We start from the raw sequence: 144,179 nt of genomic DNA on the forward strand, positions 1-144,179 counted from the left end.
AAACAGCTGAGTTTTGACCAAGGGACCTATTCGAAGCTGATCAACATGCCGCTTCCACAACCTTCCGTCATCAAGCTCGACCATATAGTGTAACTTACCAACGCGCTCGGTCACAACACCAAAACGCCATTTTTCCGCAGATAGAAAGTCTCTTGCCGCCACCCTATCGTTTACCTCGAATGAACGTACTGCTATCTCTTCCCCACGGGTAGAAGAGCCATCTCCTTTTGTCGGAATCATCAAATAAATGCGTGACCTGATCTGCCTACCGAACACTAACATAGACGGACTGCGACCGGTTGAAGGGTGAACAGTTCGCCTGTATGCCATCAAGATATTCTGTAATTCCGTTGAGATTTCTGAGCGAGAGCAACGCAAGGTTTTGATCTTGTCTTTAAACGTTTGGACATATCTCTCAGCTTGTCCGTTTGTTGCTGGGTGGTATGGAGCACCCATTTTATGGACGATTCCGTTTCTTTTCAAGAACATCTGGAACATATCGGATGTAAACTGGGATCCTCTATCCGGTGACAAGAACGGACGGTAAACCGAATGTGGCAAAAATTCTCGCAAACGGTTGATAGTAGTATCTGTTGAAATATCTGGGATTATTTTCACCTCTGGCCATTTACTGTATGCATCAACAATAATCAGAAAAAACAACCCATAAACGGCCCGGCAAAATCAGCGTGAATCCGCTGAAATGGCCCTGATGGTCGCTCCCAACAATGTACAGGAACTCGCTGGGTCAGTTCTTGTTCTTGCGCAATCCGGGCAATCGCGGGCAATATCCATGATGTCCTGATCAACGGTTTCCACCAGCAATAAGACCTAGCGAGAGACTTCATGCGAGAAACTCCGAAGTGTCCGAAGTGCAGCTCTTGCAAAACCCGCGTCCGAAGTGTTTCTGGAATATACACTCGAATTCCTTTCATCAAACAGCCGCTTTGTAGGGTAAATTCGGTTTGATCGATGCCGAATCTGTCACGGCCCTCCACGCATCTTCCGGATTTCAACCCTTGAAGTAGGTTCTTTACGCTTTTATCGTTGCTAGTGTGTTCTTCCAACTCCTCTATATTTATGGGTAAAGTTTCTATCTGTTCGAGTTCCAACACATCAACTTCTTCTACCATTTTATTATTGACGGCTTCCGAAATCGGTAAACGAGACATTCCATCGGCATTAGCATGATGTTTGGACGGGCGGTATCGAATTTCAAAATCAAACGACTGTAGAAAAACTGCGTAGTGTTGCATGCGTAATGCAGACAGCGTTGGCAGACCTTTATCTGGTGAGAAAATCTGGGTAACCGGTTTGTTATCCGTAACAAGTACAAATTTCCGACCAAACAAATATTGGTGGAATTTTTTTACGCCGTATATAATCGCGTAAGCCTCTTTGTCGACCTGAGTGTAGTTCTGTTGTGTAGTGTTCAACGTTTGGGAAGCGTACTGAATTGGATGCTCATTTCCGTCAGGGTAGATGTGACTTAGGACGGCCCCAACCCCATACGGTGATGCATCGGTTGCTAGCACGAGAGGAAGCGTTGTATCATAGTGTACCAGAACACGATCTGATTGCATCTCCGCTTTGACCCAGTTGAAAGCCAATTCGCATTTGTTATCCCAAATAAACGGTGTCTTATCTTTTAACAGATTATTGATAGGATATATCCGAGTGCTAAGATTCGGTAAGAACCTCCCATAGTAGTTTACAAGTCCGAGAAAGGCACGAACTTGTTCACGATTTTCAGGATGAGGCATTTCCTGAATGGCAGCTACTTTTTGCTTCGTTTTGTGAATACCGCGACGGTCAACGGCATATCCACAATATTCAATAGTGTCCGCAAAGAATTCACATTTAGAAACGTTCACCCGCATGTTATGCTCGTTGAATCTACGTAAAACCTCCCGCAGACGTTCCAGGTGGGTAGCAGCATCAGGACCAGTAACTTTGACGTCATCCAGAAAAACCGAGACTCCAGGAATACCTTGTAGTATTTGGGATATTTCGCGTTGAAATATAGCAGGCGCAGACGCCACACCATACATCAGCCTAGTAGGTTGAAACAAACCCAGATGCGTGTTGAGGGTAAGCACTTGTTGGTCCTCTTCGCGAACGCCCATTTGCAAATACGCTTGCGCTAAATCTAATTTTGAAAATTTCTCTCCTCCAGCCATATTTGAAAAAAGTTCGTCGATTGTGGGTAGAGGATGCTCGTCGACTAACAGGTTTTATTTACCGTTAGCTTATAATCGCCGCACAGCCGCACTTTATTTCCAGACTTCATAACAGGAACCACAGGTGTGCCCCAGTTGCTGTGATTGACTTTAACTAGCACTCCTGATTGCACCATATCGTTTATCTCCCGCTCAACGACGTCGCGAATAGCAAAGGGTAATGGACGAGCTTTAAGAAACACAGGCTTACAGTTTTCTTTCATAGTAATGGAAGCTTCAACCCCTGTTATCTTACCAATCGATTCACCGAAAACCGAAGAAAACTCATCCAACAACAAATTTAAAGCACTGGGGAATGGAGAACGTTCAACATTATTGACATTGGAGACAGATGTACCCATGATATCATTCCAACTCAATTGCAACGATCGCATCCACGCGCGCCCAAGAAGAGGGTGTCGATCTGTACTAACGACGAACAACCGCAAAGACTTATTTGTTCCTTTGTACGAAACATCGACTGAAACCGTTCCATACACTTCGATTATATTCCCACAGTAACTGCGAAGGTCCATAGATGTCTCCTGAAGTGGGAGATCATGAAAACATTTGATTTTATCACCAAGACTCATCAACGACACCGGCGAGCCACTGTCAACCTCAAATTTAATTGGCACATCATTGAGTTTAAGTTCAAGGAAAATCTTTGACAGCGAATTGTCATGTCCCCCCTCTAACTTACATACATCGACCATGCAGATTTCATTTACTTCAATGTTATCAGAGTACTCATCCTGTTCATGTTCTTCGACCACATTGGTATTGAACTTCGGATACTTGTTTGCAATCACATTTCGTTTCACTGCAGGGGTATTATTAGATGTAAAACTGAGACACACGCGCTTCAAGTGTCCTTTCTTTGCAGTAACTGCAAACTGTATTTCTATGAACACAAACATTAGCCAAATGTGTCTCACTTCCACACCTAAAACAAGATCTGTTAGTAGTATTAGTTACCTTTACGTCAGCAGTACCAGCGGTTATCTGGTTTGAAGAAGCATGTCGTTTCGATTTCCTTTCGTCCATCAGATTTACGTCCTGCATCCGTCGGTTAATCACATCGGCTCCTTCACCTGATGCCTCCATCGACAAAGAAATTTCCTTGGCTTTCTCAAATGTCAAATCTCGCTCTTCGATCAGCCGGGTTCGTATCCGCTGATTCCGCACTCCGAATACTAATTGATTCCGTAAAGCTTTCGTAAGATAGGTCCCGAACTTGCAATGTTTCGCTTCTCGTTGTAGGGCAGTGATAAATTCCGGAATAGTTTCTCCTTCACGTTGATTTCTGGACCGGAATCTCCATAGTTCAACCATCTCCAGTGGTTCGGGATCAAAATAGTTGTCCAGCGTAGCCACAATTTCGTCGTACGATTTTGTTTCCGGCTCGGTAGGAGAAAGATGATCGCAAAGCAGGTTATATGTATCCGATCCCATGTAGTACAGCAACATATTCTTCTTGTTGGCGTCCGGCACACCGAAAATTTGCATCGCACTCTCGAGGCGCTTTACCCAGCGGCACCATTTCGATTTATGTTTTTCGTATGGTTCGAACGCGAAGGTGGGTGGCACAGCAGAGGCAGTATCGTCATCCGAATCCGGCATTTTCTGTAGTCTTCTCTCTCTCAGCAGCAGTACACCAGCAAAACCTTCACAAAACTTCAGCAGTCAACAGCACTTCCTCCTTCTTCCGCAAGTGAACCAGCAAATAGCACGACACTCTTCCAGTGTATGGTAGCAAACAGCAGAGATGTTTTCACGTGGTATTGGTAGAAGCAGCAATGATTTCACATCAGTCCACACCTTCGTTGTATTAGTAGCAGCAAATCATAACCTCTTTCGTCTTCCGCATTTGTCGAACAGAATTGCGAACCGATCGGCTCGTAGCGCTAGCGTTCCTCCCTTCAATGGGTTGTATCCCATCCGACTCGTCGCCAACTGTCGTGTTTTGGAGAGTACAGTAAAAACAGCGTGCTTTCTCTTCGACCGACTATAACAGAATGACGTTTTATTTCATCGTATCAAGGTACATTGATCATAACAGGTGGAACAAAATTATAGAGACTAATATAATAATAGATTGGCGATCTAACTACTAGTAAATCATAACATTGTTCAACGAAAATTCGCTCTTTTGAGAGAGAAACTCTCAGCTGGGTTGCCGAAGATGGCCGAAGGCGACCGAATGTGACGTCACGTCTGGCATACTCAGTACAATTTTTATAACAGACGTGACGTTTCACTCCGCCCGCCCACTGTGGGTGGCGATGTTTACATTATTTTTTCGACTAATACAGACATAGAGGACTTTGGCCCACACCTTTACTGAAGCACATCGGGATGAACGGCAAGAGAGTAGATCTAGATTTGAACTTTTGATAATAGGAGTAGAAAACCGTGTGGTGAATTTAAAATTCACCACATGGCTTGATTGTATAACCACCTTAACGCAGCCAAACAAAATAATTTCGATCTAAGCGTTCCCAGCAAACAAGGTTACTCTAACTTGACCCTAATGTGAGTGTAACCTGTTAGAAAGTTACTCTAATTTTCTCACTAACTTTAGAGTAAAATGAGACTAAAATTAGACAGATCTGCAACACTTTTGTTAGGTATGTTTATGATTTATGCATATTTTAATCTAACACGTTACCCTCACATTAGATGAACGTTAGCTATGTTTCGCTTTAGGCGGTTAGGCAGTGGTTAGGGTATTTTCGGGTGGGATTTCATGCTGGTTTAGTGGCGGGTGGTGGGTGGCGGTATTTATAGTAATGGAAGTAACTGACGAGTGGTTTGATGGGAAAGCCTTGACGCGAAGTCCATCGGTGCTGGCGGTGGAGAATCCATGACCACCGGAGGAAGAACTGGCGGATGAATTGTAGTTGGGGCTACCATTGATCCCTAATCCTATGTTGATTCTGTCATCTAAATATATCCTTTTAGGAATCGGTTGCCTTTGACTCGCTCTTCCGAGAACTGCCGAGGCCTCTTGCTATCGACAACGCATCCTCCATGAACACTTTCGCTTTGTAGCTACGACCACGAATCCTGGAAATCAAGTTTATTGTTGAAATCTGACTTTATTTTTTTAAATATGATTAAGTACTTACTTGAAAAAAAGCATTCCAACATCGCCATTTTGTCGAAGATAAGCACCGAGAGCACTCGCAAAGCGCACCGAGAAGGCAGCATGAAATGAATGAAAAGAATGCTGTTTCTATTTTCAGCTGTCATAAAAAATGCAAGGCGCGAAAAATAAGAAAAAGAGCATAACAAACGAGTCAATGTTTTATGCTTTCTGAAGGGAAGCATAACTAACGGACCCTAACCATAATCTAACAGCTCACAGATTGTTACTCTGGGTTGATTCTGACTATATTAGTTTGTAGCAGGTTTGTAGGACTGTGATAGAATTGTTATTCAAAATTTTAGTATGATTAAATTTCGAAAAAACTGTTTCATTATTAAAACTCTGGAAACGGAAACGGAACATTCAAACGATGTATGTCATATCTCACGCTTCTGTTGAACCTGCTCACGCTTGTTAACAATGTTTACCCTCTGTTCTGTTCATTTTCCTCAAAAATTACCTCAAAGGCAGATCAAGCAAAATGTCACCTATACTTCAACCGAAAGAACAAATATTATCGGTATACAATTCTAATCTCTGAAATTATTAGACCATATTTTTTATATGGGGCATCTGAAATTTAATATCAACCGTATCTCTTCACGAAATCCCTTTAACATTTTTAGGACGCATTGTCTGATTTGGCGGCCAACCAACGCAAACCAACATCATCAACAGGTAGACGAATGAATATGCATAAAACCTATGCTAAATATCAACAATTGCCTTTAGGGCACGTAATCGCCGATAACCCATTCAAATCAAAAGATTCAAGCGTTGCATTAGACTTTATAACATAATCCTGCAAATGGATGTTCAGTTTAGATTGATCAGAGAATAAAATCAGTGAATTAAAACCAAAAACTGTCGACCTGAAGTTTCAAAGTTATCCAGTAAATTTATTTTAGTTTAATTATTATATTTTTCGTTTTTCACAACCCAGTTCAATATAATAAATTTAAACCAATTTTCATATTTAGGCCATTTGAGATTCATGAGATTCCTGAATTTTCGGTGGAGCTTTTCACTGGATTTTGGAGAACTGCAGCTAGCTCGTATACTGCATTTTAGAGAATATGAACAGAGCTGGAGCTCGGACGTTTTGAAGAATAAGATCTTACGATGACGAACGGCTTACAGATTCATTCCTAGGAAACTGAACTCTTAGAAAGTGAGGAATGACCTAGCGTTCAAGCTGCAAATATGGTGAGTCTGTTCCATTATTGCAATATATAAAACTGATTTTACTAAATACGGGCTAGGATCAAAGATATATAACGTGGATTCATATCCTTGGTGTAAATCGAAAATCCTAGAAGTGTAAATACATTGCATATATCCATTTGATATCTGAATGTATTTATGTGGAGCTTACTGTGCTGAAAAATGGTCTGAGCTTCTTGTTATAGGGTCTTTGGATGCACAGTAGAGCTATTACCTTCTTTCTCCAGGACTAAATTTTTTTTCAATGCTCGAATAACTTTATAGAAACCGGCAACTTTTTAAAGCAAACAGATCCCGAAATATCGAACCAAACTGGTAGGCTCATATAGACTAGCGCCGCTAAGTGGAAGATTTCCAAGTCATTTTTGACGTAAACTACGTCTAAGGGGAAGACTCGGATACAGGGCGACAAATGAAAATTTCCAAATCCGAGACCGTCACGAAATCATGTAAGATTTTGAACGTTAATAGCGCATTCATCTTTCGATGGATTTTTGAGATTTATATATCAATCGACTCGGAAACTCTCCGCCAATTTTCCAGTTATATTGAAACATTTGATTATCAACGTTAAAGTAGGGTATTGGACCATTTTGGCAGAACCTTTTTTCCCGTTCGCAACGTGAGTCTCATTCGGCCGTTGTTCAGTGTAGTTGGTTCTTGGGCTCTTCTTTTTGTGCGGTGCTTCGCACAAAAAGTAGGGCCAGAACAGTGACCGCAGTCGGCGATATACATACAAACGCATATTTGTGCAAAGATAGGATGATCGATTGTTAGCAACGGCAATGCAATGTCATAATGCGATAATCGCAATGCAAATGAACAAACATGTTCGATTCAAAGATAACTTAGGAAAATGGTAAGCCATTTTATGATAAACTGCAAATTGTTAATTATATTTTTATTATTAAATATGCGCCAAAATCAAACGAAACTCAATTTTAATTCAGGAAGTTTGAATGCACTTCAGATACTCTGTGGGTACAATCATGCGGGGCTTATTGTAAACGGCTATAGCTTCGGAACGCATACTTTATTGAAACGGGCTATAGGTTGCAATAGAACTATTACTTTCTAGCTCCCGGATCTAAGATTCTTGCAATTATATTAATAATATGGTTGCACGAATATGTTATCCATAATGCCACTGCCAGATAGTGGGAGTTAGATAGTAATAAAATAGCACAAATACCCTATTCCCGTCCGCAGCGTTTACTACTCTGGCGCATCTCAACCGAATGGCTTGGTTTTTGGTACCGTTCTGACTCAAATCCCGAATATGGCTCATATTCCGAACACTGGCGTTTTAGCGCCCTAAAACTAAAACTGTCATTGGTTTTCCGCACTGAGGATCAAGATAACAAACGAATTCAAACTCCTGTGGAAAATTACACGAATAAAGTTAAAATGGGCATTTAAAAGCATAAGTTCGGAATATGAGTCATGTTCGGAATTTGAGTCAAAACGGTACATAGCTAGTATTTGTTGATTTCTAGTTGGCGCAACCGGGTTTTATCGACTCGCGCTTCTTTGTCGGACTCAACAATACGACTATCCCTTCTTTGCCAACTATTCCTCGTCACTCCAAATAACAGAAGGCGGAGATTCTGCCAAAGGTCCAAGGCTCGTATTCTTCCACCAGTGATGACTCGATGCTCTGACTACCATTGGACAGAGGCACCTGTTTGTCCGTAGCCAGAGCAGAGATTCTTTGCAAGGTCCAGGGCCGATGCGTATCGTCTCGCATCTGTCGTAAAATCGCTGAATCGTGGTACACGCACTCACCAGTATTCACCCCCAACAACAAACATATTGCACATCGATCACAGTAACTTATAGGGACACGGCAGGTATTTCCGTCCATCGTCGTAGAGGCTAAAACCAACGAAAGCAATTTACATTTGCTAGAACTCCACTATAGCAGAACGTTTCTCCTGAGCCTATGATTTGGTACGTATGAGTTTTACAAAAAGCGTCTTTTAATTGGTTTTCGAGACTATGACGAACAGACGAAAATACCTGCCGTGTCCCTATGTGCCCGAATTCTCTCACATTAAGGTTACTGCAACAAGATTGGCTCAACGTGTGCTGCTTGGGATATCATAACCATGTAACACTAGCGAGCAGAGCCGTAGCGTGGGTTTCCGGCGCCCTTGGCGAAATCTGTTTTGGGCGCCCCTATCACACTAAGAAAAAAATGTGCAATATTTTACATTCCAATATAATTTTGAATCTCCTTCAAAAGTAAGATTTAGATGCTTTAAAAAGCAAGAAGAATTCGGGAATACGCCCCTGGAAAGATTTGAAATTTAGTGGAATTTTTACTATTTGCAAAATATGTAAGGAACCTTGCAGAGTCTTGGCCATTACTGGATCATCGTATGAAATCTGTGAAGTCTGAAAGATCATTAAAATTGCTGAAAGCTTTTTACTCATGATTCCTTTAAGCCAATCGATCGACTTTCGAAATCGGTATCGGATGCTTTAGAATGAGTCTGTCAGTGCAGTGGTTTGGAGGCACTGCGATACTTCGTTGGGTCAATAAAATCCAACTTTGAAGTGGAGGGAATCGCCATCAAAAGCAAGAGGGCTACGTGGTGAATTGGGGCAGTGAGTGCTTTGATCTTGGCTTTGATAGTGCATATTGTAGAAATTTTTTGCCAATCTACGAAAGCCTTGATGACTAAAGTAGTTATTTTATCAGGGTAGTCAGCGCTGGCCGATGCTCTTAAAAATCGTGCGACTCCAGCGTCTAACTTGCCCGGTTGAGACTACCTCAGGGGGAATCCATTTGAAAAACTCTGAGAAGGAGAGCTACTCAAAATTTCCGAACTATTTCTCCAAAGTACGATATAAGATTACACATACACTTTAACGTTGTAACCAGCAAGGCTACGTTGCACGTTCTCTTTGCATCAGTGGTAACTTCAATCAAAGTCCACCCTTCGAAGTGCGGTCAACTAACTGGTGACATTAAGTATCCAAAAATGAAAATAATTCGATCCACAATTTTTGAATATTAGATGTTTTGACTTTTTCTAAATGGGCTTTAAATAGAGTGAAGTAGGCTCTGATTGAAAGCGGTCGGTATGATGTTTTCTGACAATGTTTTAAAAAAAAATCTCATCTTCCATTCATATTCAACTTAAAAAAATAAATAGAAATCTATTTTTAATTTGGATTTATCATCAAGTTGTGGTTTTAGAAATTGTGTGTTGTGATGAAGATCTCAAGTTATTATATGACAAAAAAAACTATCCATTCTGAACAAGTTGGTGACCTTCACCGAATCAGAAGGATCCAGATGATTTCGAAATATAATGTACAACGTTTATGAAGTTAGCTAAATGCGAGTTTCCTAAGTTTCCGAGAAAATGATTCTGATGTCCCGAGAGCAAAGAAGAAGAAGGCATTCCAACAGAATCCTCGAAACGAAACATTTTCTCTAATTATATCCAGGAAATTCACCGAAGGTTAATTTAGTGAGCGAATTCCAATATATCTCCTCAATATTTCATTAATATTGCGTATGAAACAATTACATATTTTTATATAAAAATACCATCAGGATACCCGATTGAAGCGATTTGGATAGGAGTGGGATTGCCAACTTTCTATCGATATTTTTAAGGTTTTGGCTTATCAGCCTGTGGGTTTTTTTTGAGCAACCGTTTAAGATCTGTCCCAACGTTTCGGCAAATTGTTGTTGCCTTCATTAATTTGCCGAAACGTTGGGACAGATCTTAAACGGTTGTTCTAAAAAACCCACAGACTGAAAAGCCAAAACCTCAAAAATACTCACACATTAGCAGTCGATCTCTCAATCAACTTTCTATCGTTAGTATTTTGTGGATAGAGGTCGGACTCTTCTCCCCATCTATTGGGTCAATCTGGAAAATGAGGGCTTCTCTATTCATCCCGTGGATTTCGCATAAGTGTCTTTGCTTATGCAGCCACACAATCCATTTTTGGCCCTTCAAATAGTCGTATCATCATCATCATCATCATCATCATGAGATTTCTAGACTTATTCATGACCCTTTGTAACCGGTTCTGGAAGCCTACAAAAAATAGAAATCGCGGATCAAACTAAGATCAAACTATTCGACAACTCAAATAGTTGAAAGGAATATTTTTTGTTTGCTCTACACTTCTCAAAATATCATCATAGTAGTTAGTTTATTATTAATGTGCCCTGTAGTTAATAATTTAGTAACAAAACAAACAACACATTTAGTAACTAACAAAAATTGTTCTATTTATCATATCGTAATTCTTGATTTTGGCGCCCCCTGAGGGCTGGCGCCCTTGGCGGGGGCCAACCCGGCCAACCACACGCTACAGCGCTGCTAGTGAGTTATTTTTATTTCAGAATAGTATTATTTAATAATCATACTCCCATATTTCCACATATATATTACTACAAATAAACTAGAATAGTGGTCGAAAATTTGGAATGAAACCGAATCCCTACTAATTTTACTCTAAGTCGAATGCAACAGTTGGAATTGCGAAAAGCATTATTACCACTTGGGGTTTTAAAGTTAAAATTTTAAGTTATCGTACCGTCGTCGGGGTGACAACGGGTCAAATGGGGGTGAGAATGGGTCACTGTTTCAACTACATAGAAGGCTTGTAGAATAGATTTAATGTATCTGAGAACAATAAAACTGAATTATAAGTGACCTTTTTGAACGATTTTGTTATCCGACCTCCAGACTGTCGGTGAGGGCTCGGACGTCACCCCTGACTACGGTATCCAACATTTTTTATATTTTAAGTTATGGTAATTTTGTTCTAAACCAGTGACATAAGTAATCAAATGAATTATCTTAAAATATGACTACATTCCTCAATGCACCAAACTGTTTTACGTAGTTTACGTTGGGCGGTCATGTCTTGTACATAACCCTTCAGATTTTTTTTCCTTGACTCATAAGGCCGCATGGGATCATAGATGGATTTCGAATTTGCTTCACTATGTCAGGATTTTTAGAAATGTTATAAGAAGCTGTTTTTTCCGAAAATCGACTATTTTCATCAGTGTTACGTTGGTTCCGGATCTTCCCGAGGATCCGCAGAAGATTCATTGGACAATCTCAAACAATGCTCAAACAATGTGTTATGAAAGTTGAAGCGAGTTGCGGAAGGTTAGGAACGAACGCAGCACCAAGGCATACAAAACCATGTAGGGGAACGGTTCGCCACTTCCATCCCATCAAAAACAAAGCAATGGAAAGGAATTTGGTTTGTTTATTATTTTTGTAATTTTTTTCAGCAGTGAGCACGCATGTTGACAAAAAAAGCGACGAATTTGGTGCCATATTTCCAAGCGTATTTCTTTGTTTTGCGATGAGATGGATATATGTATAGTGGGATGGAGATCGGAACAGTTCCCCTACCATGACGCAGAGCAATAACTTGCCAAAAGTTATCGACTCCGTACTATTGTTTTAGTTTGCTATTCAACGATTATACATTTTTTAATTTTTCTATTCTGGTCTTACTGAACTGCCTCGTAATAATAAAATAGCTGCGAAGCATACCGTAGTGAGAGACATAGAGCAGGAGAATTCCATTCACGCATTTTCAGTTAGGTCTTCCTCTACCCACTTTACTACCAAGCGATATCAACAGGCTGTAGCTGCTATGACGACGACGCTACTCTGTGGGTGGTGGCGGGGGAAAATCGTACGCGTGGAAAACCAAAACAGAGAGTCGCTGGGTTGCGTCTGCTCTCGGTATGTGCGACCCAAAGTGGGAGAGCTTGAGATGGTGCTATCTAGAGAGCGTATCGCATGTGCTCATATAAATTGACCGGTAGTGCACCAAGCAAAGGTTATTTGCGATTCAAACGGCAAACGAATTGGTTTAAAATTCAAGGTGACTAATCGGTTTCAGAAATATAATTGAATATGCACATTAAAGGAATCAATTGTGTGTGTATAAACAAGGATTCGTTGTCTGCCCATAAAAAATAACTCTTACTTAGATCAACCGGATAGGGGAGGATGTGTAATCATCGCATCTGGCAGGAGTAGTTTTAATCAATTACGTACTTCTTCATGCTGCTATTTACGGTAGCCGCTTTCTGAAACACATCGGTTGTGAAGGGTCAAGTGCGGTTATAATAGTGTGTACATATCTTCGTTAGATCTACTATTTGTTTTGCACGAGCCAACGGCCACATCCTGCTTATTTTTCTCCTGTTTACCGGATATTCGGCGGCACAAACAAAGGTTTCCTCGAACTAGTCAGATGAATACAAATTACACACCTCCGTCCAGGATGCATGGAAAAACGAGAAGCCGGACAATCTTTTGTGAAAAAGTGAATACAGCCCGACTAGGAAATAGCTATTAGTGTTTGCACCGCCGGAAGTGATCTTTAATTGTCCATCGTCACCGCTCCTGACTAAATTGGTCTGAATGCTAAGTGCAAAATTATCATTCGACAAGTAACGTAGCCATTCCTCTGAACAGTGAGTAAGGTTGGCCACTCGGGTATAATTGATATTTATTGTTCAGCTGTTGGACGTTTTCCCAGCGAACTTTAATGGAGTACAGTGTTTGATTGTCTATTATGTAGAAGATGTATTAGCAGAAAATTGCCCTAAGTGAACTTCACCGTACCGACACATTCCATGCTAAAAAGAAGTTCAAAGAACTGTTGAAACGACACATGCCGGGAAAATCTGTTCGATGTTCAAAGCATACCAAAGCATAAGAAAATTACGAACGTTGGAAAAGGTTATTCCAGTGACTGTCGTCAACCGTCGCGTCGTGATATGTAACTTGTGCCTCCCAGTGATACCGCTGCTGCCCAAACTTCGTATACTGAGACACACACTCATCTAGATGATTAGCAAGTTCGGAGTAGAAGGGAGACAAGCCAAATCTTATTTCGTTGCAAAATTGAACCTTGGTGAACAATGAACACCACATCGCCTAAATCATCGCTGGTGAGGCTGGGACTGCATTCCAAGACAAAGCCCTTCCGTGTGATGGTACTGGGCCAGAGCGGTGTCGGAAAGACGGGTGAGTCAAACCACGAATTAAATATTGAAAGCCCTAGCGGGGTACAGGAATGCTGGATATTAAATATTTAGATAATTCCGAGGTATTGTGATAAATTTTCATTATATTGATAACAGGTTAAATTGAGTTATGTTAAAAAAATCTAAAGAATTCAAAGATAAATATAAATAAAATGTGTCCCATCGTGCTAATGTACAGACTGCAGATGTATCCGTACTCACTGCAAATGATAAGATGGTATCAAATGTAAAATGTCATACTTAAAAAATACGGCTCCGGAAAGTGTCACACTCGACTTAGGCTTTCAAATAAACGAACTGGTAAATAAATAGGTAAACCAATCAATGTTGCATTATTTATACTGGGAGTCTCTGGATGAGTAGATTACGCCAACCGGAGTAACGATCTACATATCAGTTTAGGCGAAATTATGGGCGGTGGCATTTTAGAGGCTAGCATGACACTGTCGTCATAAGCATGATAATGATGCCGATTTTCAGTTTCCTTACAACACACACCCTGATGCGAGATAAAGAAAGTAGCGTTGATCATCCGACACCAGGCGGTTCATGTCTGTCATCGGTGGAGAAAATGCAGCAAATGGGGCAGTAGCGACTTTTTCGGTTTAAGGAATACGGACCATCGTCGGGTGGAATTTGCAGACGAGTCGGATTTCAAATTATGAGCTCAAGCGTAATTTATTGCCATGAGAACCCATGAGACACGTGGGTGGATAAAACGGACACTGGAACCCGAGACCATTTCCCGTAAGCAAAGTGCCAATTTGGTTTTCGGCTGTTTTGGGTATGTGAAGAACACAATCAAAGTACTGCCGTAATCTGAAAAAGTGGAAAAGTATGCCAGAAAAATGGAAAACCTGTAGGTTGTAATTTGGCGCATACGTCACTTTTTCAGACTACGACAGAGTAGCGGTTGATATAATGAAAACACTCAAATGTTTTAATCATATCGATATTGGATATTTAGTAACAGTGAAAGTTTTACTGGATTACATTATTTTATAGGATTAACTGATATATATGATTAATAAAAATCCTGATTAATCCACCTAGCGGTGTTGGTGCCTTTCTCGTGCTTTCTAATACTGAAAATATGAGTGATTGTTTTTTAGCATATTTTGCGCGTAGAAAATAGTATTTTGACCATAACTTCTGATCCCATAGTTCAATCTGGCCAATTTTCAACAGCAAACAATGTGACAGGATACTCGGTTGAATGGAACTTGGGAGTCATTCGGCCAATGCTAAGTTCCAAAAAGTGTGTCTACAATTTTTTTTTGGTTTCGGAGTGATTATATAGCCTTTACGTTTACTTAGTATACGAGAAAGGCAAAAACATTGCATTCCGACTTTACAAAATAGTTACTCCAACTTGCAACTATGGCGTTTTATACCACTGGATCAACTGCAATGCTGCCGAAATAATTCAAAACATCTGCGACTCTGGAAGGATTTATTTTTATTTGTCCAATTAAAAGTGTTCTCTCGTAGCCTCAGCAGTAACTGTTATGTATGCACGTCACAGTTTGCACTACATGATTTCATTTTTATTCTCGCTAGCTTTGGGGGAAAGTTATACAGAGTGTGACTTTTCGATAAAACATTATCATAAAAATGTTTGTTATACAGAATATTTACTGCATTTTTCTATGTAACTCTAAGTAGGGGAACTGCTCCTGGACTTCATCTCATGACTACGATGTTCATCTCATGGCTCCGATGTTCATCCCATCAAAAACAAAGCAATGGGCAGGAGCGACGTATTTCGGTGCCGTATTTCTTTGTTTAGCGATGAGATGAATATATGTTCAGTGAGATGGAGATCGGAACAGTTCCCCAAGTATATTCATTATTTAGTGCAAAGATTGCCATTTCGCTATTCATTGGTATCTGTGGTATTAAACACAATAATGAAAAACTGATAAACTACAGGTTTGATATGTTTTCGGAGAAATGGGTTTGAGGTAGTGTCCCATTCGGGGTAGTGGCTTCCGAATTAATGGGATACGGGGTAGCGGGTTAGAGCCGATTTTTGTTACTCGAGCGGCGGCCATCTTTAATATCGGTCCGCCATTTTGAATTTCAAAATGGCTTTAAACATCCAGTCTGTCACACATTAAAATAGGTACACCCTTTTTCATGATAACTATTTTTTTCTCTTGCACCGATAATCACCAAATTGATTGTGCGGATTCAGGGGTTGGATTAACAATGGTTAGCAAAGTTCGACCAGTTTACTAACTTGCGCTTTTATTAAAAAAATAAATATATTGAAAAAATCGGTGTCCAACATTAATAGGTACACTTGAACAAAAATATTGTTTTTATTCTAAACGCAGCGTTCTGTTTGGGACGTTTAAAAGTGACCATTTCCAAGGAGTCACTTAAAGGGTTGACCAAAATAATAATATGAACATTGTTCAGAATTAGTTTTTAGTACCTCGGACCAAAATGCGTAATGGCGGATGTACTAAAATTCCACATCCACAAATCCCAAGTTTTTATAATTGTGTAATTTTTTATTCCAAAATTTTGCATTGTACATGATATAACGGCGATTAGTAAATCCAAACCTATTATATCCTGCCACAACAACCATTATTTAAGAGGCTTATTTTCAGTGCTGATAGTTGGCTTTTAATTTGAGAGGCATGACGACTTTTTCCAAAAGGCTAAATAGCTTCGTTGCAGAGTGTAAAACCATCCACAAATCTCAATTATCGAGCCCTTTTGCGCGAGCAAATTAGAATTAAATAGAAGGAGTGTATCACGTCTGAGTTTGTTTAAGCATTTCATTTCATTTCATTTCGCTCCAAAAAGATTTTAAAATTAATTTGTGGGCATTTTATTGTTTATTAAACATGCAAGAGTATTCATTAGTCAATGCCCCAAACGACAATTCACTATTTTCAACGAGAAAGAACAAAAGAAAACCTACGATGATTCAAATAGATGATTCAACTCAGCCATGAGTGTTCAGGTGTTGAGTTTGGTGCGTTTCATATTACGATTAATTTGGCTCGTTCATGAATTTTGAGATTTTGAGTTTCACCAACACTGGTTATAAGAGGTTTGGAAAACTTCTTTCGAGACTCAGAAACCTACTTTCAAGAGACGCGGAAGTCTCCTTTCTAGAGGCTCGGAAGCCTCTTTCAAACGGCTTGAAAGCCTCCTTTCAAGAGACTCAGAAACCTCCTTTCAATAGGCTCGGAAGCTTACAAGAAACGCTAAAGCTTCCTTTCAAGAGGTTCAGAAGCCTCTTTCAAGCGACTTGTATGCCTCTTTTCAAGAGACTCAGATACCTCCTTTCAATAGGCTCGGAAGTATCTTTTCAAGAGGCTAGAAAGCCTCCTTTCAAGAGGCTCGGAAAATTTTGTTTGAAGAAACGCGGAAGCTTCCTCTCAAGAGGCTTAGGAGACTCTTTCAAGCGGCTTGGAGGCTTTCTTTCAAGAAACGCAGAAGCTTCCTTCAAGAGGCTCGGAAGCCTCTTTCAAATTGCTTGGGAGCCTCCTATCAAGATACTTAGAAATCTCCTTTCAAAAGCGGCTTGGAAGCCTCCTTTCAAGCGACTCGGAAACCTCAGCGGGCTCTGAAGCCTCCATGGTTCAAATGGCGCGGAAGCCTTTTTTCAAGATGCACGGAAGCCCCCTTTCAAGAGACTCGAAGGCCTCCTTTCAAGTCGCCCGGAAGCCGTTTTTCATGAGGTTCGGAAGTCTTCTTTAAAGAGACTCGGAAGGCTCCTTTCAAGTGGCTCCGAACCTCATTTTGAGAGGCTCGCAATCCTTCTTTCAAGAGCCTTGTTAATTATTATGTAATGGGATTCAGCTTTACAGTCTAAATTATTCAAACAATAATGTTGTAACTGCCCAACGCGTTGCAACGTTTCGACTGTGTTTGGCAGCTTTCTTCTGGCGTAATTAGTCTCACTGTTTACGTTTTGTTACACTGTAGTGTCGTATTGTCGTTCATGTTTTCTATTGTAATTTTCGTGGAGTTTTTCATGAAAACTTGTTTATTATTTCTCACTACCAATCACGGACCCTGTTCAGTTGATTCCTCCTGGAGTTCTTCCAAAAATGTCTGATGAAAATCATCCTAGAGTTTATCTAGTGATTCCTTCAGGATTTTTCCTGTAGTTGCTTCAGTTGCTGCACGAATTCATCCATATATGTTATAAATTTGATGGAATATTTACTCGAAACGAATGGCAGTTACAAAATAATATTTATTTATTTATTTTTGAATACATTCAACTGACTAATATTAATTATCAACAGTTGTTATTTATATTTGAAGTTGTCCTAAGTTTGATATAATTTTGTTCTGTCGTCCTGGTCGGGTTTCACTCAAGACCTCCCCTCGGATTTTTTGGGAAATTCGGACTTTGTTCCATGAATATACACGCGAGATTCTCTAAAATTTTAAAAAGATTTAACTGATGTGATAAGCGGCGTGAGTTATTCCAAGAATTTCTGGAAGATCTCAATGAGTAACTCCAAGATAAATTTAAAGATAAATAAATGAAGTTTTTCGAAGAAACTCCAGAATGAACTCTAGGAGATATTCCTGAAGGAATTCCAAGAACAAATCCTGAAGAACTACCGAAGGAGTTCCTGGAAGAGCACTAGAGAAGAAGATCCAAAGAAGAAATATTTGGAAGAGCTACAGGAGAATTCCTGGATGAACTCCTGAAAGAATTACAAAGATTCATCGATCACATCAGATGTTTTCCCCCAGGAATTCATTCCAAATCCCTCCAGGAATTCCTCCATGAGTTACTTCAGGAATGCCTTGTTGCAGTTCTTCCAGGAGTTTACCCAGGAATTTCTAAAAGGAATTTCTCCTAGAGCTCCTTCAAGAATTTCTCCAGGAGTTCCTCCTGGCGTCTCTTCGCTAATTCTTCTAAATGTTCTTTCGGGAATTCTTCCTAAAAAATCTTCTTGGAGTTTCTCCAGAAATTACATCTGGAGTTTCGCAGGGTTTCCTTCTGCGGCTCTTCCTCCTTACTCCTTAGGCTCCTCACGCAATTCCTGCTGGAGTTTCTGCAGAGAGGTATCTACAGTTTCTTCAAAAATTGCTCCTGGAATTTCTTCAGGAATTTGTCCAGGGTTTCCTCCAAGCGTCTTTTCGGAAATTCTTCCCTAGCGATATTCCATATGCGATTAGATTCAGTCACAATCAAGTTGCTACAGCCATTTTTATCTGATTTGTGCTGTTCGGGTTGTTTCTATCGGAAACTTATCCTGAAATTCCCCAAGGAATTATTTCTTGAGCTCATCCAGGAATCCTTCCTGGAGTTTCCACAATTTTTTTTCTTGGAGCTCCTCCAGAAAATACTTCTGGTGTTTGTCTAGAAATTACTGCTGGAGTTCTTCCAGGAATTTCTTGCTCTGGGGAAGTTCAGAATGAATTCCTGGGAGAATTCAGAATGAACTATTGAAGGAATTCAAAATTTTATTTTGGAAAAAATGTTCAATATTGATACACATAGTCAAGTTTTCCAAACAGCTTGTTTTTTATGAGATATTGCGAAAAAAGATTCGGCTGTCGGTGGGACTTGAACCCACACTATTCCATTAAGTACACGTGCGTATTACCAATTATACATCAGCTGCCCTTGCGAGAAGTTGTTCCATAATAAATTCAGAAAAAATTCCGGGGGGTGGGGGTGTTTGTATGCTCATAATGGATTCATGAGGGAGTTTTGAATAAATTCCTTTGGGAATTCAGAGAGAATTCTTGGGGGAATTTATGATGCATTCCTGGGGTAATTCGAAATGAATTCCTGGAGGAATTCAAAACTAATTCTTGGAGCAATTCAGGATGCAATTCATCCTGAACTTCCTAGAAATCCTTCAAGTGTTTTTCTTCAAATTTCTCTGAGAATTCCTCCTGGAATCTCTCTGGGAGTTGTTCTTGGACTTTCTCCAAATATTTCTACTGAAATTCCTGAAGAAACTTCTCATGAAAATCCTCCTGGGAATACGTTTGGAATTTCTGCCGGAATTCACATCTTTTCCCTGGAATTCCTTCAGGTATTTATCAATGAGCTCCTGCTGGAGTTACTTCAGCAATATTTCCCACGAATTGCTTCCAGAATTCATTATTGATTCTGTGAACAATGCAAAATTGAATAGCATAATGAACATATTTTGTACCATTTTCAACAATTTCAATCATAATATTTTTTTTATTCACTTTTGTTGTCGGTTGTTTGCTATCATATTATACTCATTTGAATAAAAATTGTTTTGTTCTGCTAAAGAAGGACCCACAACGTAGGGGAGCTGTTCCGTTTTCCATCTCACTGAACGTATATTCATCTCATCTTGCGAAAAAAGAGACGGTAATTTTATTTTACTCAGTCTCTGAGTAGTTTGAATCGAGCGTGTAGGCACTTCAATGAAGCGGATTATTTTTATCCATGTTCTTGGCTCATGAAGACGTCAAAGTTTTTCTATTGTTTGAAAAGTGAAAAGTTAGATGCGAGTAATGAAAAACGAGAAGTAAAAATTATTAATGCGGCCTCATTTCTCACTAATCATTTCTTACTTCTCATTCAACACTTTTCACTCCTCAGCTCTCCCTTGTTTGGTTAAACGAGTTTCTGTCAAACGATCATTTCGGCCGAATGCCATTTTTGGCCAAATGATTTGCCGCTTTGGTCAAATCGGTTTTTCGACTAAAAACCGTTTGTGCTAAATTCCCAATAAGACCAAATGGAATTTGGCTAGTAACTTTTGGACAAACATGTCATTTGGCCATGTGGCATTCGGTCAAATGCACGGATACAAATTTCCTTCATTTGATTCCAAAGTAAACTTGTAATGCACATTTTATTCAAAAATAGTTTTCGTTCGCTTCAAATGTAACAATATGCTAAAACAAACTGAACTTTTGTTTGGATTTACCTCAAATATGTTTGTTTTTGTACCGAACTTTTTTAGGCGTGTGGCTTTCGGCCGAATGAGTTTTGGTCATCAAGGGGTGGATGGCTTGTATACCGTTTATATTACGTTTTTGCCTTTCTCGTACATCTAAGTTGTACCGAAAGGCTATCATTTCACTCCGAAAACGAACTTTTTATAGAAGCCTCTGAGACCCATAGTATTATATACCAATCGACTCAGCTCGACGAGCTGAGCACATGTCGGTCTGTCCGTGTGTATGTGTGTGTATGTGTGTGTGTATGTGTGTGCACAAAAGCTATGAAAAACATTAGACAACTTTTCGTATAGAAATCCTTAACCGATTTTCTCGCAACAAGTTTCATTCGACAGGGGACAAAGCCTTGTTGATCACTATTGAATTTTATAACAATCGGTCATTGCGTTTAAAAGTTATGAAGAAAATGGTACATCGGACCAAATGAACCTCATATAAGGTTGGTGTCTTAACTAAATGCGAGAAAGGCACCAACAACGCTAGGTGGATTAATTTGGATTTTTTATAACTCAAACAATACAACCTATAATATAAAACAATTTAAAATTTTATACATAAAAGGGGAGCGGAGGATGCCTTAACTGAGTAACGCTACATTTGAGGTTTTCAACCCCCCTCCTTCCTATTTCATACTTTTTGTATGAAGCATCTAAAAATTGTTTATGGGTCGTCACATTTTATGGATGTTTCCTGATACGTGTATTGTATGAAAGCCTCATATCGCTTGCTAGTTCGTTCGGTATAAGAGTATACATCAGCTATTTGGAACTCATTATATCAAAATGGATCTGACAGGACAGCGAGTGTAAAACAGAGATTTTAGCGTTGAATTGATGAAACATGTCTGGACTAAGCATATGCGGTATTTCGAAAAATTTCGTTTCAGGTGGTTCGAAACGAAATTCCGCGGAATTTCGCGGAATATGAGCATGGTGAAATCTGATTTCTTGATTTCGTTTCGCTTCGTAAAATAACAAAAATTTCGCTACAAAAAAAGCTTCTAACGAAATTTAACGGAATTCCGCGGAATTTCGAAACAAATTTAAACTTAAACCATACTTCATATTATCAAAATTTTTGGCTGCGCCGCTAAACAACATCGTAAAATTGTTTTCAAAACTTTATGTTATACAATATTCCTATAAACGCTTACTACATAACATTCTTAGTCGATAAATTCGTATATATAGTTTTCTTCTATATGAATGCGGAAACGATCGTGTGTATGCTGGTCATGGGACGGCAGCTAGTCCGGGAGAACGCGAAGTGAAAAAAATCTACCTCGCGTAGCAGAAATTTGTTTAACCAGTGTGCAATCGATCGTGTTGATGCTGATCACGCCAACTAGTGTGGGAGAACGTGAAGTGATAAAACTAATGTCTGCATCGAAGAGCACAAAATTATTTAGTGCGGAATCGATCGTGTTGTAGAAGATTATTAAACGAAACACATTGATCTTGCCTTGGTTTGATTTGAAACACAGTTTTCATCTTCTTGTTTTCAAAATAACTTCGTTTACAATAAATATTTTGTCGCTTACCAAGGGGTTTCACATGAAGTACCTTCTCAACTAACCAACGATTTCTTTCCCGTAGCGCTCACGGAGATGCAGAGCATTCATCGGTCTCTTATAACAATGAGTGTTAAACTAATTCTCCTCTCCTAATCCTAAAGTGATTATAAGCACGTGACCAGCATTATTATTGGCAGCCCTGCCGTCCTGTTTAGTCACGCTTAGTCGACAACTAAGAAGCTTTCCCCTAAACCAAAAATTTGTGTTGGTCTATTTTAGCTCATTAAAACTCAGATTCGCCTATATGGGTCTCAGTATGATAGTTACTATCAACTGTGTGTACAAAAAATAGTAAACCAAACGGGCGCCGGCGCCCCCATGAGTCGCAGTTGCGCGCTGATAGTTACTATCAACTCCCCCAAAGCTAACATGTTGTGCATCCGCTAGTACGGGTTCGCATTGCCGGCGCCCATTAAAATTGCTGAAACTTCTTTACTTAAGATTGTTTTCAGCTCATATGCCAACAGACAATAGCTCAGTTTGTCGAGCTGATTGTATATACAAGACTATGGGTCTGTGAAATTCAATCGGAAATACATATCTTCGTGCATTTTAGAAAGGTGCACAGTATTCTTCTAGTGAGCAAATGTATGCTATATATGTAGACGAAGAATAAGAAGGAATATATTTTGGCTGATACGCTCTTTTCAAATGTTGGTCTAGTAATATCAATTCTCTATCTGCGTATACGTCTGGCAGATGTGGATACAAAATTGAGTATTCCACTAAACAAAAAATAAATCTAAGAATTCATTTTCTAATTTTGACTAAGTTAGTTCTTAGTCCACGCTCACAAGACAATATGAAGTATGCTTCAGCATAATTACATAATTCTTAAGTGAACTAAGGTTTTAAACGAAATTTGAATCTATATATGAAAAATCCCACAATTTCTTACTGATATAAAACTGATATAAAATTGGTCAGATTCGGGAGCACACGCTCCACGATGAATTCCTTTGAAAGTGGAATGAATGCTGGGGTATTGTCTTATCGCCATTGGTATATGCGGCGAGAATGTGGCGATTTATCACAGATTGCCTTTTCTTTTGGTCGCAAAACAGTTATTCGACTTCGAAAAAGTGAAATCAGAATTGCGTAGGGGAAAAGACGGCTTCGGCAGGTTTTGTTCTATTATTGTCAGGGGGGTTTTTGTCGACCAAATTTTATGACATGTGATATGACATTTTTGATATGCAAAGAAGGTTTAGGCCAAATTTGAGCACAATCAGTCATAAAAATCCCCTGACAATAATAGAACAAAATCTGCCAAAGCCGTCATTCCCCCATACATAATATAAAACCAATTTAATAAAAATTACGCGGAAAAAAATTAAAATTTCGTTTCGTTTCATAAAATTTCGAATTAAATTAACCTTGATTTCGTATCGTTTCGAAGTCTCGAAAGAAATCTTTATTTCGTTTCGTTCCGATCCGAATCAACATAGACATTTTAAATTTCGTTTCGTTTCGTTTCGTTAGGAATAAGTGTGTTATCGCATACCCTTAGTCTGGACCATAACTGTAATATGAAGTTTGATCCATCAATTGTTTTTGGCTCAGTTCAGAGGCAAAATTTGAGCAGGGAGAATAAGGGACTTGTAGCTTTTGAGTCATTTTTATATCTTTGTTTTAGGGGGTAGAACAGTTTGCAAGTTATGAAAAATAGCCCCAACGCACAGAAGGACCAATCTTCAAAAAGACGGTCAAAAACCATTTTTTCAAAATGATCCAAATTGATAACTTGAGTCATGGGGTGTTAGTAGAATACTTGACGATGATGTTAACATAGTTTTGAGTCATTTTATTCGAGTGGATCTTACCTTTACAGTCAATGCAAGTTGAGCATGTTGTCGATTTTTAATTCTGTTGAATCTTGTAACATTTATCTTACTGCTTCATTATGTTGGCCACGATGCATACATCGCTCAAACCTATTATATGTATTTGGCACCATTACAAAGTGTAGTCCCAAAACTAGTAAAGCCACGCACATACGTTCGTAAATTATTTTTGATCGCGCAGATCTTTGTTATGTATGAAATTATTATTGTATTATCTCCTTGCTATATTCATTGTGAAATTCAAAAAGGTACCCATCGGTACCCATCAATGAAATTCACACTGTAGTTTCATTTTTTTTGTCAGGAATCCAATCCTGCAGAAATTAGGTTCCGCCACCCTCCGCCCGCTCAGTTATTTCGGTTTTACTGACAGTGGTCATTTCGGTCTTGCCAATCAATTTTGATAAAAAAGCAACGCACAATATGTTTTCTCTTCTCCTTCTATTTCCCATTTGTCGCAATACAATGCACAGTGTGCAAATTCGAGCCAAGAAACGGACGCAATTTAACCACGGTATGTACATATCTGGAGATTACCTTAAAAAAATCACAAAAATCCAAAGAATCTGATGGTGCCGACCCCTTTGCCGTTAGAATTGTGGAAGTGTCCTATTTTGCCCAATTTTCCCTACAAATAGACGATTTTGCTAATGCATATGTTCACATGAATCGAAATGACAGGGAAAATCTTAACTTGTGTTATGCCTATTATGATATATCATAGGCCTCCCATATATTTTTGAACACGGATAAGTGTCTCATTTTGTCTAATACCCCCTATAAAATGCTTCAGATGATACACATTTAAGATTCGAAGAGATCATCAAATGAGTAACTGTCAGTTATGGAATTCAGGACGATGAAATAGTGTTATCCTCGGACAATTCACTGGGAATATGTTTATTGTCTCTTTTTGTCTGATGCCCCCTATAATTTAAAAATATTTTCAAAAGTATAATATCAAATCAATTTTCATTTCAGGAAAATGTACTAAGATCCTTGAAGACTATTGTAGGCATATCAAAAGGCTATTCCTTTTTTGCAGGATCCCTACAGTGTCTCATTTTGTCCAATATCCCTTATACGTTGAACCGTTTTTATTCAATTTATCAGAACACACAAATTGAAAGCTCGAGAAAATTTTATGAAAATCGGCGAATTAACTGGACAATGAAATGTGACTTTTCCTAGGGGGTTGAATAGTGTCTGATTTTGACAAATATCCCCTATAGTTAAATGAAATTTTAAAATCAGATAGAGCAAATCAATTAATAACTCTGAAAATTATATTAGCATTCTTGCTTACTTAGTGGAAATACTAAAGTGAGTTTTTTTTCTTTTTTAGAGTGCATCGTCCAGTGTCTCATTCTGTCTAATACCCCCTATACATTGAAATTCTTTTAATGCTCAAAAACATCAATTAAAGTTCGAGAGAATTTTGTGAATTGTGCTAATTTTAGCAAATCAAATCACTTGAATAATAAAATATGGCCTTAGCTAATTAACAGGGAGCTGGGTAATGTCTGATTTAGGTCAATATCCCCAATATTTAAATGAAGTTCCAATATATAGTATTGCAAATCGATAAATAACTTTAAAAAATTATATCAAGATCCTTGCATATTATAGTGGACAATTTGGTTTTTTTGTGCATTAAAAGAATTTCAATGTATAGGGGATATTAGACAGAATGAGACTCTGGACGATGCACTCCAAAATATAAAAAAAATCTCTCTTTAATATGTCCACTAAGTAAGCAAGGATGCTAATATAATTTTCAGAGTTATTAATTGATTTGCTCTATCTGATTTCAAAATTTCATTCAACTACAGGGGATATTTGTCAAAATCAGACATTATTCAATCCCCTAGGAAAAGTCACATTTCATTGTCCAGTTAATTCGCCGATTTTCACAAAATTTTCTCGAGCTTTCAATTTGTGTGTTCTGATAAATTGAATAAAAACGGTTCAACGTATAAGGGATATTGGACAAAATGAGACACTGAAGGGATCCTGCAAAAAAGGAATAGCCTTTTGATATGCCTACAATAGTCTTCAAGGATCTTAGTACATTTTTCTGAAATGAAAATTGATTTGATATTATACTTCATTTCGAATGATGTGAACATATGCATTAGCAAAATTGTCAATTTGTAGGGGAAATTGGACAAAATAGGACACTTCCACTATTCTAACGGCAAAGGGGTCGGCACCATTAGATTCTTTGGATTTTTGTGATTTTTTTAAGGTAATCTCCAAATATGTACATACCGTGGTTGAATTGCGTCCGTTTTTTGGCTCGAATTTGCACACTGTGCAATGGTGCGACATCAGCTGAAAATTGTCTAGGAGTCCTACACTTATTACGTAGACGTTATTTCTGGTTTTTTCAACCCTTCATGTAAGATTTCTTACATACAAATGATTTTTTTTTATTTATATGTAGGTAAAACGACAGATCCCCCTCCCCCATCAGGGCATACGTAATATGTGTACGGCCCCCTAGTACCATTTGTTCTTGTCTCACGCATACTTTAATTAAGAAAATTCCACGTGATCATGAGTTTTTACAGGCACTTGCGCTCTGAGATTTTGAAAATATTGTTAAAGGAAGTAGGACAACTATCAAGTCATGTCATGTTTAGTCGCAATGCAGGGAGAGTATTTTATTTGACCCCATGAGTTTTTTTCATGAGTTTTTCACATGAACCGTAATATCAAGAAATGATTTGCGCCTCTACAGCTTTACTTTGTGTAGGAACGAAATAAAATCCATTCTATATGTTTACAATTTCTAATGATGGAATACATTTTTCTGTTAGCACTGCAGTGAGGCGACGACAGAAATTGGTAATTAAAGGAATACCTGTGAAAGTGCTCATAGAAATAGAACTCTACACTGGCGGCGCTAGCCATTGATATTTGATGAGGCACCACTTGGTGCAAGCACGTTGTCTTTGAGAACGTTAGCGTGCTTGCGACGACTGGTGCCCCACCTCTCGTTCCGGTAGTGGATCTCTAGCTTACGGGTCGGTGATGTCGAGAGGATGAACCATCCATTCAATGAAATATCATAATATGTGGCCTGCTAGACCATTTTATTCACTTCTAACATTTTTGACCGTCTTTTTTGGAATTGGTCCCACTGTGCAACGGCGCTTTATGATGTCCGCCGATCAGCAGGTGGCCGTCGGAGGTACTCCGCTGCACTAGGTGCAGCAGCCGAAGGAGTTACCCAGTGTAGGTCAATTCATGATTGAATATCATTTGAGATTTTAGTGAATATTCAATTTTTCAACAATAATTTTTTAACGATAATTGCTTCTGAACTGAGCTATGAACAAGTGGTTTAATTGATCTTCAATGAATACATATTACTGCATTGATCTGGAAGATTGCGAAATAGTTCACTTTTCGTTTACAATTTCGTCGTGTAAATTAAAGTTCCAATTGTGGAATCAATGGTAAACTAAAAGTTTTTAATCACATAGTTTTTGATTTTAAACATGTCTGTAAACGATTTTAAAGATAAGAATAGTTATTGTTTACGTTACACCAAGAGAACTCAAGATTATCTTGGTATGCTTTATATTGTAGGAAAATTTGAATGGAACAATCACATCTAAGGAATTTTATATTGTACTCCCCCATACTTGTTCCATGATGTACAGTTTTCCTAAAGTAACACCTGTTCGTATTTCATGCTTGAAACCGGCACGAATGAACGGAAGCCAAATTTATTGTAAATAGGACATCAATTGCCTGCACAGCGGATACGGCTGCTGTGCTGACACCGTGTAAGGAAACACGTGCGTAATTCAAAACATCAGCCACCAGGCCGATGATGTCAGTGTCGGTCCAGACTGCGATGGGATTGCTATATCTATACTCATGCTTGAAAGGTTTTGTATCTGGCATGCGATGGAAGAGTTATCAATTTATAAAAGTACATTGGTGTATAAGATTGCTTTCTTTTAAAATCGGCTATAAGTGTATAAGAACTTCCATCATAATGTTGGTGATGATGATAATATCAACATAAATGTAACCGAAGATATTTCCGTACTATTGTCATATTTATTTGAAAGGTATAATCTTGCCCAGTGGTAGGGCCAACTTGCGAGTCAGCAATGGTCCATGTAGTAATGTCTGCAAAATAATAGAAGTGGGCAGAATATTTAGGAAATTTGTTCTATTAAATTTTTTACAATTCTTCCATTCACCTTTACTATATAACGTAAGAAATCATTAAAAGTTAGCTAAATAGCAATTAATTATGGAAAACTTGAACACAAATTAATTCAATTTCAGACCTCATAAGTTATGAACTAAATATTTGAGAACAAATTGTACACCGCATACACACAATCAGATACAAGTATACATACATATACAGGCGTTCCCTCATTTCATCCTGGTAAGTTCTTTGAATAGAAAGCATATCCAGGCCTCCTATAAAAAGTTATTAATTTGATCATACCGCTTTAATGTAAACTTTTTTATACGCGTAAAACCGTAATAAAAATTAAACGGAATAAGAATTATCAAAAGAAACTTGATGTTCCCATCTTATGAGATTGGGGAACTACTGTATCATACGGTTGATTAGATTTCAAATATTACTTACATTGCGTTGATTCTCTTAAAAACTAGCAAATGTTCTGACTGCAGCATGCGACAGCTACACGTGACGTACAGGGTAGATCGAGACCTTGACATCAGAATCCGCTTCATTTCGCTGCGTCTCAACACAGTCAGTGAGTAGGGAAATGTTTCGGCATAAAAATAAACTCAAATAAACAAAACTCCGGTTAGCAATAGAAAAACGTGCCGGATAAATTAGATGCATGCCATATACAGCTAGACAAAATTTACACATGATCTGAAAACCACAGAACTGCTACCGTTGGTAATCCAGAAATGTTTCCAGCTATTTCCATGTATTTGAGTAGTATCACATACTGTGGTAGTATCATGTTGCGCACATTTTCGCTATAGTACTATTTAAAGCAAGTTAAGATGATTATAACGGTTAGCTGTGTGTGATTCACTGGAAACGGGATGTATGAGGTTTTGTGCAAATACATAAACCCACATACTCTTCTTCCTTCTTCCGGATGACATTGATGGATGGTTGAGGATTTCCTGTTTGATCTGCCGTAATTAACGAAAGCTGTAGGAACCACTTCTTGAAACGTTAATAACAGCTGGACTATGTGTACGCGATTTTTGGCGCTTGCCACCCATGTAATTATAATGCAAAAGCCTGGAATACATGATAAACTTTGGCGAATTCCCAGAACGAGGAGAGATTATTGAACCGATCACGCATCGTGACATCGTGGGAAACTCGTGCCACTGGTGTGGGCAATAAATAGCTGTAAGTAAAATATTAATTAAGAGCAACCGTTCGTGCCAGACGATGATGTCGTCGAAACCGTCATTATCTGTGGCTCGTGTGCCGTCACCAGTTCCAATATTAGTGCTGATAGCGTGAACTTTATCCTCACGCTTGCTTGTTGCTTCTGCCTTATTCGGAATCTTCGACTCACCAACATAAATACGGCAGACTATTATTACTGGCAGGCGGGGCGACGTCTGGAAAGGCGGTGATAATCAACAGATTTTTTTGTGGGTGCCCAGCATGTGTGTGATGTGATGAGCGGTGCAATCAATACTTGTTATGCTGCGTAAGAAATTGTATTATATCTTTATCATAATGCAGAAGGCATAGGAGAAAAAAACCCAGATCGGGCAAATATGCTAAGAGATAGAGAGTAATCAAGTACGAAATACTTGAGATGGTTTACTGTTAGGTTCTAATTACGTATCAGTAAAGGTATAAAGTACAGTTTTATCAACAATTTCAACTATGAAAAATATGCCAATACGCTATGAATGTCATCTATCTAATGTCATCTAATATCGATATCGTCCGCAAATCCCTGGAGCATATGCGATCTTGTGATAATGGTACCGCTTCTTTGCACACCAGCTCTCCTAATCGCTCCTTCGAGCGCTATGTTGAACAGTAGATTCGAGAATAATCACCCTGTTTAAATCCATCTAAGGTAACAAATGACGTCGATATTTCATCCGCAACCCTTACACTTGATTTCGATCCGTCCAAAGTTTAACGAATCAGCCGTATCAGTTTCGCCGGAAAACCATGTTCAAGCATAATTTGCCATAATTCATTCTGTTTCACAGAATCGTACGCCGCCTTGAAATTAATAAACAGATGATGTGTCTGCAAGTTGTACTCCCGGATTTTATCAAGGACTTGTCTCAGGGTAAACATTTGATCCGTCGTTGATCGGCCCTTACGAAAACCTGCTTGGAATTCGCCGACGAAGGACTCTTCAAGCGGTCTCAATTTGTTAAACAGAATACGGGACATAATTTTGTACGCCGAATTACGGAGAGTTATTCCTCGGTAATTGGTGCACTCCAGTCGGTGCCCTTTCTTAAAGAGAGGGCAAATGAAGCCTTCCAACCAGCTAGCAGGCATTTCCTCGTCTTTCCATATTTTTGACATAATATGGTGCAGAACTGCCATGTTTGAGAAGTTCAGCCGGGAGCTGGTCCATTCCCGCAGCCTTCAATAGCCTTTTCAGCCTCATCTAGTGTAATCGACTCCACAGCTTGTCCATCGTCGCTCATATTTATTCTATTTACCGATACACCGTCACTTCCGTCACTTTTCAACAAAGTCTCGAAGTGTTGCTTCCACCTGGCAGCCACTTCGGTTTTATCTGTTAACAAATTCTCTTCTTGGTCGTTGCACATGACGGGAGATGGCGCTGTCTTTCTCCGCACGCTATTGACAGTCTCATAAAACCTCCGCATATCATTCTGCTCCATTTTTTCCTGCGCCTCGCAAATCACTTGTTCTTCATACTCTTTCTTCTTCCTGCGGTGGGTTCGTTTTTCGGCTGCTCTTGCTTCCTTGTACCGATCTCTATTCGATCGGGTACCCGACACCAACATCCGGCTTCTGGCAACATTTTGCTCGTCTATCGCATCGCATCGTTCGCTGTGATCTTTCCTTCGATACAGTTGACATCCTTGATCGAATTTTACTGACAACGAAGTAGTGATCAGAGTCAATGTTCAGACCACTGAATGTCCGCACATCGATAACATCCGAGAAATGACGCCCATCCACCAGAACATGGTCTATCTGGTTGCATGTTTTACCATTTGGGTGTCTCCAGGTGTGTTTTCGGATGTTCTTTCGTGCAAGGTAGATGCTACTGATGGCCATCTCTCTAGCAGCAGCGAAATTTACTAGCCGTAGGCCGTTGTCATTGGTAGCGGCGTGAAGGCTCTCTTTACCAATTACGGGACAGAAAAAGCAATCTCTATCGACCTGAGCGCGTCTCCGATAACAATTTTCACGTCATGCTTTGGGCACTCTCCATAGGCTTTATCAAGACATTCCTAAAACGGATTTATCGTTTGTCGGTGCGTAAACGTTGATTACGCTGTAATTGAAGAATTTGCCCCGTATCCTCAACACACAGATTCGTACGCTAATGGGTTTCCACCGCATCACTCGCTTCATCTGCTTGCCCATCACCACGAAACCAAACTCCATGCTCTGCTTTTCCGCCGCCGCTGTGATAGATGTTATACTTGAATGCAGTGTTGGTCGTGGGGTCCAAGGCTCGGAATTCACGTTCTACAGATCTAGGCCATCGGACTTCTTGAATAGCGGCCACGTTCATTCCAACCTTCTGCAGTTCACGAGCTAGAAGAATCACTCATCCAGGTCCATTTAGGGTCCTGACATTCCAGGTACCGAGCTCCCAATCATAGTCCTTATTTCGTTGCCGGGTCGTTGCTAAAAATAACGTTCTCTTTTTCTTCTATCTTAATTTTTCGTGTTATTTGAGAGGCTTCAGTAAGCTACCTTACCGGGATCGCGTTACCTACATCGCGCTGGTGGGGTTGCCATTTTAGGTATAGCTGACGCGATAGAGCATTTCGTTAATCAGCCGCTGGGTACCAGGCAGACGCTGTTTGAGCCGCACCTCTTGGTGAACAGACGCTCGAGGCATACCTTCTCACTCTAGCTGATGTCAGAAGGACAACAGTTCCCAGGCTGCACTACCAGCTAAGTACACAACCCTTAGCTGGCGGTCTTTTGTCATCGGACGAACCGTGGAAGCGTGAGATAGGAGCTTGTGGGGACCAGAGCTATGTTGGGCGCCAACCCACCATTTTGTAGACCACCGATAAAAATAAAAATGATGGCTGGACTACGATTACAGTCTTACATCCGCAAATTTCAAAAATTGTTGGACAAGGGACATGTTTTAGAGATCAAAACCCGCTAACACTTCCCTAATGGGCTTTGGATGCTTTCTTCGGATCCGGAGATATTTAATTAGCGCAGATCTAGGATCACGATGCTCCTTGCACGCCCACACGGCATTGTCAATGTCCTGATAATCTGCGCCGCAAACACAGAGATCGCCTTCTAAGAGTCACACTCGAAAGAGATGTGCATATAAAGAGTTGTGACATTAGACGACACATATGGTTCGAATGAAATCTCGCCCCAAATTCATTTTTAACCATGGCCGTCCCATTAGTTACACCACAAAATAAATTCCATAAACGTTATTTCCATTTCACGATAAAATTGTTATTATTTATTTTTAGACTTTGCAAATCAATCTGATCACTTGCAACACAAAAACCTATCAATCAAACTGTCGCTAGGATGCCATCCTGAAGAAATGATGAAAACCCGAATTTAGCGCCGATGCCCACGTAGCGTTCTTCAAAGTGCGTGCACGCCGCGTCCACGCAAGGCACCCATTTGATGCTGGGTGGACGCGACGCGCACGCAGCTTTAAAAACCGCTACGTTGGACATTGGCCCTTAATCGTCCGAGAGCATTACAGCAAACGCAAAATATCGAAAGTAAGGGAAGGTAGTCTAATATGGAACGACTACACTTTTCGCCTGCTGCTGTATACAAAGAATACATGGAGTGATGAAAAAAATGAAAGTTTCATGATAATGAATTAAAAAGAAAAATCTATATTTTTGATATTATTCCAAATTTCATGGAGTTTTGTATTGATACAAATGGATTGTGTTATGTACTAAAAAAAATGATAAAAATCAGTCAAATCTTTGATTTATATAAAGTGTTGAAATATGGACAAATTTTGAAATATGCAGAACTTGCAAAATATTACAAATTTCAAACTAAACCATTGTCAGGTAAAACTTTACACTATTTTTCGTGCTTTGCCATCAAAAAGTTATTAACGGGTATCTTTCGTTTGGCATAAATACGTTAAGCATAAAAACATTAGGCATAGGTACGTTTGGCATAATGAACGATAGGCATAACGGACATTTGGCATAAAGGACGTTACGTTTAAAATACACCAAAGAACAGCTCATATAAAGAAGGAAGAATTATGCCTAATGTACATTATGCCAATCGTACCTATGCCTAACGTCGCGGACCCGTCAGAAACGACAATTTTGAGTTGTGTCTGATTTGCACCAAACCATCGATATGTGCCTAAGTAATCAATCATATCGTATTAATTCTTCTCAACTTGATCGACCCGTTTTCGACATTTCGTTCGCATGCTCAGCCCACCGTAGTCTTCCAATTTTCGCTATATGGACAATCGATCCCACCCCTAAAAACTGAAGAGATTTCTGATTCATTTGCCTCCTTCATGTACGCAGCTCCAAAGCGCACGATGGCCCTTCATCCGCATTGTCCTGGTCTCGAGTCCGAGGACGACTAACGGTTTAATGAGTGTTTTGTGAATACGATTTTCTGCTATGATGTGTCTTAAAATGTATTTGCTGGTATCGTTTATGGCGGTCACCAGTGAGTCAAATACACGAACTCATGGACCATATTGAGTGGCTCATGGTGCTCCGATACCAATTCCGTGGTCAATATTTCTCTCTCTTTAGCATCTCCTTATCATGTATCAACGATTTTTTGATGATTAGTTTAATTGGCTTAGCTCCTTATTTCGAAATGATGTTGGCTTAGTACACAAGAGCTGTGCTATTTATAAGACGCTGCAATAATAAGGGTTAAATTATTAAAAGCAGTGATTTCTATAAATTCAAATGTTTATACGTTAAAAGTAGGAATCAGTTATTATTTGATTTTCGGCCTATCACTTGACAAATTTGTAGCTTCCGCTGATATTTTTTGTAATCCAAACATTGTCTGCATTCCTCTACTTTACAGACACCTCGTTTTTGTTACCCGTCTTTTTCAATGACGTGGCTACAACTTTTTATAATCATTGTCCCCTGTCGCGGTAGAATAATGACAAAGAGTGCAAGCTGAGAGATTGCTTATCACTTATCAGACATCGTAACGTGGTGGTACTACGATGGTATAACACCTACGCGCGACGCGCTACACCTTCGCGTCCTCGACGGTTCCTGTTTTTGCACCCTCTGAAGCGTAGAAAGATAAATAAAAGAAACTTTTAATGATCACACGTCGTAATGTTGTTCCAAGTTGTATGAAGGGCACAAGTATTTATTTTCCCATGTAAATATTTACGGATATCATCATCTTGAAAAATATCATCAGAAAAACTTTTTCTCATGCCAGGCAAATGTGATTCTACATAAAACAAGCTTTAATTTGTGCTGAATATAACGAAAATATTGAAAATAGTTTTCTATTCCATACATTTGATTTCCGTTGCTATTTAAATTTTTTTTTCTCGCATTATCAAAACGATGTAATCAAAAACAGATATCAATAAAAAATCGAGAGCGTCAATGGAGGTGGATTAGCCACACGTTGCGAAAGAGCGGAGACGAAATCTGCAAGCACTGGACTTGAATCCGCAGACATCGCTGTAGAGGCAGACCCTGGGGTTCGTGGTAACGTATCCTTAAGAAAGAAATAAAGGAAGAAGTCAACAGGAATTTGACCGGTCCTTTCGTCTTGTGGATAAAAAAAAAGTTCGGAGAATATCTGTTTGCTTATGAAGAGTTAATTTTGATTCAGCTTTAAAATATTCGATTTTTTAATCACAATGTACGTACTGCGCACTTTTATATTGAACAAACATGGCAAATAGCCGACATTTACAACTTCAATTATTTGCTTTAATCATCACAAAAGCTGTCCGAGGCGACGACAACGTGTCGCTGAGGAAGATGGAAAACATAAAAACGTTTATCGGCTTTCCATCAAAAATAACACCAAACGACAACTTTTACATTTTCCTTCCGTACTGCTAGCGTATGGGGAAATAGGACGAAAATGCGTTAGGTGGGGTAAAACAAATTGTATTTATGTAGCAACATCACATACCGTATGATAGTCCAAAAGGTAGATCCCACTAAAGCTTTCATCTGAAGTGGTCAAAAACATTGCAAAACGATCAGTCAAGTGAAGTACGAGAGAGGGCCTCCTTAGCCGTGCGGTAAGACGCGCGGCTACAGAGCAAGACCATGCTGAGGGTGGCTGGGTTCAATTCCCGGTGCCGGTCTAGGCAATTTTCGGATTGGAAATTGCCTCTACTTCCCTGGGCATAAAAGTATCATCGTGCTAGCCTCATGATATACGCAAAAAATGGTAACTTGGCTTAGAAACCTCGCAGTTAATAGCTGTGGAAGTGCTTAATGAAGACTAAGCTGCGAGGCGGCTCTGTCCCAGTGTGGGGATGTAATGCCAATAAGAAGAAGAAGAAGAAAAAGAAGAAGACGAGAGACTGAAGATGGCCTTACTGTTGGGGTCGATATACGTATCAGTAAAATTATAATCAGGTGGTGCGGTGGAATGAAATTAATTAGTACTAACTCGTCTTATGACAAATGAAAACAATTAACTAAAAGCTCTACATAATTTTCTTATTAACGATCAGTGGTCCGATATCGACTTCTCTCATTTGAAAAAATAAGATTTTTTAAAGGCGCATATTGCCCCCTTTTCCCAATGCTACATTTACCTTTTCTGACAAATCGTTCTCGTGGGCCTTAGAGAGATCGTGATTAAAGATGTTTACCGTTCAAATAACAGAGTTTTTCTTTCCTTTTGCAGCAATGGTTGTACGGTTCATAACGAAGCGTTTCATCGGCGAGTACGACCCAAACCTTGAGAAAGTGTACACGTTTCACACTCTGGTGGATAACGAGGTGGTGCAGTTTGAAATCCTGGATGCCGCAGGTCAACCGAATGTGAGTATGAATTAGACGGTCGGGAAAGGATAATGATTCATGTGTGATTTTTAGGAAGCCGATTGCATGACCCTAGAAGCAAACATCCGATGGGCGGAGGCGTTCATACTTATGTATTCGGTCGCGGACAAGTGCAGCTTCGATGAGTGCAATCGGTTGAAGTTTCTAATCAATTACAATAAGCGAAGACGTCGATTAGGATCGTACAGTAAGGTATGTATTGATCGTACCCATCCAACCACCTTCGTACCCAGAACTTGAGACAGAATTGAAAAAGTGTGACGCAATAGATTTTTTTTACCACCTAGCTATACTGGAAACTGCAACGATTCTCTTATTGATTTACCACAATCTTCATACGTTATTTCTGAAGAACCCTCAAAAGTTACTAATTTCATATTTCCAAAATAATTTCAGAATAATTTCTTGCAATAGTTCCAGATCTTATCCAAATAAGTCTGCAAAACTTTTTTTTTATGAAATGAAGTTTTCTTTCCCATCAACAGTCTTCCCAGTAGTAGAAAACCAAATTCCTGCTAAAGCTAACATTTTTAAAGAATACCACAGTATGCATCTGACAGAATAAACTTTTCTCTACCAGGTAATGGAATTAGTTATGGAAAAATAAGTTTTTTTTAATAAGAGATTGATAAAACAATTACCTACTCAATAATGTTCACCCAAATCACGAAGTTTCTTTTCTTCACAAATTGCTTCAGAGCGATTCCAAGCAACTGCATTAAAATTTAACAAAATTTTTAATTCATGATTTTCTATTGACTTGAAACTTTGCACAGTTTTTCAATTTCATCTAAATCGACATTTTTCGATATAAAATCTTTCTATTGAGTCATGACTAACTTTTCAAAAGGGTGTATGTGAAAATGGTTCAAAAATATTCAAAGAGCTGCACAGCAAAAACGGAATGTTCGATTGTTATGATTTTTTCAGCAAAGTTAGACAACTAAATGGTGATTCTTAAAAAAATGTACACCGTAAAAAAAAATTTGTTTTGCTTTAGAAAATATCATTTTTGTCACAAAAACTCAAATATCTCAAAACCCTATCTTTTTACCAACGTAAACAAAAAAAATTTCCGTGTATTTTTTTTTTCAAGAGTCGCAGTTTGATGCTGATTTTATTGTTAAGGGCCTTGCGTGAGTTAAACAAGTTGTTTTTATGATATTCCATATTTATGTATTCATTGATATTGTGTATATTATATGTATAAATATTATATGTATAAATAAATAAAAATGAATTAACAGATCACAAAAATAATCTTAGATTTGACATTTAATATCAGCACCAGAATATTTGTTTGCAGGGAATGATCGATGAGTCTCTCTATTCGATCTATCATATTATCCTAATTATTAAATTAAATGTGGCAGTTACACAATGTTGTTATAGAAACTCTAAGAGTTTTGGGTTTGAATTTCGGTATGGTTTATGATATCATGAAAACAGTTTATTAATACTTATTTTTTATTTATTTTTATTCAAATTTTTTACAATATCGAACACTTGAATTATTTTCAGCACAGTTTGAGTATAGTTTTGCTTTAATTTTATTTTCCGTCAATGGAATGAAACAGTGAAATTTTTGAATTCCTTGGATCGTTTTTGCATTATTATATTGCTCGCTGAGCTCTGAAGCCTTTATTTCGTACTCTTCAGTAGTAGTAAAACAAAATGATAATTTGGTTAAATCTTTTACTTTTCTACAATTCGCCCAATCAAAAAGTTCTTTCGCAGTTTTAATTGGATGCTCACGTTCTAATTTGAAGAGGTTTCTTCGTACAGCTTAGTTTATTTCACGGTATTTTTTTCTCCGGGTAACAAACGTAGTCCATCTTACTCCATTTAATCGGAGTCACTTTTATCCCAGCTATGCCCTCGTTAAAGCGTCCGATGTTGACCTTTTGGATACACTCATCTTCCGATTGATTTATTGAAACAGATTTCGCTGATGGTACGGTGGCAAGGCTCTCAGCACTTGATACATCTGGCAATTCCTCAGTTGCTGTCGTTTTCGAACTTCCTGCGCTCTGCTCAACCGATGATATACAGATTGCTCTTTTGTCAACGTTTAGACGGCAGGACGTGCAAATGCGTAAATTTGTATTCAATGTGGACATTGGAGCATAACCAGTCGCTTTCAGTTTATCTATGGTGCTTTCGGTGAGATTTCGTAACTCTTTTGAACACTTTTTTCCATCAAACGGCCTACAACAGTTGAGAAAGCGGCTACTCATGTTGTTCGTTATATTCAAATAAACAAAATCACTTTTAATTTTTACTGACTAGTTTGGTGTCATTTGCTTGACTGAACAAAAAAATTACCATAAGATCTTTAACAACCTGAGTGGTAGTAATTTTTTTGCTTTTTCGTGAGCATTGTCATGGTATGTACCTATCATGCATTTGTTGTTGTTGAAGATACCCGTTCCCTCCCGATCATAAAGTCTATTCTCTAAGAGGTATATTTTTTGCAGGTAAACTATAGACGTATACGTGTATATAAATCTTTGATTTTGCAGCTTTTGTCTTAAAAATAACATTTCTGATATGTTTCTTATTATCAACAGGTTTCAAAACTATTAAAAGAAATTTTTCGCCAGTCACGTACAATGAAAATTATGACATTATCAATACTTTTGATCACAACACTGGATCGTGTCTAAGTTTCTTATAGATGCTATGAATAATTAAATCAAAATATCATGAAAACAACTTGTTTAAATCACGCAAAGCCCTTAACAATAAAATCTGCATCAAACTGCAATTCATAACTTTTTCATAACTTTTTTGTTTATTAGTTTACCATCACCAAATTTTTATGGTAGATAGCTAATATAATGGACCGTTTTCCCTAAAAAAATTATGTTGGTAAAAAGATAGGGTTTTGAGATATTTGAGTTTTTGTGACAAAAATGATATTTTTAAAGATAAAATTTTTTTTTTACTGTGCACATTTTCTTAAGAACTATCATTTAGTTGTCTAACTTTGCTGAAAAAATCATAACAATCGAACATTCCGTTTTTGCTGTGTAGCTTTTTAAATATTTTTGAACCATTTTCACATACACCCTTTTGAAAAGTTAGCCGTGACTCAATATGAAGATTTGATATCGAAAAATGACGATTTAGATGAAATGGAAAAACTGTGCAAAGTTTCAGATATTTTCGAAATGGTCGTTCAGGATCGACTGGCATGCCTCCGTGGAATGCCTCTTCAGGGAAGATCCTTAAAGATTTGTTTAAAAAATAGGTTTCCTCGCTGGACTTACGAGAGTTCTCTCAATAGTTTTATTTTCGAAGTTCCACGCCAAGTTCATCTGAGACATCTAACTTCTCACTCCCCATTTCTCACTCTCGCTGTGAAAAAATGAGTAGTGCGAAGGGGGTAGTCTCACTACTCATTTCGCGTTTCTCACTTAATACAGTGACAAGAGAAAAATTAAGAGTGAGAAGTCTCTCTTCTCATTCCTAATTTCTCACTTTTCAAATGAACTATTCGGCTAAATTACCTATTTGGCCAAAGGTCCTATTCGGCCAAATGTCCTATTCGGCCAAATGACCCTTTCGGCCAAACGACCCTTTCGGTCAAATGACCCTTCCTGCCAAATGACCCTTCTGGCTAAATTACCCTTTCGGCCTAATGACCCGTTCGGCCAAATTACCCATTCGGCCAAATAACCCTTTCGGCTAAATGATCCTTTCGGACAAATGACCCTTTCGGACAAATGACCTCTTCGGCCAAATGATCCTTTCGGCCAAATGACCCATTCGGCCAAACGATCCTTTCGGCCAAACGATCCTTTCGGCCAAATGACCCTTTCTTCGGCCAAATGACCCTTTCGGCCAAATGACCCTTTTTGACAAACGACCCATTCGGCCAAATGACCCTTTCGACCAAACGACCTTTTCAGCCAAAATACCCTTTTGACCTTTTGGCCAAATGACTTTCGGCCTAATGATCTGTTCGTGGCATTCGGCCAAATGAACTATTCGGCTAAATGGTTTGTTCGGCCTATTGGCATTCGACCGAATGGGTTTGGGCCAAATTACCTTTCCTCCAAAATTAAATAAATTGCAATGCTAGATCAATGCTATTGATCTACGATGCGAACACGCTTCTTTTAAATACAATTTTGTCATCTCCCACTTCCGATGCCTATGAGAAAACTGTTTTCTTCGTTTTTCAAGGAGTTAACTTAAAAGATTGATCTTTACATTATCCCCTTACTTCAATTTCAGGACACTCTTCTGGATGTGCCGGTAATTTTGGTCGGAAACAAGATCGACCAGATCGGCGACCGCATGGTGTCCACCGAGGAGGGCCAACGCCGAGCAAAGGAGATTTCCTGCGCCTGCTTCCACGAAATTTCCGTCCGCGAAAGCATAGACCAGGTGACGGGAGTCTTTCGGGATGCGTGCCGCTTCTGGCGGGTCCTGAATCGCTATCCCAAGCTTAAACGCTCGACCAGCGACGTACACGATCTGCATTCGGAGGTCGAGCTGATTCTTAGCCCGGACAGTGTTCACCCGTTTTGTAACTGTGATCTTAGCCACCACGAGAAGCGACGATCGATTATCATTTTGGGTGAGTGGGCGTGAGGAGGAATTATGTAGACCATAGTTTGCTAACAAGATTAACGTGTTTTAGGGCGTCCATGGACTGAAGAGGAACCAGACGAAACGGACGAGTCCGAGTCAAGTTGCTGCTCTTCGCAGAAGTCTGATGTTGAAGAACCATTCCGAGGTCGAGCGTCGACCGATGGGACATTGCTGTCCAGACCAAGACGTTGGCGATTTGCTCCGCCGGGATCTCTCATGCCCCATGTCAGTCGCGTCGAACGACGCATGAGCATTTCCATGAGGGGTAGTAATGCCAGCTATTGATTAAGTATTTCATAACTTCCATGACAATATTGAGCTTTACAGACAGAAACTTCCATGCGGTGGTTACTAACTGGAAGGTGAATGCTTCATACAGCTATTTATTTTTGTGGTGAAAATGTTCAATGAAAGGCCTACATCACCGGAGAAAAAAACGGAACCTCAAATATACATTCATTTAAGCAAAACGAGGTAGTCCATAGGTTACGACGCAATTTATGGATGTTCGTCAAGAAGTTTCTTTTTGTGAAAGAAAGCCAGATGTTACTACATTTTTCGTGTTAATTATGATGTTTTATTTTTAAAGTAATTATCTAACACATTTATGGTATCTGAGTCTCCTATTTGTTTGGCAAAATCGAGTGCCGATTTTCCGTCAGCGGTAACGGAATCAGTAACCGATTCTCCCTTTTTGTCAGCCGCATCCAGTAAGATTTGTAGCGATTCTACCGACTGTTGCTGGATGGCAACAGCAACTGCGGTCATTCCTCCCTGATTTCGATGGCCCAGCATGGATCCACGATCGAGTAGCAACTGGGTCAATCCTGAATTATTCATTTCAACTGCTTTCTCCAGCAATGAATTATTATTTTCGCTATTTACAGGCTTATTGATAAGTGGCGGACAGTGGTTCAGCAGCAGTTGGATCATTTGAACACTTCGATCCAGAATGGCGTCGTGGCAAATTCCTGCCTCTCCTTCATGATTGGCAACCCTCGGGTCAGCTCCATTTTGAAGCATATAGTCGACAATTTGTGAATTGTGAGACCGCACTGCGTAGCACAGTGGAGTGTATCCATCGATGTCGGCAAAGTTGAATATGTGGGTTCCGTTAGGACAGTGCGTTCTGTTAGTTTTGATGCAATATTCGTAGACGAGTTGTAGATGTTCAAGAGAGTGACGGTCCAAAAGCATCACATGAAATGCTGTTCTTTTTGTTTTTCCTATTCTCCAAGGATCAGCTCCAAGATCAAGGATTTTTTGAAGGAAAAATGTTGGCGCAGAAGGGGGGACAATATGTACCGCTGAGAAGTTTTCGATATTGAACAGGGCCTCTAAGTCGAAGCCTTGGTTAGTTTCCTCCATTGCGATGTAGGAAGAATTTGTTAACAGAACTCGAAAGACTTTCTGCAATTGTGCTCCTTGTAGAATGGATATGGTTCCAGCTGATATTAAATGACTGTCGCTGTACTCTCCTAAAATGCTGCGTAGATGTGAAACTATAGCTTCTACAAGTTGATTAAAATCAAGGATAGGAAATCCTTCACAGTAAATTTGGACATCTGATACAGGTTTATTGAAGAATATGGCAAGTTCAACAGCAACTTCAAGATCACATGGTTGATGAAAAAAGGTCGTCTTGGATGTATTTTCTAAAACCTGCATTCCATTCGATAAACATAGAATTTCATCCAGAATACTTGCGATGGTTTCCATTCTTTTTGATGAGCTCACGGGTTCATTGTAACTATGTTCACGTACCGAAATTGCTCCCAAACTATTAATGTTCGAAAATTCCGATAGTTTTCGTATGATCCAATCCGCAGCTTCCAGATTGCATTCTACGGCAGTGAGAATAATAGATGACTCCGATTTAAGGAATTCTAAAACTCTAACCTCATGCAGCATCATCAACCAGTTATCAAGTAACGAATGTTTGATAGACACTTCTACTGGTTTAAAGATTTCATCCAAAAGGTACCGAACAACCTCGGGATTGGAGTTTTTCAGTGCGCAATCCAAAAGTCCAACACACTGCCACATATGCTGGACTCTGTTGAGAACAAATTTGAACAACTTCACAGAACCATCTTTAGCGATGCAACGAATAATATCATGATGGAGCTCCGTAGGAAACGATGATCGAATTATTCGACGCACAAGTTTGAAATTTCTTTCAATTACTAATATGCACATCAATAACCCTTCGTCTTGCCATGGATCGTTTCCAGTTTTGAGTAGATGATCGAAAATATTCCACTGGTGATGATGCATGGCTGTGATGAGTTTAATACGCTCTGATTGCATACCGCTCGAAAGCAGAATTTTGACCAATTCCAGTCTACCAGCCGCACAAATTATTCGCACAATGTCGTCTAACTCGGGGCCATTCAGTGATCTTGGATAATACCGTAGAGCTATACGTAGAGCTTCCGCGTTATTATTTCTGACAATAAAGAACAGATCCTGAAGTGTGGTTCCTTTTGTTTGATAGAAGGAATCAAGCTGGCTATTTGTCATTTCAATCGAGGGGTTGCTCAATATCGCTCCGTCCATCGCATATCCGACCCCAACATTGATAATCTTCTCGGCATAGTCTCCGTAATGCTGTAGCAAAGTTTGAATGATGGTAAAGTTGCTGTTCTCTGCCAAGTATTTCAACGCTGCGCCTAAGCAAGGGGTCAGAAGCTCAGGCTGGAGACGTTTGAACTGTTCAATTGCTTCTTCAATGTCTATGAAGTCAAATTGTTGCAAATTCATAAAAAGGTTTGTGTTGATTTCCGCACGAAAAATGATTCCACTGTAGCCAGGATCATTAAAACTTAGTTCAATTGCTGTAGGATTGATATTCGCTATATCTGATGTATCGTGTGCCAACACTTCCGCCATAGAACATAATGAATGCTTCATAAACTTTCCTGGAGCGCAATAGAATCTACCCCAAGGGTCGGCATTTATTTGTAATAATTGACTGATGCTGTTTTCATCTTGATTCCGGTAAGCCTCCAGTAGATTTTGCTGAGTATGCATCAACTCAAATCCCTGCTCGTCAATTCGCATAAATCCTTGTAGATGGAAATCATTGGCTTTAGAAAAAATGTTCAACTCATCCGACTCGAAAGCTAAGACGTATCCATTGATGAACGTTCTGCTGGCATCGGAAATAGTTAAAAGGTCATAGGATAAAGTGTCATGCGCCAGATAGTTTCTGTACGTTTTACCCCACATCATCGGCAGCGATCGTTTCAGGGTGCTAAAATTGTCTCCAAAATATTTGGTCTTCATCAATATTTCCATGGTTTGCATCTGCCAGTACTCCAAGGCAAGTCGATGTTTCAACGGAATTTTTTGAAAGTTCAAACAAAAATTTCCAAAATTTTTGCAGTTATTCTCGACGAAGAGTTGTTGCATGTGCTGAACAATTCTTCTGAACTCATTTCCAATTAGAATTACATCGTTTTGACGGATTGCATCCATAATTGATTTAAATTTACGATTCCGAGCTTTGAATTCTTTGCTACTCTTTGTCCCTGTAAAGGGCGTCTTCAATGTCTTTGTGATCGCTTGGGCTTTATGATCGAGACCGAAGATGTTATGGTAATATCCATTGACCAGACATCCGTGTAACTTCGAATACATATCGCTTGGATTTATGTCTGAATCTGTGATTGGGAATAGAGCAAAAATCTTGTCCGTCTCCTTTCTATATTGCCACTGGTCCGAATAGGTATGATTCAGTTCTATGCTTTGATGAATGTATCGCTGCATACTGATTGCAGTTCTTGAGAAGTAATCGGATCCCATTGTTTCACCAGTTCGCCACTCGGATATAATTCGTCTGAAAGAATCTCTGCTTCTAAATGAGTGTAGAACAGTATCCACCAGAACATGGATAGGTTGGACGTTCGATTTAGCAAATGTGGCTATTTCTATCAATTGAAGATGTTCTTCCACTTCTCGATGAACTACGTTGAGTTCTTCAATCAGGCCTTTCTTTTGAACATAGCTTTCTTTTGATTCTGCGACAAATAGATCGTTCTGCTCGTCGGCCACCTCCAACCGGTACATACAATATTCAAGATAGCGAAAAATATTTCGAAAGAGAGGTTTCTGATTAATGTACAATTTATTATTACCAGCATACCGCACCAGAGAGCGCATGTCTTCGATCGACGTTGTACGTCTCATCAATCCGAGCAAATTTTGAATGCAATCGTGAAAAATGTACACACTAAAAATCAAACTGGAGATGGCAATCAACATCACGTATTGCTTCAAGTGTCGATAGTAGAAGGTTTGTTCAAATTCTCGTGTGTACAAGCAAGCCAAAGGGTACCCATGGCTTGATAAATCGCGATACTTGGAGTTCAGCCACAGTGAATCCTGAAATAATACTGGAAGAAGCTTTTTCAACTTTGTCGGGAAATTTGGAGAATCGGGGGTATTTTTAATCGCTTCTCCAAATACTTGTATGAACCTCTTCATAGCAGCTATTGTAATGTGTGCTCTAGAACGACAATAATCCTGTTCACCAAATTCATCTAATTTCGCTGGAACATTTTGTACGAGTTTCATAACGGATCTGATCTGCTTCAACTTACGATAAGCTTTCAACAGTTTCTTCACCACGTGTCTTCTTAAAACACAATCTCCATTCTTCTTTATATTCTTCAGACTTCCAGTGACCGCTGTAAGGAACTGCACTAAATTGCGTTGATTGATTATTGTTCTGTACAAGAAATCTCCCGGGCAATTGTTCAAACTTTTCACAAAAACTGCCATACAGAATATCATCTCTCGCATTGGAAGCTCTTTCAACGCTCTGTGCTCTTTAATGAAAAACATTTCATTGTGAATCATTCTCACTCGAAATTCTGCCTCATTATCAACGTCCAAAAAATCATACCACCTTTTGCGGTTGCGTAGCTCTTCGGTCCATTTTTCTATCAACCCGATAGATTCCATCCAACTCCGCTCGGGACTATCCATTTGCTTCGTATCCAAATTGCCGCAAAAGTTACGCAAACCATACGAAGCTAACAGCCGCAACAGATACAAGTGCATGTCGTATGCGATGCAGACCTGCTTGATTTGCAGCTCGTGCAACGCATTTGAGCAGAGCACCACCATATCCCGCTCAGAGCAGAGCTTCTGCTTTCGAAGTAAGTCGAGCACGGCGATGTGACCATGCCGAATGATTCCATAGATGGTACGCACTGATCCCAATCGATTCCATTCACTTTGAATCAAATCCGAAGCTAATTCCAACTCGTTGGCATCCAGTGCATTCGCGATATCGTTCAGTATCATGGTAGATATGAACAAAGTGAACTAAACTTCCGATATCAACAACAGTGAGAATCCAACTGAGCGAGATATATGACCAGCATTGCTCGCAAATGCAGTGCTAAAGGGTTTTGAGTCATCCGGGGGTTCCCAAAATAATTGCTGCTAGGGTGAATGTACCGATCGTAGTCATAATAAAAAATAGCTTTTAAAAGAAGTATTTTGGTGTTGTAAAAATGACTAGCGAAAGGATTCTCGTATTGCTCTTCTGAACAAATGGGATAATCTTATTCAAATTTAGAATTTTGTATCTCCTTATCCACTTAATGCAGCGATATTTTTAATTTTGGTTTGGTTTTGGCGTATCTTATTGTTGTCGTATGGGATTGTCGAGTCAAGTACAAGACACTGAAGACGGCCTTACTGTTGAGGTCGAAATACGTATCTGTCAAGATACAATTAAGTGGTGGAATTCAATGGGATTGTATGAACTCGTCTTATGACAAGTGATGATTTTATGTTTACATTCAAACCTCCGTTAGTAGATACTGAGGGACCATCGACTCTTGGAAGTATCGAGAGAATAGAAAACCTATAGCGTTATCTGGTCCTGCATTGCATTGGTAGGCAACATTCATTGGCGTAACTTAAATAGGTATTTTTCCCAGGTTTTGACCTTTATGGGAATCATTGGCACTAATTTTGAATTTTATTTGCCTTCTGTTAATCTTTCTTAATCCTTCTTTTTCTTTCTTCTCTCCTTGACCCTCCTTCCTCCATCTTTCTTTGCTTTTCATTCTTCCTTCTTCTTTCTTTCTTCTTTATTCTTCCTTGTTTCAGCTGCCTTCTTCCTTATTCCGTCTTCCTTTTTTTGTCTTTTTTTCCTTCTTCCATCTTGCTTTCCTTTTTCCTTGTTTTGTTATCTTTTTTTCTTCTTTCTTCCTTCACACTCATTTCTCACATCTTACTTCTCACTTCTCTTTTCTCACTTTTTACTTACCACTTCCCACTTCTCAGCACGCAGTTTTCATTTTTCACTTTTCCTTTTCCATTTTTCACTTTTCACTTCTCACTCTTCACTTCACACTTGACCTTCGGATTGATGACCCATCATCGTTTAACCGATTCAATACGGATTTTTTTTTCTTCGTATTGCAACATAAATTTTGGACATTCTGCTTCAAAACTGTATGTATACCAAGAAAAAGTAGAAATATGGGGTAAAATATATTTTTTAGATCTTCTGGGGCTTCCAAACCTTCCTTGAGTTCAGATCTTGATGATCTACATGAACAACAAAGCGTTTTACGGGTCCTGAATCCTAATTTGAAGTTGGCAATGCTACTTGAGACATAATAAAACTATTTTTATCAAATCGCAGTGTTACCAGAACATGAACGGTACTCCAAACTATTCTTGAGTGCAGATCTTGGAGGTCTACAAGATCAACAGAGTAATGCATAGGTTCCCGAGCTTGTGTGTTAGTTGGAGCAGCCCCATGGAACATCATTACAGCAGTATATACAAAATACAACATTCCCAGAATATCTACGGTACTCCAAATAATTCTTGAGTTCAGATCTTGAAGGCCTACAAGACCAACAGAGTGATTGATAGGTTCCTGAGCTTGTGTGTTAGTTGTAGAAACCCTATGGGACATGATTACGTCAATATATAAAAAAAATCTAGATTCCCAGGATAGCTACGGTTCTCCAAACCATTCTTGAGTTCACATGTTGAAGTTCTACAACACCAACAGAGTGATTCATAGAGTCCTGAGCTTGTATGTTAGTTGGAGCAACCCCATGGGACATCATTACACCAGTATATGCAAATCACAACATTCCCAGAGCTCTTACGGTAATGCAAATCATTCTTGAGTTCAGATATTGGAGGTCTGCAAGACCAACAGAGTGATTCATTGATTTCCGAGCTTGTTTGTTAGTTGGAGAAACCTCATGGAACATCATTACACCAGAATATACAAAATACAATATTCCCAGAATATCTACGGTACTCCAAATCATTCTTGAATTCAGATCTTGGGGATCTACAAGACCCACAAAGTGATTCAAAGGCAACTCCGCTTATGTGTTAATTGTAAAAACCCCATTCTCGTGTCCGGCGGGGATGACTGATCAAATCAGCCATCTCCAGCTGCTGCTCGATACGCATCAGCTCGGAAGCACAACTACTTCCCGCGAAATACAACACTAAACTGAAGGTTAACTTCGTTTACCTGTCACTCTCGCATCTGGTACTCATAGCTAATGTATATGCTCTTATTCAATCTACATACCTTGTGATACCCGTCTCAATCCCTACACCCATGAGACATCATTACACCAGTATATACAAATAATACATTCACAGAATATCTACGGTGACATAAATGAGTTCAGATATTGGAGGTCTAAAAGACCAACAGAGTGATTCATAGATTCTGAAGCTTGTTTGTTAGTTGGAGAACCATCATGGAACATCATTACACCGTTATATAAATATTCCCACAGTATTCCCAGAACAATTACGGAGCTCCAGAATTCTATAACAGAGTGATGCATAGGTTCCCAAACTTGCTTGTTAGTTGGAATTGCTCCAATGGACATCATTACGTACACAATACGTACGAAAAAAAACCTGTTATTATGATCGCAATCATCGCATCCACATTTTTGTTGTTTCTTTTATCGTCAATAGAGTTATAGAATAAAGCTTGGTCTACGGGTACCACGGCGTCTCTTGATACCCGGCTGTAATGAGGAACCCTAGAGCTATTCTAACTCATAAAACTAGTCGAAGATCTTCATGTTGTTCGATTGGAATGTTAAGACCTGTACTCAAGGATAGTTTGGAGTGCCGTAGATGTCAAACGAATTCTATGGTGTTATTAATTTGTTACGAAGTGTTTTTTAATTTTTTTTTTAATTTATCGTGTTACGAAGTATCATGGAGCTATTCCACCTCATAAAACTAGTGGGGACATCGAAGATCTTTGTGTTGTTCGATTTTAGTATTAAGATCTGATCTCAAGGAAAGTTTGGAGTGTCGTTGATGTCGAACGAATTCTAAAGTGTGTCTGTAATGACGTAATAAGGAACCCTGGAGCTATTCCAACTCATAAAACTAGTGGGGACATCGAAGGTCTTCATGTTGAACGATTTGAATATTAGGATCCGTACTTAAGGATAGTTAGGTGTGTCGTAGATGTCGAATGAATTCTGTGGTATAACTGTAATTGTGTAATGAGGAACCCTGGAGCTATTCCAACTCATAAAACTAGTGGGGACATCGAAGATCTTCATGTTGTTCGATTTAAGTATTAAGATCTGGTCTCAAGGAGAGTTTGGAGTGTCGTAGATTTCGAACGAATTCGGTGATGTGTCTGTAATGGTGTTAAGAGGTATCATGGAGCTATTCCAACTCATAAAACTCGTGGGGACATTGAAGATCATCAAGTTGATCGATTTGAATATTAGGACCTGTACTTAAGGATAGTTTTGAGTGCTGGAGATGTCCAACAAATTCTATGGTGTATTTGTAACGGTGTAATGAGGAACCGTGGAGCTGTTCCATCTCATGAAAATAGTGAGGACATCGTAGATCTTTTTGTTGACCGATTTGAATATTAATATCTGTGTTCAAGAACTGTTTGGAGTATCTTAGATATTGGAAAAGATCTTTTATACTGCTGGACAGGCGTGGGATATTATCATAAAGCATTTCAATTTCAAATATTTAACCAGAATGTGGTAAAAAATTATGTTGATTCCTTAGAACATCAAAATTAGAACTCAAGGATAGTTTGGATGATCTAGATCATCCTAGTGTCCGTAACCTGACCTGGATGGAACAGTTCATTTTGAACATTTTTGCTGAAGAAAGCAAGGCTCTATCTCTTAAAACTGATTTTTGACAGCTGATTTTCGTCTTGGGTTATATATGACCCATCCGTATTGAATCGGTTAATCAAGCAACCTGAAAACTGATATTAGCCGCTCCAAAATTACGAGGCGATAAGTTAGAATGAAACAAAAGATAGGAAAAATAATACGATGTCAGCTAGTCATTTTAATAAGATATGTTTTCTTAATTAGTTTCAATATATCTGCCGGAGGGCTATCATTTCAACCTGAAAACAAACTTTTTGTAGAAGGCTTAGAGACCCATAGTGTTATACAGGTTTGGTTTCAATCCTCAATACCAGTTTCAATTCCAGTCCAGCAGCGCGTAGGGACGTGATTTTTGCTCGTGCATTTTATTGAAGTATTTTCTCTCGTTCGATCACTTTTCGTTCGTCGCGTTGGCGTTATACAAAAGTACACAAGTATACAAAGAAGAAAATATTGTGAATCGTATAAAATACGTAAGAATAGCGAAAACAATATTCAACAGTGGCCGGCGACTTCGTGGAAGGCCACGAACACGCTGCTGCACTCAGTGGAATTGGGGTCCTGGGGACGTGCAATGTAATGCAATTGAAGATGGACACCTGTTGCAAGGATTAATAAACGTGTTAAAAAAACGTTTTGGAAATCTTTCTGATTACTAAATTAATTGGTGTAGATTTGGAATCGGTCAGATAAACTACCAAATCTAGTGGTAATGATTTATTGTGTGATGGAGTGGAAGATATTCGAATAATTGATCTTAGTTCAATGAACACATATAGAAAAATCCACTGAAATTTACGCTATAAATCATGCACATAAATGGAACGCCATTATTAGCGTAATTCTATGCGGGATATAGCCTTAATGTATACAATATTTGACGTGAATAATCAATTTTGCATGCAAGTTGTAAGCAAACTTGTTAGAAAGGGCATAATTTCAGCGTAGAAAAGCATAAATTTCCGCATCTCAAGTTCTACGCACTGTTTACTTTTCATTATTTTTTTCTGTGAAGTTTTCAAGCAAATTCACTGTCAGGACTCCACAATTTGAATTTTGGCTATATTGCTCAATTCATGCAAGGCCAAAACAAATTGATTACAAGTTCATATACTGCAACGAATGCCGAAAGGTTGAAAAATGTACACGGCGTTTCCTCTACACAGAAAAAAAAAATATGAAAGATAAACAACGCGTAAGACTTGACATGCGGAAATTTACGTTATTCTTCGCTGAAAAGGTCCTCTTCCTACCAAGATTGCTTACTACTTGTATGCAATATTGACGATTTGTGCAATTACGCTTATAATGGCGTTCCATTTATGTGCATGATTTTTAGCGTAAATTTCAGTGGATTGTTCTATCTGTGTACTATTGGCCAAGGATACTCTAGGCTTCCTTTTTATCGTAATTTTGTAATTTTCAAATTCATTTCCTATATTTGTCTATCACTTATCCATCCTGATCCACCTACAATATTGAATATAAGTCCGCTGAATGGTATACTAAAAATTAGTATTGATTGAAAGATTATTGCTAGAAATGATTGACTGGGAGGTTGTACACGGTAGACAGATTATTTGATTGTTTCCAAACGAAGAATTTTTTCTCCACCATCTCATACCATGAACATGTTCAACCACTACCCCATTACCAGTATTTGTGAGCCAAAGCCAACGGCTTAGTAAAATTTGATTCTGGGTTGAATAGAATATTCGAAAATATCTGAAAACTAAAAAAATCGATTTATTTTATCATATAACATGTATCCTAGAAACGGTAGCACTTACAAAAAAAAAATACTGTATACTTTTTCCTTTGAAAATTTTACGTACTTTCATAGTATCGAGTTGATGAAAACGTAAAAAAAAATATTTCGACCTTTTTTGAAAACCAACTTTAAAAAAAAATAACTTTTTTGTCCATCATTTCTCCATTATGATCCATAGTGCAAAATAATACATATTATTATCTGCTATAACATATTAAAACCCAGATTAATCCACCTAGCGGTGATGGTGCCTTTCTCGTTTTTTTTCGAGTGAGTAATTTCTACGCACTTTTGGTATGAAAAAAAATTATTTTTGCAATAACTTCCGAGCTCATGGTCCGATTTCAATAGGAAACAATGAGACAGGATTCTGCAACTTGTTGCGAGCAAACAGGGAGACAGGAGACAGGAATGCAACTTGTTGCGAGCAAATCGGTTGAGGGTAAGTGCCTAAAAATGAGTTAGATGTTTTTTGAATAGCAAAGTATTTTGGCCTTAACTCCGAATCGCATAGTCCGATTCCGCTAATTTTCAATACGAAACAATGAGAAAGGATTCCGCGTCGAACGAGCAAATTGGTTAAGGATAAGTGCCTGAAAAGTGAGTGAGATTATTTTGTGCACACACATACACACACAGGCATCACCTCAAATGAAAATTTCCAATTTCGAGCCCGTCACGAAACCGTGCTCCGCACCAGTTTGGCACAGAAAAGTAGAGCCGGAGCAGTGACCGCGGTCGGCATTAGTGTATAACGTATACGTATATGTATATAGTGAATAGTGCATAAAAAGTGATATAGGGTAAGACGGTATAATGCACCTGGGTAAAACGCCCCACTTTGATTTCTAGAAAACTATAATTACCTAAGAGCCAAATTAAGTTGGTACCTATAAATATTTGTAAAATTATCATACTATGTGAATGTGGAAGTATTTTCGTATTACATAATGACACTAATAGCAAGCAATAATACAAAAAGTTACTGTTTTGATGTAACTTTCAATGTTTGTTTGCTCAACATTATTCGGAGCGACGCTAGCATACTGTCCGTAGAACCTGTACTGGAACACTCAGTTGGGCAACAAAATTACTTTTCTCAGTGGTTAATAGGTATGATATAAAATTGCTCCCATCTTCAAACGTTTTTCCAAAATATGTTTTACTGGACAAAACACCCCAGTGTAGGCAGGGCGATATGCCCTTACCAACTGGACACAAGCGCGGCGAGCTTGCGGCAGTTGCTTAGAAATTATATGGAAACTATTGAAATGGAATTCAAACCTGCTTAAATGGACGTATGTTGTTTTTTTAATGTAAAGCAGATAAGGATTTATAACCTTTTTTATTTTTTTTGGTTGTTCCTCGGGGGCAACCAGTAGGTCCTGGAAGCGGTCAAAGCTGTCAATGGTCCTTTTATATTTATACTTCGCTTCCTGATCGAAAACCTATAAAAAAAGCCATCGAAAAACTGAATTTAGTGCTTAAACTTATATGTTTCCTTCCACAGGTGCCTCGGGGGCAATCCTTGGGTCCTGGACGCAGTCAGAGCCGTCAATGATCCATTTCATTTTCGTATTTCGCTTCCTGATCGATAACCATGAACGAAGAGCTGTCGAATGGCTGGTTTTGGTGCTAAAACTAAAATGTCCCCTTCCACAGGTTCCTCGGGGCCAATCCGTAGATCCTGGAATCGTTCAGAGCCATCAATGGACCATTTTATTTTCATACTTTGCTTCCTGATCGAAAACCATGAAAAAAGAGCCGTCAAACGACCGGTTTTGGTGATAAAACTTAAATGTCCCCTTCAACAGATTCCCCGGGGCCAATCCGTAGGTCCTGGAAGCGGTCAGAACCGTAAATTGATCATTTTATATTCATACTTCGCTTCATGATCGAAAACCATGAAAAGAGAGCCGTCGAACGACTGGTTTTGGTAGTAAAACTAAAATGTCCCCTCCAACAGGTTCCCCGGGGCCAATCCGTAGATCCTGGAAGCGGTCAGAGCCGTCAATGGACCATTTTATATTCAGACTTCGCTTCCTGATCGAAAATCATTAAAAAAGAGCCGTCGAATGACTGACTTTGGTGCTCAAACAAAAATGCCCCCATTCACAGGTTCCCCGGGGACATCCCTGCGACTCCAGGATCCGTTTATTCAATTGGTTTTTCATTCTTGACACATTAGAAGCTTTCTGGAATAAAATCATGGTGGACGATCTATCAAAAAGCGAGATTCAAATGAAGTTGAGGCCTGACCCCTTTGATAAGTATCGATCGGAACCGATTATAAAGAAATGGCCATATCTCACTTGATTCTGGTCCGATTCCAAATCTCAATATATGGTTCCAATCAGCAAGAGCCCTACTTCATTTGTGGTTACTAATATTACTCAATTTTTAACCACAACTTCTCCTGATATCCACCTCAAATTTACGGTTTTGAACCTACCTCCGAAAAACCCGGAATATCTCCGGAATCCGGTGGCCATAGTTGGTTCCATGAACATACCGTCAAACTGCACTAATTTTCTAGTTCAGGCATGCCTGAATTGTCAAAATCGGATGATAACTAAGGTAGTTACAACACATCTAATTTTACCCAAAATTTGCCTATCCTAATTATTTTGTCCATCCCCTGTAGGAGGCGAAGTTTACTCGGGATGTACATCTCTAGTAGAAGAAGCTGGAGGTTGTAAAGAATTTGATTATTATTTAGAATGTTATGCGTATCAGATAGCAAGTTATGTTCCAGGACATCGTCTGCATAAGGTGCCTGCTACAGTAGACGCGTCTACGCGACGCCGCGCGAAAATTGCACGCTAAGAAATAACAGTCAATAATAAGGAGCTGTCAAATCATATGGACGCTTCGCATCGCACTTCGCGTCTACTCTGGCCGCACTCTAAAGGTTACATGGAAGGTTGTGAAGCTTTCCTTCCTGGGATGTTTTTTTAGTGTGCTATGAAAATGTTAAATCATGAAAATATGAAGGTACAAATTACAATAATGTAAATATATAAAAGCATGAAAATAAGAAAATTTTATAATATGAAAACAAGAAACATAAAAACGTGATGTGATAAAAGTATAAAACTTACTAAATGAAAATTAAAAAAAACTGAAAACACGAAACTAAAAAAAATTAAGATACAAAAATATGAATATATAAAACATAAAACATAAAAGAAACATAAAAAACATAAAAAACAAAAACATAAAAATATCAAATACAAAAGTGTAATGTTAAATTTAAAGAAATATGAAAATATGATAATATAAAAACATAATAATATGAAAGACACGAAAATAATAAAACATGAAAGTGTAAAATTGGGAAAGTGTAAAATACGTAATTAAAAAAATATGAAAATGTCAAAATATAAAATTATAAAATATGGAAATTAAAAAAATTAAAATGTAAAAATATGAAAAATTAATATAATGAAATATCCATATCCATATCCATCCATCCATCCATATATATAAAACTCAATGTTTGTATGTTTGTATGTATGTTTGTATGTATGTTCCAGCATAACTTCTGAACCCATTGACCGATTTCAACCAAATTTGGAACACACATTCTTCATCTTAAGGAGACGACGATAGGGGGGTTAGGGATGCTATTTGGAAACTGGGGGAGGGTGTGGGGGGAGGGGTATTGCTAAGTTATTGATCAACTCAGTGTACCTTTTGAACCCACTGGCCGATTTCTACCAAATTTGGAACACACATTCTTCATCTTAAGGACACGACGATAAGGGGGTTTGGGATGCTATTTGGAAAAAGGGGGAGGGTGTGGGGGGAGGGGTATCGCTAAGTTTTTGATCAACTCAGTGTACCTTTTGAATCCCTTGGCCGAATTCTACCAAATTTGGGACACACATTCTTTATCTTTAGGAGATGACGATAGCGGGGTTAGGGATGCTTTATGGAAAAAGGGGGAGGGTGTGGGGGGAGGGTTATCGCTAAGTTATTGCTCAAATCAGTGTACCTTTTGAACCCCTTATCCGATTTCTACCAAATTTGGAACACACATTTTTTATCTTTAGGAGACGACGATAGGGGGGTTAGGGATGCTATTTGGAAAAAGGGGGAGGGTGTGGGGGGTGGGTTATCGCTAAGTTATTGATCAAATCAGTGTACCTTTTGAACCCCTTGGCCGATTTCAACCAAATTTGGAACACACATTCTTCATCTTAAGGAGACGACGATAGGGGAGTAAGGGATGCTATTTGGAAAAAGGGGGAGGGTGTGGAGAGAGGAGTATCGCTAAGTTTTTGATCAACTCAGTGTACCTTTTGAACCCCTTGGCCGATTTCTACCAAATTTGGAACACACATTCTTCATCTTAAGGAGACGACGATAGGGGAGTTAGGGATGCTCTTTGGAAAAGGGGGATGGTGTGGGGGGAGGGGTATTGCTAAGTTATTGATCAACTCAGTGTACCTTTTGAACCCCTTGGCCGATTTCTAGCAAATTAGGAACACACATTCTTTATCTTTAGAAGATGACGATAGCGGGGTTAGAGATGCTTTATGGAAAAAGGGGGAGGGTGTGGGGGGAGGGTTATCGCTAAGTTATTGATCAAATCAGTGTACCTTTTGAACCCCTTGGCCGATTTCTACCAAATTGGGAACACACATTCTTTATCTTTAGGAGATGGCGATAGGGGGGTTAGGGATGCTATTTGGAAAAAGGGGGAGGGTGGGGGTGTATGTTATCGCTAAGTTATTGCTCAAATCAGTGTACCTTTTGAACCCCTTAGCCGATTTCTACCAAATTTGGAACACACATTTTTTATCTTTAGGAGACGACGATAGGGGGGTTAGGGATGCTATTTGGAAAAAGGGGAGGGTGGGGGTAGGTTATCGCTTAGTTATTGATCAAAGCAGTGTACCTTTTGAACCCCTTGGCCGATTTCAACCAAATTTGGAACACACATTCTTTATCTTTAGGAGACGACGATAGGGAGTAAGGGATGCTATTTGGAAAAAGGGGAGGGTGTGGAGGAGGAGTATCGCTAAGTTTTGATCAACTCAGTGTACCTTTTGAACCCCTTGGCCGATTTCTACCAAATTTGGAACACACATTCTTTATCTTTAGGAGATGACGATAGGGGGATGCTCTTTGGAAAAGGGGGAGGGTGTGGGGGAGGGGTATTGCTAAGTTTTTGATCAACTCAGTGTACCTTTTGAACCCCTTGGCCGATTTCTACCAAATTGGGAACACACATTCTTCATCTTAAGGAGACGACGATAGGGGGGTTAGGGATGCTATTTGGAAAAAGGGGGAGGGTGTGGGGGGAGGTGTATTGCTAAGTTTTTGATCAACTCAGTGTACCTTTTGAACCCCTTGGCCGATTTCTACCAAATTGGGAACACACATTCTTCATCTTAAGGAGACGACGATAGGGGGGCTAGGGATGCCTTTTGGAAAAAGGGGAAGGGTGTGGGGGGAGGTGTATTGCTAAGTTTTTGATCAACTCAGTGTACCTTTTGAACTCCTTGGCCGATTTCTACCAAATTTGGAACACACATTCTTTATCTTTAGGAGATGACGATAGGGGGATGCTCTTTGGAAAAGGGGGATGGTGTGGGGGGAGGGGTATTGCTAAGTTTTTGATCAACTCAGTGTACCTTTTGAACCCCTTGGCCGATTTCTACCAAATTTGGAACACACATTCTTTATCTTTAGGAGATGACGATAGGGGGGTTAGGGATGCTTTATGGAAAAAGGTTGAGGGTGTGGGGGGTGGGTTATCGCTAAGTTATTGATCAAATCAGTGTACTATTTGAACCCCTTAGCCGATTTCTACCAAATTTGGAACACACATTATTTATCTTTAGGAGATGACGATAGGGGGGTTAGGGATGCCTTTTGGAAAAAAGGGGGAGGGTGTGAGAGAAGGGGTATCGCTAAGTTTTTGATCAACTCAGTGTACCTTTTGAACGCCTTGGCCGATTTCTACCAAATTTGGAACACACATTCTTTATCTTTAGGAGATGACGATAGGGAGGTTGGGGATTCTTCATGGAAAAAGGGGGAGGGTGTGGGCAGAGGGGTATCGCTAAGTTATTGAACAACTCAGTGTACCTTTTGAACCCCTTGGCTGATTTCTACCAAATTTGTATCAAATATTGTATGTCCTGAGGAAACAACTTTAGTGCATGATGGTAGGTCATTTTAAAAGGGGAATGGTGTGAGAAAGGGGTATTGTTTAGTAATCGATCAATTCAGCATAACTTTTGAACCCATTTACCGATGTCCACCAAATTTGGAACCCATATTCTCTGTTTAAGGAAGACTGTATCAGACTGGATAGGAGAGTCATAGCTGAATGAGAGAGAGGGTATATTTATTAAACGAACAGTTTAGTATACCTTTTTACCGCATGGGTCAATTCAAACCAAATTTGTAAACACGTATTCTCTGCCCAAAACTATTATAGAGAGGCTGGGAGAAACTTTTGGAATGCGGGAGGTTATTGGGGTTGCATATTGTTTGGAAAACGACTTAATTCAAAATCCCTCCTATTTAGTTCATTCGAGGTTCTTTCACATTGTACAATGCTCCAAAAACAAATTTGCCGATTTTCTTAAAATAGCAAATCCTCGAACATAACATTTTCCCGGTAATAACATTTCCCCAAAAATGACTTCAACGAAAATGATATTTCCCAAAAATGATTCTCACCGTTACACATATTCCAGAATATGGCATTTCCCTGAAAATTACATATCTCTGAATGAAGCAGGCCATTAACATAACACTATTTGACTTGAGGTCATTCGACATGAAGGGCATTTGGAATAATTATGAACAGCATCAGAAAAATCTTTCATAGAAAGCATGCATTTGCTGGGTATATAGCAATGATAATTGTTACCCTTCATCGGAATCATGGCTTGCCCAGTGAAAAGCAATGATTAATGTGTTTCCTTCTGAATGGTGGATGTGATTGCTTCTTTAAAAGTAGGCATTTGCCTGGAATAAGGCAATGGTGAGTGTGATCCCTTCTTTAAAAATGGGCGTTTGCCCGGGATGAAGCATCGGTGGATGTTTTTCCTTCTTTAGCAATTGACGTTTGCCCGGAATAAGCCTATTCAAACCAACGATCCCTTTTTCAAGATCAGTCAATGTTTCCATAAACCTTCTTTTAATCAAATGATGAAGTATCAATAAGTTAACAAAATTACTCTGTTGACCAATTGGTTTTATCTTTTCGTGATTGTAAAAAACTGAAAACCAAACTGGAAATTCCGAGCAAGGCCGGGTACATAAAGCTAGTGTAAAATAAGAGTAATGAAATTTTAAAAATAAATATAATACGAATATATGAAAATACGAAAGCATGACAGTATATTTCGTGGACTGGAAACTTTGGCCAACAGACATAAACCTGCCTGCAATAAAGATATTACGCAGAATATTTTTCTTCAAGTTGTGAGACAGAAAGAAGCTTCGTGTTGGTAGATTTAAATAAAAATTGTATGTATTCTATATGCTCTTCACACGAAAAAGTATGAGCGCCGATCGTGGATGCCGGCCGGCTCTCCTCACGGCAAGCAAGTATGGTTAGTTCAGTGTGACTGTGACTGACTTATCGGCTCAGATCGCATCGTCAAGTCGAATACCAGCGGACGCCTGTGTTGAAACACACCGCTAATGGTGATCAAGGCCTAACACGAATAAACGTGTGCGCAGAGGGTTCGAAATAGTGTGTGGATGAATTCCGAGAAACTCAATTGGTTAGTTCGAAAACGGAATTTCTTGTGATAAGTTTGAGACTACAGATAATAATTTTCTGATTAAAAGTAGTTCAGTACATATTTGATTAAAATAAAATACATTTCTAGGATTTTTGGCATTTCTAGAAAAAATGGATGAAACCAAACTTGAAACTTTAAGACGAGAGTTTCAGAACCAGGATTGTATTGACGACCGTATGTTCGTGGAATGGTCCAACGTCTTGCTGGAATGGGAGGTGAAAAATGTTTATTTGCCCTGCGAACTTGAAGTGCTTATCCGTTACAAACTTGCACGCTATGGCATGGAGAGGATTGTCGTCGATGGTCGCAAAGGCAGTCCATTGGATTGGAGAACATCGGTAACTCGCATGACGCAGCTGATTGAGGACATCCATTTGAAGACAGTTGAAGATATGGAGGAGCATTTGGATGATGAATTTTCACTCCGACTTCGATTGGTTTTGGTGAAATTGCAAGAGGTGGTGTACGTTGAAGAATTGCGAGATATTCCTGTGCGAGAGATGGAATTTTGTCTTGCAATGTTTATTTTAACAAACTTGAAAGAAGCAGAGTACGGAATTTATAAAATGTTGTTGCTGCCTGCTGATGTGATGAGGTATCTGCGAGCAGTTGTGTCGTGTATGGAAAAACGGATATCAGATGAGGACGGCAGCAAAACAGTAATGAATGAAGACATTTTGGAGCAGTTTGGAAAGTTGAAAATATGCAGCAGCAAAGTGAAAAAACTTTTCACCATCAAAAGAATTTGGATGAACTTACTGGCAATACTTGATTATGGCGACTATGAAAGTTCTAGGGGAGTTCTAATATCGCTTGTAAGAACTCAAATTGAATGTGCATCATTCTGTCTTCCGAGTCTTACTAGACTCTGTGAGAAATTGCTAAAGATCAAAAGCTATATGGAAGAACAACCAAATGAAACAAATGGAAAAATCAACAACACAAAGTTATTTGTTCAATTGTCAAAGCTGAAAATATTGGTAGGTATTGAATTGTTTCTTTTGATAAGAAATGAGTATCAGAGTTTTCTAAGTATTTTAGGAAGTTGTCAATCGGTAAAACAAATCAAAATACTCTGTCGATATGTTGTAAGAGCTGAACAGATTTCCACATTTCATGCATTTGTGTATCATCAAATTTCTGAATTCTATACTAAATTATTGCAACAATCGGGGTCAGGTGCAGTAAATCGTAATGTAACAGAAAAACATAAGATTTTACGGAAGTTTGAAGCGATTTGTATTTCTTTCGACAGAATTAAATCATGCGAAATAGTAGATCTAATGGAGTATAATGCCGGTTTGGACAAAGTAAAAGTTCGTATTCATCAGGAAATGGAAACGAATGTGGATAAATCTACTGTTGAATCGGTTCATGAGCTATGGAATATTTTTGAGCAGGAAACATGGTTCCTAAAAGCCAACATTCCGAGTATCGAATCAAGTGTATCTCTGGTCACAAATGGTTCGGAGAATTCGCTTCATGATCTGATCGAGAAAATCAAAATGATTCTTGCTGACGTTAAGTGTTCTTCAATTGAAGGTCTTTTAGAAAACTACCAAGAATTACCTCATTGTATAATAATAAAGCTTCGGGCTATGCTGATCCGATACCTCGAAGAACTGAATAAGGTTTCCCAATTTGAGGATGAGCTCGATTTCCTTAAATGTGGTCATCAGATGTTTTATGGCACGCGGTTTCTCGATTTCTTGACCACGGATTATCCTAGCTATGAGGTGTTTATAAAAAATTCCAATTTGCATATTGTTATGGGAGCATTATTGTTCACAGATATTTACAAGAAACGAGGGTTTGTAGAAACTAATGGTTTGAAAGACATTTCACGCGATGGTCCAAATTGGGTAGAAACTCAAAGAAAGCTAAAGTCAAGTTTCTTGAATACTGATGATAATCAGATACTCGAATGCATTAAGCAAGGTGCCTATCCTGATGTTTACTTATTCGAATCATTGAACGCTGATAGCAGTGCAACTCTGAGGAATATAATCACGAAACAACTTTACCTCAAATTGAAAACATTTTCTAAGTATATCATTTCAGAACCTATAATGGTAGACCTCGTGCATCGAATGTTGACTGATGATTTCAAAATTAAAGCGGCTTTATCCTTGAAAAGATATGATCAAGCTTTTTCGCTTTCAAATAAGCAAATTTGTGATATTAATGAGACGTTTTTCTGTTGGGAATCATTCATCTATGCACTGGGTCAGAGTGAAGCTGGGAGTCAACTTTGGCAACCAAAAACATTTTGTCACGTGACCCGGAAATTAATTGATGTTGCGAACGTTCAATCTCTCACATATTATTTCACTTTTCTGAACAAACTATTGCCAAGCAGTCATGGTGAACTTTGTGCAATGCTGCGAATTATAAAATCATCAATTAGAACCAGTTTTATTGATGCGGAAAATGCTGATCGTTTAGAAAATATGATTTCGTCATTCATATTCGAACAGTGCAGATTGTCATTTGGAACATGCAAAGAGTACGATTATTTGGAGCTTTTAAAGTCAATTTCGTCAATGCGAACAGAGATTGATATAGATCAGAAAGACATTTGGATGGCGCCATCATTCTGTTATAAAATTATCGATTGCCAAACATTGAGCGAGCAACAGAGAATTCTTCTTTTGAAATTCTGTCATGCACTTGGGAATAAATTTTGGATTCAACCACCACAGCCGGTTTTGCCAGTAATGACTTATGCCCTTTCAAAAGGATGTAATGAATTACTGAGCTTTTTGATGGATGTTAGTTGTCAAGAATTCGAAGATCTGCATTCGCGGTTTATGATGATCATTCAGCAGTCTTCGGTAGACATTTTTAAATTATTTTTATCGTACCACAAATTCAATGATGAACACACATTCAATTATATATCCAATGCGTTGCAAGAGATGTACATCAAGCAGATTTACATATCCAGTGAACTACGGACTTTCCTCTTGCATAAACTGGCTCAGTATGGTTTCAATGTGCTTTGCTCTATTTCCACCGTTTCTAAGAACCCTATGGATTGGATTGGTTCTATACAGTCGATTGTGAGATATGTTGATCATTTGAAATATCGCTCCGATCGCGGCGATTTTCTGGGGGTTGATAACGAAGTTCTGTTTTACTTACGAATGGTTCATAATCAACTCTTCTTTATTAAAGACAAACCAATTATTTTTATTAAAAAAAATCACAAAAACGAACCTTACTTCGAACGCATTCCTTTAAAAGAAATGACAACTCTTTTGGCGATTTTCCTGTCTTCTTTCAACTTGCATGAAACTATGACACCTGGTTCTGAAAGTTATACGGTTTATCGAATGGTATTGAATAAACTTACACTTATGAAGTATCTTGAGTTTATTGCAGGGCAACTACAACATTTCCTTAGTTTGTTTTTCAATTTGGTTGAACGTTTGAGTAACATGATAAAAGATAGCGGTTCTAGTCCGAAGCGAAAGCAAATTCAATTTGATTGGAGTCGTATTTGCAGAAATGACAATTCCCTTCCGAAGCTCTCGGATAATATTTGGAATAGAATATTTTCGAAGAAGTTTTCTTCTCTGTTGACAAAAAACGCTGAGACAGTAGTGCAAAGCGTCCTATTGTCCGAACCCATTGAGTTCGATTCCACAAAACGTTCAAAAACAAGCAAACAAATTTCAAAATTGTATTACAGAGTTAAACAGTTGTACTCATTGAATAAGATATTCCAAATATTGCAACACATTTCTTCCTATGATGACTGTAAGGAAAGAACTGTGGCAGCTTTGAAGCGGTTCAATCAAATATTTGGAGAGAGCATTAAGAATACCAAAAACTCCCAGAATTTGCCGAGTAAACTGAACCGCACCCTCAATTATCAGCTTCGAGACTACATTTTGATCGTCAAAAAAACTCGAGACGTCACATGCCACGATTATCCTCTTGTTAAGAAATTTCTTACCCTCGAAGAGCAATACACGTTCTATGCCCGTATTGAACAGAAGCAGGTTAGAATGTTGACGGTGACCGTTGCGATGCTTTTGATTTGCACTTATTCGGAGTATTGGCGTTGTCTATTCGGTTCTTTGTATCGGTGTCGTAGTTTACATAATTTTAAATCGCTAATTAAATTTGTGGGTAATCAGGATATCATCGAGTCCTACCAAGTTCAGTGTTTAGATGTCATCTGTAAATATCATGATGATATTCAAGAGTCATTGGATGCCATAATGGTAGATTTATTCTCGTCCAGGGAGCTTCAATCTTTTGAGCGAATTAAAAAGAATCACGGCAGAAGACTTGGAACCATAGAGAAACTACGTGAGAAAATCAAAGACAGTTTCGGTTTCAGGTTTCGAGATATTCAGATCGCTGCCTTTTCCACCGGCAATGTCCGTCATTTGCTCTGCATCAATTTACTCCCAAAAGATGACTACAATATCCGGGAGTACATAGAAAATACTTGGGTGGTGTTGGATGAAGATCATAAAATATTGTCGAAAAAAATAGAATTATTAGAGCACAATGTAAACGAATTGAAATCAACACTGTTCAATCTCGAAATCAATAGAGAATCCATGCAAGAATATCACAGTCACCAGGAGGTCCGTGAAATTGTAAGCCGCTTACACAAGATGTTGGTTGATAAAAATTGTCATGATAAACATATTTTAGAAAATGCTCTCAACAAAAAATTGGATCAGAAGAAATATTTCAATAACATTTTCTTGATCAAACATAAAATTAAGGCCATCAGAGATGTTTTTGAGAACACAACATCGAAGCAACTGGATGATGAAATCAATGAAATTGAGAAAAAAGAAATTTCTGAGTTGGAAAACATTTTCCGAAGCATACAGCAATCGATTAGAAACGTCTACACCCAATACAATTGTTCCACGATTGAACTACTGATGGAAAATATTGCTCAAATACCACAGAAGGCAGTACTAGCAATTGAGTATTGCCTCTTGGAGTTGTGTGAAATTCTAACGAGCACCAATCAGTTTCAAGATAATTTTCACACAATCAAATACGATTTGCAGATGATATGCGGAAGAAATTTTCGTAACTATTTAGCTCACGACTCATTATCGTATGACATTTTGACGTGCAGTTCACGTGTTAAGGTACTTATCAATGGTTTAGTTATGGCATGGAAGGAATCTTGGAAACTGTTTGAAATCCCTAAATCCAACTCGTTAACGGGAATCAACGATCCAAAAACAATGGGACCAAAATGGCTGAAAGAACAGTTGTTGGATTTTGATTCAATAGCAAATTTTCGAGCCACTGATGCCATTGATCTGATTGGAAATAGCGTGTTAACCTCAGGGAGATTTTGGATTCCAAATGGTGTCTTTGAGGGCTTACTACCTTTACAACTGACCGAGATGGTTCACTGCGTTAAATCAGATGATTTGCGAAAGTATGTAGATCCTTTTTATTCCAATTCAGAATCGATGTTTTCTAGGGCCATTCACAATGGTGACTTTGAAATGGCTGCTATAGAATTGAATGGACAGTCATGGTGTCAACGAATCTGCCCACAAAACTATCCATGCTTTGGAGGCCTGTTGAAATATCTGCACCAGCAGGAGAATATTCGAGAGATTCTAAGTGTTTTGGAAATACTGAACACAGGATATTTTTTGTTTTCAGATTCGCAAGGTTTTATAGGCTATCTCAAAAATCACAAACCTGCTGATTTGCATGATGCTCAAATTCATTCTATTTATTTGCGCAGTCCATTAGATTATTTGCTTGATTTGATTCCTGATGATTCTGCCACTGTGGATCATTTGATTGCTGCTATTTTAGTAAATCATTTCGAATACTTTGAGCACTTACTGAAGCTTCCAAGAATTTTAAAACATTTGGTGGGCAGTAAGTTTGAGACTTGTGCCAAGCTCTGTGCACGGTTTGGTCGCATTGAAATGCTCCTTGATATTATAACCTTGCCGCCATGTTCGCAAGCCATATTAGATTTGACATTGAGCGTTGCTACGAGGCATCGACACTGGAAACTCGTGTCACTTCTTCAAACTGAGCACAGAGCCAATCCTTGGAACTACATGAACGAATTCTATGCCGGAGACTTGGCTATTCGGATGGGAAATTTGAGCATATTCAAGATGTTTCTGAAAATCCTGTCGAACACGGAATACAATTTTCAAAGCCTTCTATCAACGGTGGCTGAGTTCGGTTTGGTCCCCATGGCACAATTTCTGATTAAAATGGGATGTGACGTTTGGCAAAACGAGAAAATTTTGCTCCTAGCGAACGCCAACAAAAAAGACGCCATGATGCTTGATGTTGTTGAAGATTTATTGTTCAAATTCAAAAAAGCTGATGATAAGGATGCTAAGCTGCATGAATGGAAGCGAGTGGTTCACGAATGGGAATTGCTTAATAACTTCAATGAATCATCAAGGCTTTTCTTGAACAACTATCAACGTTCTGAAAAAATGCTCAACAAAATGCTTACATTTGGAAAAATGGACGATGGTTGTTCGGTAACAAAAATAGAATCCAGCGTCATTAAATGCGATGACCCACGAATTAATATATTCAGATCCGTTCGTAATTTGGCAAGTTTCGATATAAATATTAAAAGTATGACCCCAACAGGACCTCCCCTGAGCGTACAAATTGACTATCAGATGGAATCTGAAGGTATGATCTCTGATATCGTTCTTGATGTATTCAACGCAAAGACTGACTTTCCAAGCAGTTTTACACTTTCAAAATCCTACACCTCAAAGCCATTTCCGATATTTGTTTGTTACGATTTAATCAAACTAGTGGATAGTTGCACATCATCGTCTGCTATAATAGGTCAGTTTCAACTCGAAACTCAACAAATTCGTTTCATACGAGTTGGATCGAGTCTGTACATTGTGCATATTGGAAAAATGGGCTCACCAACTTACTTAGAAGGATTTTTCAACGCCACCAACAGAAGGGGGCAAACTATTTTCAACAGTCTTCATTCAGATGTCGACATAGAACTGATTAAAATATTGCTTTCCACTGGTATAGATTTGACAGCAGTTGATAAATTTGGCAAAAACTCACTGATGCTTACGTTGGATGCCCTCTGCTCTTGGGAAGTTTTGGAATTCTTACTCGAGCATTGCTTCAAAAACAACATACGAAGTGTCCAAAATATTCATATTTTCCAAATGCAAGACCATGAGGGATGCACCCTGCTACAGTACGCAATACTAGTCAGGCGGCTTAATGTTGTGACATTCCTGCTGAACCATGGAGTTGATCAGACTACACCCGACCATTTAGGCAGGTTTCCTATCCATTATGCTGTCTTGAGCGGAAGTTTATTGATTGCCGATATCTTAATTGATCGCAAGGAAAATGTAGTGAATGTGCTGCAAATCCTAAGCAAGCACTCGCCTCTCATGATGGCGGTGAACATGAATAATATCCAGATGGTCAAGTTGCTACTACGAAAAGGAGCTGACATAAACCTTAGAAGTGACAAAGGTGAAACAGCCGTAGAATGGGCAATTTCTATGGAACGGTATAATATTCTTGTGGAAATTTTGCACCATGCCGGTTCTCTAGAAATAGACGTTGTAAGTAACATTGCTGGGGATAGAGAAAATGCCTTGCAACGCAGTTTGCTACAGGATAATTTGGATATTTTTAAATTGATTCTCGAGCATATGGTTTGTGGCCCTATTGGTGCTAGCCGTGAATCACTGATTGCCATGAAACATATTTTGCTTGCTAAGGATTATGACGGCATGAACATTTTTGATTATGCATTTTTATTATTAAACAACAGAATATTCCTCTACCTTAAAGAATGTGAAAATCTCTATGAAAAAGTAATGGGAGAACCATTACGTCAGAGTGATTGCTCGTGGATATCCATGCTTTCAAGGTTGGACTCAACCTCAGGTTCAACCTCAGAACAAGCTCTCAAGGAAATAGATGATTTAGACTAAAGTGGCTGACTGACTGTTTGCTATATAATCTATTTAGAATTCAATATAATTATATATATATATATATATATATATATATATATATATATATATATATATATATATATATATATTATTCAATATTATTATACATATTATATATTATATATTAATTATATTATATATCTCTCCATCCTCGAATATGCCCCACGCTCGCCAAGTCGTTTTGCACCTGGTCTGCCCATTTCGCTCGCTGCGCTTCACGCCGTCTCGTACCTGCCGGATCAGAAGCGAACACCATATTTGCAGGGTTGCTGTCCGGCATTCTTGCAACATGTCCTGCCCATCGTACCCTTCCGGCTTTAGCTACCTTCTGGATACTGGGTTCGCCGTAGAGCTGGGCGAGCTCGTGGTTCATTCTTCGCCGTCACACACCGTCTTCTTGCACACCGCCAAAGATGGTCCTAAGCATCCGTCTCTCGAATACTCCGAGTGCTTGCAAGTCCTCCTCGAGCATTGTCCATGTTTCATGTCCGTAGAGGACAACCGGTCTTATTAGCGTCTTGTACATGACACATTTGGTGCGCATTTTCTTCTGGAACCCGTAGTAGACCCGACTTCCACAGATGACGTGCCTTCGTATTTCACGACTAACATTGTTATCAGCCGTTGGCAAGGATCCGAGGTAGACGAATTCCTCGACCACCTCGAAGGTATCCCCATCTATCCTAGCACTGCTTCCCAGGCGGGCCCTGTCGCGCTCGGTTCAGCCCACAAGCATGTACTTTGTCTTTGACGCATTCACCACCAGTCCAAATGTTGTTGCTTCACGTTTCAGGCGGGTGTACAGTTCTGCCACCTTTGCAAATGTTCGGCCGACAATGTCCATGTCATCCGCGAAACAAATAAATTGACTGGATCTGTTGAAAATCGTTCCCCGGCTGTTACACCCGGCTCTCCACATGACACCTTCTAGCGCAATGTTCAACAACAGGCACGAAAGTCCATCACCTTGTCTTAGTCCCCGGCGCGATTCGAACAAACTGGAGTGTTTGCCCGAAATCTCTACACAGTTTTGCACACCCTCGTTTATTTCAATTAAGTTTAAATAAAAATATTCAATTAGAACCGTTTAAATAAAAATAAATTTCAAAATTTGTTTTAATCTGTGATCATGTGTCATGTTTCATGCGTTCGTAAAATCTGTTTGTTCCTGTATCAACTTCAAGTTTATAGTATTTGTTATAAAAGCTACAAATAGACGGCAAACAGGTGCCATGCTAATCGGTTGGCGCAATTTTATTTGAATATGCTTTAGAATCAAATTGAATGATAGCTCAGATTTGAATAGTTGAATAGTAAAATGATTTCAAAAGATTCAAAATTTCTTGGCGCAAGTACGATTCAGACTCGCTCATTTCGTCTACGAATCGGCTGGAGAGCAGAAGTGCGCGAATAAAATACTTACGTTCAGTTCTTGAAAATTTAAGATTTTGCTTGTGTAATTTTAGTTTAATTTGATGGTTAAATTAGTGAGTGAGTTTTAAAAAAATAAGTGGTGTTGAATGTTTTGTGTTTTTCTTCCTAGCTTAGTGGACCGAGGTCCAATTGATTGCGTATTCTGCTCAGATATTTTTATCAAAGTGAATTTCATCGTAGTATCGTGAATTCAGTTTTCATCGTAGCTTTAGAAAATATAGTAAATTCGCTACTACGTTTTTGTGTAGCCGATTAAAACAATGATTTAGATGATCTTAAAAAAATCGCCCCTCCCTGTTCGAAATCCTGGCTACGCCCATGGTAGCTACGACTCATCGTAGCATCATCTCATCGGGGAACGCTTCAGAAAACTATTGCCAAAAAGAAGAGAACTCGCATCATTATCACTGATGAAAAAAACCTCTACCTGACTGCACACGTTGGATCACATGCACATGCGTAAAATCAATTCGTCAATGGCAGATATGTGACGCGGCACCGAACCAAAATAATCAACATGTGATACCACCACGAAAAGATATATCTTTGGTGGCCATCTGAGTGCTAATAGCGTAAGCCCACCCATCGCATCAAGATCACCTATCTGAGGGGAGGGATAAGGCCTTTGATAAATTAATTGTACTCAAATTCAAACGAACCGAATCGAATAGAGAAGTATTTTGATAACTTTTTAAAATAATACGATATAATTTTCCAATTGTTGGCAAACAAGACATCAAACGCATGTGAAGAACACAATGTTGTGAATTATAACATAATCTCTCCTAATGTTCTCCATGAAACTCGAGTTCCTCCGCTCGCAGTGCCAGCTTTCGGATATTCTGCAAACAACCAGCGGAAGCCTCTTGTAGTTCACGATCCTTAGAGCCAACAGTTTCCAAAAGAAATGGAACCACGCCACTCTTGCAAAAAAAGATATAATAAAAAATAAATGATTAATAGTGAAAAATCCGCTGCACTGCAATAATGAAGGACAGCACACAAACCTGATGCATCGTGATGCAATTCTGAGGGTCTTCCGAAAGTTTCTGTAGCGCCATTGCTGTGGTGCGGTGCACTCGTGGGTTGTTACTGACCATGTATCCGACGATGGGCGTGACGGTTCTCAGCCGACCCAGCTCTTGTGTGTTTTGGGCATACGGCGCACAGCTGGCTATGGCAGCCGCCAAATTTTCTCGTAGAAGGTCGTCCGTGGTGTAGACGAGATGAGCCAGCATTGGGATTACTTTGTGGTCGGAGAGAACTGAAAGGTTTTCTCTATCCTTGGCAATTGTGGCTATTGCGGCACATACAGCAGATAATACAAAGTTGTCTCGAGAGCTTAGCAGTCCAACGACCAGTTCCAAAGCACCGACAAAGCTACGTACCAGCTCTCCAGAGTCCTGTGAAATAGAATAAGAAGTTGAATATTCAAAAGGTACCTATCGCTTGATTTTAAATACCTTCGCATTTTCAATACAAGGACAGAGAGCCCATGCAGCGTGGGCTTGCACTTTCGGATTGGAGTTTTTCAAAAGTGACCATATCAAACGGATGGCATCCAGATCTTCCATGATGGTCATACTTTCCGGATCGGATGCGCACTCATTGAGCGTTTTGGCGATATTTTCCAGAAGTGGTGCGTGAGTCATGTTGAGCAAATTGACCAATAGTGGTATGCCGCCGCACTGGCGGAGCGTTTCGCGGTTGTTCTGATACTTGACGCACTCCGAGATAGCCCCAACGGCATTGGTAAGTACATCCTCGCTCTCGTCATTGAGCAACTGTACCAGAACCTGAACTGTCTTCAGTTGATCAAGCTTTCTAACATTCGCTTCACTAGCCGCACACTTCCACAGTGCACCCGTTGCTGCCGCCAACAATGGCTTGTTGTCTCGCACGGATTTGTCTCGGGCAATACCGACCAACGGTTCTAAGCCTCCCGACTCACGGACCATATCGCTTGCTGTCTGTAAGGAAGAGCGATAGTATGAATAGGTAGGACTAACCGCTTAATACCTAGCATAAGACAATGGACAAAACATTAAACGAAGCAATCAGAAAAGGGTATCCCTGAGGCAAAGTTTTATCGCGGAGATTTAACATCTCGATTAGACAGATTCTACGGACCAAGACATTTCATTGATCGCGTTGTCACCTCACAAACAATTGCGGTTCCATTTTCAGATCATAGAGCTGTGATTTTAAAAGTTTCAATGAATAAAAATTAAATGAATTTTATTGGAAGGGGCTACTGGAAGATTAATCCAGGGCTGATTCAAAATGAAGAAATTTCTGAAAGTTTTCGTCGCGAATATGAAAGATTGAAATTGCGGAAGCTTTATACATCAGACCACAATTCATGGTGGAATTTCGCTGTCAAAAGGAAAATTCGAAGCTTCTATAAGGGTCAAAGTTGGAGAATAAATCAATCAATCGCGGGGGAGAAAAGTATACTGTATGCTCAGTAAAACTTACTAGTTGACAGGCAGTGTGGCGGGGAGAATGTTTCGGAAGACATTGCAATAGTGAAATCCAAGCTTATGGAAATAGAAATGAAAAGGGGTAAAAATTTGGAGGCAAAAGTAAAGGATCAGTCTTTAATTGAAGGGGAAAAGCTAAGTGTATTTCAGGTAGCTAAACAGTTGAAAAAACCGCAAGTCTCAGGATTTCGATTACGTTCAGGTGATACAGTATTAGCAGATATATCTAGTAATCTTAAGCATATACATGATTATTTTAAAAAGCAATTCGATGTTTGCGAGAATAACTCGGAATCATTGGAAGCAGAGGATCCGATTAACTCATTGACAAGTTCGTTAACAGAGGAAGAAGGGAGGATGCTAGTTCTATCAATCACTGAGGATGAAATATTGACTACTTTAAAATCGTGTACGGAAAAAAGTCTCCCGGCCCGGATGGCATAACGTACGAGTTTTACTTGGAACATTACGAGACTTTGAAAGATGATTTAGTAATTTTATTCAATAAGTATCTAAATGGGAGAATTCATCCACCAAAAGAATTTTGCGAGGGTATCATAACACTGATTCCGAAATCAGGTGATCAAACTTTACTAGAAAATCACAGGCCAATTAGTCTCCTTAATACAGATTACAAGCTTTTTACTAACTTGATAGCGAACAGGATGTCTACCATTCTAAGTAATTTGTTGGGTCCTGGGCAAACAGCTGGTTTAAGTAATCTTAGTTGTACTGATAATCTCAAGGATATCCGTCGAATCATAACAAGATCAATGTAACGTAAAAGTTTCAAAGGGTTTCTGCCAAGGTTTCTGCTCAGCATTGATCTGGAAAAGGCGTTTGATAATGTCAATCATGCCTACTTGTAGAAAATTTTGGAAAAATTCGGTTTTCCTGAACAAATGATATTTTGTTTAAAAAATCTTTACTCCATAGCTTCATCGCGAGTTAATTTAAAGGCTTTTTTACACCGGATATTGAAATTAAGTCATCGGTAAGACAAGGGTGCCCGCTAAGCATGATCCTGTTTACGCTTTATATCGAACCGCTCATCAGGGCCATACATACGAGTAGCTCAGGTGTCCTTGTTTATGGTAAATTTCTGAAGGTGATAGCGTTTGCAGATGATGTAACCATATTCATCAAAACTTAACAGGAGTTTGATTTGATAATGAAAATCATATTTGTAGGGAATAATATGACAATATAGAAAAGAAATTGTTACCATTGTATTCGGAAAGGAGGATAATATCGAAAATATCAGATCACTAATTTAGTCGTTAAAAGAAAACACATATCGTCTATTCTGTCAGACAAATTATTAGTGTGTCATCGAGAGAGATTCAATTGCGACAAGCTACGCGAGAGCAGAGGGATGTAATTGAGCGTAAATCGAAAAGTGTCGCTCGCAGAAAAGCAGGAACATGATCAGTTTTGTGACGGACGATGACGAGAACGGATGTGCGTTAACAAATCGAAAAAAAAGATTAAAAAAAATAAATAAATAAAAAGTGAAATATTGATGATGCTAATTTGTGTGTTGAATTATTTATTTAAATAAAGAGAAATCCGACAGACATGTGCACTTCAGAATAAATTTTGGAAGCCATCCTGCAGGAGAGCTGGTGGAAATTTTAGGAGTTTTTTTGTTATTTTGATGGAAGACTGACAAGCCTCTTTCATGACTGCATGAACAAGGTCGGTGTTTGAGTAACGAGTAGAGTTAGAAAATGTAAACGACGATGTGCAAAATAGGCAAATGATATTTTCTGATTTTGATGCAAAACTGACATTTCAGAGCCTGGCAAGCTCTATTCATGACTGCATGAACGAGATCAGTGTTTGAGTAGCGAGCAGAGTTAGAAAATGTAAACAACGATGTATAAAGAAGAAGGCAAGGCTGACAATTGAGAGCCTGGTAAGCTCTATCCATGACTGCATGAACAAGATCAGTGTTTGAGTAGCGAGCAGAGTTAGAAAATGTAAACGACGATGCGCAAATAAGGCGAATGTGAAAAGAAGGCTAATTATATTTTTCTGATTTTGGCTGACTGCATGACTGTATAAACAATATCAGTGTTGAGTAGCGAGTAGAGTTAGAAAATGTAAACGGCGATGTGAATGGAGGCGAATGATTTTTTTTCTGATTTTGATGCAAAACTGACATTTCAGAGCCTGGTAAGGTCTATTCATGACTGCATGATCAAGATCAGTGTTTGAGTAGCGTGTAGAGTTACAAAATGTAAAGGACAGTGTGCAAAGAAGGCGAAATTCTTTTTTTGGGATTTTGATGCAAGACTAGCATTCCAGAGCATGGTAAGCTCTATTCATGACTGCATGAACAAGATCAATGTTTTAGTAGCGGGCTGAGTTAGAAAATGTAAACGACGATGTGCAAGGAAGGCGAATGATATTTTTCTTATTTTGATGCAAGACTTTTCCATTCTGCATGAATAAGATCAGTGTTTGAGTAGCGAGCAGAGTTAGAAAATGTAAACGACGAGGTGAAAGGAGGCGAATGATTTTTTTCTGATTTTGATGCAAGACTTACATTTCAGGGCCTGGTAAGCTCTATCCATGACTGCATGAACAAGATCAGTGTTTGAGTAGCGAGCAGAGTTAGAAAATGTAAACAACGATGTGTAAAGAAGAAGGCAAGGCTGACAATTGAGAGCCTGATAAGCTCTATCCATGACTGCATGAACAAGATCAGTGTTTGAGTAGCGAGCAGAGTTAGAAAATGTAAACGACGATGCGCAAATAAGGCGAATGTGAAAAGAAGGCTAATTATATTTTTCTGATTTTGGCTGACTGCATGACTGTATAAACAATATCAGTGTTGAGTAGCGAGTAGAGTTAGAAAATGTAAACGGCGATGTGAATGGAGGCGAATGATTTTTTTCTGATTTTGATGCAAGACTGACATTTCAGAGCCTGGTAAGGTCTATTCATGACTGCATGATCAAGATCAGTGTTTGAGTAGCGTGTAGAGTTACAAAATGTAAAGGACAGTGTGCAAAGAAGGCGAAATTCTTTTTTTGGGATTTTGATGCAAGACTAGCATTCCAGAGCATGGTAAGCTCTATTCATGACTGCATGAACAAGATCAATGTTTTAGTAGCGGGCTGAGTTAGAAAATGTAAACGACGATGTGCAAGGAAGGCGAATGATATTTTTCTTATTTTGATGCAAGACTTTTCCATTCTGCATGAATAAGATCAGTGTTTGAGTAGCGAGCAGAGTTAGAAAATGTAAACGACGATGTGCAAAGAAGGCGAACCTTTTTTTGGGGTTTTGATGCAAGACTAGCATTCCGTTGACTGGTAAGCTCTATTCATGACTGCATGAACAAGATCAGTGTTTGAGTAGCGAGCAGAGTTAGAAAATGTAAACGACGAGGTGAAAGGAGGCGAATGATTTTTTTCTGATTTTGATGCAAGACTTACATTTCAGGGCCTGGTAAGCTCTATCCATGACTGCATGAACAAGATCAATGTTTTAGTAGCGGGCTGAGTTAGAAAATGTAAACGACGATGTGCAAGGGAAGGCGAATGATATTTTTCTTATTTTGATGCAAGACTTTTCCATTCTGCATGAATAAGATCAGTGTTTGAGTAGCGAGCAGAGTTAGAAAATGTAAACGACGATGTGCAAAGAAGGCGAACCTTTTTTTTGGGCTTTTGATGCAAGACTAGCATTCCGTTGACTGGTAAGCTCTATTCATGACTGCATGGACAAGATCAGTGTTTGAGTAGCGAGCAGAGTTAGGAAAGGTAAACGTCGATGTGCAAAGAAGGCTAATTACATTTTTCTGATTTTGACTGACTGCATGACTGCATAAACAATATCAGTGTTGAGTAGCGAGTAGAGTTAGAACATGTGAACGGCGATGTGAATGGAGGCGAATGATTTTTTACTGATTTTGATGCAAGGCTGACATTCAGAGCCTGGTAAGCTCTATCCATGACTGCATGAACAAGATCAATGTTTTAGTAGCGGGCTGAGTTAGAAAATGTAAACGACGATGTGCAAGGAAGGCGAATGATATTTTTCTTATTTTGATGCAAGACTTTTCCATTCTGCATGAATAAGATCAGTGTTTGTGTAGCGAGCAGAGTTAGAAAATGTAAACGACGATGTGCAAAAAAGGCTAATTATATTTTTCTGATTTTGATGCAAGACTGACATTCAAGAGTCTGGTAAGCTCTATCGATGACTGCATGACTGCATGAACAAGGTCAGTGTTTGAGTAGCGAGCAGAGTTAGAAAAGGTAAACGACGATGTGCAATGAAGGCGAATGTGCAAAGAAGGCTAATTACATTTTGTTTCTGATTTTGACTGACTGCATGACTACATGCATAAACAATATCAGTGTTGAGTAGCGTAGAGTTAGTAGAGTTAGAAAATGTAAACGGCGATGTGAATGGAGGCGAATGATTTTTTACTGATTTTGATGCAAGGCTAACATTCCGGAGCTTGGTAAGCTCAATCCATGACTACATGAACAAAATCAGTGTTTTAGTAGCGATTAGAATTAGGAAATGTAATCGACAATGTGCAAAGAATGCAAATGATCTTTTTCAGATTTTGATGCAAGATTGACATTCCAGAGCATGGTAAGCTCTATTCATGACTGCATGGACAAGATCAGTGTTAGAGTAACGAGTAGAGTTAAAAAATGTAAACGGCGATGTACAAAAAAGGCGAATGATTTTTTCGGAATTTTATTTTTTAAATCACTTCAAAACCACGTGTTAGTAAGTATCGTTTTATATAACTTTTTTTTACCATTTTTATAATTATTACATATTTTTTCAGAATTATTCTACTACAGCTGTCATCTCCGGAGCTTATAGATAATAGAGTAGGGGTGGAGAAGGATGTAGGGAATAATATGACAATATAGAAAAGAAATTGTTACCATTGTATTCGGAAAGGAGGATAATATCGAAAATATTAGATCACTAATTTAGTCGTTAAAAGAAAACACATATCGTCTATTCTGTCAGACAAATTATTAGAGTGTCATCGAGAGAGATTCAATTGTGACAAGTTACGCGAGAGCAGAGGGATGCAATTGAGCGTAAATCGAAAAGTGTCGCTCGCAGAAAAGCAAGAACATGATCATTGAACGGGACAGCTCAGTTTTGTGACGGACGATGACGCGAACGGATGTGCGTTAACAAATCGAAAAAAAAGTAAAAAAAAAAAAATAAATAAAAAGTGAAATATTGATGATGCTAATTTGTGTGTTGAATTATTTATTTAAATAAAGAGAAATCCGACAATATTCTCGTACTCGTTGTATGCAAACATACGGATCAACTTAAGAAAATCATGTTTTGTTAGGCTGAACAACGTGCCGGGCGGGCCACAATTGGTTAGTGAGTTTAACAAAGTGAAAATTCTAGGATTAACAATTCACAACACGTGGGCGAAAATGATCGATGATAATTATGAAAAATTGATTAATGACATGAAGTATAGCTTGAAAATTAATCAAATCAGAAACCTCAACTTACTGGAAAAAACATGGCTGTTAAATATGTTTGTGTTGTCCAAAATGTACTATATTGCACAAATCATTCCACCACGAAATAAGCATTTAGCACAAATAAAAAGTATGGTTGGGAGGTTTTTATGGAATGGTGATATCTTCAGAGTAGCAAGAGAGCAAATGTATCTTGACAATGATAAGGGAGGTTTAAAACTTGTTGACCCGGAATCTAAATGCAAAGCTTTATTTATTCGGAATGTGCTATATGACAGAAATGGAGCAGAAAACGAATATGAAAAATATCTGCTTGATTACGCTAAATCCAGTTCATATACAAGAAACGGAAGCGAATGGCTTCAAGAAGCAAAATTACTACAGCGAAATTTTAATTTATGTACAACACGATTACTATATTCTCACTTTTTGACCAGTAAGGACATTTTAGTTGGGGTTACTGAACGTTACCCTCAAATCGATTGGACGATTATTTGGAGAAACTTGAGTTACAATTTTCTAGCTTCCTATGATAAAGATTTGATCTACCGCTTAGTGAATGATACAATACCAAACAAGGAGAAGTTAATAGCATATCGAATCGGTAATTTGAACAACGATGAATGTGACGAGTATGGAGTTACTGATAATGACGAACATAGGCTACGCAGTTGTAACAAAACAACAGATATAATGAACTGGACGAAAAACATAATGACGGATCGATTAAAAGCATTGTACAGTAATTTGGAAGACATACTCCAATGGGACATTGAAGTTTCAAATCAACAGCAGTGTGCTGCTTTGTGGATTGCATGTCATACAATTGCATTTTGTTTGAATAACACGACATCAAAAAATTGTATTGTTTCAAAAAGTCAATTGGGGAAATTCGATAGAATAACAGAAAAATGTTCGAATATCAATTTGGAAAAATGTTAAATGTATGCTAAAATATGTAGGTTGATAGGACTAGTTATAGTAAAAATTTGAAAAATGTAATTAGAAGTTAATCACAAAATAAAAAAAAAACTAGTTTCCCATAACCGGGGCGCGCCACATTCTCTGTAACCGTATGAAACGGCAGCAATTATAAAAAACGATACCTAATTAAAAATGAAATCCATAGTTTTCTTAGTGTTGCTTCATTTTAATGCGTTTTAAGCATGTTTCAAGCAAGCTTTGCATTCAAATGATATTTCGACACGGTTGTTTCATAAGTTTTTATAAGTTTCATAAGTCATATGTTTTGTAAAAAGTGGAAGCTGTTCGTGCATTTAGTCTATTTTATTGTCATTTCTTTGTTAAGGTAGTCTAAGGCGATTTTATGTTCTAGCAAGTAGCTTGATCGTTTCCAAACTAATTGTTATCATCTACTAGTCGACCCGGCAGACGTTGTCCTGCATAGTAGGCGAAAATACGCGTTGTGAACTGCCTATGCGAAATTTCCATACGAATCTAAATTCAAGTTTTTCACAATTTATTTAACCCTACTCGTAATTTTCGCATGCGGAAATAGCATATAAACCCGTCGGAAACGATAACGAACATATCTGCTGAAGAAATGAAAAAAATCCATCCAGCCGTTTTCGAGTTATGCGGATACGAACACAGACCATTTCATTTTTATTTATAAGAAGAAGAAGAAGATGATGTACTAATGATTAGTTATGAGTCAGCTATAGGATTCACTTTTCGGTGGCAAAGTAAAGCTTCATCACGCCTATTCCGTATCTATTAGTAAACATTATCAAGAATGAAGTCGTCGTAAGATTGTTCATATACCATCATTTTGAACGTTTTTTTTTTCTTTTCGGGTGTGCCACTGCGACCAATTATTAGATCTATTGTAGCGTTACCCGTATCCTTAGTGTTTAAGTGCATGTCGAATTACTCCAGTGCTATTGAGAAGCAATGCAGTATCGGTTTCGATACAGTTGTTGTTTTGTTTTCTCAAGACTATAGCTAGAAAAATGGATTAGGCTAGGGCTCTGTTTGGTAGATCTTACACCGCAACACACTACGTCAAAGTGATCTACCGTGTTACGGGAAATTTTTTGAACGTTAATAGCCATTGGCGTAAATAAGGGGGGGGGCGGGGGGGCCTGGCCCCCTCCAGACCTACTTGTGGCCCCCCCCAGAAAATTTTGAAAAGTAATTCCAACTTAGTCAGTTTTTATTTCATTTACATATTTCCTACATATTTCTTAATTTTGATTATGAATTCTATAAACATATTTTTTGTTGCGTTATCACATCTATGACCATTTGTTCAGCAAAGCATCGAAATATTTAAGTTGGACCCCCGGGAACATTTTCTCGATTTTTAAGCTAAAATCAATGCCGCTTCTAATTCAGTTGCTAGCTTAAAATAATAAATTTGTTCTGCATTTGTTTGACTAGTATCCTGGTCGCAGAAACATAAAAACATAATTGTATTAAGATATAAATATTTCTGTTCTATTAAACTACCATCCGCTTCAAAAAAGACTGAAGCAACTACATCAAAATGAGCACATGTACACAAATCCGGTCAATGAAATTTCGAACGACCATTCTTTCGAAAATCTTCGAGTTAATCGCAAGGTATGCCGCAAAACAGTTGATCAAATTCTGGCTATATAATTCTGGCTCAGAAAGATATAAAATTATAAAACTTAAGAATCTTTGTTACAATGACAGAAAAATCAACAACGCATTCCATTGAAAGTATTAGGACAAAACTTAGGCAACCTTCGCACTCACAACAGAGATTGCATTAAAGAAATATTTTTATAATCCTCAAAAGATCTTGTTCCATTTAATTTTTTGGCAATTTCATAAGGATCATCGGAAAACTCTTTTGTGCCTGCTTTAGTTAGAATTAGTTTTTTAGGATAAAAAAAAAGATTTAGAAACGGTTCGTATCAGAAAACATTTCTTTTGCAGCACAATTCAGATCGATTTGGTTGCTTCTCAAGTCTCTTTGATTTTTGCAGAGAAATCTCTCACCTATTCAGAAAACTATAATAAAGCCTCTTCCTAACGTCAGTAACTACAAAAACCCTATGTTATTCTGGAATTTGATTTATGACTCATAATTTTATGACTCATGGAATTTATGACTCATAAAAAACACTTTAAGATTCCAAATTTGTGTTCATCGGTACTTAACTATTTCAGCACATAGCATACATTTTGGAATTGCATGAATACCTATATTGATTGTGACAAAATTTCGTGGAATTTATTCCACATCTAAAGAGTTTCAAAAATTTCAAGTTTCAAAAAAATCGAGATCTTTATGCATTAAGTAATCATGGAAATGCTTGAAAACTTTCAGAAATATACTCATATCGAATTTCATTTATAGATAGAAGAAGATCGAAGAAGATTCTTGAATCTTAGATTACACACTTATCCACATTTAGTAACATGGATAAGACAAGTTGACACAGACACAGCGTTTTGAAGCAATCACAGCATCATTGGAAATCAATTGTATTATTCGCGATTTTTTTATGTTAGTTCTAGGACAAATGAGCGATAAACTTAGTCAATCAATTTCTATTGCAATCCATGCGCACAGTGCTTTAAATCGCCTTTGAAAATTACATCCCACCAACTGGTGCCATGACCCCCCCTAGACCGAGACTCTAGTTACGCCTATGTTAATAGCGCCTTTATCTTGTGATGAATTTCCTAGATTTATATATCAAACGACTCGGAAGCTCTCCACGAATTTGCAAATTTAATTTAAACTTTTGATTATAAACGTAAAACTGGCTGTCGTTACATGCCATCCATGCGAATTAATTTCTGCAGCGTCTCCATCCGACGCGTACTCGTGATTCTGCTACCGACGATAAACCACTCTGCGCTCTCCGTGACATATTGACAAAATAGCTCGGGCGCGCGGGAAAGCAGATTTCTTGTAATCAATTAAGGACAATTAGCCCCGCCTCTTTGTTAATTAATGTGGTGCAAATGATATGAGCAACCATAATACTCACAAAGGGGTGGGGCTATATGCTTCATTTTCTCTATGCATAAAAAGACCCGTATGTCGGAAGCGCCCGTCATATGCATTCAAGCATTTTCAGATAGCGGAAACAACCGACGCTCCTTCGATAGCGGTGAGTGTGCATCAGAGGCGATCGTCGGGCGGAGAGTAGACCATGGTGTCGGTGGCGATCTTTTTTTTTATATCTTTATTAAGGAGGCTTTCAGCCCTTGGCTGGCTCACCTCCGAGGGGGTGGCGATCTTAGCAACAACGGCTGCCGCAACGATGGAGTTGGTGGCGTCATCGATGGTAGAGTGAGGGTAGTTGCTGATTGTAGTTTGGGATATTGAAAATCAACCGGTTCTTTCCAGGACCACCATTATTTTGGGAAAAACCCAGATTAATCCACCTAGCAGTGATGGAGCCTTTCTCGTGAGTTATAAAAATAGTATTTTATTATTATATTATTAGTCCGATATAACCAATTTTCAGTAGGAAACAATGGGATTCCGCATCGAATGCAACTAAATGCGAGCAAATCGGTTAAGCATAAGTGCTTAAAAAATGAGTGAGAAATTTTCACGCGCTTGTTTTTGGTATAAAAAAATTGTATTTTGGCCATAACTTCTGATTCCATAGTCCGATCTGGCCAATTTTAGGAAACAATGGGACAGCACTATGCGTCGAATGCAACTTGTTGCGAGCAAATCGGTAAAGGATAAGTGCCTGAAAAATGAGTGACATTTTTGCGCACACACACACATACATACATACACACATACACACACACACACACACACAGACATCAGCTCAATTCGTCGTGCTGAGTCGATCGGTATATAACACTATGGGTCTCCGGGCCTCCTATAAAAAGTTCATTTTCGGAGTGAACATATAGCCTTTACGTATGCTTTGTATACGAGAAAGGCAAAAAGTAAAGCTGAGTGGATTTTCCGAACTGCCGTTGATAAAGACCGGCAAATTCTTGGCGTCCAATTCAATTTATTTAGCAAGATTCTTAGCTCTGTTATAGGCTCTAGTGATAGCAAATTATCAATATAAAATTTACCCAAGACGAACATCCTTCAAGTAACAGACATAATCGCTTGACGTCGGTAGCACATTATTATAAACCAGCCGGTTCTTTTCAGGATCATCATTTATACAAGTGAAAGTTGATCCGAAACGTGGTTTCTTAACAATACAAAACATAATCGAGTGACGACAGAGGACAGTTCAATCGTAGCGATGCCGTCGTTAGCGGAATCACAAGCGTGCGTCGATGCGCGAAGGGAGACGATGCAATAATCGCGTGGCAAACGTTGGCATCAGTAGCAGCCGAATTAAATTTTCTCAAAAGATTCTGTTTTTGGTTTTGTAGGGTTTGGAAATGCGCATTATTGAAGATACTTAATTCTTTCCATAAGCACAATTTTATACAAGGAAAATGTTGAATCGAAACGAATTTTCTTCAAAGTCTATAACAACTTCGCTTGGCAATGGCAGACAGTTCAATTGTTAATATTCCGCCGAACAGATACAAATTTTCTTCGAAGTGTTTATAATCGCTTGGCAACAACAATAGCGGTAAGATGCACGGCTACAAAGCAAGACCATGCTGAGGGTGGCTGGGTTCGATTCCCGCTGCCGGTCTAGGCAATTTTCATTTTGGAAATTGTTTCGACTTCCCTGGGCACAAAAGTATCATTGTGTTAGCCTCATTATATACGAATGTAGAAATTGTAACTTGGCTTAGAAACCTCGCAGTTAATAACTGTGAAAGTGCTTAATGAACAAGCTGCGAGGCGGTAATGTCCCAGTGGGGGATGTAATGCCATTGAAGAAGAAGAGGAAAATGAAATTTGCAATAGAAAGATCAAAAATTAAGCTCATTTTGATGATTTTTCAATAAATTCAATAAACAACCATGAGTTAATTTTTTTGTTATTTACTAAATATAGAAAATAAATATAATTATCGTTTTTATATCGAATGTCGTAAATTGTCGTATGCAAAACATTTCCTATTTTGAATTTAGTTCGAAACCTGTGACATAAGAAATAGTTTTTGCAGTTTGCATTGACGCATGGATTATCGATGCACTTCAATAATCACACTTTTTTGTTGCGTGTGCACAGTTGCAGAAATCTTTTTCTCAAATCACAGCAAAAAAATAATATTTTCTAAAGGAAATTATTATGAAATACTGCACAACTGGCAACACTGGCCATCATTTAGAAAGAGAAAAGGCAAGAAGTTGCAAAATGCGAAAATGTTCAAAACAAAAACGCGTGGTTCTCACACCGTTTGCTTTCGTCTGACATTTATCGACATTAAAATCCATTGAAATCGAAACCGTCATTGGAATCGTCACACTTTCAAACTGTGTTGTTCGATTTAGTGTGAACAGCGCAATATCTCGTATTGTTTATGCATAATAGCATTACATTCATCAGAGCAACAAACTATTGTACGTCAGGCGGTCGTGTCATGTACACAATCTTATGTTTTTTTGTCTTTATTGGAGATTTGCAGATAAACAATACAGGGATCGTAATTCTCACTCATTCTCACGAACAGAGAATGCTCCATCACGTTGATTTTCGACGAAAAATCGTGTTGCGGGAAAATAAAAAAGTTCTGATGAGAAATAATCATTTTTCTCTCACTACCAGCGCCGCGAAAAAATAATTTTCTCGTTTCCTCACTTATTTCTTCTTTTTCGTGTCATTACGTATTGCAAAAAGAGTTAGCTTCTATGGAACAAAAAATGTCGATGAGGTGTGTGGCTAAAGCGACCGCATCCCACCGTCGGTTTTGCTGATTCGCAGGTTCAAATCCCATGGCGGTCATATTTTTTTGTAATTGCTTTCCGAAAATATTCGCGAAAGGTGAGTAAGGCGTAAAGCGATGAAACGATAAAAGAAATTTATGCATTAGGCACGGTTTTCGCCTATCCTCAAGGCTCGCTCTAGAGACAAGAAGGGTTGGAGAAAGATGTTTTTCACTACTAACTCCGAAAAATAATTCTCGTTCGATCCGAAAATCACTTGATTTCGTCTCAATAAACAACAAAAAATGGATGAACCAACAAAAAAGAGATGTCCACCGCTTTATTTTTTCTGTACTAATAGGATCAGTGTATTAGGCGCCCGCGTCATTTTCGTTCGAGATTTCACAGTGAGCGCTCGATTGCGTCCGATAGGAAGAAAGCAGTGGCATCAGTGACGTCAGTGGTGATAATCGATGGTGGAGCAACGAATCCTACACGGTTAGAAAAAAGTACCCAATTTTAGGTACTTTTTTTTTTTCTTTTGCACCTCCCTCCCTCTTTCCTTAGTTGTCATAAAATGAAGAGCAAAACCACTCAACAAGAGCAGTAAATTGTGGGAACCCAATCTTAAGTAATCTCATGTTTACAAAAGTTGAGTAAAATTCACCTAACTTTTGGTTAGTTTCTATTTAATATTAAGTTTATTAAGTATATTAATATTAAATGAATTTTACTTAATTTTTGGAAAAATTACCTATTTTTGGATTCTTACACCAAATTTCCGATTTGAGTGAAAAGTACCTAATATTAGGTACTTTTTTCTAACCGTGTAGGTCGTCGGGCCGGCGCAACACTAAAGTGATTTTTTTTGCATCTGTGCCATCCACAGAAGAAGCAACTCTTCAGGCAGATTTGCCTCGCAAGATTCAACCTGTTGAGTGGTTGCTGATAGTGCTTGAAGATCAATGAAAATAAACCGGTTCTTTTCAGGACCACTTCTGAATTTGAAAGGAATTTAAGAGAAATTTTACCAAAGTACAACTGCTAGTGTCTAACGAATTTATGGCGTCCAATGAATTTTCCCGTAAGATTTGGTCTACTGTTAGTTGATAAGAAAATTATTTTGAGCTTTTTAGTGATTGATTTTCTGATTATTGTAATGTCATAAGACGAGTTTATACAATCCCATTGAATTCCACCACTTAATTGTATCTTGACAGATACGTATTTCGACCTCAACGGTAAGGCCGTCTTCAGTGTCTCGTACGTAAGTCGAGTCAAGTACGAGACACTGAAGACGGCCTTACCGTTGAGGTCGAAATACGTATCTGTCAAGATACAATTAAGTGGTGGAATTCAATGGGATTGTATAAACTCGTCTTATGACTACTGTTAGTTATTTAAATGCGTATTATTGAGCAGAGTAACAAGAATAAGTTGATCGAGATGAACTTTCTTCAAAAAAATAATCGCTTGGCGTCGGTAGCGGAATCGCGCTAGTGTCGGTCCGAGCGGCGGCCGTCGGTAGGTGGTTGCCCTCGAAAATTTATTCACTATGCTAGCGTCGTCGAAAGGTAAAGTTTTGCTGTCATCGTCGAAAGGTAAAATTTTCTCACAAGATTCGTACTTTGGTTTTGTTGTTGTTATGGATAGGAAATGAAATAGGTTCTTTTGAGGACCAAGAAAAGGGTGGTCCAATATGAATATTCTTCTAAGTGCAAACATAATCATTTAACAATGTTAAAAATTATGTCGTCTATAGCGTTTCAGTGGCAAATCGTCGAGTGGCTAACGTTGGCGTCAGTAGCAGCAGCAAAATGAAATTTTCTCACACGATTCTGATTTTGGATTTGTTGCTGGATTGAAAAGGCGCATTATTGTAAATAAATCGATACTCTACAGGACCATTAGTTTACACAAGAAGATGTTTATTCCAGACAAATTTTCTTCAAATTGCACAACATAGGCCTGATGCCCATGTAGGGTTATGCGCTAATTCGTCCATGGCGCTAGCATTCGTCATATCAAATTCTAAATAACTAAATACTCGCGAATCGTAAACTAAAATAATGAACCAACCATCTGGCGAGATAGAAAAAAAAGTGTTCACTACGATCTGCATTCATTTCAATTACATTCCGGTGTTACTTACTTGAAATACAGATAAATTTAACTTTTCGGCAGTGACTTTTTCACAATTTCCTACGTTATCCGTGCGACGAAGGAAAATCCAGTTCGTTCACTGCTGTAGAAGACGCGCAATACCGTCACCAAAATCAACTTAATTCACTGCTTTTCACCGCACTTTTTCACATAAATTTCTCACTGCGCACTAAATAAAAGCAATGTTTATTGCTCAAGTGAAAAATAATTGAAAAATAACTACCGGAAGGCGTTCAAATAATCTGTTTTTTTAAACTTGCAGCATCAATCATGCAGTCAATAAAAGTAGGTTTTTCAATTATTTTCCGCTAGTGTAATATAATTTTTCATACACACTCGTCATTCACACTAAAATTTTCCACTATTCCAAAAGTTTGAAACAGGAGAAATAATTTCATAACAGAAATCAGTTGGCAGCACTACCCACGTACATGTTAAGCATGTGTGTTAGTTGTTTGACAGACTGAGGCATTTAACTGAATGGCAGCACAATCGGAACCATTTTTATGCGGTCGAAATGGGATTGCAATAGGAAATTTTTGTTAACTGGAACCGAAATAAACTTTTAAGTTTGACTTTCAAAATTGACCGAAATGATAGTTATTCTGCATAAAGTCACAGATAAGTCGTCCAGTTAGCATTAGCATTTAGCATTTAGCAGTTCGCACAAATTCGTAGGTGGTACAAGCCAAGACTATTGTGTGAGAGTAGTATCACTTTCATCCGTTACCACAGATATTGATTTGGTACTAATCACTATCTCTTAGATGGAAATAATGCACTCTCCAATAGTCGAGATCTGTCCTGGCCACGTCCTTGCGAATGCTGAGGAAGGGGAAGGATGGTTTGTTGGACACCTACTTAAGAAAGATGCAGAGAACTCTACGACCTCTCATAGGTGCCACGGGAGGTTTTGGGATTGTGTGGAAGGTTATAACAGTAGGAATCGTTTTGGTAGAACGTGAAACACAGAAAGAACTAAGATAGAAATACAAAGTAGGAAAGAGGCGAGCCTGGAATTGAACCCACGACCTCCTGCTTATAAGGCAGAAGCGATAGCCACTAGACCACCGAGCTCGTCGTCCAGTCCGAGATAAGTCGTCCAGTTATCCAAGAAATGGCTTGAGCTCAGGAACAAAGATTTGCAGTCCTGTTTTAAGTATGGTACATGCTCCTTGTGGTACAGAGAAAGGATTCGTAGATGATCAATTTTCCAATTTCAAATATGGAACATGATCTCTGTAGTACAAAGAACAGAATGTGTTCACAGCATATGTTCTTGGTCATCCAAGAAATCCCTGGAGTAAGGCCTTTCGATCTACACGTGTAACTGAAGATCAATTTTCCGGTTTCAAATATGGTACATGCTCTCTGTAGTACGAAGAACAGAATGCGTTCACTGCATATGTTCTTGGTCATCCAAGAAATCCCTGGAGTAAGGCGTTTCGATCTACACGCGTAACTGAAGATCAATTTTCCGGTTTCAAATATGGTACATGCTCTCTGTAGTACAAAGAACAGAATGCGTTCACTGCATATGTTCTTGGTCATCCAAGAAATCCCTGGAGTAAGGCCTTTCGATCTACACGTGTAACTGAAGATCAATTTTCCGGTTTCAAATATGGTACATGCTCTCTGTAGTACAAAGAACAGAATGCGTTCACTGCATATGTTCTTGGTCATCCAAGAAATCCCTGGAGTAAGGCCTTTCGATCTACACGTGTAACTGAAGATCAATTTTCCGGTTTCAAATATGGTACATGCTCTCAGTAGTACAAAGAACAGAATGTGTTCACAGCATATGTTCTTGGTCATCCAAGAAATCCCTGGAGTAAGGCCTTTCGATCTACACGTGTAACTGAAGATCAATTTTCCGGTTTCAAATATGGTACATGCTCTCTGTAGTACGAAGAACAGAATGCGTTCACTGCATATGTTCTTGGTCATCCAAGAAATCCCTGGAGTAAGGCCTTTCGATCTACACGCGTAACTGAAGATCAATTTTCCGGTTTCAAATATGGTACATGCTCTCTGTAGTACAAAGAACAGAATGCGTTCACTGCATATGTTCTTGGTCATCCAAGAAATCCCTGGAGTAAGGCCTTTCGATCTACACGTGTAACTGAAGATCAATTTTCCGGTTTCAAATATGGTACATGCTCTCTGTAGTACAAAGAACAGAATGTGTTCACAGCATATGTTCTTGGTCATCCAAGAAATCCCTGGAGTAAGGCCTTTCGATCTACACGTGTAACTGAAGATCAATTTTCCGGTTTCAAATATGGTACATGCTCTCTGTAGTACGAAGAACAGAATGCGTTCACTGCATATGTTCTTGGTCATCCAAGAAATCCCTGGAGTAAGGCGTTTCGATCTACACGCGTAACTGAAGATCAATTTTCCGGTTTCAAATATGGTACATGCTCTCTGTAGTACAAAGAACAGAATATGTTCACAGCATATGTTCTTAGTCATCCAAGAAATACCTAGAGTAAGGCCTTTCGATCTACACGCGTAACTGAAGATCAATTTTCCAATTTCAAATATGGTACATGCTCTCTGTAGTACAAATAACAGAATGCGTTCACTGCATATGTTCTTGGTCATCCAAGAAATACCTAGAGTAAGGCCTTTCGATCTACATGCATAACTGAAGATCAATTTTCCGGTTTCAAATATGGTACATGCTCTCTGTAGTACAAAGAACAGAATGCGTTCACTGCATATGTTCTTGGTCATCCAAGAAATCCCTGGAGTAAGGCCTTTCGATCTACACGTGTAACTGAAGATCAATTTTCCGGTTTCAAATGTGGTACATGCTCTCTGTAGTACGAATAACAGAATGCCCTCACAGCATATGTTCTTGGTCATTCAAGAAATCCCTGGAGTAAAGCAATTTGATCTTCACGCGTAGATGAAGATCAATGTTCCGATTTTAAATATGGTTCATGCTCTCTTCATATTGAATACATTTGTGTTGAACTTGATTTTAAACTTAAAAAACACACAAATAAAGGGATGATTCAAATATGACGTCCACTATTTTTCGAGATTTCTAGACCCCCTCCCTCGTCTGTCACGCTTTTTTGTATACCTTGTATATGCAGTGTCACAAAATCTTACAAACCCCTCCCCTCCTAAAATCTGTGACATCATTGTTGAACGACCTCGAAGAAAAAAACCCAACTTATTTCACCGAATAGTGATACTGCCTTTCTCGCATTTAGTCGAGACACCAACCTTATATGTCGCTTATATGGCTCGGTTTAATGTACCATTTTCGTAATAAGTTTCAAACGCGATCAACTAGTCTTTGCCTTCTATCGAATAAAACTTTTTGTGAGAAAATCGGCTAAGGATTGCTATAAGAAAAGCTGTCTAATGTTTTTCTTAGCTTTTGTGCACACATACACACACATACACAAACACATACACACACATACACACATGCATACAGTTCGTTGAGTCGAGTAGATTGATATATAACACTATGGGTCTCCGGGCCTTCTATAAAAAGTTTGTTCTTGGAGTGAAATGATACAACTTTGTTGTACGAGAAAGGCAAAAATAATGGCTACATTATATATTCAAAACAGGCCTTTAGATCGTTATTTACGCGTGTCGATCTGAAATGATCCACTTCAGGTATTTCTTGGATATCCGCGAACGGCTTTCATACGCAGATTCTGTTACTGTGAAACCTCCATGAGTCGATATTAAAGGGACCTTACATTTACAAAACCATCTTGTAGATCATTGGTTATGCATGTAGATCTGAAGGCCTCCACTTCAGGTATTTCTTGGATAACCGCGAACGTCTTCCATACGCAGATTCTGTTATATGTACTACAATGGGTACATAACATTTTAAAAACAAGCCTGTAGATCATTGGTTACGCGTGTGGACGTGAAGGCCTTCACTTCAGGTATTTTGTGGATAACCGTGAAGATCTTCCATACGCAGATTTTATTATATGTACCACAATGGATATATTGCATTTACAAAACAGGCCTGTAGATCATTGGTTACGCGTGTAGATCTGAAGGCCTCCACTTCAGGTTTTTCTTGATAACCGTGAAGATCTTCCATACGCAGATTCTATCATAGGTACCACTATGGGTATATTGCATTTACAAAACAGGCCTGTAGATCATTGGTTACGCGTGTAGATCTGAAGGCCTTCACTTCCGGTATTTCTTGGATAACCGCGAACGTCTTCCATACGCAGATTTTGTTATATGTACTACAATAGATACATTACATTTACAAAGCAGGCCTGTAGATCATTGGTTACGCGTGTAGATCTGAAGACCTCCACTTCAGGTATTTCTTGGATAACCACGAACGTCTTCGATACGCAGATTCTGTTATATGTACCACAATGGGTACATTACATTAACAAAATAGGCCTGTAGATCATTGGTTACGCGTGTAGATCTGAAGGCCTGCACTTCCGGTATTTCTTGGAAAACCGCGATCGTCTTCCATACGCAGATTCTGTTATATGTACTACAATGGGTAAACTACATTTACAAAACAGGCCTGTAGATCATCGGTTACGCGTGTAGACCTGAAGGCCTTCACTTCAGGAATTTCTTGGATAACCGTGAAGATCTTCCATACGCAGATTCTGTTATATGTACCACAATGGGTATATTACATTTACAAAACTGGCCTGTAGATCATTGGTTACGCGTGTAGATCTGAAGACCTCCACTTCAGGTATTTCTTGGATAACCGCGAACATCCTCCGTACACATATTCTATTCAATGTATCACAATGTACATATATCATATTCAGAACAGGCCAATATTAATTAAATTTATGTTATTTTAATTTAACACGGTATGATACCGCATAAAAAACTAATTTGGTGTACTTGTAGAAATCGCACACCAATACCAACAGATTTATTTGACTGCAATCCATCGAGTTTTATACTGGACGAATGAAAATTCTCATGGACGTAAACAGATTTTCATAACACAAATTTGAAAAATTTGAAGGGTATTTTTGATTGCCGATTCTCAATAAACTATGATTTGTTCAATGCGCTAATAGTACACAATGAAAACTAGGAACTCTAAAATACGTGTTGCATACAACTTAGTTAGAGTAAGTAGTTGGGCTGGCGTATAAATTAGATTTGAAAACCAAGCACTACCTACTACGACGGGAATTAGCTCACTACCCTAGCGTCTTTTAAACGCTGCGCGCATGTGGTGTCAAAATGCGCAGGTATGCATCGGGTTAAAGTTGCAGGGCAGCGTCGGTGCGGTACGTGGGCTTCGAGCCATAATCGCTTTGAGATGGCGGAAAGTTGCTGAAAACGTAAGAAATCAAATGAATTCTCTTATAGTATGCATGCATGATGGAAATACATTCCGCAATACACCAAACTATTTTAGGTAGTTTTCATGTCGTCGGTCGTGTCTTGTTCATAACCCTTCTTATTTTTTATTTCGCTTTCATTGGAGAATGCTGGTAATCTTAGCTATGGAACTTAGTTTTAAATCATGAATTTCGGATTCACTGAAATAAGAATTAAAAATCATCGCTGTAAAAAATATATTTAACATAAAACATCTGCACTATAATTTATCTGTATTATGAAAACATAGTTCGTATAAGAACAGTCTAAATTACGTTATTTTGTTCAAAGAATTCCGATAACCATCTACTTTCTTTATTTCGTAAGGGTTCCTTCATTCTAATATTGAAAAGTCTCTCACATTCCTGCAAATAGGAACAAATACCGATATGGTGATGAAAATTTGCTGCTTCAAACGCATCTAATTCCACAATAATTTTGTGTTTCTCCAACAAAATATACTTCAACCGAACCAACGACTCATCCGACATGTTTGAATCAACCACGCTGCCGACCATGTGCTCCAGGACAGTTCGAAAAACATCCACATTATCCTTCATCAAGGCACATTGCAAAGCATTCCATCGTTCTGGAGTAATATTATTAACAACATCAACACCCAATTGATTGGCTTGTTCCAAAATAATTTTCAACGCTTCGCCACTTCCGTTGACTATCGTTTTTGCTATCACAGTATGTCCATCCTTATTCCTACTGCAGAGATCAGCCCCGTTATCAAGAAATAGCCTCACAAGCTCGCCGTTATTCAAGCTGGCTGCGGCAAAAAGTACGGTTTCTCCAGTGGATCCGTGGCGAAGGTTCACCACGTCGGATCGTTGCTGCACCAACGCGAAAACGATCGCCGTGTATCGGAGCAGAACTGCCTCGTAAAGTGCGAAGCTTCCCGAACAATCCCTAACAGTTTGATCGACACCGTGGTCAAGGAGGAACTGAACAACCCGCAGATGACCATAACTTGTGGCGTGTTTTAGAAGAGTTCTTCCTTCTTGGTCTTGTATTTCAAAAATGTGAATTCCTTGATCGTTCCGTATCTCGCGTTTAATGCAGTACTCGAGTAAACGGTGAAGGGTATCCCAGGAATGTTCCTTGCGTAATATGTGAACTAAAGCGGTTTGACCCAGCTTGTCGACTGCTGTCAGGTCTACTCCGTTGGAAAGTATTAAATCGAGAAATTCCGCGTCAACGTTTTGTGGCAAATGATGAAGAAATGTTTCCCCTTTTGTATTGGTGGAATTCAGGAAACGATTGATGAATATTGGTGCGCTGGTTTTTTCAATTTCTGCCAAAGCTAAATATTTATCAACTCGGATGAAAAGGAAAGCACGTGAATCAAACTCAAAATTGCCTATCAATGCGAACGATTCTGTAAAAGAGTCAATCGATTCAATTAAATCGGTGATTAGTTGAAGAGCTGAAGGACTAGAGCCGTAATTATTTGCTGTGCTAAGATTTGCAGGTAGGTTCAACTTCGCATCGATTAGACAGATATCAATACTAAGTGCTTGGTAAGTTGAACCGCAATTATATTTAAACCCAACATTCTGTTCGAAATGTACTGCCGTTGAAGATACAGAATTAATCTGAAGTTCTATTTGAGATATAACACCATTAGATTTAATTCTGTTTTCATAAAAACAAATGTTTCTTATGCAATGCTGTTCATTGATTCTGAAAAAAGTGCTGCATCTTATTAGTACTCTTTTTGCCAATTGATAGTCGGCTTGAAACAGCGCAATAAGACCTCCCTCACTGCTAATAGGCGAATCTGCGAAAAAGTTTAAAACTTTTTGCTCGTGTATGATTTGTAGCCATCGCTGCAGTTTGTTTTCAGTAAATTTCCGGGTAGCTTCAAAATCTAAAAGAGACGACTCAATGAATCTTGTCATGTTCGAATCTTTTTCGTTAGCTAATGAACACTGTAAAATATTTCTTGCCTTCCAAAGGTCGCAACCTATACTGAGCAAGTATTTCACCATGCGCACCGATCCATATTTTGCAACCAGGGGCAACAAATGATTGCCATTCGCGTTGTGTTGATCTTTAAAAAACAGTTTCAACAGTTTCAAATTCCCCATCTTGATTGCGATTTCACCGGAGCTCAATTCATTCAATTTCAGTTTTACCCACGGATTTGCACTATGCCGATGCAAATGTTTTAAAACATTCCAATGCTGGTGCTGTGTAGCTAAATTCAACGCAGAATCGAGAACAATTTGTGGAAAATCTCGGAACTGAAGAAGTAGTTGTATCATTTGTATACGACCAAATCTTGCACACGATTCCAGAACATTATCCAATTGTTCATTCGAGCTGCAATTCTTCAGAAAGTGATCGAAACATTTGAAATAGTTTGCGAGAACTGCAATATTTAAATGGGAGGGATCAATCAAATTAGTGGAAATTATTTCCATGATGTGTTCAACCGATGATTTCAATGTTACAGCGTGAAATAGCTTCTCAGACCATGCTGATGGCATTCGCTTCAAGAGATAGTCACTAAAATTTCGGGAACTTGAACACATCCATGCTCGGAAATATTCTGGTCCAAAATACATGAGGGTATCGAGCATTTCTTCGTTTTGGTCATGGGTTTCCAAATAAAACAGCAAGGCACCTAAGCATGGATAGACACATTGGGGAAATCTGCTTGATTTTGCCCATTGTCCCCATGAGTCACCATCGAGATTGCTGGCAGCTCGATCAAAGTCTCCCCTGTGTAATGCCATTTCCAACATCCATGCTGGAGTCGAGTAAGTGTGCCATCTTGCCTGCACAAACGGATCGATAAGCATCATAGTTTTTCGAATGTCCGCACCCAAAGTATGCATTTCTTCTGCCTTTGAGAATTGAACAATTTCGGATGCTTCCACGAGAGTAGGTCCTTCAAATATTCCTTTCGACGTCCAAAATTTTCCAGAAGCCATTGCGCCGTTTTCGATGGCACGTCTCGCATTGACGAAATCGAACTTAAGAACAGATTGAAGAAGTAATGCTTGGTCATTGAGCCATCCGGATTCAAAAATTGTCATGTCTATTTCTCTTTTTGGATTAAAAGGCTTTGGATTTTGGAAGAGCTTCCAACTTTTTTGCGCTACGACGAGTGCATTAATCAGTACTTTAGCACGTGTGCTATGTGTTAGCAGATCATATGATAAGCCATCGTGCGCCAAATAATTCCGAAAATTTCTACCGCATATCATTTGTAAGTCACACCTGAGGGCATAGAAGTTGTCCTGGAAAATCTGGGTGTTAATGAAAATTTCGCACAATTCCAGAAGCCAATACTCTATTGCTAAAGCAGCCTCCTGAGGAATTTTGGAAACATTCTGAATCAATGTCTCAATTGTGGAACAGCCGTATTTTTTTAACGTTCTCAAAACGGATTCTTGTTTCGAATTAAGTATGTTCTGAAGATCCTCCACATCGTGCTCTATCAATGTGTTCAGCTTTTGATGGAAATCTCTAGTGGGTAACTTCCCGAAAATATCTTTCATCGCTTGAGTTTTAGCATTAATCATGAAGATATTGTTGAAGTATCTTTTGCTTAGCCTAGACAAGAGATCGCTTTCTAGCTGAAGCTTTTTTGTGGCTTCAAAGTCGGTTCCTTCTATAAAGTCTCCCACTATCCTTCGCACTTCTTCGCGACAGTGATGCATCTGAATCGTATCCTGATTAATGTCAAAGTTTACTTGTAGCCTAGTCAGAGTGGTAGCACTGGTTTCCATTAGATTCTCAGCGCCAGATAACGTCGTTACATCCTCGGACAGTATAATCCAGCTGTTTTCTACAAATTCAAGAATAGAATGATTGTTCGTAGGCAGTAAATTGACATCCAGTAAACTGTGGACAGCCTCGATGGAAGTCATGGCAAATGATGCGATTTGAATATCGCGGAATTTGTAGATAAAGCTTTGGGTTATTCCTTCAAGTCGCTTCAAAACTTGGAGTCGTCTGTTATGATTCACTAGGATTCGGTCAAGCACTTCCCGTTCTTCTGCTGATCTGCTCGGAATTCTTTTCAAATCTTTATCCAGGTTCATGTGGTATTGGGTAATAGTCTTCAAACAATCATTTTGCAAAGAATCAATTGCATCTTGACACCCGATAAAGCGAATCATTAATCGTATACTATCCAAGCTGCGCCCCTGTCTCAAAGCTCCAAAAAGGCACCGAAAGTATTCCAAATACGTGCAAATCAACAAAACAGCCACTATGGCTTTGACCATCTGGAGATAATTACCCGCCTTCTTGTAATAAATAAATTGATCATCCAGAGGCAGAAGCTTCCTTGCCATTGGAAAATCATGACACGTAACGTCCCGAGTTTGTTTAACGAGCCGAATGAAACCGGAAAGCTGTTGATTTAGCAACCTGTTGAGCTTACTTGGTAAATTTTGGGAATTCGGGGTGTTTTTAATACATTCTCCGAAAATTTGCGAAAATCGCTTCATGCACGCGACAGTAACCTCCTTAGTGACGTCGTCGAGCGAAATGTTGCTAACAGTATTATAAATTTTGAGTAACGAGTACAATTGTTTGACTCGATGATAAAGCTTGAGAAGCTTCTTGATCAGTCGTTTATCTGGTTTGAATAACTTTGGAAAGTAAATTATGTCAGTGCTGCTTGAAAGGACTCTGTTCACTAGAGTACCAGTAGAAAGAGTTGAATTTTTCTTGGAAACTAATTTGTTCCAAGTATTTTCGCAAAGAGCTGGTAACGTAGAATCACTTTCCCGCTCTTTGTTCCAATTTGTTTCAAGATCTTCTCGTTTTAAATTGGAACATTTGATCGACAAAAAAATGATCAAGCGGTTGTTCAAATTTTGGAAGAAATCTCTGAACTGACTTAATTGCACTGCTACAAATTCTAGAAATCGCAACAGCGTGATTTTGTTGAGTACCATACGATAAATAGCAAACGAATTCGAATCAGAGCCATGTGTTTTGAAGAAAGAAAGAAAAATAGCCGAAAGGAAAGTTATCTCCTTAACAGGAATTTTCTTCAAATGCGGTTTATCTTTCACAAAAAATAAATGTTTATGAATCATTCTCAAGGTAAACAACACATCATTGTCTATACCTAAGACATTCCCGCGATCCGATCTGCATCTCAATTTGTGCACACCTTCGATAATACAATCGATGGATTTAAGCCAATCCATTGGATTGGAAGCGACAACTGAATTAGTGCACATATTGCTAAACCCGTACTTGGCCAGCTTGAACCACAGATAAGTCTGTAAGTCCTGTGAAACGGTAACATGCTTGACGTTTAATTCGTGCAAGGCATACGAGATATAATAAAACTCGTCTTCGTCGCTATAATGTCGCGTGGACAGAAACCGTTCAAATAGTGTTATTGAGCTTTGCTGAATTATGGTACGAAACTTTTGTGTTTCTTCTAAATCTTTACAACTCAGAAATATCATAAGGTCGGCAAGCTCGAAGTGATTACTTCTCAGAGCGTAAACAATGGCTGATTGTCCAGATCCAGAGCTGGGGACAATGGAGAACGGTATTCCATATTTATGGAATTTTTGCAACAGAAGTTTCTTATTCCGGTCACTCATATTGGGGCAGTCTAATAACTCATGGAGCAACGAGGGGTCCAAATAGATGTCTTCGTTCTCAACGTTTCCAATTTGATGCAAAAGGAATATTGTCGAAGAGTAATCTCCGGACCGAATAGCAGTCAAAATTCTATTCTCAGTAGTAGTAATTTCCAGCTCTACTTCCGATAGGTCAGCATTATTTTGTTTTCGTAGCTGAAGCTCTGCTACACATTTAAATGATTTTAGGTGCAGCATTTCAAATCTTTCAATCTCTGAATCATCGTTGAAAATTCTAACACTGCAACTGAACACCACATCTTTGTTCAAATAGCTAAAAATGTGCTCCAAAACTGTGGAGTGTGTAATTATTTGCTTATCAACAAAAATATCCTCCATAAAATTTGTGACTTCCCGAAGACAAACGATTTCTACAAATGCATAGCTCATCGTGGTAAGGCTATAAACGTGAACATTTAAGCTGAACATATTTTTGTCAGCATAGTTTTGCTTCAACATTGACTGAAGTTGGTTACAAGACTTTGTGAAATCATAACCCCCGGTTTGGTCTATTTGATTGATATCAATACTTCGAACACTCCAATTGGCATCAACAGTTTGGTAAAGCTTCAACCTTCTTAATACTATCAGTTTTAGCTGCCGAAATGATTCATCGTTTCGTCGTATTTCTTCGCAACTGTTCAAGTACTTCAAATAAGGAATTAGTCTCCACTGATCCAATATCATGTGCCATGTCCTCAAGCTGTTTGCTTCATTAGATATCCAACTATCCGGCTGTAAGTGCTCGATTAAAAGATGGTTAAGATCTTTCTGCCCATTGGACCATGCTACCGGATACAGGTGATGCTCATCGAGTATGCTGAATCCAGCTTGGAGAAGATTTCGAACCATTCTCACAGATCCAGTTGAAGCCGCCAGAGTAAGATATCCCAAATCTCTGTTTCCCTCGGTATGTATCGCAAATTGCTTAACGATTTTTGAACAATTTCCAATGATAGCAAGTTGAAAACCGTTGACATACGGGCTGGATGATTCCACACGTGCATGTGGATCTGCCCCCTTTTGAATTAATAGTCTGAAGATGGACCAGTGTTGAAGTGGGGCTGCTGTAAATAACAACGAGTTGGTGCCGATAAATCGGTACTTTGTAAGAATATTTTCAACCATTTTAAATCGATTGTAATGAATTGCCACTGGAAGCAAGAACGACATAATCGATTCAGTGAATGGTCGAGCTAATATTATGTTGATTAAGTCCACGTTGTTGGCTTTGACAGCCGTTGTGAGAACACTTTTAAGCGATTCATCACACAACTCGTAAATTTGTGAAATTATAGTCTGATGCATGAGTGCCGCTATCCCTATCTTCAGGACAGCTTCATCAAAACATTTTTTCCTGCTGATCAGCAGACGAAGCAAATTTTCATTACCGCTTTGGGCAGATTTTATCAGCAGTGCATTTGGTGGATCATAATTTGGTTGGAATTCTAATAACAATTGGAGTGATTTGATATTTGCATGACTCACTAATTTCTGCACCATACTAGAGAACAAGTTGCTTTCAAAATTCGAAGGACAAGACCCTGATTGCACAAATGCCGAGATCAATGATTCCCAGCTGAAAAAATCCTCTTCCAAGCAGCATATTTGTTTTTCTGAAAACTCAAAAGCTTTTGCATATCGTTCTGTTTTTAAAGCGGCTTTAATGTTGATAATATTACAATTTGAATGAGCATCTGAGCAAATGTCTTTCAAAGAATGGTACTCGAACTTGTCATACTTATCAAGCAAACCAAAGTACACACCATTTAAATTGGCATCATCCTCAACAAGCTGTGCAGTACAACCCTCTTCATCGCCCAAGCAAGATCGGAATAGCTTCCGTTGAACTTGCATCCAGCGGACACCATCCTTTCTAATATCTTTTAGCTCACCGATTTCCAACGGAACAGATTCTCTATTAGTCACTTCTTGATATGACATCTCGGTAATCAGCAACGCTAATAGGACAATACCCAAATTCAAGTCCGTCGTCATCACCCGATAGCTCGGGTGATCTTCGTTGAGAAAATTATTGAATTGCTGGCCCAAAATCATCTCGTGACCTGCCCTCAGCAGTTCCATTTCGTCGAGCAAACATTTTGACTGGCTCAAATAGTTGTAGTGCTGAATCAACCAAAATCGCAGCTGAATCCAGGCATAGTGCGGCAGGTTTTGATAGTTTCGTGAAATTCCATCAATTGTTGAGCACTCGTAGTTGGCAAGGATCTTCTTGATTTCCGATATGGGTTCATCAAAAAATATGTTTTTGTTGATTTGTGTTGCCGCGGTTGTTAGCTGATTCAGTTGTTGCAAAAGATGGTCGATGTTGGGAAAATCTAAGGACAGTGGATCACTCAGCTCACTTGCGTTAGCTGTCTCATCTAGTTGAAGTTGTATGTCGTCAAATGGTGTTTCATTCGATTGAAATAGATCAATATCGGGAGCTGAGCTATTGCTCGTAGTTGAACTTCCACTCAAATCAGTAGGGTCTGATCTTGAAATATCATTTTGCTCCCTTGAGTTAAGGTACTGTTCCTCCACATCAATATTACTCCAAAGATTGCTAATTGAATGTATAATAGACTTATCCGATAGGTTCGCAAGATCTAATTGTATTAAATTATGGATTTTGTATAAGCTTATGTTCGATTCCATGAAATAAACAGCCTGTGAAAGTTCAAACGTTGTTTCCGTAAGGAGAAAATTCTCCAAATTTGTTATGACATCCATCTTATAAGACGTTTGCTTTCTGCTTTCTTCAAGGTCACAGAATTCTGAATAGAAGTTTAAAATATCCTGATATAGTATTTTATGGTTTTTGTAAACATTGTCAATGTTTCGTATATATAAGCTATAGGACCGCAATTGTTTGAATGTCTTACATTGTCTAACCTGATTAAGGAAATTCTTATAAGCGGCCACAATTTGTAGGAATAGATCCAATTCTATCAAAGCTTTGAGCAAAGGTAGCTTATAACATAAATTGCGACGAAAAATAATCATTTTACGATCCGACCCTTCGATTAGTCGATAACTATCAGATGTTTCCTTGGCAAATAGGCTAAGACCACCCACCATAGACGTTGTATTTGTAGAAAGCCTATCTAGCTTATATATGATTTGTGATAGCGAAGCTTCAGATACTGATGCATTACCTTCATCGCAAATGGCCACAACGTCGCGATGAATTGCGACGGCAAAATATAGATCTTCCACTTGTTTGCAGAGTTTTTTCAACAGTCGAAAAAGTGTTTTGTGTTTTCCGGAAACTACATTTCTTCGATTACCAGCTTTGATGACAACCGCAGATGCCACGACGGACAGTAAATACTTCACCACATCCACAGGGAACAAACACAATTTGAATATCTCATACGTGTTTTCATGTTTGTATATAAGTAGAAAAACGGCGAGGGTGTACATTAACTCCCTTACAGGGATTTCGGCAAGGTCTTCAACATCCAATAGGTAATGCAGCTCAGCATGAATCAAGCGTAGCCTTAGTAAAAACTCACTATCGAAATGATCCTCCATTTCTTCAATCGCCCTCAACCTTATCCCTTTGACTAGTGCTTCAATTCGCTCCACAGCTGCTCCCCAATCCGATCCATCCGTTATCTTTTGTATTACCGCACCAAAGTCATTCCTGAGCCCATATTGCGCAAGTTTGTACAGCAGAAGCACTTCAAAATCTTTCGGTAGCTGCACACTTTTGACGCGCCATTCCAGCAAAGCATTGGAACAATCCACAAACAACTGCTCGGTGATACATTCGTTCTCTTGGAATTCCCTCAGCGAGTTTCGAATTTGATCCATTTCCGCGAATTGATTTGATTGCGCACATGGCGTAGGATCTGAACAGAAACTGGAAACACGTTCCACGATGTCGCATGGCTTGCGGTACTACTTCGACTGAATGGGAACGTTGTTTTTGTTAGTCTGCGGAGTAATTCACAGCGCTATCGACCTCTGTAAATATTTGAGCTCATCCACACAGTGACATCAAATGGGTTGAACTATATATAGCCTATAGGCACATTATCGTGGTTTGCTGCCTTTCATACATTCTCAAAGCTAGCACCCAAACAATAATATTTCAATAAGAGTGATTCTATCATTCAAAAGAATCAATAAAAAATTATCTTCTCGAGCGTAAAATGGATTATAGCAAAAGCCATAAATAAGATTAACATCAGGCTCGAATACATCTTTCACAATCATATACGATGCTCATATTCATAATGAACATGATTATTAACAATTTTGGAATTAGGATAAGACCGTTTGAACGCATTTTGAAATATGTAATGATAAAGCTCTGAATCGGAATAGATTAGGGCAAGCAAGCAAAAATAGGTAAACATGGTCAAAAGAGTATGTAACATGAGAATGAAACACTATATTTTGCCTATTGGAACGGATTGGTTGTAGTGTGGTGTTGAAAAATCAAATGGTGCTTTGAAATGTTAACAGCATATGTACCTATTTGTTACATTTATTGTTTAGATTTCATTTGGTTTTGTCATTACGGAAACAATCCACGATATCAATTCGTGTTGTTCCTTAACGGTCATCTGCCTAACTTTTCAACTTATATATGCTTCTATACTTGTCATTTGATTACGACAAATGTCGATTCTGTTTTACCTTTTTGCAAAAACGCGTTACGCGTTACGCTTTTCGTTCATTTTTAGTTTTACGAGGTAGACAAAAAGCTCATCAAATAAATACAATAAATTTTAAACAAACCAATGCACACAGAACAATAGCAGCTACTAAACGAAAACATTTGGACAAACCTTATCACTGGCGCATTTGAAGATCGCTGAGCTGCACTGCCGCTTCAGGTCCAGGTTGTCCGAGGTCAGGTGCGACACGATGTCGAAAATCATTCCCTCGGTGGTGATTGCCAGCTGATAGTTGGCCTGCGAGGCGCACTGCTGTATGGTACCCATAGTCGGAACCACGATGTCGATGTGAACGCTCTTCAGCAGTCTCCCCATCAACGGGACGATGCCTCCCTTGCACATCAGTTCCTTGTTGTGTCGGGACTCGGACAGAGACCAGAGAGCACGCGCCCCGGCGCGGGCCATGTCCAACATTTCGCGCTCGTCCTCGCTGAGCTGGTCGCGCTGGGACCGCAGAATGCTGGAGAGTGAGTGCGGTAAAAGGAATGAGCAAATACATAGCAGAAGTGATTCGGATATCTTAATAAATTTCTATGGGTTGTCATGCCGATTCATTTATAGGTGCGATGTGTAGAAGAGTAATAAAACAACTACTCAGCCAATGAGGTGTGAATTATTGTTCGAATGTGAAATTTGGCGATTCCTTTTTTATCGTGGCGTCATTCTACTGGTTCAGAATATAGACGAATTGCAAACCAAGCAAAGGTTTCATGTCTTTGTAATGCACGCGAATCGCCATGTCAAATTGAAATGTCTTGAATGGATTGTATTAAATGTATTAAATATGAAAATATGGCACATCCTTCAACTAAAATGACAACCAAAACCCATCCCAAGGTCACCCAAAACAACGAAATACTATTTTTCCAACCGAGTCTTACCTGATATTAACGTCGAGCAAATCAACCAGCCGGGGCACCCCGCCGCACTTTCGGACCAGCTTGCGCGCAAGCCGCACCTTGGCCACATTGCCCAGCGTTTCGGCTGCCATTACCTTCAGGTCCCGTCCGGGTTCCGACAGTATCTGCACTAACAGCGGAATACCTCCTAGGTCAACTATCGACCGGCGGATGTCCAAGTTGGACGAGATCTCCGACAGGACCGTCAGTGCTCCCAGTCGACACTTGAGATCGTTGCTCTCGAGTAGATTGACAAGCACTTCCAGCCCGCCGCAGTCCTGGATCGCCCGTTGGTTCATCTGCGTCGTCAGGTCGTGATCCTTGAGGCAACATAGCGCCACAATCGTGGCCGTCTGGTTGCCCGCCTTCATGTACTTGACCAACTTCTGGATGTGCCAGTATTCCGAGGGCACATCGTTGGTATGCTTGGAGTCCTTCCAGCGCTCCTCTTCGTCCGACGATGATACGGCGTCCGTCGATTCCGACTCCTCGCTGTCCTGCTTGGGCGGGACTTTATCCTTCGGTAGACCGTTGTTACTACCGGCCGTAGAGCTTCCTTTGGGATTGGAGATTTTTCCGGTCTTACCACGAGCAGATTTACTACCTCTGCGAATTGTAGACATTTTAAAACGCAGTTATGATGAATAGAACTTAACGGTAGCACGGTGCTGGAACGTATGCAGCGCAAAATATTCGCCAATGGAAAAAAGCTTCAACCGTGTTTGGTCGATAGCACCAAGGTAGCTTCGAAAGGAGTGGGTCAACTTTTCATCGACAAAATCAACCAGCTGTTGATTGGTAGTTGTTTATGTTGCCCGCTGCAGGGAACAACTTGTTTGCAAACAATAATCAGTACGGAAGCGAAAACATGTGTTCAACGGCCATGGGTTGCTATGGTGCAAAATTCAAATCATTCTTATAGGCTCGGTGAAGGCATGCGAAAAGAAGGAGATGTGCGCATGTTCCTATACAAAATTTAGTGGGGTAGGTCAAAATAGTCGAATCAATTATTTAAAAAAAAAAAACAAATCCTGTCATTGCATTATGATAAAATCTGCTCAAAAAAATAGGGCTTTCGATACAAGTAATTGAATAAAAATCACGCGAATAGTAAGGGCTCTTTCAGTCTAATGAAGCAGCTAAAACGTTATCGCGTGTATTGCTGTTCCAGAGAAAACTTTCCTCTTTACGGTTCAATTTCTAAACTACCGCAGCTGTCACTTCATACTTTTTCTCTGCTGTTTGGCATGGCATTCTACGATGACATCGCCAATTATCAGATTTTTGTTTCAGTGTATTGAAGTTTTCCAGGCTTGCGGTAGAACTTTGGCAGCTGCGGTAGAACTTTACGGAATACGCAAAATGGAAAATTTTGAAAAGATCCGCAATATTTTCCGACGTTTCGACTTTTTCATCTTCTTCAGGGATTTTTATGATTTTTAATATTTGCATTTAACTTAGTTTGTGCAACATTTGGCTTTGTCTGTGTTTAAACTTTACAATTCATCGGTGCAAAACTGAATGATTAAACATAAATTCATTAAAAACGCACGTAATTCCATTTACAAGGAGGAGAAACTTCAAAATATCTGGTCCTTAAATGGACGGAACTTTTTTGGTACATGGAAATCATCTTGGACTTCAAACTTAAATAGAATTCTCTTCCAAAACAAATCCTAGAAAAAGCAACAACTGCCCTATGATGGATGACTGAATGGAAACAAAATTCATCTTCAATCGACTATTGAATGTGAAATCCCCAGGCCGTACTACATGAAGCGTGGGTGGACCACAAATTCGCTCAGAAGCTGTGCTCATGCATTTCTCCTAAAATTCCGGCCCCTAGTTTAGGCTAGTTCGCCGACTGGCTTGTTGAGATCCACTGCCACGTTGTCTCGATTTCTCGGCGGTCGAGCCACACCATCCTAGCTCGAATCCGCCTGACTTCCCCTGGCGTCGAGGGTGGTCCACCAGTTTCGGTGAAGGAAACTAGCGCACTGATGGTGCCCCGACTACCGGCGGCTATCGCAAGGGACGTCTTTGCGCATCACGCCAACTTTATCTTCGGGTTGCAGAGGTAGTCCGACAGTACCGGTGGTGGATGACGTCCGCACTGGCGGTGCCCTGCATATGTAACACAGGTAAGGGTCCACTTTAGTCCTTTTACCTTATTACATAAACGGCAGCCAAACGGTAACGTCATCTGCCTGATAGTAGAGAAAAAAATGCTGACAGCATGAAATTCGGTTCTGGGTACTCATTAACTAGGTACTAAATTTTGGGCCCACTTATGGACAGTCTTCTCCTCTGCCTTAGAGTATGGGTTAGATGCAAAGTCGCACCCAGTGGTATGGTCCACGCAAATAGGACGACGATGTGCTACCTACGCTCGTGGACTGGGAGAGTAAACTCTTTGTCCCATTGTATGGTGTGAACGAGCGAATCTGATGAAGGCCAAGGCCGACCGAACTGTGAGATATGTAGTGGGATTAGTCGATGTTGGATTGCCAAGAAGAATAGTGCAAATTGCTAATCGGAAAGTACAGAGAAGTGATTCTAATTAATTATAAAAAGGCAAACGTGCGTTGGTTAATACGGTGAAATAAGAAACGCCATTGTACGAATTTAGAGATCTTGTGAGGCTCAACTCCACGTGGTTCGTCATTGGAGTTCACGGTCCCAGAAACCCTGTTAACGTGGGGTTTTTGTCCGGAGTGATCAAATATCACGAGTACCTCAACGGCCACGCGATCGCTATAGTCGCCAATTCATCCAAGCCCACGTGTAAGCTCATCAAGCCTAAACAGCCCTGGTTACGCCCTCAGGCCTCCGGGACGGTCCAAGACTTCCTGGCCTCGTCGCTGTCCGCCTCCAAAACCCGCGTTGAGGGTTTGTGCACCCGAACAACATCAGTGACGATTCCTGCCGCGTGTTCGGCAAGACAAAACGTTCGTACCAGCAAATCTGCAGGCCCTGACCCGCTCTGCCAGCGACGGAAACAACGAAGAAGACCTCGTCGACGCATCGGGCGTGAGCGGCCGAAGCCATCGAAGTCGTATCATCACTGCCCTTGAGTATCCGCGAGGACGGCCCGTTATTTTCTCCCGTCTCGCTGGTGGAAACAAGCCGCGCTTCTTCCACCGTCTCGCCCGCTTCGGAGCCCGCAATAATTTCCAATCTCGCTGCCGGGAAACGAGCCTCCGCGATCTGCGTTGAGGACTGTTTCGTCGTTCGCTACCGGAGTGGTCAACCGAAGGCCACGGTGCCCCATCGCTACCATTTCGAGGGCTTTCGCTATTCGCATCATCGACCGGGGAAGGTTATCCCCGCCGGCGTTAGAAGCTCGTGCTGACGACTGCTGGTCCTCGGGCTGTCTACCGGAATCGAACGTGGTACCACGAACTGAGATCTGCACGCCTTGCATGAACCCGTCATCAATCCTCAACGGCGCCCAACGTTACCGCAAGTATTTAGTTAAGCATAAAAAGGTTATTTTTGAGCTCAAAAATTAGTTTTAAGTATAAAACGTACGTAGCACATCCCTTGAGATGGCTAAATTGTATCTTGTGAAATCTAGCTATGTAATAAATTATGATTCTAAGTTACAACTGCCCTTCAACTAGTTGTATCTAATAACATCGTCCTGTGAAACATTTAGCAGTTCGTTTTGGACCTTTAGTTCCTTTTTTTTCCTTTTCGCATCGAGTTCGCTTTCCCTGTTGTGCCACGTTTTGAGGAAATCAGTGTGTTCGAGTGATAGAGCCACTTTCAAACCTGCCCTAGTGAGGAGTCTTTGGCCGGACTTTATCAGCGTTAGCAACCTCTCAATCTTAGAGAGTGGCGCTTAAGTTGCTGTACGCCATGTGCTCAAAGCAAATCGTTACAAATTGGCGCCCAACGTGGGGCCCGACAGAAAGTCGATACGAAAAAAAATCAAGTTATTTTCAGTTTAGAAATAATTGTTCTTTGAGACTATTTTCTTTGTTTATTGGTCGGTTGGTTAGCTTGGACAGAGTTTGTTACTCGACCTCCGATATTTTTTTGGTTAGTTATTATACAGAGGACACTTAGTTTATCGCGAAGTTTTCTACTTCCCCCTTTCCTTTGTACCGTTTTGCATCGAATTGCCGGACGCTTCGAAAGCCGGACACTTCAATTGTTATTTGACTTTATTTACCATCCCAACAAGTATTTCTTGGGTTATCAGTGCAGGGAACGATTCTTAGACTTGAAACCATTTTAACAAATGTAAGTAATCCGTGATCTGTGGTAAAAACTTGAAAATTAGAGGTAAAAGTTGAAGGCATGTAATAATCAACGGTGAATTTCGTTTTTCTTAGAATGCAGCTTAAGACTCAACATTAAAAAACTAAGCTCATATGTTCTATATTCTATCATTTGCAAGGGGTATTAGTAATTTATTAACATAGTATGATAGCACTCTTTGTCATGAATTAGAGAAATTGCTTGAGAATTCATAGCTTTATAATTTTTATTACATTTTCTGTATGTCCGGACTTCGAGGCAAGTTTTTACAATTGCTTCGATTTCCGGACATACTGAAATGATGTTAAATAACTGTTTATCAGTTAAATTAATTGAAATCAAATGATTCGTAATGAGCAAGCATAGTAACAATTTCATTAGATTTTAGTTGCTACACCCCAAAAGGAACATTGCTTGCTCTCAGCTTGCTCTCATCGATATATACTTATACACATATTGTAAATGGGATCACTTTATGAATTGCACACAAGTAGCAAAACTTGCTTTCAGTTTCTAGTGAAAGGTTGTCTTCAAATGTATTTTTTTAAACATTCACATTTTTGTAGAAAAAAAACTAGCTTTTTGAACAGAATTGTAAAAAAGACACGCTGTGAACGACACCAGTCAAATAAAAAACTCAACATTTCTCGGACACGCCCGGATTTATCAATCCACAAGAATTAATTTTTTCAATCGCTCCTTTCAATCCTTGATTTCTAATAGCAAACTGAAAAGGGATTTCAAAAGACACATAAATACTACTAATGGCTATATTTCAAAGTATTTCTTAACAATGATAAGATAATGCATAATTTTAATTCTCCGATGTTCGTCCCATCAAAAATAAAGAAAAATAAAAGGAATTTTTGTGATTTTTTCCGCAGTGACCACGCAGGTTGATAAAAAGAATCGACGAGTTTGGTGCCATATTCCTTTGTTTCGCGATGAGATGTATATATATCCAGTGAAATGGAAATCGGCACAGTTTCCCCTATCATATTTATTTATGGTATTTTTGATTAGAAAAGAATTTTGGTCATCTAATGATTTTCATGAGCTATTGCAGCTTATCCACGTTGAATTTAAGAGGCAGTTTTGAAGAAAATATTTCATTACCCACAGACACGTCAAATATCAAAAAAGCGTTCTACCTTGAAAAATGAAAGGAGGTGGATGGTGGGGGAGATTGTATGAAATTATTAGATTCTTAATGTTGTATATTGCACTTAAATGCTCCCACTTGGTTTCAAATGCTGTTTTTTGGTAGTCCTGGTCAATCTCGGAGCAGAAACTTCGGATGGTACACACAACCGGGGGATGCCAGATTTCCATACAAATGTGTATAATACGGATATATATTAATCGAGAAATATGAATGATATATTCTAGTTGTCTTTGAACGGATTAAATTGGCTATTTGAGAATCAATATAGGCCAAACTCGAAGTGTCCGGAAATTCGAAGCAAAATTGTCCGGTATTTGAAGCATCCCTGATACTATGTCCGAATTTCGAAGCAAGCGATGTTCAATGTTTTCGATTATATTAGCTATTTCGTGCATACAAAGTGTAATTTTCAGTACACTACAGCAAATTTGATAAGTTAATCTTGACAGGATGTGCTATCACTAAGTGCCAAGTACTTAATTCCGTTTGAAATATTCAACTGAAAATTAAGCAGTGCTTAGGTGTCCGGACTTCGAGTCAAAACGGTACCCTTTGGTTTCTTGATAAAGTCACGAGAATAATTTCAAAATGGACTTCTATCGTATTAATACAAATGATCTCGAAGAGGACGAGCTCAATTATGAATTAGCCATCCGAGGAGACTCCACTGATGGAAACCTCGAAGCCCGTCGAAGAGAGTTACGAAATCTCTTTCGTGAGAGGCAAAACCGATTACAACTTACAAATTGCCGACCATTTAATGTCCAATGATTATGAAACTGTCCCGCGTCAACTTCATAGGATTGGACGCCTGCTGGCTTCTGGCCCTAATCCCAGTTGCCTTTCGAGATTGGTTCATTACCACATGAGGGTACGGCGCTATTTACCACGTGATTCGACTCAAGCAGAGAACCAGCAACTTCTCTTGAATCTTATTGCGCAATTGGGTCAACAGTATTTCTCCATTAACTTTGATATGGTTAATCAGCCGTTTCCCTCTCCGGGAAACCATCCACCCCAAGTCCCCTCAACCCCGGTGGTTCACATTCCTGGGAATGACCTGCCTCCAGCACCCCCAGTTTCAGGCGGAGCTATTCGTCGAGACAGTCAGCGGAACACAATAAGTGTAGATTCCAGTGGATACCGAGCACCCAGCGGACGGGAGCAAGCTGGAGTAGGTGTTTCTCTCCCTGCAGATTGGATGGAAGGCGCAGTCGGAGGTGAGCTACTGCAAACAAATCGGGCAGCATTCTCTCATAGTTTGCCCGCCAAACGCCCCGACGAAAACCATTTTCCGGTTCCTCTCGAAACGGGTGGATCTTCATCTAGAAGGTTTAATCCACCTCCAGGATTTCCATCACATCCGTTGACTATGGATTTTTTGCAGCTAAGTGACGCACCGCGCCCAGACATTACGCAATCAAGGGCGAACCTTCGAACCCCACTCCCGATTCAACAACCAGTTGTGCCCGATCAGGGGATTTCTAGTATCTTCAATCGAGGCAGTTTTAATTTTGAGAACCCTCCAACAAATTATCCGAATCGATCTGAAAACGCAATGGTAGATCGAGGGGAAGCCGCAGTGAACTATGCACTTCCTCCCGAAACCCGAGCAGACGTGAGGAGACCACTGGAAGCCCCTTCCGTATTAGATCTGAGACGAAGCGCTAGTGAATATGTTCATGTGTCTGACATAGAGCACTATGTACGAAGAGCGGTTAACCAGCTGCTTGGCCCCGAGACCCATCGTCGGCCGATTCATGAACGAAGCATCAATGACTTGGCTGACCGTATTGCAAATATAGGTTTAGCTGCTCCCGAAGTGGATCGTATTTCTCGAGGGCCTCCCTACGTCTCAACTCCTCAAAGGATGCACGATCCGACTGCCCCACTACAGATGGTACCACCGGCACCCCGGATTAACGTATATCCCGACGTTCGTCCGGAGGAACACCCTCACCGTCCCGAACCGCAAAGTACTTCAAATAATCACCGTGCGAATCTCGAATGGCTACCATACCCTCCAAGAGTGCCGATGGCGGAAATACCTGACTTTGGTTGGAATGCTGCGTATCAAAATCGGAGGTTGCCTCATCAACAATGCAGCATTATCGAAAAGTGGCCCAAGTTTTCCGGAGACACAAATGCGGTACCCGTTACCGATTTTCTTCGACAAATCAACATACTATCCCGATCATATGCCATAAGTAAACAAGATCTTCGCCTGCACGCCCACCTTTTATTCAAAGAGAACGCCGCGGTATGGTATACCACTTACGAAGAGAAGTTTCACTCCTGGGAGACACTCGAATCATACCTCAAAATGAGGTATGACAATCCGAATAGAGACCGTCTGATCCGTGAAGAAATGAGAAATCGCAAACAGCGGCCTAATGAGCTTTTTAGTGCCTACCTGACAGACATGGAAATGTTGGTTCAGAGAATGATTCGAAAGATGGATGAAAGAGAGAAGTTCGAACTGGTGGTCGAAAATATGAAGATCTCATATAAGCGACGCTTAGCCTTAGAACCCATTCAATTAATAGATCATCTAGCACAACTGTGTTTTAAGTTCGACGCATTAGAGAGCAATTTACATAACATTGCGAATCCTACTAAATCTTATGTAAACCAGTTGGTTGCGGAAGAATCTGAGTACGAAGATGAACCCCAGGTGGATGATCCCGCTTTGGTTTGTGCTATGCAAATGCGGAAGTCTCGAAAGTTAGGATCCAACTTGAGAGTCTCAGGGGAGACCCAAAAGGACACTTTGACTTGCTGGAATTGCCAAAACGAAGGCCACATGTGGAGGGACTGTGATCAACGGAAAAAAATATTCTGCCATATTTGCGGTCGCTCCGAAACCACGGCATTTCGGTGTCCAAACAAACACAACCTCCGGACGGAGGATGATAAGGAAAAAAACGATTAATTGAGGACAATGAAGGGAATGATTGTTCTCAAACCACAAATGACGCCTCGATTCCCATCCCAAATTATGATCAATTCCACAGAGTATTTCAAATTACCACCAAGTTCCACCGATGTCCACACGTGAAAGTACACATCTTAAACGAAGAGATCGAGGGGCTAGCGGATACTGGTTCGAGTGTATCCGTGCTGAGCTCTCTAGATCTTATTCAAAAAACTCGGGCTTCAGGTGAACCCAATTCCGTTAAGAGTTTCAACTGCAGATGGAACAGCGTATCAATGCTTAGGATACTCCAACATCCCCTATTCTTTTCAGAACGTGACTCACGTGGTACCCACCCTCGTCATTCCGCAGATTACTAAAACACTCATACTTGGCATGGACTTCCTTAATAAATTTGGATTCGAGCTTACCACCGCGAGTAATTCAGTTGATCCCCTCATAGAGCTGAAAAACGCTCCGAAGAGTACCATAAATAGCATGGAGCTTTTGATGGCCGAAGAATACTACGGAGATCCTGAACAGATTTGCCTACGACTGGAGCCAAATGCGGACCTGGTAACCCTACGACCGGCCGAAGTTGATGATGATAGTTTGGAGATGCCGACTGTTGAAATTCCGGAAAAGTCGTTCCAAACACCAGAAGACGTTATAACGGAACATCCATTGGACGAGGAGCAACAAAAACGGCTTTTCGACGCCATCCAATACTTGCCCGCGACGGAAGAAGGTAGTCTAGGAAGAACTAGTATGATTACACACAGCATCGATCTTATCGCAGGAGCTCGGCCAAAACGGATCGCATACTACCGATGGTCACCGACCATAGAGAAGGTGATTGATGAGGAGGTGGACAGAATGAGCAAACTCGGAGTGATTGAAGAATGTCCGGGAGCAGTAGATTTCCTAAACCCTTTGCTTCCGATTAAAAAAGCTAGTGGTAAATGGAGAATTTGTCTTGATTCACGTCGGTTGAATCAGTGCACCAAAAAAGACGAATTCCAATTTCCCAATATGATGGGGATTCTCCAAAGGATTCCAAAATCGAGCTACTTCACCGTTATCGATCTGTCGGAATCATACTACCAACTACCTTTGGACCAGGCAGCGAAGGATCAAACAGCTTTCCGGACCAATAAGGGGCTATTCCGGTTCGTCGTGATGCCTTTTGGGTTAATCAACGCGCCAGCCACGATGGCACGATTAATGTCACGAGTTCTCGGGCACGATTTGGAGCCGCACGTATATGTGTACCTCGATGACATTATTATCATCTCAAATAGTTTCGAGGAGCATTTAAAATTGATCGAATTAGTAGGACGACGATTGCGAGCTGCAGGACTCACTATAAACTTACAAAAAAGTAAGTTCTGTCAGTCGAGGATAAGGTATTTAGGTTATGTATTGTCCCCAGAGGGACTCACCATGGATGTGTCCAAGATCCAACCAATCCTGGATTACCCGGTGCCAAAAACCGTGAAGGATATAAGAAGGCTTCTGGGACTTGTTGGTTTTTACCAGAAGTTCATCCCTAGATATTCTCAGATCACCACTCCTATTACCAACTTGCTGCGCAAGGACCGCCGAAAGTTCACCTGGACCGAAGAAGCCGATATCGCTCTGACTCAATTGAAGGAAGCGTTAGTGACGGCTCCTGTGCTGGCGAACCCAGATTTTGAGAGACCGTTTGTGATTGAAACAGATAGCTCTGACTTAGCTATCGGCTCGGTCCTGACTCAGGTGTTGGAGGGAGTAAGAAGACCGATCGCTTACTTCTCCAAAAAACTATCCGCTACGCAGAAACGCTACAGTGCCACCGAACGCGAATGCTTAGCTGTCCTCTTAAGCATCGAAAATTTTAAGCATTTTGTAGAAGGAAAAGCGTTCATCGTTCAGACAGACGCCATGAGTCTGACATTCCTGCGGACCATGTCAATAGAGAGCAAGTCCCCGCGTATAGCTCGATAGGCGCTAAAACTGGCGAAGTATGACCTGATTCTCCAGTACCGGAAGGGTAGTGAAAACATACCGGCGGATGCGCTATCCAGAGCCGTTTGTACTCTAGACGTTGACTTGCCTGATCCGTATATAGTACAGCTCAAACGAATGGTTGAAAATGACCCGGAACGGTATTCCGACTTCAAGATATCGGCAGGGAAATTGTACAAATTTATCACCAACTCCACCCTACTTGAGGACCCAGGATTCCGGTGGAAATACGTCGTGCCAATGGCAGAGAGAAAAGCAATCATACGATCCATTCACGAGGAAGCTCACTTGGGAGCCGTTAAGACACTCGCCAAAACTCGCGAAAGATTCTACTGGCCGCGAATGGCGACAGAGATCAAGAGGTTTTGTGCTAGCTGTGAGATATGTAGGGAATGAAAAGTTCCTAATGTGAACCTGACGCCGATGGTGGGAAAACCGAAATCTTGTGGCAGACCGTGGGAACTCATCTCAATGGATTTCCTGGGGCCGTACCCAAGGACCAAGAGTGGAAATATGTGGATTCTAGTAGTCTCTGACTATTTCTCAAAATTTGTGCTTGTTCAATGTCTTCGAACCGCCACCGCCCCAGCAGTTTGTTCCTTTGTCGAGAATTTAGTCTTCAACTTGTTCGGCGCTCCTGCAGCATGTATTACAGACAACGCACAAGTTTTTAAATCTGAGAAATTTCAAAAGCTGCTCAAGAAATATTCAGTGACGCACTGGAACTTGCCCGTGTACCACCCCAGCCCGAACCCTACAGAAAGGGTAAATCGTGTTATTGTAACGGCGATTCGTTGTTCTTTAAACCGAAAGCTCGACCACCGGGAAAGGGATGAATCAGTCCACATGATAGCACGAGCAATCCGCACCAGCGTGCATGACAGCACTGGGTTCTCCCCGTACTTCATAACATTCGGGAGGAACATGGTCAGCACCGGAGAAGAACATGAACATCTGCGTCGTGTGGACAGTAGTTTAACCGATAACCCGGAGAGACGTAGTCACGAAATGGACCATCTTTTCCAATTGGTCCGAGAAAATCTTATGAAAGCGTACCAAAAGTACAGTAGATCCTATAATCTTCGCGCTAATACGGACCAACAGTTTCACAAAGGGGACATAGTTTATAAAAAAGAAATACATCTGTCGGACAAGGGTAAAAATTACGTCGGAAAGTTTGGTAATAAATTTGCCAAAGTCCGAGTGCGAGAAGCCATTGGAACCAACGTTTATCTGTTGGAGCACTTAGATGGCAAACCGATCCGTGGTAGTTACCATGGATCGTTTCTTAAACGAGTATAATTGATCCAGCTATGACGGTGTATTGGGGCAATGCACATAAACCAAAGGCTATGGCTAAAACAAAACACCCTTTGAGGTTTCCACAGTCCAACGTCGAGATGTTAGCTTGCTATTGCCTCCGTTGTTGACCAGTCCATTCACGACTTTTATCAATGAAATCACGTCAATTTCTATTCAAACATTTTTCATATTTGTTCCTTCCATTTGATTAGTGAACTTGAGCAACTTGCGCGTATTGCAAAGGTTGTCAGGTTCCGTTGAGTAGAATGGTATGCTAAAACAAAAAAAGAAAGTAGATGATAATCTTGTAAAGAACAAAAAAAATCCTAGTTAGTCTTGCAAAACTTCTCGGGCTTATGATGAAAGTCTTTGAACCCTTCATCGGGGTCAACGAGTAATGAAGTGCAGGAGTTAGTGTCGTTAATAGTTTGACATTGCTAGATGCTGTAAGTTTTATGAACCCGGTAATGAAAAAAGGAAACTCGGACATTAGAATAACACGTGCTCTGCTCTACCTTTCAGTATTACTTCTGTGGGGGAAAGCAGTACTAAAAGTACTCCTCCCAAAACAACACCTTTCACAGTGCCTCTCTTCGATGTTTTGTCATACGTCTGAGCCCTTTGGCTCCCTTATTGGTGCCAGCAAGCACACAAAAGCGTGGGCCCTTAAGCCCTTTACTTTTTTTTTTCATTGTTCCATCCATCAAGGCATCTACTTTCCTTTTATTTTTAGAGCCATTTAGCTCTCAACGTGCTCGCCAGCGACTCAGATATTCGCACTGCGGCGTATCTACCCTACTCGGACGGGTACTCCACCGGCTGCGGAAGCGTCCCCGATACCGACGACCCGGATTCGCGGATGGCTGTTACATTACCAACACTACACATTCACCTGGTATGCATGTTCATAGATCCGCTCAAGTCCTACGCACATTCTCACTTCAACGGGTGACCGGACGAGTGCCGAGGTCAGGCCAAAGATTCCGGGTGGAGATAGCTTCCGGTTCAGTGGTGCCCCTACGACCCGAAGCAGGTGCATTCACGCGGCACGATCTACTCAACTGGTCCCCGGCGGTGGACCTAGCCTACTCCGATTAACCGATTTCCCATGAACTGCGCCTTTCAGCTTCTTGCTTAACCGATGAGCCATTTAGCTCTCACCTTGGTCGCGGACTACTCGGATAGTCCCCGATCAATCCTACTCCGACAGGGAGTTCCCCGACGTCGGAAGCTCCCTGTAACCGACGACCCGTCTCAACGGGTGACCGGGCGAGTGCCGAGGTCAATCCAAAGATTCCGGTGGAGATAACTTCCAGTTCAATGGTGCCCTGACGACCCGAAGCCGGTACATTCGCACGCCACGGTCTACTCAGCTGATCCCCGGCGGTGGACCAAGCCTACTCCGATAACCGAGTTTCATTTGCCTTGAGCCATTCAGCTCTCACCTTATTCATTGAGCCATTTAGCTCCCGCCTCGGTCGCGATCGCGAACGACTCGGATAGTCCCCGACGGCGGATCTAACCTACTCCGACGAGAAGTTCCCCGAAAGCGGGAGCTCCTCCGAACCCGGCCGTTTCGCCACGTTCTGCGGCTACGCGCTCGCCGCAAGCTGAATACAGTTGCGACGCTGTCGTTCCCATCCATTATCGACATATATATTCACGACTTCCACGACTCATGGTCCGCTATCCGTAACGGCTGCCTGCTGCTGCTCTATGCGCCAACTTCGTTGCAGGATGTCGGCTATCCTGGACGTCGCTCTTGCAACCGCTCTCCACTGTTCTGGGTTCTGGCACATTTTTATGACGATGTTATCGGTGTTGGTGTCCGTTCCGCATGCCCCCAACATCGCACTCCTCTCCGTTTCGAACCGAGGACATGTGAACAGGATGTGTTCAGCCGTTTCTGTCACGTCTGGGCATTGCGGACAGGTGGGAGAAGCCGCGTGACCAAACCTGTGTAGGTACCACTTGAAGCATCCATGGCCTGTTAAGAACTGGGTCAAGCCAAAGTTAAGCTCCCCATGAGGTCTGCTAATCCATGCCGACACGCTTGGGACTAAGCGATGGGTCCACCTTCCCTTAGGCGAGTTGTCCCACTCTCTCTGCCATTTGGCTACCGTTGCTGCCTTTAAATTCCTTCGAGCGTTATCGGTGCCCCTGAGGGCGTAGCACTCCTCGTCTTCCTCTACCACCAGTTTGATAGGCATCATGCCCGCGAGTACACATGCCGCTTCGCGAGATACGGTGCGATATGCGCTGATAACTCTCAGGCACATTAGCCTATGCTGGTCACCCAAGCTGGTCCTCCGTATCGTAGTATTGAAACCGCCACGCTTGCCAGCAGCTTGCGCTTGCTGGAGCACACCCTAGAGTTGTTCGCCATCATCCTCGATAGTGCCGCTATCGCTGTCGACGCGCGCTGGCAGGCGTAGTCGACATGACTTTTAAAGCTCAACTTATCGTCGAGCATCACCCCCAATTGTTTCAGAGATCTCTTGGAGGTGATGTCGCAGCCGCCGACTCTAATTGTCGCCTCCTGAACCGATTTCCGATTGTTAACGACTATCATCTCCGTTTTATGATGCGCCAACTGTAGCTTCTTGCTGCGCAACCATTCCTCCACTAGGCTGATCGAATAGGCTGCAGTCAATTCGACCTCTTCGACGGATTCTCCGTACACGGTCATGGTTACGTCATCGGCGAATCCAACTAACTTGACTCCTGGCGGGAGCTTCAACCGCAGCACGCCATCGTACATCACGTTCCACAGCAATGGACCCAAAATTGATCCCTGTGGGACACCTGCCGTGATGTTGGTGGTAGCCAAGCCTTCGTCTGTCTCGTAGATCAATAATCGATTCTGAAAGTAGCTTCCCAGAATCTTATACAGCCCTACCGGTACTCCCAGCCGAAGCAACGAGTTCGCGATCTCCATCCAGCACGCACTGTTGAATGCATTCCGCACGTCGAGTGTTATTACTGCGCAGTAACGTATACCGCGCCGCTTGCATTCGATGGCGACCTTTGCAGTGTCAACCACCGATTTAATGGCACCCAGAGTAGACCTTCCTCTCCGAAAGCCGAATTGCTCTGCTCTGGAGTCTCCTCTACGTTGATACACGCCGGGCCGAATGGTGACGGCGCATGGCCACACTGGTACAAATATTAGCGGAAACAACCGTGTCCGGAGAGGAACTGAGTGAGGTGAAAGTTCACCTCTCCATGCTCCCTGTTTACCCACGTCGACACATTGGGGATGAGCCGATGGATCCTCCTTCCATTATCGGCATTGTCACACTCCTGCTGCCACTTCACCATAGAGTCCAGTCTCACCGCCTTCCTCACATTTCTGGTATCCCTCCGTTGGTAGCACTCGATATTCTCTGGTAGGGTTATGCAGGATTGTAATCATCCCTGCGATAACGCAAATTATCTCCGATGAAATGGTTCGGTACGCACTCGCGACTCGAATGGCCATTAGACGAAACACGCTATTCAGCTTCCTCCGGTTACGTTTCGTCTTGAGCGCAACTCCTCCCGTTCGCCAGAAGACACCTACTGCAGCCTTTCGGTCCACCGACGTTCGGCATGATCCTTGCAAGCGCAGTGACCATCTTAGCCACCTTATCGCAGGAATAGTCGACATGGGTGTTGAAATCCAACCGGTCGTCGATCATCACTACTAGATGCCTCAAAGCCCGCACAGACAGTATGTAGTGCTCTCCGACGATAATCTACATTCGCTGGATGATTCGGCAGCTGCTAACCAGCATCACTTCTGTTTTGTGGTGAGCAAGCTGCAGCTTGACTCCATTCATCCAGTATTCAACTGCGTCGGTCGTCTCCGCCACCAGCATTTCTACCTCTTCTAGCAATTCCCCGGTTATCGTTAGGACGATATCATCCGCAAATCCGAAAATCTTCACGCCTTTGGGCAAATTCAGCTTTAGCACTCCGTTGTACATAACGTTCCACAGCATTGGACCGAGTATGGAGCCTTGCGGAGCACCCGCCGTAACCCTAATCGACTTCTGCCCTGAATTCGTATCGTAGACCAGAATCCGGTTTAGGAAGTAGCTCTTAAGGGTTCTACACAAATAGCCAATTCCATGGAACGCTTCGGCGATGGTCTCCCAGCTGGCACTGTTAAATGCGTTTTTGACGTCAATCGATACTACGGCACAGAACCGATTACCGCACCTCTTTTTCTTGGATGCTTTCTCTACAACTTCTACGACCGCCTTAATTGCATCGACCGTCGATCTGCCTTTTCGGAATCCGAACTGCTTCTGCGATAAGCCGATCTCGCCCTCCGTGAACTGTGTCAGTCGATTAAGGATAATCCTTTCCTTCAGCTTCAGTGTATCCAACAGGCACATGGGCCTATACGATGCTGAATTCCCCGTCGGTTTTCCTGGTTTCGGTAGCAACACCAGTTTTTGGATCTTCCACTTATCCGGAACGTAGCCATCTGCTAGGCATTTCTGCAGCATCATCCTGAACAAACCTGGAAACGCCAGTATCGCAGTTTTTAGTGTCACGTTTAGAACCTTTCGACACTTATGACAGCTCGTCTTTGGAGGATTGCATACCTGCGATGGTAACGCGGTCTTCATCTTCGTACGGTGATGGCGGCCACGTCGTAGAATCATGCTGCGGGAAAATACCGTCCACGATGATTTTCAGCTTGTCCGGACGGGTCCGCGACGTTAGGCATAAGGACGTTAGGCATAAGGACGTTAGGCATAAGTACGTTAGGCATAATGGACGTTAGGCATAACGGACGTTAGGCATAATGTACGTTAGGCATAATGGACGTTTGGCATAATTTTGCCTTCTTTATGTCATGGGCTGTTCTTTGGGTCATTTTATGCCTAACGTACATTATGCCTAACGTCCGTTATGCCTAACGATCATTATGCCTATCGTACTTATGCCTAAAGTCTTTATGCCTAACGTACTTATGCCTAACGCGGTATACTCTGTACGGACACATCTCCGCTGGCGTGGCTGGACCCCTGATCTTCGTTATTGCGACAAGCATTGCCCCAAGGATCAGCGACAGCTTTTTGGCGCAACTGCTTGAAGCAGTTGGACTTGCTGACTTTTATCTCCTGTTTGAAAGCCGCCCTAGCTTCCCGGAAACTATCTTACGATCTTCTCTTACCGTTTTAGACCTTGCCCTCTGAAACCGTCTCCTGGCCCTGAGACAGGTATCACGAAGTTTGGCAAGAGAATCGTTCCACCAGTAATTTGGGCGTCGGCTGTCCAATGGTTCCAATTTCCTTGGCATCGACGCATCGCAAGCCCTCGCTAATGTTTCCCTCAGGTAATCTGCTTCCAGATTGGTTGCGCCGCTGTCAACTCAAAGTGCTTCGATGAAAAGCTCCTTGTCAAAGTCTTCCATCTTTGCCCGGTAGTCGTTATCCCTCTCCAAGTCGTCGATAGCATTGTTCCAACACTATACAGGGCCGCTTGGTGATCGCTATTAGTGTAGTCCTCACAAACTCTCCAGCTCATGTTTCTCACCAACGACGGGCTGCAAAACGTCACGTCAATGATGGACTCCCTGCTGTCTCTGTGAAATATACTAACGGTACCTTCATTGACCAGTCTGACTTCCAGCTTTACAAGCGCCTCCAGCAAACTGTAACCTCTGGCGTTGGTCAGTCTGCTTCCCCATTTCACTGTTCAAGCATTGAAGTCGTCTTCGATGATTACGGGTTTTGGGCCAATAAGCTTCTCCGTGAGTGCATTCAGAATCCGGTTATACTACTCTAAAGTCCACCTTGGGGATGCGTAGCAGCTACACACGAAGATCCCGTTGATTTTGACGACAACGAAACCTTCGCTAAAGCTGTCTACCACTTCTTGAATAGGGATTCTGCCCATCACTTGGATAGCCGCAATCCCCGATGAATCCGCCACCCAGTTGCCGTTATTTGAAGGGATTCAATATGGCCTAGCAACGGCTGCCACAACAGTTTCTGTGCGGTGTCGCAATGATTTAGATTTAACTGGATGATCTCCATTAATCCAGGCCCGCCATCGCCTTTTTGTATGCAGGGCACTGGAAGCCACCCGTAGTATGGTCGTTTCCAACCTTCGGATTGCAGAGCAGACAACTTTGGTTGCTCCGTACAGTCCCTAAGGGGCCGTCCAGAAACCAACTGGTCATATGGGGGGGAGGGGGGTTTTGGAAAATGACCACGATAAGCCACATGGGGGGAGGGGGGTGTTGCTCTCGAACCACGTGTTTTTTTTTACACGAAAAATTTTTGGTGAATAACAATAGCGGTGAAAAAAATACAAATCATTAAAATTCAATGATTTAATCATTAAAAGCAAACCGCATTCAAGGGTCGATGCCCACGTAGCGTCTTTTCAACTCAGCGTTAAAAAGACGTGGGTGTGCATCGAGTAAGGGTATGCGATAACACACTTTTTCTTAACGAAACGAAACGAAACGAAATTTAAAATGTCTATGTTGATTCGAAATGAAACGAAACGAAATATAGATTTACTTTCGAGTCTTCGAAACGATACGAAATCAGGGTCCATTTAATTCGAAATTTTTCGAAACGAAACGAAATTTAATTTTTTTCCGCGGAATTTTTATTAAATTAGTTTTATATTATGAACAGAATTTCGATTTCACTTTTCAGAGTCAAATAACTGTTTTGCGGTAAATAGAGTTATAACACAGACAAACAGACGTAACAGCTTGAAAATTTTTCTGAAAAATCCATCGCTCTACTCCTCTACCACCATTTTGCGAGCATGTTACACGAAACAATATTTCGTATGACATTGTCACCAGAAGGCGCTAGAGTGAAATGTCAAACTCGAAAGATTCCGAAGCTAGCGCCTCTAGTTGTGAAACGCTCAATCAATCATATTCAAATTGGCCGTTAAAGTCATGGTCGATAGAATTTTTTCTAGTGTTACGTATGTTTGTCTGTGGTTATAATAAGAGAAGAAGAAGTCTGTGATAAATTGCCTCGTTCCCGTTTATATATCATTGCACTATGGTCCAGGAATTAGATTTACGTGGAAAGATGCATTTCACGCCAAAACTATATTTTTAGAAAAACTGTTGTTCTACACAGTTGTTCGAAATAGTAAGGTCATCATTATGGTGCAACCAAAAGTAGGGTGGCCCATCATATAAAAAAAAAATGAAGAATATTTTTTTATTTCTCGGAATGACATGTTATGTTCTACAAAGTTCTAGCGCAGCTAATTCAATCAATTTTGTCAAAGAAGCTTTTCCTGTAGCTCTTAAGTTGGGTGATTTAGAGCAATTTTACTTAATTGGATTAGGGTGTACCTCACAAAACAGTATTTTTGATCTACTTTTTTGTTTTAGATTTTTCGAAAAAGTCGTCTTCAGGGGGGTTAATTGAGGGGTAAATATGCTCAATATCTTTTTCCGATCAAAAGTTATAATCGTTTTTCTGTCAAAATTACATATTTTTCATAAGTTGATATCTCCGGTTAGGGCGGACCAAAACGGCTTTTAAAAACGCGTATTTTGCTATAAGAATATCGTCTGTATCTTCTTCCGTTGAAGAGTTATATCAATTTATTTTAAAATACATGATTTAAGTAAAATTAGTAAAACTTTAGATAAAACAATAACATATCCCATATTTTTGACATAATAAGGAATATGAATTTCTCTTTCAAATGCCGTGTAAATATATTTTTTGGTCTGCCCTAACCGGAGATATCAACTTATGAAAAAATGTAATTTTGACAGAAAAACGATCATAACTTTTGATCGGAAAACGATATTGAGCATATTTACCCCTCAAAAGTTGCATTTTTTGAGCTCTGAAAGTCACATGAAGACGACTTTTTCGAAAAATCTAAAACAAAAAAATAAATCAAAAATACTGTTTTGTGAGGTACACCCTAATCCAATTAAGTAAAATTGCTCTAAATCAGCCAACTTAACGAGAAATCCAAAACAAAAAAGTAGATTAAAAATACTGTTTTTCTGAGGTACACCCTAATCCAATTAGATAAAATTGCTCTAAATCGGCCAACTAAGAGCTACAGGAAAAGTTTCTTTAGCAAAATTGATTGAAATAAGCTGCGCTACAACTTTGTAGAACATAACATTTCAATATTCCGAGAAATAAAAAAATATTTTCTATTTTTTCATATGTTGGGCCACCATATTTGATCAATCAGTTCAGTTTCATATTAGTAAGTAAATAAAAATTTAGAAATTATTTGATTTTTCTTTTCAATTTTCGTTAAATACTTAATTTTACCTAAATTTTCTTCAATTTTTTGTGATTTTTTTCATAGGGTTAACTCATAGTTTTATTGACGCTAAAGGTCGTAGTCGAGTAAAAACCGACTGTGTAAAAAAAGAACTGGGTGTAATCTACTCTGGATAAAAAAAAAATCACTGGCTTCGGAGTTTCCAATTTATGACCAATAGTGATGCCGGTCATGTGCTTACAGTCAATTTATCCCTTAGAGCCTTCTTAACTCTCAAGCGGTGCTTACTCATGTCCTTAAACCTTGTTTGAGGCCTGAAGTGGTAGCGAAGAAATAGGTTATTAATAAGAGGCGCTGAAAAATGACTTCAAAAGGGCCCTTGGAATCCACGACACTATTTTGTATCTTTGACAAAGTTATACTGATCTGATTCATATTTGGTTATAAGATACTTTTCGTTTTCTGTTAGATATTTCTAACAAAATACTGAAGACTTTTTATAGAAGAAAACTAAATACGTATTTGTTGACTCACAACGGAGTTTTGTGGTAAGCATCTCAAATAGCTATGCGAGTAAAGGCGTAGGATTGCCAATCCGGAGATGGCGAGCTCGATTCTCGGTCTGGTCAAAGATGTTTTCGGTTTGGAAATTTTCTCGACACCCAGGGCATAGTGAATCCATTGTCTTGCCACACAAGATACATACTCATGCAATGGCGGACATAGAAAAGTTTTCAATTAATAACTGAGGAAGTGCTAATAAAATACTAAGTTGAAAAGCAGATTAAGTTCCAGTTGGAATGTAGAACCAATGAAGAAGTAAGCGTTAATAGAAAAAAAAAATGTATAACAGTAAGTTTTGAAAATAGTTTTATGATTTAGTTCAGCGGCGCAGCCAAAATTTGTGATAATATAAAGTATGGTTTAAGTTTAAATTTGTTTCGAAATTCCGCGGAATTCCGTTAAATTTCGTGAGGAGCTGTTTTTTTCTAGCGAAATTTTTGTAATTTTACGAAACGAAACGAAATGAAGAAATCAGATTTCGCCATGCTCAAATTCCGCGAAATTCCGCGGAATTTCGTTTCGAACCACCTGAAACGAAATTTTTCGAAATACCGCATATGCTTAGCATCGAGAAAAATCGATAACGCAGCGTCGGTCGCAACGCCGATGCATATCTGCATTATTTGACAATCTTAGCCTCCTATATCCATACAAAAATAAGCGAAAAAACAGGTTGCCATTCAGTCTCCATTTCCACAAAAAAAAATTGGAAAAGAAAAATAGAAAAATATTTTTAAAAAATTCCGCCGCAGATGGTTTTTGGCATCACGCCGCCGACACTTTTGCATCAGCGGACTGCAGCTACAATTTTGAAAAATGTTTACGTTTTTACAATATTCCAAGAAAAAATCTTAAGAAGAAAAATTCAAAAGAATTTCTTGTGGATATTCAGGAAAAATCAAGTAAAGAAATTTCCTGTAAAAACTTTGACATTACTTCATACAATCCTGATAAAGTGCTGGCATTCAGAATTTTTTTTGAACAATTCTCTCTGAAAAAAATTGCCTGGAAATTTTGCTACAAATTAATAATGAAAGAAAAAACAAAACGTCTCCAGTGTAAATTTCGAATAATTCTAATTAATTTCTTCAACAAGTTCTTCCGAATCTTCACCAGAAATTCTTCTTCATTTACAAAAGTAGTTTTTCGAACATTTTAAGGAGTGTACTTCAAAATGTTCAGTCTCCAGTTAGCCTTGCGAGGATTGCCAATCCGGAGATGACGAGTTCGATTCTCGTTCCTGTCTTGGATGTTTTCGGGTGGGAAACATTCTCGACACCCTAGGTATAGTGTATTCATCGTACTTGCTACACAATATATATAATCGTGCAATGGCTGGCATATAAAACCTTTAATTTATAACTGAGGAAATGCTATTTAATAGAATATACTAAGTTGAAAAGCAGACCAACTTCCAGTTGGAATATGGAGCCAATGCCACGTGAAACACTTTGATATTTCCGTTTATTTTTTTTAATTTCGGAAGTTTGAAATGAAATTTTTCGGAATACTTTTTTACGCTCTTTGTGAATTCTATCACATTTTTTTTTAATTTTCCAAGTATTTTTTTATTCGAGGAATTATTTAGAACTTCCTATGGATTATCTTCAAAAAATTCTTTGGATTTTTAAAGAATAAATCTATAAAATTCTCAAGGTTCATGTTTTTTGAATTTGCACCATAAATTCTTGCAAAATTTCATCGGGAATTCATTCTTCTTCGGGAAGTCATTCAGGTTTATTTGTAGGTTCAGCTAAACATTGCTTTACATCTTTACCATGCAAAGATGCACAGGAAATGATTTAGAAAGTTTAAGGAATTTTCACATCAGAAAATCTTCAAAATTTTGATTTAATTTTTTAAGGAACTCGTACTGGAAATGCTTCAAAAGTACATCCTTTACAAGTACTACAAAAGTACATTTTTTTCGTTTTTTCCAATTGTAAAAACATCGGAATTTCCTCGGAAAATTCATTATTGGTGTTTCAGATGATTTTTTTTCTCGATTTTCTACTGGAAAATCTTAGGAATTTCCATCGGAAATATTTTGGCATATTCCGAGTAATTTCTTTTGGAAATTAAAAAAAAACAACTGCTAATAATTTCCAAGAATTTCTTCTGGAAAACAAAAAAAAATCCATTGGAAATTTAGAAGAATTTCCTTTGAAGATTCATTAAAGTTGCCCAGGATTTTGAAAAAAATCTTTAGAGATTCTGTAAAAAAAGTAAGCTGGATTTTTTTTTCTAATTTATACTGGAAATTCTTCGGAATTTGATGTTTATTGGAATTTTCATCGTAAATATGCATTTCGTAATAAATATAGGCAATAAATGTAGGCAATAATTTAGGCTTAAGAAGCCTAGTTTTAATGATATTGAATAATTAATGGTCGAAAAATTAATCTTCTTCTTATTGGCATTACATCCCCCACTGGGACAGAGCCGCCTCGCAGCTTAGTGTTCATTAAGCACTTCCAGTTATTAACTGCGATTTTTCTTAGCCAGGTTACCATTTATGCATTCGTATATCATGAGGCTAACACGATGATACTTTTATGCGCAGGGAAGTCGAGACAATTTCCAATCCGAAAATTGCCAAGACCGGCACCGGGAATCGAACCCAGCCACCCTCAGCATGGTCTTGCTTTGTAGCCGCGCGTATTACCGCACGGCTAAGGAGGAAAAAAATAATAATGCACCTAAATGTTCTAAATGCACAAAATTCAAGTAGTGCGCATGAAAAAGGTTATGACATATAGAAGCTTGCATTTAAAAAATCAACATGAAATTCTAAATAAAATGCTTTTTAAATTCATAAAAGGGTCTTAGAACTATGGAGATTCCTGCGATATGAAAAAAAGTGGCAATGTTCTAGAAAAAAACACTCCAATCCCTAAAACAATATAGATTAAAAAATAATGTTATAATAACGATTGAAATTGAATTCCAAAACAAATCTCAACCCTTTCAGGAATGATGGATCATACATGCCCAGCGTTTTAGATTGTCTATAAAATCACAAAAGAGAGCTAGGCTACCATTTTCTTCAGTAAAATTGTTCATCTAGATATTGGCTTGACAGAAAAAATATGGGAGCTCAAATTTGACTGACCATGGAAACTCAGATATCCGAAACCTTGGGAAGATTTCGATTCTAAGAGCATGTGAATAAAGTTTAAATGTTTGAATCATTCTGAAAAGATGGTCAGATAAGATGGCTCATCCTGAACGTTAAGCCAGTGATTAATATTCAGGAATAGAAGATGCTGAAGGTACTTCAAAGTTCAAAGTAAAGTAAAGGTAAGTCAAAGTTCAGCCCACGAATCTAACAGATCAATCAAGACATTTGCAATGTACTCATCATCGGTATATACCCAATCCGATGAAATAAGCTTATGATCCTAATTTCCATTAACATGAGATCCAAGAGACAAGGTACCCAAAATTATCTTGAGTCAACATCAAGTTGCACAATGACTATGAGGTTCGTTCGCAAACTGTTTTTGTAGGGCCTTAGAAGCACTGGGTTCACGGACTTGAATGATCAAGTAGTTCAAACATTACGACTTCCACGACGTTTTGTATAACCTAAAAAGTCTGTAGTAGCTTGTATAAATAATAATTGAAGTCATACCCAATGGACCTACTGGGATATTATATCATACATGATTCATAAGTTGGTTAATTAATATCGAATAATTATTTGATAAATCGAATGATCCGAACTCCAAAATAATAATTGATCTATAATACATTCATTCCTCTATGAGTCGCTTATGAAAGGAACATTGACTGAAGCATATTCGAGATGTGGAATAGAAGTTCCTTGGGAAATTATTCGAAAGAACCATCAGAGTGAACGAGAAAATATTTTTAGTATGGCATCATTGGCTTCCACGAGTCGATATCAAAATAAAATTTTAATGAAGAATTTGAAATTTTGAGAGAGCCAGCTCTGGATTGAAAATCTCTTTAGTAGAGAAAAAAATAGAAATTTTCCATAATAAAATAGGAAATTGCCAATAAAGAACAATAATACACACAACAATAATAAATTAGCACTTGAAAAAGCAAAAATTGCAATTATGAAATAAGAATTTTCCATAACGAAATCAAAATGTTCAACGAAAAAATACAAAATTTTCATGAAAAAATCAATATTAGCAATGAACAATTAAAAAAAATATTTTATAATTATTTATTTCTAATATTGATGATTCTGAAAACAATACTGAAATTTTCACAGGAATGCTACTGAAAAGAAACAACAGTAGGAGGTTTTATTTGCATCTCTAAGATTACATATTAACTTTGTGATTCTCTGATAAACTTTTCGTTGTAGCAGTTCAGTTCAGATGCTTCGCTGAGGTTAATATCTTAAGAATTTCCAGTAGCTCCAGAGCTATGGAAGGTCCCAAATACTCTAAGGAATCTATAGGGATATTCAGTGATGAACTTTATAGTTATTAAAAAAAAACACTAACAAAAAATAAAAATAAAATATATAGGGATATAGAGATATTCGCGAGTCCACATTTTTTTGTATCCTGCTGATGCATTGAAGGTGTGCGAGTTCTAGATATCCTAATACCTGATAAACATTATAACATGATAACATCAGTTTAGTTTGATTTTGAATCAATTGAAATTGTCCATCTTCAAAATTGATCGGATTAGCCATATGCAGAGATGCATCTGAACACGAGAACGCGTGTTCATGTTCAAAATGTTCTGAACACTGCACACTGTTCAAGAGCACTGACCTAACTTAGCAACTTGTATCCTAGGAAAACAAACTCAAGCGACGGCATGCTACTCATTTTTCGGCTAGTAATGGAACACGTGGGCATCTAACGGATAGTAATCAAGCATGCTCGTATGTTTTTGCATAGTTCCAAATCTAAGGAATCTTAGTTACCATGATCGTTTTGCTTGCGTACCAACCCAGTGCACACTGAACTGTGTTCAGAGTTCAAAACTTAGAACACCAAGGCGCGCTCTTGGCTCATGTTCTGCTCAGGATGCATCTCTGCATATGTTTTAGTTACATAAGTTTTTTTTTTAATTTTTGTGCTTGAAAAAAACCACGTGGTCATAGGGGGAGGAGGGGGGGTCTGCCAAATGACCACGATAAGCCACATGGGGGGAGGGGGGTTGAAAATCTTCAAAAATATGACCACGTGGTTTCTGGATGGCCCCTAACAACGTGTCCTTCTTCGCCACATTTTCTACATAAACTGGATCTGCCCGGTTATTTGCAGTTTCGCGTCTGGTGCCAAAACGCCGTGCAATAACCCATATCTGTGATGGTAATCAGATCGTTTTTTTTTTTTGCAAAGCTGATTAAATTGGAATTACATATCTAATTCAGTTAATTATCTTAAAGATAAATCGTCTAGCTCAAAGCTTTGTAGGGGTCAGGGATGCCAGATACAATTTTTAAATGTCTGTGTTAATCTCAGTAAAATGTCTGTATTTGTCTGTATGGGGCTTCAGAGGTATACTGGAAATAGAAAATTACTCAAAACCATATCATTTTTGATATTATTGAATATCAAGGCTTCAATAATCTGAAATTCGAAATAAGTTCTCGTTCCATGAAATAATCAATAATGTATAATAAAAATAATTGTAATTCATTTAGTTTCCGTTAGCGATTATCCAGCTGAGATTCAACGCACACTCTACATCTGAAGAGTCCCCCCGGATTCACAAAACGCCTATTTCAATTCTGCGTTTTCCGCCTAAGAGCTGCTTTCGCTCTCTCAATGAGTACTGGAAAATCATCAGGTCTCGATATGGTTGGTTATTTCATCATCAAAAACTTTCCCAACTCCGCCAAAATCTGTAAATTAGAAGTCGATAATAGATTCGGCTTTCGCTAACAAGCATTCCGCCCGAAATACGGCACGGGCACATACTTCGCATATCTGGAAGATGTACTTCACAACGACGGCTTGCACGCGGATCTAGAACATTTCCAAGGCCTTCATCAGGACTTCTAACAGTGGCAAGAATAGGGATTCTTCGGCAACCTCCTTGCTTTTGTCCGGAACTTGGTAGACTCTGACAACCAGCAAATGCGTTCGAGGACACGTCCTCATTCCGCTGGTTGGGTGACTAACCCATCTCCAACAAAAAGATTGTGGAAGTTCTCGGAGTCTCCATTGATCGGAGACTCTCGTTCCTTTCGCACTTCCGCGAACTCAAAGTAAATTGTCGGACCAGAGACAACGTGGTTCGAACCTTGCCTCATCCTCATCGAACCAACAACAGGAGGTCCTTCAATACCTTCGCTCGAGCCGCCTCAGAATTGTTACTCGCAACACCAGCCGAGTCTGCCTGTGCCAAGGCTGGCATTCTGCCTTCTTGCCACCGTGCGGTGGCGGCCATCTGCCGCAATTCCGTGGCTCTTAGAAAGTCGGTGGTTGAGCCACAGATATTTCCACAACTATAAACACAGTTTTACAGATAGGTGAAGTCGTCATTTGGGTCACGGGGACCGGTTTCACTATTTCGGACCGCCTCTCAGATATGTGCTGCATTTTTTGGCTGAAGCAGCCACGGTGCCGTATTCTACCCGACAAGGGAACCCATCCTCGTACTTTTAGTCTCTGCCAGCGCCATCTCCACATTCCAGAGTGATAAGCCTACGCACAACAGGATCCAAAGCATCTTAGCGAACATGCTCTCGAACCAACCTTCCCTTGGATCCTGGGGCACTGCGGAGTGCCTGGCAACAACAAGGCGGATCTCCTTGCCGAAGTCGGACATCAGGGCCAACATTTCACGACATCCGTCCCGTTTGGTGATGTCAAAACCAGCATGAAGAAAATCATTTGAGAAAACTGGGAAAAACTGGACAATTACATCCTTTACCTCCGAAAAATTAAAGGGACCACATCGGCGTGGACATATTGCGAATTTTGCGCCATGTTCGACTCCCATGCAAAAAATATTGTCCCACCAAAATATGTTCCCACCAGTTTCTCTATATATGGATGACGTCTCCACTGCAAGAAAGAGCTTTTTGGGGTGTGAGAAAAGGTGCAAGAATGATGTTTTGGATTGTGCTTTCGCTAATTTCTATACAATTGGACGTGTGAGCATTTGTTTTGGTACTTCGATAAATTTGCAGGATAGTCTATTCTTCGGTGAGAAAAGCAATATGTTCCCTATTTAAAAGAACTGCAAATAATCTCCCGGCTCCGAATCGGACACAGGCGGCCCTTGAATAATTTCGGCAGGAGCTCTTTCTGTACTATCTGCAATGTATGTGGCGTTAGCAACTCTGAGGTGCATTTTGTCAGCGGATGGTTGTAAAATCAAGTTCTTCCATTCAAGTGTCCAAGTTCACCTTCGAATTACTTTTAAAATCTTTATGTAGTTTGTACAATTATTCTAAAGAATATACAGTTAAGCATATTCCAGGCTTACTTCAAGAATTCCGAACTAAAATTCCGGGGTCCTCAGAAAAATTGATTCCATTTTCTTTGGTGTTGTTCTCTCAGGATTCCCTACGTAAAGTTTTCAGAAGCAACCTTAGGATTTAATTTATACTGGAATCATCATCGGAGATTCTCAGGATTTCATGATTTTTTCTGCTTTGGTTTTTCTTCAAAGATAACAAATGTCTGTAAAAGTCTGTAACATCAATCAACAATCAAAAGTCTGTATAATGTCTGTAATTTGCATGATGTCTGTATGCAAGACCAAAAGTCTGTACACGGTTAGATGACTTTACCCATTAATGGGTACTATGTTATTGTTGATATTATTCCCACCGTGAAAAATTCACCCATTTTCTTGAAAAAGCGCCACTACACATTAGTACCCATTAATGGGTAAAGTCATCTAACCGTGTATAAATACAGACATGTCTGTAGTAGTAAGTAGTAAAATTCTTCTTTATTTAATCATTTTCTGTTCTACAATTATTATTTTTCTACATGTACAGTGCTCGGCCGGCTTGGCCCTCCAACTTCAATTTTAAATTTTTATGTTTACATTGTTAATTAAGTGTTAATATGATATATCATGACGGCCTTTAGGAGGCGCTGGTGTTTTTTTAAGACATGTCTGTATATCTGGCATCCCTGGTATGTGGCGGGACCATCATCATCATCATCACTTACATACAAAAAGCTCACCTTCTCTGACACTGACATTTTCGTTCACCTTCAACTCATCGAAACGCGTATGGTTAGTCAAAGCTTTTCGCATTTTATGATTACCGTCGTTTACACCAGATGTCTCTTTCTTAAATTATGGTAGAGGCAAAGGCGAAAGCTGTAAATATTATGGAAACTTGCCTTTTTACTATGCTTCCTTTGAATTCCGAGCTGCTTCGCGTTCATAAATGTAGCTGGTGGGTATGTGATTGATGGTGAACCAAGCGAGCAAAAGATCAAAAAAGAGTGTGTGATGTCTTTTGAATGACTCATCTCATGCGCCAGCGTTCCGTTTGTCATGCATGCAAGTTTCTGCGCGTATGGGGATTACCTACCAATTTGAAATTGACCACAAGAAGCTCATTTTCATACAGTGAATATTTGAACAATGGAGGCACATCATTTGAATTAAATTTTCAATCACGTTTTGTACTGGGGACATTCCGATGATTTTATAAGGTAATTGAAGTTGAATCATCGGTGAATGGGAAAGTCCAATATCATGGGTTAAAATTTGCGAGACATCCTAATTGAAACAATTTATTGACCCGCACTATCAACATTCTCCTAAAAACACGTCAGTTAAATCAGGTTACGTTTTATGGCTTTGAGAGAAAAACAGAAGTGGCAAGTAGCATGAAAAAATGCCAAGATAAGCGCAACCTCGGTCATCGGTCGTCATCGGATGGAACGATGGCGATGGGCTGCAAAGTGAGTGGAGAACAGAAAAAAAATAAAATCAAGAGTAAACGGAAAGCGGCGGTCAGTATCCCTGTAGGACTGTTCTGTGTCGATTGTTGAACCATGGAGGGAGAGGCCCAACGACCAGCGCATTCATGACTGCTATGGAACGTGCTGTTAACCGTCCGAAAAAACAAACCTGTTTTCTATCATCGTGGCCAAACAACGTCGCCGGAGACGTAAGGAGAATCAGGAGAGCAGGAAAGAGTTCAGACAGCACAAGTCGACATCTTGAACGTTTAATCCATGCTAGCATCCAGCATCCAGCTTGCAGATGATGGTTTGCATGTCTCGTAGCAAGTGTTGTACTCAAGTTGTATCGGCTCAATGCAAAACCTTTTAAGAATACAAGTGAATTAATCGCATTACTTTGCTCGGCGATCAGGACCGGCTCACTCATGAAAAAAAACATAGAATACCAAGCTTTTTAAATTAGCACAGTTCATTACAGATTGTATTGTTAATCATGAATAGCAATGCCCAGGGGAAGTCGAGAAAATTTCCAACCCGAGAATTTGCTAGACAGAAGCGAGCATCGAACCCAGCAACCCTCAGCAGTCAGCATGGTCTATTTGCTGAGTGGCCATGCATCTTACCGCACGGCAGTGCCTTTCCTGTAAACTGAGTATACGAACAAATTTAAAATTTCATGAATTTTTCACCATTTTTATGGGTTATGCGTAAGGTACGGAAAAACCTCATAAAAAATATTTTAAGCTCTTTTTAGTGGAATGTATTCAACCGTCTAAGACGAGTTTAGTACTGAAGACGGCCTCACAGTTGAGGTCGAAATACGTATCTGCAAAGATAACAAAACGTAGTGGAATTAAATGGAATCTACTAAACAAGTCTTAGACGCTTGTTTCAATGTTTTTCATGGGCCGCCCCCTTAGGACGCCCTGATGCTCTAGACAAAATTTCACCAAAATCGGTCAACGAATGGGTATGCTAAACTCATTGTTTTCGGCGGCAGCAAGGACTATGTCCAGGGGCATTACGACCCCACCCCACGGCCTTTGCGAGTTAGGGGGCCTACTTAGGACGTGGTGGTGGGGTTTGGCAGAGGACTCTGTTAAACCTCTACAAAAAAGCTACATGTGTCCGCAAGCAGGCTCTATCAAAGCGACCGTGTGCCTCTCAAAGCGCACAGGAGTCCAGGGAGTACCAACTGGCTTGGGAGTGTACCTACTTCGGTAGGGTTGTGCGTGTGCTGCTTCAGCAAAGAGCGATTGATCTGCTTGGGTTGAGACAGGAGTCTCATAGTGCGTCACCATTTTTTTTTCAATAATAGTGGCAATGCATGTTAATCAATGCAAAAAAATGCAAAATAATCGAAAAATGTGATCTATTCCCTTGAAGAACTTTTTTGACCTATCTTATGTGATTTTTTCAATATATTTGATAATGCACGAGAAAGGCATCATCACCACTAGGTGGATTAATCTGTTTTTTTTAAATCCGAATTAGTATGGGTTAGGTTTTGATTGTCATATTAAGTATTCAAATTGAGTTCAAACACCGTTCCAGCAGAACATTTACCTGCTGGCATGATTCTCAATGCTTTTCAAATAAATAATTACAATTTGCAAAGATCTCAATTATTAGTTTGTGACTACTTTCGTAGTCGCGAGAAGTTTCAAATTAAGTATTTTATTGGCTTGGCGTTAGGCCTGCCCTGCTCCTTAGTGGATGCAGAACCAATATCGTGTGTAGCCCTATTTTTTGTTTGCAACATAACGTCTAGGAACGGTCGCCGTTCGCTTGGCTTTTTCTGCTGCAGAAGAAGCACGACAGCCTCCTACCAAACCAATATCCAGACCGCCGCCATCGCCCAGGCTTTGAACTTGCCCCATTTCTCCGCCGCCGCTGCTGTCCGCTTCTGGTCGTCCAACTGCTGGGTCGACGGCGACGATGACAACGGCAACAACAACATCAACGATGGGAGTGATCCGGTGAAGCGTGGTTTCACCCGAGGTGACGTCTTTTAATTCCCTGCCCTAACTGGACCGGTGGTGGTGGTGGCTGCATGGCTTCGGTTTGCTGGTCGTCGTCTGGTTTTGGCGCAAAAAAGAGCCACGTTCAGTGGAACTATTTGAGGATGGCTTCGAAGGAGACTGGCGTGTATTGACGGGTGTAAGTTGGTTAGTTGAACAAACTAGTTCATCTGCTGCGATGAACTGAATTGATGATTGAGTGTTGCAAGTAGAAGGAATCGGATGGAAAATTGTTTTCTTTTTTGCAATCAAATCAATCTGTTGTGGTCGTACGGATTTTGAATACTGTTGTGGGTTGGGTTGTCTTCCGATTTTGTCGCATAGAATATTTGAATAAGCATTTTTTTTTGTAAGGTACACTGGGGAAGTGGAAAAAGGGGGTAAGTGTAAAAATCGACTCAAAAAATTGGAATTGTACATACTTTACAGTTTTTACCACATCATAACATTATGCAAGAATATACTTTGATGCTCACACTAATACTATGTTGAAATTTGTATAATACATACACTAGCACGGTTAACGCTAAAACTGTTATTTTAGGTTTCGCGAAAAGTTGATTTTTGCATTCATAAAATCAATTCTTATTTGCACCAATTGTTCTTTTTTCAAGTGAATTTATATCACAGGTGACAATTATAATACAATTAAACTAATCCCATTCAATTGGTAGTGGTTTGTACCATGAAAGCAAGTAATTCAAAGATTTTACACTTACCCCAGGTATCGAACACTGCGGGGGAAGTGGATAATGTTCTAATTACGCAATTTGTTTCTTCTCTCCAGGGTTTATTTCGATAGCTGTGAATCTTAATATGTTCCTTCTTTGTTATCATTGTGATTCCAGTGGTGGTTGGACTCATATAAATGAGAAAATGCCTGATTAATCCACCTATCGGTATTGATGGCTTTCACATGTTTCAAATATGAAAAAAATGTATAAGAAAGTTAAAAATGGCACTGATAGGTAAATATATTCTATAATTCACATTGATTTTTATTCATATCAAGTATCACCGTTGAATGCAATTTTTTTGCGAACAAATTGGTTAATGACAAGTGCTTAAGAATAGCTGATAATTTGGTACGTGCTTTGCGCACACACATACATACAAATACGCACATACAGACATCATCTCAATTCGTTAAACTAAGTTGATTAGTTTATAACCCTGTAAGTCCCATTTTTCCTTTGAAAAGTTCATCTTTAGGGCGAACATATAGATTTTACGTACACTTAGTGTTCGAGAAGGCAAAACCAGCCCTCCCCTAGCTATTACGAGAATTCCTTGAGGATCTATTCCGTTAAAGTAATGAAATTATTCCACAAAAGATACTCAGAGCAATTATCGTGTTGATTTTAGTTATATGTAACTACTCATCACTATTAAAGGTCAAGGTAAAATGGGTTTTCCACTTACCCCATCCCACTAGGGTAAGTGGAAAAACAACTCCTAATTTTAAAATCTGTTTCCATAAATTTCAGGAGACCAAAATGGTATGAATTACCGCACAGTTGGTGAAAAATTGACTGTTTTTGATAGCCCATTTTGATTGAACACATTTAGAACATTTGAACTGGTTTTACACTAATTCAAACAAGCACTATCGATTTTTCCTTTTCCACTTCCCCCAGCTTATCTATTTACAGTTTATGCTAATGTACTTATACTTTATACTAGTTGACTTCGTAGATGTTGTCCTGTCCGGCGATAATTTATTTTCAATATTGTCAACGTAGAATTAAATTTTAACTCCCGAACCGAACTTTCCTCCTAACTAAAACTGAATGATGCGATGTTTGGCACATACTTATGGGAATCCAGCGCATTTCTTCCGGCTTGGTACAATCGCGCCTATTTGACGAGAGCAACCCTAATCAACCCTCGAAAATCCAAAGATCCATCAGATTGGCCGCCGAATTCGGTTTTCCTCGCTTGTTGATACTCGCCTAGACATTTGCCTTGTTATATGAATATGACCATTCAAGCGTTACAGATTCATCAGAAGTTTTATTTAGTCGGGGTTCAGCCTAGGGTGACCGTATGGTATCCTAAAGGAGGACATGTCCTCCTTTTTCGATAAAAATCGGATGTCCTCCTTTTGCCCTGAAATGTCCTCCTTTTTTATATTTTGAGGTAACAATTATCAAAGCTAGACATTAATTTCCGAAGAGTTTTTTCTTGTTATGTGCAGCTCAAAACCGAATTTTTGAACTCAATCACTTTTTCTCCTATTAGTCGCAAGTTTTATTACTGCGCATCTAGTGCGCTGTATAGCGCATCTGGTTGCGAACAATGTGCAACAGTTGCGCAATGATGCGCTATAAGTTGAACGCGAATAAAATCGGTTTTCGCTAATTCGAAATTCGATTTTCAACTGGAATCATAATACAACAGTACGGTTGTAGATATACATTTGCGTTTTATTGCTTTCCAACTTGGAACATTGCCATCTAGTTTTTGATTCAATCAATGAAAATAACAAACATTAGATGAATTAATTAGAATAAATAATGTTTTTAAACATTTGAAGGATATTTTCCCAAAATTGTGAGTAATGTGCTAGGAATGAAAATGCCAATGTATTTTAAAAGTGAATCAAAGTTAAATGCCCATTTTCCTTTCAAGGTGAATTGTATTTGGAAGCTCAATGTATTTACATACAGAATATTGAATATTAGTTTTAAGCTAAGGAGAGAAAATAAAACCCACCAAGTTTAAAAGTCGCCATGAAAGTCTCCGTAGTTGTAACCACTCTGAAAACATTTTTGAATTTCTACAAACAACACTTGAAAGCCTTGTGGACATACAGTAAACTGCGTAAGCCGTGTCTAGATCCATTCATATGCCATGAACTTATTGGTATTCAAGAAATCATCTCCGCAGGTCGACTAGGTGCCTTGTTTATTGCTTATCGTTTCAAATTGCATGCGATAGTTAAGTCATACAAAATTAATCACATGTCAGTTTTTCTTGCTAAAATTCTGTGGAATGCTGCCCCAAATGCTAGTTTACTCACCATTTTTTAAATTTGTTGAAGCTTGTTCAATTGAAATTCACTATAAGATGGTGAGTTCGTTCTCTCAATTTTTTTTTTTTTTCAATTTTAATAAGCTCGAGAATAAGCTTGTATGTCGACATATGACTCGACATCCCAAAAAATCAGTCAATTCAATATCAAATACAGGAAGATTTGTGTTTGCTATTTTCTTTCTATGTCCTCCTTTTCCAACCAAATGTCCTCCTTTTTGGCACGATTTGGAGAAACTGCCCTCCTTTGGGAAAATTGCATATGGTCACCCTAGTTCAGCCAAATTACACCAAGCGCGAATGAAAAATTTCCAATTTTTTTGCCAAACTTTTCGTGTAACACATTCACTTAATTACAAATCGCGTCGGACATCGTTAAACGCCACAACTGAGGATACAACAAATGTACGCATGAATTGACTCGAAATGCTTTCCGTTTTCCTTTTGTGAACAAAATATCACAATTCAGTCAAAAAGCCGCTTGGTGCGGTTTGGCTGAACCCCGACCATTTGGTAGGCACTCTGTGTTTTTTAACCGCTACTATGCCGGGATCTACTGTGGTATTCTGCTGTACAGAATCCACACAGAATCTATTTTTAGATTTCCATTCGATGTGCTTCAGTAAAGGTGTGGGTCAAAGTCCTCTGCATTAGTCGAAAAAATAATGTAAACATTGCTACCCACAGTGGGCGAGCGGAGTGAAACGACACGTCTGTTATAAAAATCGTACTAAGTATACTAGACGTGACATCACATTCGTTCGCCTTTGGCCATCTTCGGCAACCCAGCTGATAGTTTCTCTATCAAAAGAGAAAATTTTCGTTGAACAAATACTACTTGAGGGTTTGGCCCACACCTGTAGTAAAGCACATCGATTTCCATTAAGGTTCCCCCAAACACACGCGACGCGATTCTATCGCTTGGCGACAGCGATTCTGTCGCCGGTAATATGGAAGCGTAGATAGAACATTGCCTGCAGCGACCTAACGATAGAATCGAGGCGACTAGTTGTCGCCGTCGCGGCGATGAAATCGCTTAGGTCTGTGTCGTAACTGGACCAGCCGAATGCAGCTGCAGTTACGGGCCAAAAGTGCCGAACATTTTTTCCCGCAAATTTTAAACGCGTCCGATGCGCTTCACTATATCCGACTAACTGACTGACTGGTCTCGCTCGCACTCCAGCTCAATTCCACTCACTTCCGTTATTCTCTTTCCTCCCTTTCCAATCAAGAGAGTGACAGTTCGCTTTTCCAATGGAATTTTCGGAACGCGTTCACGGTATTGTTTACCGAGATGATACTACTGCAGGTTCACATCTTAGCACGGTGGGAAACGTCCTACGCATTTTGCAACTATCATTATCTCCTCAGCACTACCACAGTCTGGGGGAGCCTTTATTCATTATTGTTGTCGTTGCCAGTCCATTGTGTCCGTTTGTCCACGTCGTGTATCCAATAATCGTTGCATTTTTCGGTTGGCATTTATCCGGGTAACGTTGGAGGAATGCCTCCGAGAAGAACAAGTTGTCAGTCGTCATTAGGCGGCCGTGCCGATAAGACGCGTACCCCAAAACGCCACCGTATGGGGGCTGCGGATCCGGCGACTGACAAGGGTTTGGCGGAGGGACTGGGAATCAAACCCATGACCATCCGCTTGTAAGGCGAACATGTAGCTAACTACGCTACGGGACCCCCCGATTCATCAGAAATCTTGCATTGAAAATACCGTCAGAAAAAAAGTTATCCACAAACAATCACATTCAATGGAATTTCTAATACTAGTAAATGCTCCTTCGCCGAATTTTTGTAGCTCTCCGGGTTGTTGATCAAATCCATTTCAAGCAGCAAATATTCACTTGTCATAAAACGAGTTTATACAATCCCATTGAATTCCACCACTTAATTGTATCTTGACAGATACGTATTTCGACCTCAACAGTAAGGCCGTCTTCAGTGTCTCGTACTTGACTCGACTTTAAGGGATTGTATAAACTCGTCTTATGACAAGTGAAGACATTCCACTAAAAAGCTCAAAATAATTTTCTTATCAAAACAGCAAATATTGTAAATAAGATTATTCATATACGATCAAATCCAGTCATATATTAGTAACTGCAACCAAATACGTCAAATACGTACAGCTAGGGCAGGAGCTTTGTTGATTTCCATCCGACCAATCTTCTCCTGGATTTCCTGGAGCTACCTCAAAATCGTTAGAAGATTTATATTTGTGTCTTTACACATGTCAGATCGTCCTTTGGATGAGTGGTTTTTAAACAACTTCCGTGTGATATTAACACGGTACAGCTGTCTCATCGTTTGATTGCTTCATCTTCCCGATGGCGATTAGGGTAATGGTACCAATAGTGGAGGTATTAGTAGATATATTTTTATAAAAATCGATAATTATTTGAAGTTAACAGCTTCAATACCTTAGCCAATAGATAAACCAATAAATTTTGCTAATAAAAATGAAGTTGATGTTATTTAAAATTAACAACTACCAAATATTGCTTGCACCACTAATAAGTACACTGTTCCTTTAGTGGCGGTAAGAATTAATTTTGGATCCCATAGTGATGCTATCCATTGATTTCTTATGAGACTCGCCACTATTGGTACAGTTGCACCACCAAAGGTCCAAGGCAGTCAATTTTAGTAAAGAAAATCATTGTTTTTAATAGTTTTTCAAGCGAAACGTTTGGATAGTTGCATTTAACAGGATATTTGAAGCACGACGCATCAACTGAAACCATCGTAAAGTGTATAGGGAGGGTGTACCACTTGTCGCCATACCTAAGAACAACTTTTTTTTTTTTTTAAATAAGTAAAAGGCATGTAGGTGGACTTTATATATCAAGCGAAAGGTTTTACTTCCTGCTCCTTAGAACAGCTGTGTAAACCACAATAAAAATTGTTATAATCATCAAAACTGATTAATCCATAATAGGAACGCATGCACCAGTTGTGGCACTATTCTTAACTTTGGTTCCTTATTTGGCAAATCCCATTATTTTCTTATGGGATTGGCCAAATAGGGACCACTAGTGCGACAACTGATGCAAAGGACGTCAAAAATTAAGCTAAATTATTTTTTACAATTTGGCTTTGCTTGTTTTGGAGGAAATCAAATGTGTTATCGTGTCATATGAATATGCTTTATCGATATGAGCTTGCTTAATAAAGAAATAAAAGAAGTCGCCCGAAATCTAACCTGGCAACAGGTTAAAGCGATAGCCGGGCAACGCTCAGGATGGAAATCTTCCAAGTCGGCCCTTTGCACCACCGGAGGTGTACAGGATCCATAAGTATAAGTAAGTAAGATATGAGCTTGGTTTGCGGTGATTTGATTGGCCATTTGGCATATAAAGCACTAGTGCGACAACTTGTTCTATAGCCACAACTGGCATCTAGCCTAATTATGATAAATCTCATTCAAATTCCACTATTGGTGCTACCTTCACTAAGGGTACGGTTACCCTATTTCTCCAGAAACAGATTTTTGTCTGTTCTGCACTGTATTATTTTTCTTCACTGCCAGCTTACATTTGCATGGATAGGGAAGTTCCATTAATAACGAAATGCTTTAAGGGGATAGGGCTCCACAAGGCCACATGGAGATCACCTAACCAAGAAACGGAAAACCAAATCGACCACGTTCTAATAGACGGTAAATTCTTCTCCGACATCACGAACGTCCGCACTTACCGCAGTGCGAATATTGAATCCGACCACTACCTCGTTGCAGTATGCCTGCGCTGCGGTGTACAACACGCGTCGAAGTCGGACGCAGCGGCTTAATATTGGGCGGCTACAAGACGGTAGACTAGCCCAAGAATACGCGCAGCAGCTGAAAGTGGCACTCCCAACGGAAGAGCAGCTAGGCGCAGCGTCTCTTAAAGATGGCTGGAGAGATATTCAATCTGCCATTGGTAGCACCGCAACCGCTGCACTTGGCACGGTGCCCCCGGATCAGAGAAACGACTGGTATGACGGCGAATGTGAGCAGTTAGTAGAAGAGAAGAATGCAGCATGGGCGAGATTGCTGCAACACTGCACGAGGGCGAACGAGGCACGATATAAACAGGCGCGGAACAGACAAAACTCGATTTTCCGGAGGAAAAAGCGTCAGCAGGAAGATTGAGACCGTGAAGAGACGGAGCAACTGTACCGTGCTAATAACACACGAAAGTTCTATGAGAAGTTGAACCGTTCACGTAAGGGCCACGTGCCACAGCCTGATATGTGTAAGGACATAATCTTATGAACGAGCGTGAGGTGATCCAAAGGTGGCGGGAGCACTACGAAGAGCACCTGAATGGCGATGTGGCAGACGAAGATGGCGGTATGGTGATGGACCTGGGGGAACGCGCGCAGGACATAATTCTACCGGCCTCGGAACTCCAAGAGATCCAGGAAGAGATTGGCCGGCTGAAGAACAACAAAGCCCCTGGGGTTGACCAACTACCAGGAGAGCTATTTAAACACGGTGGTGAGGCACTGGCTAGAGCGCTGCACTGGGTCATTACCAAGATTTGGGAGGAGGAAGTTTTGCCGCAGGAGTGGATGGAAGGTGTCGTGTGTCTCATCTACAAAAAGGGCGATAAGCTGGATTGTAGCAACTACCGCGCAATCACATTGCTGAACGCCGCCTACAAGGTACTCTCCCAAATTTTATGCCGTCGACTAGCACCAATTGCAAGGGAGTTCGTGGGGCAGTACCAGGCGGGTTTTATGGGCGAACGCTCCACCACGGACCAGGTGTTCGCCATTCGCCAAGTACTGCAGAAGTGCCGCGAATACAACGTGCCCACACATTATCTATTCATCGACTTCAAAGCCGCATATGATACAATCGATCGGGACCAGCTATGGCAGCTAATGCACGAAAACGGATTTCCGAATAAACTGACACGGTTGATCAAAGCGACGATGGATCGGGTGATGTGCGTAGTTCGAGTTTCAGGGGCATTCTCGAGTCCCTTCAAAACCCGCAGAGGGTTACGGCAAGGTGATGGTCTTTCGTGTCTGCTATTCAACATCGCTTTGGAAGGGGTAATACGAAGAGCAAGGTTTAACACGAGTGATACAATTTTCAATAAGTCCGTCCAGCTATTTGGCTTCGCCGACGACATAGATATTATGGCACGTAACTTTGAGAAGATGGAGGAAGGCTACATCAGACTGAAGAGGGAAGCCAAGCGGATCGGACTAGTCATCAACACGTCGAAGACGAAGTACATGATAGGAAGAGGTTTAAGAGAAGACAATGTGAGCCACCCACTGCGAGTTGGCATCGGTGGTGACGAAATCGAGGTGGTAGAAGAATTTGTGTACTTGGGCTAACTGGTGACTGCCGAAAATGATACCAGCAGAGAAATTCGGAGACGTATAGTGGCTGAAAATCGTGCATACTTTGGACTCCGCAAGACGCTCCGATCGAATAGAGTTCGCCGCCGTACCAAACTGACAATCTACAAAACGATCATTAGACCGGTAGTCCTCTACGGACACGAGACCTGGACGATGCTCGTGGAGGACCAACGCGCACTCGGAGTTTTCGAAAGGAAAGTGCTGCGTACCATCTATGGTGGGGTGCATATGGCGGACGGTACGTGGAGGAGGCGAATGAACCACGAGTTGCATCAGCTGCTGGGAGAACCATCCATCGTTCACACACCGAAAATCGGACGACTGCGGTGGGCCGGGCACGTAGCCAGAATGTCGGACAATAACCCGGTGAAAATGTTTCTTGACAACGATCCGACGGGTACAAGAAGGCGAGGTGCGCAGCGGGCAAGGTGGATCGATCAGGTGGAAGATGACTTGCGGACCCTCCGTAGACTGCGTGGTTGGCGACGTGTAGCCATGGACCGAGCCGAATGGAGAAGACTCTTATATACCGCACAGGCCACTTTGGCCTTAGTCTGAATAAATGAATGAAATTAAGGGGATAGGGAGACAGGGGTTTGTTGGTTACCAGAAGCGTGACGATACAAACAAATTGGTAAACTTTTGCGTTACGTAATTAGGGGAACTGTTCCGATCTCCATCTCACTGTACATATATCAATCCCATCGCTAAACAAAGAAATACGGCACCAAATTCGTCGCTTCTTTTTGTTAACATGCGTGCTCACTGCTGAAAAAAATCACAAAAATAATAAACAAACCAAATTCATTTCCATTACTTTGTTTTTGATTTGATGGAAATAGAGGCTATGAGATGAAGTGGCGAACCGTTCCCCTACAACGATCGACCGTTATCAAATTCTATGATACATTAGGCGTTGTTCTCTGTCGAATACAATGCAAAGTTCGTTTTCGCAATGAAATGATAGCCTTTTTTTATCTATTGCGTTTATTAGACAGGCTCAGGTGTGCACATTACTTAACGGAGCCAAGATTCTTTTAGATATTAACAATTTTTATCATTATCATTTACAGTTAGTTTAAGGGAAAGGACATCGTCCAAGTTACTCATGGCTATTCAAAGATAGATTGCGTAATATGATAATGAACGGGGTTGGGATTTAGCCTTGAGGTATTTTAGCTGCTCATCCGGGTATTTGACATCGTGACTGGTTTGGCGTAGTGTCGTGTTCGGGTTATGGTTCTTCAGGGAGCATCTTTCGGATGGCCAAAGCTTCATGGTACATGGAACAATAAAACAGGTATGATCGAATAAATTGAGTGTTCGTGTCACGGTTTGAAGAACATGGTCGATGCTTGACTAAACGAGGGGAGTCAATGTTCGTCAAACTACTTGACCAGTGTGTATGGTACATTAAGTAGGTATGATAGCTGCTCCTGGACTTCATCCGGACTCATCCATTTGAAAAAAATGGTTTGACACGAAATTTATCTTAAGTGAAATTAAATCAAATGATTGCTTCGTTAGCGATCCCAACGGGATGAATGATGGCCGTCGATTATGGCGTCGGTAACTGTCCTAGCAGGTATCAGCCGGCGTCGCATGAATTACGAATTGTACCAGGTGTATAAAAGGCTGAATATTATCAAGCTTATACAACACGGAAGGCTACGGTGGGCTGGTCACGTTGCCCCTATGCCGGAAGAACGTCAAGCGAAGATAATATTTAGTAGAAACCCGGAAGAGACCGCAGGCTTCGTGGAAGGCCGCGTACACGATGGCTTTTTGCAGTTGAAGAGGACCTGAGGGCGCCCATCAAGTATCAAGTATCAAGTAATTAACTGCCCTAGCAGCATCAGAGCTGTCCGTCTGTTTTGGTCGATGTAAAAAAAAAATTACCGCGGTATCGTTTGTAGCCGTTTAGCAGTAGA

General features: G+C 39.8%; 4 protein-coding genes and 1 long non-coding RNA gene across 8 annotated transcripts; 3 read left to right on the forward strand and 2 right to left on the reverse strand.

Moving 5' to 3' along the window:
* Positions 1-650: 650 nt before the first annotated feature.
* On the reverse strand, positions 651-2,180 carry LOC134210284 (uncharacterized protein K02A2.6-like). Its single transcript, XM_062686331.1, has one exon. The coding sequence runs from the start codon at positions 2,178-2,180 to the stop codon at positions 651-653; it is 1,530 nt and encodes a 509-aa protein (XP_062542315.1).
* Positions 2,181-12,452: 10,272 nt separating this feature from the next.
* LOC134217669 (ras-related and estrogen-regulated growth inhibitor) lies at positions 12,453-41,327 on the forward strand. 3 transcript variants are annotated; one of them, XM_062696478.1, is made up of 6 exons: positions 12,453-13,631; positions 36,078-36,214; positions 36,269-36,427; positions 40,478-40,823; positions 40,887-41,102; positions 41,165-41,327. In XM_062696478.1, the coding sequence occupies exons 1-6, from the start codon at positions 13,526-13,528 to the stop codon at positions 41,233-41,235; spliced, it is 1,035 nt and encodes a 344-aa protein (XP_062552462.1). In that variant the 5' UTR covers positions 12,453-13,525; the 3' UTR covers positions 41,236-41,327. The 3 variants fall into 3 exon arrangements, with proteins under 3 accessions (XP_062552462.1, XP_062552464.1, XP_062552465.1); XM_062696481.1 differs by lacking the exon at positions 12,453-13,631 and adding an exon at positions 28,923-29,393; XM_062696480.1 differs by having other exon boundaries at positions 40,887-41,306.
* Positions 41,328-59,433: 18,106 nt separating this feature from the next.
* On the forward strand, positions 59,434-67,535 carry LOC134213377 (uncharacterized). Of its 2 annotated transcripts, none has more exons than XM_062692388.1 (2): positions 59,434-59,544; positions 59,653-67,535. In XM_062692388.1, exon 2 carries the CDS (start codon positions 59,676-59,678, stop codon positions 67,533-67,535), a length of 7,860 nt encoding a protein of 2,619 aa, XP_062548372.1. In that variant the 5' UTR covers positions 59,434-59,544; positions 59,653-59,675. The 2 variants fall into 2 exon arrangements, with proteins under 2 accessions (XP_062548372.1, XP_062548373.1); XM_062692389.1 differs by lacking the exon at positions 59,434-59,544 and having other exon boundaries at positions 59,582-60,545; positions 60,607-67,535.
* Positions 67,536-67,651: 116 nt separating this feature from the next.
* LOC134213378 (armadillo repeat-containing protein gudu) lies at positions 67,652-103,345 on the reverse strand. Its single transcript, XM_062692391.1, has 5 exons — positions 102,463-103,345; positions 101,693-102,041; positions 70,457-70,963; positions 70,001-70,396; positions 67,652-69,916 (listed from the first exon to the last, which is right to left on the reverse strand). The coding sequence occupies exons 1-5, from the start codon at positions 103,101-103,103 to the stop codon at positions 69,779-69,781; spliced, it is 2,031 nt and encodes a 676-aa protein (XP_062548375.1). The 5' UTR covers positions 103,104-103,345; the 3' UTR covers positions 67,652-69,778.
* On the forward strand, positions 75,922-76,721 carry LOC134213380 (uncharacterized). Its single transcript, XR_009979445.1, has 2 exons — positions 75,922-76,234; positions 76,296-76,721. It is a non-coding gene; the product is annotated as an uncharacterized LOC134213380 (long non-coding RNA).
* Positions 103,346-144,179: the final 40,834 nt, after the last annotated feature.

The sequence above is a fragment of the Armigeres subalbatus genome, chromosome 2, assembly GCF_024139115.2.
Source record: "Armigeres subalbatus isolate Guangzhou_Male chromosome 2, GZ_Asu_2, whole genome shotgun sequence".
NCBI lineage: Eukaryota > Metazoa > Arthropoda > Insecta > Diptera > Culicidae > Armigeres > Armigeres subalbatus.

What these genes read in the sequence shown, in the direction of transcription:
- LOC134213378 (XM_062692391.1), bottom strand. Translation starts at nt 103,103, where the DNA reads ATGTCTACAATTCGCAGAGGTAGTAAATCTGCTCGTGGTAAGACCGGA. An exon ending in CTTGTATTGAAAATGCGAAG is followed by an intron (nt 70,397 to 70,456) that starts GTATTTAAAATC and finishes TCTATTTCACAG; the next exon opens with GACTCTGGAGAGCTGGTACG. An exon ending in ATTGCATCACGATGCATCAG is followed by an intron (nt 69,917 to 70,000) that starts GTTTGTGTGCTG and finishes TTTTTTTGCAAG; the next exon opens with AGTGGCGTGGTTCCATTTCT.
- LOC134210284 (XM_062686331.1), bottom strand. Translation starts at nt 2,180, where the DNA reads ATGGCTGGAGGAGAGAAATTTTCAAAATTAGATTTAGCGCAAGCGTAT.
- LOC134217669 (XM_062696478.1), top strand. Translation starts at nt 13,526, where the DNA reads ATGAACACCACATCGCCTAAATCATCGCTGGTGAGGCTGGGACTGCAT. An exon ending in ATGCCGCAGGTCAACCGAAT is followed by an intron (nt 36,215 to 36,268) that starts GTGAGTATGAAT and finishes TGTGATTTTTAG; the next exon opens with GAAGCCGATTGCATGACCCT. An exon ending in GATTAGGATCGTACAGTAAG is followed by an intron (nt 36,428 to 40,477) that starts GTATGTATTGAT and finishes CTTCAATTTCAG; the next exon opens with GACACTCTTCTGGATGTGCC.
- LOC134213377 (XM_062692388.1), top strand. Translation starts at nt 59,676, where the DNA reads ATGGATGAAACCAAACTTGAAACTTTAAGACGAGAGTTTCAGAACCAG.